The sequence below is a fragment of the Coloeus monedula genome (assembly GCF_965178545.1).
Source record: "Coloeus monedula genome assembly, chromosome: 10".
NCBI classification, from domain to species: domain Eukaryota; kingdom Metazoa; phylum Chordata; class Aves; order Passeriformes; family Corvidae; genus Coloeus; species Coloeus monedula.
The window spans coordinates 20,262,727-20,406,905 of NC_138790.1; the positions used below are offsets into that span (position 1 = coordinate 20,262,727).

Sequence of the window (144,179 nt, forward strand, 5' to 3'; positions counted from 1 at the left end):
CGACCTGGGCTGAATGGGTCTTGTGTTTGCACCAAGAGATGGCCCAGAAGGACCCAAGAGTGATTCCAAGCAGACACTGCTCAATGTTGCTTTGTATATGCAGGGTCTGTCCTCCCCCTGCCTGTGACCTCTGAGGGGGGTCCTGGGTGCCAGCGAGCCTGGGACTGTGCTCGAGGATGGCCTGGCATGAGCAGGATCCTGCCTGTTGCCTGACCAACTCTGTAGGCTGGACTGACCCCTCAGAAAGGCTCACACTCACTGCACAGGGGCTGCTCTCCATCCTGCTTGGGTGTGCCCTGCTGGGTGCAGCAATGTGAGCCTCTTGTTTCAGAAGTGCCACACTGGTGCAGAATAATGTGATTATACATCCACATCCATTTGTGTAAAGCTGGCAGCCTCCTTGGCGAATATTTCTGTACCTCCAGTTTCTAAATGGCATTTCTGCTAACAGCCATGTATCACCATTACCAGCAAGGCTTTGGAGGATGCAAAATGTGGTATTACTTAAACCTCTGCAAGTACTGTCTGATAATTAATCAGGCATGGGTTGGTTATGTTTTCACCTTACTCGGTGGAGAATAATGCAATGCAAGGGAGCAGGATTTTGGTTAAAATTGTGTGGTGAGCTGCTCCCCCCAGGTCAGGACATGTGTATGTATGAGGGCATCACAGACCAGAAGGCTTGTCCAAATCTTTTTCTTCCTCCTGAAGCATCAGATAGCCACTGAGTCAGTGCCAGAGGTGAGAATTCTGCCCAGAGGAATCAAGGATCCTATCCAAGACTGTGGACCCCCAGCCCTTGCTGGCCCAGACATCATTTGACTTTTGGGGTCTCATCCTGCAGCTGTTTCTGCTGTGGTGTTTTCTCCAATCGTGCCGTTATGTATTAATAGGGGATGGAGCTGGCAGCAGGAAAGGGCAGCAGAAGCACACATTTGTCTTGCTGTCCAGTAAGCCACATAACAAATAGTGATGCCAAGTGTAATCCTGCTTCAGTTAAAACTGTTGCTTTGGTTTGTCATCATTCATTGTTTGCAGTACAGCTGCTTAATGACAGGATGTGGGAATTGAAAAGTTTTTTATGTCCTCGGAGACTTTTTAAAATAAAAATTCCTGAGTGATGAAGGGGAAGAAGGTGCTTGCGTGGAAACTCTGGGTCTCAGCACCGACGCACAGCCTGGATGGAGTGAGCCTTCCCCCAGCAAGGCTCAGGAGATGGAGATTTTGCTCTCAGCTTTAAAAATAACCTGCTGTGTAAATCCAGGCAGTATGTGTGCCTCAGCTTGCTGTGCTTAAATTACACATCTGGCGCAGCTGCCTCTGCCTGGTGCCTTGCAGAACCGGACCTGTGTTTGGTAGGAAGAAATGAAAAATAAAAGACAAATGCCATGGATCTGTGTGGGACCACTTCTTTGCAAAACACCCCATGGCCAGTTGAGTTAGCAAATGTTACATATTAAACCTAAATACAGAGGAATGGAAGGAATTATCCATATGGACCATGAGCAAGCAGATGAAATCTGAGGTGGACGGGGCACTTGTGGAGGAGGCTTCATTAAGCCAGTAAGGAAAGAGACAACCCCAACTATGCCAAGACCTGCGGTTCGTGGGGTGCTTTTTTTGCTTTTGGGTACATTTTAACAATCTTAATTTTCATACAGGCCACAGTGGGGCCACAATGGAGCTCTACCTCTTCTGCCTGTTAATCACTTCTAGTTTGCAGTGCAGAATTACCAGTGGGTGCATGATATTTGCTCCCAGTGGGAACTCTCCTATGTGGGTGCACTGCACATCATGTAAGCAAATGGGTGATGGGTTTGGTGGGAGATGCATTTCATCTGAGGTTTAAACTCATTTCTGGCAGGTACAGCCCTTGAAGAACCACTGATGGGTATGTGGCCAACAAGTCTGCATAATTGCTAGCCCATCCCCTGCTTCAGTCTGCCTCTAGAAATACTCTCCCTCCTCCTCTATGTATATTTATTGAGTCATGTCCTGAACTATGTGGAATCAGTGTGGAATTTGCCTGAGGTTCCTCTTCTGCTGGCCCAGGGCTTCTCAGCAGGGTAAGCAAAATTAAAAGAGGTGCTGGGTTTGGGATGAAACACTCCTGCTTATCAAAGAGAGAGAAAGAGAGGAGTCAGGGAGCTGTGCTCTCTGCCCTCAATGCCGCAGGAGCATTGGGGAGTGGCTGAAATCTCTGTGGTGGGCTTCCCACATACCTGGGATTCTCCATGTTTTACAATTTCAGATAAATGTCACATTTTTTTAGGATTACTTGATATATTCTTACAGTAATCTATTACCAGCAGATCACTGCCATGCTCATCACCACTCTCTAGGTCCAAAAGTTGTTTTTTTCTGTGTGTTTTCTTATATCCCTTAAAATTTTCTATTTCCAACAAGCCTACTGTTATCTCACTTTTGCTATTTTAAGTTCTGTGGCACAAAAAGGCTGACTCACAGAAAGCCGTGTTGTAGGAAATATTGGCTCAGCGGAGGAAATAATTCTCAGTTCATTCTTCCACTGTGAGATTTGGGGGTTTTTTTCTGCCTTTTTCTTTTTTTTTTTTTGGTGTGTGTGTGTTTTTTGGTCTCATGTCATGGCACACATCGAGTGCTGTGAAATATTGACAGCTATTCCTAATACACTGCTCTACCCAGTCGGATCTCTCTTTCTGTACATACCCCAAAGTGTTTTATGTACCTGCTAGAAACGTTACACAGGATGCTCACACAGCTCATAAAATTTGGTCTTGTATTGGAAATGTTTTGTGGGAATGTGCTGCTTAATCTACTGCAGCCACTCACAGTTACTGTCGTCGGGAGGGGGTGAAGATTACAGCCGGCTCGGGGAAGTTTGATACCTTATCACAAGTCCTCAAGAATAAAACAGAAAGAAGTGGATGTTCAAGGAAATGTAGATAATTGACTAAAAAACAGGAGAAATACGGCAGGCCCCAGTGAAGTCATCCTTCTGGCTGGACTTGTGCTGCTGTCAGTTCCCTCTGAGTACCTGCAGTCACACTCTTGCTAAGGGATTGAGTGGAATAAATCCTGGGTGTGCTTTAATTGAGTGTTAAGCACATCAGTGATGTGCAGTGAAAGACAAGGCTGAAGATCCAGGATGGAATCCTTGCCCAGCGGGGTGGGGAAACAAAAACAACCCAACAACTACAAAACCTCTACTGACTTCAAGGGCTTTAATCACTGGAGCGAGCTGTCTAATAACATACTGTGGGTGTGCTTTGGCACTGCCATCTTCGTCATTCATTTTATGCTTAATATGCTAGAAAACAATGTTTAACATCTGGTATAAGTGGACATAGCATATCTGTCTACAAGAAAGCAGCTGATGCAAATAATTTAAGAAATAAAAACAGGGGCCTTCAAGTGTACCTACTGATATTTTTTTTCCACACCTTTTTGACACCATCATTAGCAAAACCTAATTAGAAGGTGGTTTTCAACAATTGCTGCCCTCAAGACATAAAGTATAGCCCTCACATAAATATTATCATCTTTAAAATACTTCATAAACACTTATTTACCCTCCCAATTTTCTTGTAAGATAGATAATTATATGTTAACAATAATGTAATCACCATTAGTAGCCGTGTTGGTCCTCTCTTTTTATAGATAGAAGCTCATGCCCTGACAATAAAAAGCTTGCTGAAGGCCACAAGGAGTCTTTTAGGACCCTGATTAGGGAGAGAATCAGTCCTAGCTCTCTCCTCCCCTCACATAAAAGCCAGAACAACGCTGGTATAATGAAAGAAAAGCAGGGTTTAAGTATGGGCAAGAAAGAGAAATCTTCTTCAGGTTGGCTGGATTCTTGGACTGACAGGAAATATTAAAATAGTATGTGACAGAGATCAAGGTAAATAACAAATATTATACCTTTGTACTTGTGCCTTTATTTACTCTGCAGTAATTACACCAAGTAATGTAGATTACATTATGAATCACTATGACGCTTACAAGACTGAGTTTTTTGCAACCACATCCTGGCTCTGTGAGATAATCTGTTTGATCTCCTACGAGGGCCAGATATGTCTTGCTTGAAACTTCAGAGGTGTGCGAGAGCAGCTGGGACACACCTTTTTTCGTAACTGTGTTAAAATAAAACAAGTTTGGATTTGCTCAGCCACTGTAGGATGTAACATCTGTGTTACAAGCCCGCTGTGAAGGGAGCTTTGCCATAACCTTGGCGTTAACAGGGGCCTCTTCCATCTTAAAAAATGTGCATATTTACATATGCAAAAAACCCCAAAACTCAAAAGCCAAAAAACCACACCAAAACAAGAAAGGAACCCAATCCTTAGCAAATTATTAAAGCCAAACAGAAATTTGTTCGCATGCCTGTAACAACCCCAGTTCACACTGGAGCTACAGTGCTGCACCTGCAATAACTAAACCCGCTGAGGTCAGTTTGTGTCACTGCCCAGAGTGAGGTCTATATCAGCATCTTTCCTTGTCATTCACTCATTTTTCTCCTCTTCTTGTGTGAAACCTCCACCAGTCCTCCTGGGACTGGATTCTGGATAGCGAGGGATGATATTCAGCTTTTATTTTGTCCTCCCTCTTATGCCAGGAACCACAGTGGGAGCTCAGGTGGGCAGGGATGTTCTCTGCCCTAAATGACAGCCCTCCATGGGCAGGGAGCCCCTGGGACTGCAGCAACAAACCCACTGGTTTTACTCTCCAAAAAAAATAAAGGGACAACGCACCCCAGTAGAAGCCAAGGTGCAGGAACTTGGTGCAGGGTGCTTGAAGGAGCTCAAGGAGTAGGCATCTCTTATCCTTTGTACCTCTCACTTTTCCTTTAAAAATCTGTTTATCTGGCACTGATCTGGAAGCTCTCCTTGGTGTGGCACATCCACACACCCATCTGTGTTCCTCTTAAAGCCTTCATGGGATGCTGGGCCTCTGGGTGGGAGGTTGGCAGCAATAAAACAGTGAGGCTGGACTCTGCTTGGTAAGTATCCCCATCCTGCAGCAGTCCTGACCTTGGTCATTGGTGGGATGTGCTATTTTTCGGAGTCTTGTGGTAGATTTTGAAAATAGCAATGTGAAATTGCCCGTGTGCAGCAGGGCCAAGGCCAGCAGCTGTGTCCTGCAGAAGCTCTGTGCACCAGAGGGGCTGACCAGTTCCCATGTCCAAACACCAAGTTAAAGATGAACATGCTCTGAGCAGCATAACTTGTGTCCTGAAACTTCTGAAAGAATCACTTCATGGCTTTGGATCACACAGTTCATCAACTGCCTGTGAGTGAGGGACTGTTCACCTGGTCACACTGTTCCTCTGCTCTTGCTGTTTATTCTGGGAAGCAGAAGCCTCCCAGATCGATCTGGTAAGTGTATCAATGAGATGATTGTTTTGGGATTGACTCCTCCCTGCCTTATGGAGGTCTACAAGGTTATCTGTGCTTCAAAGCAACTGATGAAACTAGTGGTACTGGTATGTTGATCGCCAGTGTTGGACATTTTTTATCATATGTGATCAATAAATGATGAATTACCAATGAATTTGTGCTAGGGTGGGGTAGAAGATGCTCCCTACTCAGAAAGAAGCCCTTTTCCAGTATGTCCTCTCCTGCAAAGAATCACTGTCAGCAGCCTCAAAAGGAATAAAACCAGTGCCTTCAGACCAGTGAACCTCCATTTCCTTTCTCAGTATGCTCAACACAAAGACAAATAATTTAGAGGGTTTTTTATTTTATTTTGTTTTCTTTATGTTGATATCTCCCTCAAATTAAGGAAAAAAAGAATTAACTCTTAGAGTATGAAGGCCTCCAGGCCTAACTGTTCAGTGCTTCCGATCCAGAGCTCGCTGTCATAGGGAAGTCACGGGGAAATCGTGGTGGAATTGCAAGGGTGTGGGTGTACCTGCTCATTAGGATTAAAGTGCCCTTGTGGTTCACGTTAATCCACTTTGGGATGCAAACCGACAAAAGCATCTTTGTGGGGGATCCATCCACGTGGGGAGCCCAGTCCCTCCCCTGCCCTGCCAAGCCCGGAGCTCCCCCGTGGGAGCCTGATGGTTCTTCTGTTTAAATCAACAGGGTTTAAGTCCCGCTGGTTTAAATATCAGGTTTAACTGGGGCTTGCCTGCATATCAAAGGCACTATGGTAATTTTTACGAGGGAAAGTGTTGAGGGAAAGTGTTTGCCTGCTGCTGTCCGGGCTCCTCCCTGCCCTCCCCGTTGCTCAGAGCGGTGCTGAGTCACTGCCCTTTCTCACCCAGCGAGCGCCTGAGCTTTCCTGGTGCTGTGTTTGTGCAGGATGGGGTCACGCACGCCCAGGCTGGGGGAGCCCCTGCATAAACAAGAGCTAAAAATGAGCAGAGAGCCTTCCTGGTTCGCTGGTATTTATTTACACGCTGCCCTGCGTGGCGAGCTCCATTCTGGCACCTGGATTGCATGCGGACTGGGCTTGAACTTCTCTGGAGCCAGCCATCCGCTTCCTGCTGATGCCTTGCTGTGCCTTCAGTCTCTGCACAAGATTTATGGATGGATATTATATAGATTTAACACAATACCATGGGTTTTATTATTTGCTGGAAAATGTTAATAAACCCCAAGTATTACAGATGCATTTTAATCCCTGAAGTGATTTTTGAGTAGAATGCATGAATTATTAATTGTTGTTATTGTTATTATTGCAGTGCATACCTACCTCACAGGGCATTGTGAGGATTAATTAATTCTTGTAAAGATGTAAAAGGCCGTACAGGTGTCAAGGGTTATGACTAAAGTGCTTTGAAAATGGAAACCACTCTGCAAGTGCCAAGTGTTTTTATTTATGGAGTCCAGGCAGTGTGCTTGGTGCTGTGCAAACACTGGGCCAGTTATTGCAAATATTTGCTTATATGTGCTTGGTAGGCCGAGCACTCCCTGTTACAAGTCATTTCAACTATTTTAAGGATATGTCTTAAAAATATGGGTGTGAGAAGACTTTCCAGTCATTGGGATGACGGAGTCACTGGCTGTGAGCAGCTGTGTCACTGAAGAACTTCGGAAGCGCACTTTTATTCAAACACAGGGATGAACCAAGACCTCGGATCTCCTCCAGTTATACATCTGAAAGTTAGGGGTTTATCACATCTTTCTTGCTGCTTTGGGAAGGGAAACATAACAAGATTTATTGTTTAGAAGTGGCTCTCCCAGAAGGCAAAGCCAATTCCCTGAGATCAGCTCACTCACACCGAACAATCCGCTGTAACCACAACCTGCTCAACTGCCCCGTGTTGCCCAACATCCGTTCTTGGAAACCTCCGAAAGTGAGAACTTCCTTCCCATACGCTCTGGAAGTGTCCCCTGTAGCTCTGAGTCCAGCTGCACATTTGGGCAAGAGAACTGCAAAATCTAAAGCCCATCACAGAGAGTGAGAGCCCTTTGTGCAGTCCTGCGGGGTGTTTGCCTTCGTGAAAAAAGAGAAACCAGAACAAAACGGATGGGGGACCACTATTAAAGCATAAATCTGCCAGAATGCACTTTGTAGATCCTGCAGAGCAGAACTTCTCCTCGGGAAATCGCCCAGTTGAGCACGTCATCGTGTTAAAAAAGAGGGCCCGGCACTCCAGAGCCACAGCTGAACATTTGGAGAACACCAGACCACGGAAACCTTCAGCCAGATGACTTCGGCTCAGCACGTTGTTGCTGCTCAGCAGATGGATGGGAAGACAGCGTTTGTAGTTCCTGAGGGCCAAACAACGCACACTTCAGGGATTCTCCCTCCCCCGTTTCTCACACAAGCTTTCTGAACGTCACACCTCTCACCCCCATTTCATGGACTTCTCACATATCCTTCTTTAGGCCCCTGCTGGTCCCCAGTCCCCCAGAAGAGCTCCCTTTCCTCTTGCCTCAAGCTATGTGCATATTCCCATTTCCCTTCCTTCATACACTATTACTGCTTATCTTCTTTCACCTGGGAAATAAATCAGAGTATCAAGAGGTCAAACTCCTTTAGAAGCATGGACAGATCTAAGATTATAACACATGAACTTATTAATACCACTTTTTCTGCCCCTCTTAAATTTCTTGGCTTTCAGCAAATTTTGGAATTGGACTGGATGTAGTCTTCAAAATTATCACCTCTTTACATACCTAAAGCAGACAGCCTACACACCATTAGTGAGAAGAGAAAGTTGCCCACTAAGGCCACCAAAATCATTACAGAAATAAATGCTGGACACCAAGTGATTTGCAATTACAAATATGCTTCCTGGCTTTCTAGAGAGATTTAGGTTTTATGCAACTCTGGCCTCTTCAAGCAAGTGATCTGAAGGGCCAGGGTTTTCCCAGAATTAAATAATTTTGCAATAAAAAAAAAAAAAAAAAAAAAAAAAAAAAAAAAAAAAAAGCACTACATCCATGGCCATCTCTTTATCCACTTCCAGCTGCAGTGAAATCAAGTTCTGAAACTGAGAGTGGTAATGTGGACGCCCTGTTTGAGCAGCACCAGGGCTGGGCTGGGGTGCATGGCAAACCTTTGGAATGAGCTGGGATAACATCGGATGTTGCCATAGGATCTGTGCAGGGTTTGTGGTCATTGGGACTCTGCACAGGTGCCAATGTCCAGACATGAGAGTGCTGGACCATCGCCCAAGAGTGTGAAATGCTGTTGCAAAACCATTTTAAGATGGAAAGGGCTGCCTGGTGACGAATGTGGTTTTGATTAACAAAGCTCGCTTTCAAAAACAAACAATGCGGCCATATAGATGACAAACAGCATTTCAATTCTAAAAATGAGCAGCACCCAGGTAGGACACTGCACTACCGCTGCGGAGGATTATTTTCATTAAATAAAATGAGGGGGCAGAGGCGGTAGCGGGGCGGCCGCGCGGGGCCGGATCCCCGTGCCAGGTGCCATGGCCAACCGCGACGGGCTGCGAGCAGAGAGGCAAAACCACCATGTTACATCCTGCATTTACATAAGCTCTGCTGGCACGGCACTTTAATGCCTTTCCTAGAAAAGCTCCGCGGCCCGGGGCCTGCCGTGCCCGGGCGGCCTCCCTTTCCCTTCCCTCCCTTTCCCCGCGGCCGCCTCCCCTCCCGCACTGCCGGGCGCGGCGGGGAAGGGCGGGCGGGCGGCAGGGAAGGGGTCAGGGAGCGGGTCCCCGTCCCCGACCCCCGCGCTGGGCTTGTGTGGCCGGGCCGGGCCGCTCCTCCTCGCCTGGCCTCGCCTCCCGGCTCCGCTGCTTCCCTTCCTCCTTCCTTCCCTCCCTTCCTTCCCTTCCCTCCGCCGGCGCCCATTTCGGCGCGGCCGGGCACCCGGAGTGTCTGCGGGCCGCCGGCTGCTCCGCGCCGCTTGGCTCCTTCCCCCAGTAACAGCTCCCACATTCCGCCCCGATCCCTCCTCAATCTCAATCACACACACACATATTACTTTTTTTTTTTCCCCTCCTTCCTCGGGACTTAATCTCCAGCTCCCCCCCCCCCCCCCCCTCCTCGCCCTCCCCACCCTCCCCTCCCCCGGCCCCTGGCTCGGATATAATTGAATATCACAGCGCTACGCGCTGGGTATTTTTTTTCCTTCCTCCTCCTGTGTGTGTGGTGGTTTTGTTGTTTTTTTTTTTTTTCCTGTTTTTTTTTTTTCCTCCTCCTCCTCTCGGTGTGGACACCTTAAAAATACATATATATATATATATATTATCGATAACTATACGCGTGTACACACACACACTCACACAGGCAGGGATGTGCGCGTATATACACGCGGCGGTATAAAACACACGGGAGGAGGAGAGACAATCCAGGGTGAATTCCTCGTGCCTCCATTCCCTGGGAAAGGGGGGAGCAGCCGCTCGCAAGGTAAGAACCGGGGGGCTCCGAGCCCCGGGGGCGGGCAGGGGCCGGGGATGGGGGTGGGGGGCGGCCGCCCTGTTTGTGTCGGTGGAGGCGGGAGGGGGATGGGACCAGAACGCCTCTGTGACCCCCCCCTTTTTTATTAATATGTGTATATATACATATATATACACACACATACATATATATACATATTTACCCCTTCCCCTCCCCCACCCCGCGCCGCTGGCTTCCCCTCCCCCACCCGCATTCATTTTTTTTTTTTAATTTAAAAAAAAAAAAAAAAAAAGGTGTAATGGAGCGGGGGATGGGGGGGACACCGGCCTCGGCAGCGAATGGCACACGGGAGCCATGGCGAGAGGCCTATTTTTAGCCCGATTTATGTGGAAGAGCGGCTTCCCCTCCCCCCCTTCCCGCATATTTACTTGGGGGGGGGAGGGGAAGGGGGGGCAGGGCCGGGTCGGGATGGGGGAGAGGGGAGGCCCTGCCCCTCCCCCACTCCGCGGAGTTCTCCCCCATCCCGAGCCGGCCATTCCTTGGAAGGGGATACACCCCCCACCCCCCCGGGCCATTCCCGATGTTGCTCCCCCCAGAGCCAAGTTATTGATCAGTTTTCCGGCGAAGTTCAGGGCGGAACATGCAATACCCCGCGGTGGCAGGGAGCGGGCCCGGTTCGGGGCATAAAATAAGCTTTTATTTTCCCATTTCACAGCGTCTCTCTTTCCCAGGGCTTATCCCTGTCCGAAACCCTGGTGTAAATTGTGTGTCGCATCAATTCGACGGGCTCGCACGGTTGATGTAATGTGTACTGTTTTCTCGGTGGAGGATTTAAGTCCTGAAATATGTGGCTTGTTATTGTTGTACCCTCGAAAAGGTTAAAATTTATCGTGTTGTTCCAGGTGAATTTAATCTTTCATCACCGAATTTCCTTTTAAGGCAGCTTGACAGAATAAAAGTCTCTCCCTCGCTTGTCTTTATCCCCAGAACAGCAAAACTTTGTCTGTGCTTTATGGCAGGGGCTGGTTGCTGCAGATGACACGTGAGTCTGGAGGAAAGTTTGGTTTGTAGGTCGCTGTGTAGGAAAGTGAAGTTTGCTGGTGAAGTTTTTACTACTCTCCAGTGTGCTCAACTTCCTCATTTTCCTGTCTGTGTAAATCAAATTCCTAACTGATTTATGGGGGAGGGGATCACAAAACATATTCCTTCCTTATTGTTAAGGCATGGGAGGCATGATCAGGAGAACCAGGTCTTTGTTGCGTAAAAAAGAAAGCGTTGTGGGCTTGTCTGACTTGCTTTGCTGTCCTTGGGTGCTAAAATAAATGTCTGAGCACGTTGTGTGCATTAACAAGGTTCTTTGCTGTTGGTGGTCTCTTCCCTTTGGGTGTTGTGAGTTGTGCTCCTTTGGCAGTGAGGGCACCATTTGCAAAATTGGTGCTTGGGGTTTGGTTGTGCCTGAGTTTTTGGGCAGTTCTGTGCTCTCGTCTTGCTCTGAGCAACCTGAAGGCTGGTCCTTGTGAGGCTCACGTTGGTTTTGTGGCCTTCCTTTGGACAGGTGTGTTAACGGGCTTTTCAGAATGCATTCCAAATGAGGACTGAAGCTGCAAGTTCCTGTGTGTGTCCTTAAATTTAGTGGGTATGTGTTTGTGGAAGAGCTGTGAAGGGTTTATTCCCCTTACCCATTGAAAAAAAAGGGGCTCGTGATGGTGCTTAGGGCGCAGGTGGTGCCCTGTAATTGATTGTAACAAACTTTCTGTGGTTTTCTCTAGTGTTGGTTTTTTTTTTTTTTTTTCTTTGCTTTTGTTTAAGGTCTAATGGAATGGTAACATTTTGTATTATTTACCTAAGGTCACCTGAGCCGGTACACTGTTGCTGTCTTAAGTTTTCTTGGGGGAAGTTGGGTTTTTCTCCGTGAGAACTGTTGTCTTCTGGTACTGTGTCTTGGGAGCGTGGTGGCCTGCCTTGCAAACTGTTATTAGGAACACCTGGAGAACACTTAGCTCTCATTCCTTGAGGAAGGGAGAAGGAAATGTAATTTAAATGTATGAAAGGAGTTGGGATTTGGCTTTTGGGCTTTATAATTTATTTTTAAGACTGTGCAAGAGTTTGTAATTTTTGTTTGTTTGAACGTGCACAGCCATAACACATGTGTGTAGCATAAAGAGCGCAATAATTACAGAAGATTCTGTTGCTTAAGCTTTTTTCCCCCTTCAAACAGATAGTTAAGATTTTTTTTTTCCTGTGAGTTTCTTTTTTTAATATGAATACTTCTTTCAGTTTTACTCTATATATGGTAATTATTGATGTTTGTGTAATGCTTTGAAGTTGTAAGGCAGGGTATAAGTGCTAAGTACCCAACAGCAATACTTCATAGTCATTTCCCCATCATGAAAGAGTTTGATGCTAAAAAGTGCTACAGCCCTAAGCATAAAGAGGCTCTGGATGGATTAGGGAAAATGGCCAAAATTGCTGATAATGTTATTTTCAGATAATAGTTTTAAGTTAGGAAGAACAGATCTGAATAATGTAAAGCAAACTGAGTTATTTTACCTAACTTCATTTTGGTCTGGAATTTAATTGAATGTGGACTTCACATTTGAGTCAGAATGTGTTTGCTGTTACAAGTTTTGTAGTGGCAGTGAAGACCCACATCCTACAAGTATGTAATCGTGCAGAAGTCAGGAAGTCCTGTAAAACACACAACTTTGTGAACATCAGCGGTCTCGTTTGGCTGAATGAGCTCTGCAGCTGTCTGTGAAGTTGCTCCCAGAAGCTGGGTGTGTTTTGTATTAGTGGTGGGCAGTAGGATGTGACTCTCATTACATTGATGCTGTTTTGGTATCACAGCGCTGTAAAGTGTCTTGGGAAGGCTGAGGTAGTGGCAGGTGTGACACCCTTCCATCACTAATTCCTTTGCTCATTGGGAGTCCCAAGTGATGGTGGTCACCTCCCCCCCAGGTTTTGCTTGCTTTGCCTGTCTCTTCTGTCTCCCCAGTCCCACAGGCGCTGAGGATCGTGGTGCCCGTGTGAATTCTGACACCTTGCTGGCGAGGACACTGCTGGCAAGCGGAGGAGAGACAGACACAAACCTCCTGCCAGCTCTTTCCCTTCCCAGCTGGGGTAGGGGTGGTGGTAAAGTGGTCTGGTCTCTGCTTTGGAGAGGAGGGCAAGGACAGGGTGTGCTGCAGGTCAGTGTAGCATTGATACTGCAATATTGTGATGCTGAAATGTATCGTATCCAAGTGTGACTCATTCATAATCTAATTCATGTTGTTTATATTGAGTGGTGTGATACAGGTCTGCATGCTGGCCATCCTCATAGGGTGTTTGCACATGTGTGCACCCAGAGTTCAGGGTGTAGTAATGACTGTATTTAATGCCCTAAATATCAGCTCATGCAAGTAGCTGCAGGTTGGGAGAGAAGTGAAAGTGTGTGTGTGCACACTCTGTAATTATGCATGTTTGGCTCCTGCAAAAAGTAACTGCTTTGAGAATATACTCATTGCATGCTCATTTTTAAATACAAATTTAAGTGTTTGTGTTATGTGAAGAAGTGTCAGTAGCTTCCCATTAGGAACTATGATTGACAGCTCTTCTCTGTTTTTGAGTTGCATTGCTGCATTAATGTAGTAGCTTCAAATTAACAGGTGATGAAGAAACTATTTTTATGTTCCTGCTATTGATTTAGCTACCCCTGTCCCAAATGTGCTCAATTTTTTAAGTGTTGAAGTATGAAGTGATGGTCTTAATTTCTGTAAAGTCACTTAATGATGAGTGACTTTACTAGAAAAAGGTTCATCCAGTGATCCCGAGCAGAATACATGGAGACTGCTTTATTCATCTCATAATTGGTTTCCTCTGAGATAAAGTGTGACAATGAAATGAGGAATACGGAGTATCTTTTGATATGAAATTGTAGGGGAATATATTGGCTTTCTTTTAATTTTGCAAAATTGAATTAGCTAACTGGAGGTAAGAAGCTGTGAAAATGAGGCAGCATAGCTGTCACTTTGGGAGAGTTGATTGCTTGAGTGAAAAGGTTTGGAAGTCTGGTCTGGAAATTACTCTGCCAGCATGTATGAAAATTGGAGAACTTCTTAGGGTTCTGTCTTGTGGTATCTAATCCAAGATGAGAAGGCCCTTTCCTTCCTTCCTTCTCATAAAAAAACAAGCTGAACTTGTTTGTACAAAATACCCATGAATCTCAGTGGCCTTGTTTGAGCTCAAGTTAAACGTTCCTTTGGTTCTGAAGGATCTACAGAACCGTAACTCAGCTTACACTCTGGAACCTTGGTCTTTAATACTTTACTGCTTAGCTTTCTGTGATATCCTTTAGACTTACATTTTTATATTGATAAGAAGCCTTAAAAAAAATTCTTCCTTGATAAAAAGTAAGTGGTCATTCCAAGCTGGAGGTTGTGTAATTGCAGGGGAAAATGCACACACTGGTTCGGTGTGTAGGATTTTGCTGGCTTGGCTAGCCAAGGATTGAAATTGCTGGTGTCGTAGCTCACCCCTGCTCACTTGCTTTCTTGGATGGGCTGATTGCAGGGAAGACTTTTGAGCATATTTCCTTACCTGTAGAAGTAGTAATCAAAAGGTCTGGTGAATTGGTGTAGCTTTCTGAAGAGCCTACTGAAAGAATCGCCGAAGCAATGAGGGAGAACGTTACGGAATTTTCTTGGCCAATATATGCAACATCTTTCAGAGTCTCCTTTTACTTTGAATGTAATTGTGCGTGGCCTAACCCAGTGCTACGTGGAGATACTGAGGCCCTTCAGAATATGGTAGCTGGAATGCCAGAAGCAACATCCCTAGGTATGCTATCAGCCTAACACACCATTTTTTGAGGATGAGTAATGCAGGCAGATTGGGTGTTAACCTGGCTGTGTGGCCCTTCCTGGTGCTCTGTGTGTCCTGCTTGTCTCCAGGAGCCGGATGGTGTGGTGGCAGTGGGGATCTGAATTTGTGCTGTGGTTGTGCTTGGTGCAAGCATGACTCCTCTTAAGAAGAGTATAAGCTGGCATCTGCATCACTAAAGTAAGATATTAATAGTCTTATTTTCAAAGATGCTGAGTCCCCGCAGTTGCATGTGAAGTTGGCAGTCTGTGTGTGTGCTTAGCATTTCTAAAAATCAACTCTTGTGTGTGGTTTGCCGGCTTTTGCAAACTCCCGGGAGGGTGTAGTTTCTGTTCCTGGGAGCAGTATTAGTAAAAGGCTATGTTGTGTGCTCTGACTTGTGTTTATTGTTGTAATTCTGAAGTCTCCATGTTGCAGAGGAGCAATCTTGCTCACTAGTAATGTCTAGCAGTAAAAAATCAGAATCATCCAGAGAAAACAGTTGCGTGGGTTTTTTTGTTTTATGATCTGAGGCTCTGTTCAATCTCTGTTCAATGTCAGTGTGTTACAGACACTCTCTGTAACTGTGTGCCATATGCAGGCACGCTGGGTGTCATTTTGGATTGCTGGAGGTGTGTTGCTGGAAGTTTTAGCTGGTGGGGTGTGAGTAGTAGACCTTCCCTTCCCCTTCAGCGGGGCAATAGTTTTGCCAGCCTGTCAGGGCAGGCGAGCAGCTGTCCCTGCAGTAATGCTGGTGCTTCTTTTAACCCCTTGTGGGTTTGGGGGATGATTCAGTTGCTTCTCTGGCTGCATGCAGAGGTCCCTCTCACCCACTGACGTCAGGCTGATGGTAGATTTTTATGAATTGGGACTGTGAAAGTGGAAACTTTGCTCTGTGCACAGCTACGTGCCTGTTGGTGGTGACCAGAGAGCTACAGAAAAGATCCCTGTGCTGCCTATTCCTGGAACACTTTTCCAAGGTTATGAGTTAAGGGTCATATATTTACTGTTTGTGAACATGTAGTGCTAAATACTGTGCCCAGTGCCAAAACCACAGAAATTGTCAGGGTCTAGAGCCCTAAATAGAACCTGTCCTAAAAGTTGCATCCATTTGACATTAACGATGTTAAAGAGTTCAGGCTCTTCGCATGGGTGACCTATCGCCAGCAAACTGAGTGGGGAATTATGGATGGTGAGCACATGTGGGATGGATTTCAGTCCCCTGATGGTTCCCTAAAAGTACCAGGCAAAGAGGACACCGTTTGATTTCCTGGAATAAGTTGCCCAGGCTGGCTGAGGAGTGGAATAACAAGTTTCATAGCTCTTTAGTGGGTTTTGGACAGACTGATTCATGCTTGAGTGTCAGTATGACTTCTGAAAATACAATTTTGCTTTGTAAAAATAGTATTAAAAAGACGTAGTTATTTTTCATTTGTTATTGATATTGGTCTAACTTGCAGTCCTCTTGGACAAATGAGCGTTTTTGCCATTAAATTCAGCAGTTGAGAGAGGATCTTACCTTAAAATACCGATTGATCTTAAGAGAGATGAGTGAGTCTGACCCTCCCCCCCGCTTCCTGGTCTCTCTAGCTCACAATAAGCATGAGCACTTTTCCTCTTTTAGGTTATGTCTAAATTTATGGGGAAAAAATAGTTTTGATATTGCATAGACCTGTGGGGGAATAACAAGAGATCTGGGTCAAAAAAGTAGGACGTGCAAGATTTAGAAGCTGTTGAAGTGTATTTATTTGTCCTATATTAGGTTAAAGGAAGTATTGGTGCTCTCAGTTTGGCAACGTGTCCTTCAGTCTGCGGTGTGCTGTAAAGGGAAGACAACTGTTAGACAGTGAATCACCGCTAATTTTTGTATGGATGTCCACATTCTTCTCTAGTGCAGAAATTTCTGCTTGGATATCAACAAGACTTCCTAAATACAGACTCTTGGAGATAAATTTTAATTAGGAAGTGCTTTGTAAAAATATGGATTTTGGCCATGATGATGTTTGTGACTCTGTAATGTATTTACTTTGGGGTTACATTTGTTCAGATTAAATACTTTTTAATGTACTTATAAAGCAAAGTTAGCATGAATGTGGATGGAGGAAAATGAGGCACAGTGTTGTCAAACCATCTATTAATGCTGACGTCAAATAAATTGTGCTAGAAACATATCTTGTGTAGCAATGGGTTAGCTGTTTCCCATTGCTAGTGCAACAGCTCTGAGGTTTATGGGAATGGGGTCTGTACTTGCTGAACAACATGAATGTTTTGCTGATGCAGACATGGTACCTGATATTCTACTTTATTTTGAATGCACAGCTAAATTTCACAATCTGGTGTCTTGTTTAGACTGTAAGTATCTAGCATTGTGGAAGATGAAGAAAGTATGACAAATATGAAACTTCAATATGTTGAGTTGTGATAAAACTTGAACACAAATACAATGAAACAGTCTACTAAGCAGTTTTGGTGAGCTTGATCTGATAGCAGGAACGGATGTCTAAATGTAGCTGATTGATAGAAACCAACTTATTTTCCTTTTTTTTTTTTTTTTTTTTAACAGCTTTTGCCATTATAGTAAATATATGTCACAGTTGTTTAAGTTGTAAGAAAAATGCTTTGTATTTCTGTGAATGTCTTCCAGGGCAGATTGTGAATGGCCTTTGATTATGTTATTTAATGTGTTTATCTTGCTGTTGGCAAAGTCCACACTAGTTGGTTCTTCTGCTGTCTTACATGTGCAAGGTTATTTTGATATGGATTAGTTATTCCTAGTTCACCAAGGCCCTTTGTAAGATTCTTTCTTACAGTACATATAGTGGACATTAAATACATAACCAATTACATTTTAAGAGTCTCTTTTATTAAAACAAGACAAAAAGTTCCCCTTGGTCATCCCATTGAGGTGCCTGGGCATTACAGCCCTCCCAGTTGTATTATTTTCTGGTAAGATGGGCATTGCTTTTGTCTTAAAAAATGAACCCTCTCACTGTGTGGTTCTGTGGGCTGGTTGTGAAAGCGCCAAACTCAATTTTCCTGTCAGTCTCCTCTTGTCCCAGTGCCTGGAACACAGCTGAGGTCCCACATTAGAGAGATACTCACTGCTTGTATGTACTGGGGCACAAAGCTGGACTTTCAGAGATCCTGTGTGTATCGACAGAAATGGTGGGAAGAATTTAAAAAAAAAAAAAAAAAAACACAAAAGATAAAGAGATGGAAACTTTCAGAGGTAGCCAGGGAAAACACTCTCAATGTGTTTTGACTTGCTCTTTGACGCTATGGATGACTTCATATGCGAGGCTCAGAGGGTATGTGAAATGCAGTGTCAGACTCCGGCTAGGAGAACATCCCTTACATAGGCTGAGGTTGTCTGTTGTGCCAGCAGCAAGGCTTGTGTATGTTGGACACTGCTGCAGAGCTCCAGAAAGCTCCACTGATGGTGTTAGAATATGTGAAATTTCATTTGTGTGCTTAATGTGCCTCCCACTTTCCCAGCTGTGGCCTGTAACTACCTGCTTGCGGAACAGAGTTTTTTCAAGGTGAAACAAATGAAATGCACAGGTTTTAAAAACACATTCAGAGATCAGGTCAGTCAGATTTTAGGTGTGTTAATATTTTTGTAAATGGTGAAAGTTTGGAACTGTAATGTACTTCCATGTGCCTGTTGCTGCCTACTTGTATTTGTTAATCTGGTGCTGTTGGACCTACTGCTGTTATGTGTAATTAAAATAACCCCCCAAGCCTACCCCTGTGTGATAAAAAGACAAGTGGTACAAGATTGTGCTGCTTTTTCCTTTCTGAATTAACCCCTTCCAAGTGTCAGGGTAGCCTGCCTTCTCCTCCTCTTGGTTCTGCTTCCTTGTCTGTGCTGTGGTGGGAAAGTGGCAAATTAGTGTAGTGAACTATAGTGTTTTGGGTCCATCCTGATGGTTTGCATCATTTTATTCTTACCCCTTCCTAAGGCTTTATTTGATTTTTCTAATCATTCCCACCTGTCTTTTTTTTTTTCTTTTCCTGGGCTTTCTCTCTCCTTTTTGTTATTTTGGACTTTTCTTTTGCGTTCACCCCATCTGTTCTCTTGTCAGTCCTTTAAATCAAATTGGTGCCTTTTTGTTTCTGTTCTCTGTGTTTTCTCTGCTTTCTTCCCCTTTCTCCTAATGCTAGTTAAGTTTATATGCAGGACTCAGTTCTGGATAGCCCTCTTGAACTGGAGGGGTTGAATGGGTTTGGATGATGGAGCCTGAGTCAGTGGCGGAGCAAAACCTGCTGGTCTGCTGGGGAAGTCTCATTTTCCTGTGTGTGCCACTGGCAGCGAGCAGGAGGTGAGCAAGGGGCCTGCCTGCGGGCACATGAGTGGCTGGGATGGGCACACAGGGCAGGAAATGCAGAGGACAGATTTTGGCAGTGCTTTTATTTGATAAAAATAATCTTGGCTCTAGGCATACAGCATTGATCCAACTCTTGATGAAGTCAGAGGGAGGCTTTGGAGAGAGTTGGTGTCATCATTTAGTACAGACATGAGAAGCTAAGGAAGCTGGAGTGAAAACCTTGGTGCAAGGTGGGGTTGGCTTTGGGCCTTTTAAAATACGGGGTTTTATGCAAGAAGTTTTTATTGACGTCGTGACTTATAATTAGCGAAAACTAAGTCAGTCATCGTGAAATCAGTGACAGCCTTATCTTATTGTTTTTATTGTGGGTAGTGTTGACAAGTCACATGCCCCATTGTTCTGGGTGAACAAACACGGCTTTGAGGCTGCGAGCTGGGACGTGCGCACAGGCGCCTTTGTCCTGTGTGGAACTGCGACTTCGGAGTGGAGAGATCTGTCTTTAAAGAGTTCACATCTAGAAACTGCGTGATAAAATACTCTCTTGCTTGATATGTAAGCACCATTTTTTTTCATGTCTTGTCGTCTAGAACCTAAGAAAATAAATGCAAGTGACTTAATGGATCATAAACTCTTTCCTACCTCGTTGCCCAGCGAAACCTATGGATAGCAGGCTTGTGTCCTGGCTCTGGAGTGGATGTGCTTGGGACGTAGAGAACACGAGATGTGCTTTTGAGAAAGTCAATAAAAGATATTTGCTTGAAAGTCTTCCAGGTGTAAGTCCTTTACCACAAAGCTGGTGACACTTGAGATGGTAATAGTGAACCTCATCTCTACTGAAATCACAGTTTTGTGATCCACCTCTAAATTACTCATGCTGTTTATAAATCCCTGTAATCAGGGTATGTGTAGTGTAACTAAGATGGATGCAGTAGAGACTGGCTGCAGGAGCAGACTTGGCATGTGTAGGCTGTGGATGTAGTCATCCAGCCGTATCTGGGGGAGAATTCCATTGAAATTGCTGTGAGTTTTGCTTAAGAAAGTGCAGAAAGATTAGTCTTCCCTGCCTCCCTGCCTACAGTGATTTTTATTATGTGTTGTTTTTAGTACATCTTAACAATGCCAGTGTAGCTCATTGTCTGGTCCAGTATTTTTGATTTGTAGAATAAGTGTGGTTGTGGTTTTTTTTTTTTTTTTTTTTTGTTTTGTTTTTTGGTTTTTTTTTTAAATCAGCTTATAGTCTTGCTTTTTCCTCTTTGGAAACTAGTGCTTGCAGTGTGTTTTATACCTATACAGGACTGTTCAACAAAATGATCTTGAATTGTCAGAGCTCCATAGTAGGTATTACCAAGATGCTTTCATATGCAATGGCATGAAAGGCGGTAGAAACGTTCAAGCTGGTAGCAATTCTTGTAGCGATCTTGATTGCGTGTCGACAGTGTCAGCTGTGTGTCCATCTGCTCCCTGGTATTAGAAAACTTCCCCAGTTTGGGTGGCTTGCAGGCAGTCTGTAAAATACTGCTTCGATTTTGATACAGAATGAATGGCAAACTTTTGGCATCCTAATGTGGGTGTAATACAGCAATGGAATATATTCTGTGGGTTACTGCTCAAAGTTTTCAGACTTTTTTTTGAGCATGACTGCACTTCGTTTACACAGTCCCTTCATAGGAACTGCTTGACAGAGGGAATTATGGAATTACTTTCTGATTACAAATTCTCTCTATACCTTTCCACAGGCCTGTCTAGGTCTGTGGTGGATCCCCAGAGACACACCTCCACTCCCCACACGCACAATTTTGATTCTGAGTTGACCTAATGTATGTGTATGTAACAGATAACTGTGTTTACTTTGTTTTTCGTTTACATCACTGAAGATTTTCTGTCCACATAATGATTAGGACAGAAAGCTGGTGTCTGGATTATCTGTTATTTCTGCCACTGTGTGACCTTAGCAAATGGATTAACAAATTTACCCATGCACCAGTGATTTAATACTTAACAGGAGCTTTTTCAGACCAGTTCAGTGCCCTGAGATCTTCTGGTGAAAGGCTGTGTAGCAGCGTAAATTGGCTTTTGTTTAATTTTTCAGTCTCTGCTTACTTGGAGTTTTTGGTTTAAGCAAGTGCTCCTTTTTTTGTTTATAGGTTTTGTGTGTGTCTTTTAGTTTTCTGTTGGACAGAACATGGTTTTTCACATTGGAAATATTTTCTACTAGTGGCCAGGACGTGTTGAAATTAGGCTACATAGTCCATAAAGTTAGGCATGTTTGTGTCCTTAGTAAGGTGGAAATGCAACCTTATATGAAGTTTTAAGATGCCTGCACTTTTTCTGGACCCCAGCAGCATTTTGCAAGTGAGGAAAGGCTGAAATTTCTTGGTGGAGCCACTTCAGGAATGGGTTTTGGAGAAGAGCTACACAAGCAGCCACTTGTCCCAGCAGTGGAGGTGGGAAAGGGAGCGGTGGGACCCTTGAGCTGACGCTGTTCTTGATGGAGCAGAGGCACAAAAAAGTTTCTGTCCTGTAGTGTGGTATATTGAGTCCTCTGCCCTGCTTGGTATAGGTTTATTGGTCCTAAAAACATCATCTCTGGAGGGATGTGTTAAACCCAACAGCTGTTTTGGTGGGGGAGGAGATTAAAGTCCAGGTAATTTTGCTGCACCAGTTTACAGCCTGACTCCACAAACAGCAGCGTTGCTACCGTGAAGGTTGTGACTGAACCACAGGGGTGAACGTGTCTGGGTTAGGTAAGGGTGGGCCGTGAACTTCTTATCTCAGCTTTGCTATCAGGCAGAATCTTCACACAGTGCAGTGGGCCAGCTGATAGCTCAGCCAGTCTGTACATACAGGCTTGTACTGACTGTTTGGGTTCATCCATACATAAAATAGACATAAATCTTTTTCATGTGCATATAATTTCATTTGGGCGAGTCTTCTTTATAACTTCCTAAACGATTCTTGTTTATAAGTTTAACTATAAACTAATTTACAAGCTTTTATGAAAATCTTTTTTTATGCCCTTTACTGGGAGCCAGTGGTGTTTTCCTGGTCTGAGGACTAGGTTTCTGATGAGCATTTTCCCTGTCCATATAGGTTTCTCCTAAAGCACATCTTGGTTCTGGCTGTCACAGCTGTGCTTGTGACGCTGATGAGCAGACATCTGCTGTTAAATTACCTTATTTTCGTATTTTGTTTGGGCATTTTTTCATCTGCTGAAAAAATGGAATTTTAGGAAGTGTTTTAATTCTGGGAAATCTCTTCAGTTTGGGAGTAGTACTTACAGTTGTATACATTTGGCTGTAATAAATTGTACTTTTGTATGGTGACTTATTTTCACCATACTCTACCCTGAGAAGTATCCTCTGGTTAATTTAAAAAGAAAGTCCTGCTAGCACTTTATTAAATACCTTAAACTTTGCAAAAATACATTTACACGCTCTGGCAGCGTGGCTTGAAGTTAAAAGTGGGAATTTGCAGTATGCTCACATTTTTTTTGGAATGACTCCAGAAAGAAAGTGTCTCATTCCTTTTTTAGTGTAATACATATCTATGTATCAGCTGATATAGCTGTTGGTGTAGTCAAGCCCTAATTGTTTAAAAAAATACCACTTTTAAGTGTGATTCTTTGGTATATTTAGGAGAGCTGAGTGAAGCCCTTTCTTGGTTGAGCCATTTTTTTGTGATCTGAGGCAGTTTACATGTTCTTCCTAAGAAATATATTATTGCTCCGTTGAAGTCAATTCAGGTTCTCTGGAAGTAATCCAACCTTCAGAAAAGAAAAATATTAGTGTGCATGTTGAGGGAAAGGGTTTCCCTTTATTTCAGAATTTGCTAGTTATGTGTAGCAAATAAGCCATTTTCAGATGCATTAAGGCTCTGCGAAACTAATTTTCAGCGCTGACAGTTTTCTAGTCCTGGGTTAAGCAGAAAGATTTAAATTTAATGTTTCCAATTTTTTTTTGTTTGTTTTAAATAGGAAGGGATATGTATATTTGCTTAGTTATAATTTGACTGCCCTGCATGTTTCAGGAGAACAGAAAAATGAACCATTTGAAATGATGAGGATGACGGGGCTTTTTTAGCGAGTCATTATTTTCAGTGTCTGAAATGTTTTGTTGCCAGTTTAAATGTTGGAGTTTATGGAAGTAGCCTTTGCTTGGAAGCCTTAAATATTTGCAATTTGTTGTTTATTTGGTTTATGAAGTTTTGTGCCGTTTGAACGCTGGTTTTTGTTTTAGCAATGAGTTTTGGCAGAGCACATTCTAGCATATGTAGTTAGTCATAAACAAACTAGAGACCACTAATGCTTTAGTCCTGTGGCTGTATCAAAGCATGTAAGGTTAAATTAAAACTGTCTGTCTGTCTGTACTTCTTGGACCTGTGCTCCACTGAGACCTTCAGGATGCTCACGTTAGAATTCTGTGCTTTCTGTCATTAAAGCAGTGACTCTCTTAAAGTTTTTGCGGCTTCAATCTTTTAATCAAGGAGGGGTTTTCAGGTTTCCAGGCTTGGTTTGTGGCTGAAGACCAGCGCTGCACACGCAAACCTTTCTCAGCCGGGCACCTGTTCTCCAAAGTGAGTGGAGCTTCAGTGATTTTTGCAGGATTTAATGTGCTTCCCCAGGGAGGGCAGGGATTTGGCAGAAGGCTGCCCTTCGGTAGCTCTGTGCTCTTGGAAGTTACGCAAGCTGGGTCATTTAGCAACCGGATTGTGAAGTCTGCAGACAGGCTGCACAAGGGTGGAGGTGAGGTGCAGTGGAGAGGAGCCCCAAGATCAAGGGCTCTCCTCTCAAGGCTGCGAGAGGAGGGTGTGGAGGCCGGGCGAGGTTGTTACCCCAAGGGAAGGACACGGGGAGGACAGTCGGGATCGCCTCTGGACGGGGTCAGCAGGAGAAGAGGTTGGAGCCTTCCCCTGAGCACAGGAGTTAAATAGGCTGTGTGCAAGCAAGTGGCCTTCTCCAGGAAGCTGCCACCCTCCCTGGGACCTGCCCTTCGTTCTCTCCTCAGATTTAGCCACCAAACCCATGGTATTCTTCCTACACCTGTTGAAAACACTTCTTGCAGTGTTGCTTCTGAACCAAATGCTGTCTTTGCCTCCCTGTCATTGCAATCATAGAGCTACAGTTTAGAAATTATTATTATTATTGTTTTAAATATTTGCACATATTTCAGTGTATTTTCCTAAATACTTTATTTAGGCTTTTAACATCTTAATGATTCCAAACCTCAGCTAGTTTTGTTTGGAGCAATTTCTTCCTCAGGCAGAAATCAGACCTGAATTTTTTTTTTTTTCTAAAGTTTTTGAGGAAAAAGCTCTCTGGTAGCATTTCTGAGTTGTTGAGATTAGCTCTGAATTTCCAGATAATGTAATTTTCTTTTAAAAAAGAGCTCCCCTCCCCCCTCCCCGGCAAGCCCTAAAGTATTCTTTGTATGAATGTACTATATGATCTCTAATTATACGATCACATACCATTCCACAAATAGTGCAATACAATAGCATAGAATTATTTCTAGGATCTGGTAGAGGTCTATTCACTAGACTACCTTAAACCCTGAGCTTGCAAGTTGTTTTGTGTAAATCGACTCCTTCGCCTCCCAGAAGCCCTGTTTACTGTAGCTCTGCCTTAAGCCCAGGTTCAAGGCTTGTTATGGAATCAGGGTTTGGGATGTCAGCCTGAAAGTTGCCATTTAACTGCTCTTATACATCACATGCATATTAAGTAGGATAGCAGAATAACAGTGAAATTGCTCACCTAGGTCTGCAGATGAATTACCATAATTAACTGCTGCTTCCCATGAATTGCACCTAACGAGAGCTGTGCTGTTGGCTGAAAATAAATTGCATAATGCATTGCTGTTGACTAAATTATTTACATACCTCAGAGAGGAGATGGTATAAAAAGGCTGCAGAACAAGTGCTGGACCATTATGAAAAAGAAATGGGGGGAGGGAATCACAGCTAGAACATGGTGTAGCCTGCCTTTTCCTGGGTCACCGAGGAGCTCTGTGTCCTGTTTGCAACACAGTGTGTGCCTCCATGGTTACATATTTATCACATTGCATTGCATAATGTATGTGTGGAGAAAGCAGAGTTAGATCTGTGCACACAGCCTTGGGCCTGCTCTTAAAAAGAGTGTGGCTGTGTAGTTATAAATTGCTAAAAATGGCTTTTTTTTTTTTATTCTCCCCCGTTGTATTTGGTCCCAAGATATCCGAAGTCAAAAGCAGAATGTGTCTTAAAAAAAATCAGTTATAAACCAAACTGGACAATTTTTGAAATGCTTCCTGTTCTGTGTTTACCTGGGAAGTGCCCTTTGTGTGCCTGTTGTGAGGTGGTTGAGGATTAAGCTGTATCCATGGTGCGTTTTTCTTAACTTCTTTAGCCAAGAACTTTTTTTAAAAGAGCTGCATTTGGATCTGCTATCCTATTGTTGTCTTGTGGAATGCTGTGCAGCCCTATTTATTGATACTTATTAGAAAAGATGGCTCTACTACGTAGAGATACTTACGCTGATTTACCAGAAGAGTCAGACAGTAAATGTATGTGTGAGCTGCTCCGTGCACACACACTGGTAACACCAAAATAACTGCAACAACTGAACATGGGCTCAATCAGCAAAGGTGGTGGTTTGTGGTAGAATTTTCTAAAATAAGGCTTGTCACAGCTTGTGTTTTGCATAGGTGGAAGCCAATCTGGAATTGTAGATCTTGATTCCTAATTTTTTGGGGGGGGTTTGCTTTGGTCTGGGGCTTTGTTTTGGGCCTAATCTTAACAAAATCCATGACAAAACTTGAAAATACTTTTTTTCCCTGTGGATGGGGTTGCCTATCCCTCTGCCTCCATCACAGAGGTGGTGGCTCAGGATGGACGAAGGAAGCTGCAAGTGGGGCCATGGCCCTTGCAGAAATTCAGTTGTTGATGTGATCACTTCTGGTTATGATCCCAGTGGAAATGTGGTTGCAGTGGGGAAAAGCTTTGTAAAAACAACTCAGATTAGGAAATTGGATCACAAATAATTTTTTATAAGTAGGCCAAAACATTGCATGATGAGGTTTGTATTGAGTAGGCTCCCTTTTCTTGCCAAATTAGCTGGAATAGGTCAGCTTTTGTGATAACAGTAACAAGAAAAACTACTGAGTTGTTTTTGGTTTGGTTTTGGTTTTTTTTACCTATTAAAATTTTTTCTTGGAAAGCTTTGTTTCCTGTTTGAGAACATGTGCTTGAAGTTTGGCAAAGATGTGATCTTTGTGTCAGCAGGGGATATTTTTGGGTTGGTTTTGTTCTGGATTTGTTTTGTTGGTTTGGGGTTTTTTTTAATGGTGGTAGGGCTATCCTGTAAAACATAAATCTGACATAGGCAACCTTAGTTTTTGCATTTCTAATAGACTGTTCAGGCTGGTGAACCACTTGCTGTGGAGAGGTTGTGTGTAGTATTAAAAAGCGATAAATAACAAAGACCTATTAATTGTTATGCAGGCAAAAGTGTAAAGATAGCAGAACAAGCTTTGAAATAAAATACATCAATGTTACCTAACGTTGTGACATACCTAACAAATTATGACAAAACATTTTTAACAAACATTTTTCTCCAAAATTTCAGAATGCTTTCAAACACTTCGCACATGCTTTTTGCACTGTACACTTCATAGTGATGAGTGATTAATGCTGCTGCAAATACATCCTGTCCAAAAAAGTGCTACAGAGAAAAATTTGTGTGTGTAGGGTTTTTTTGGGTTTTTTTTGTTTTTTTTTTTTAATATTGTGTTTCCTATTTATATTTTTAGAGAACAATCCAAATTTAATTTATGGAAACAAATGTGAGATTTCCATAGTTTTGAGATCTGCAGTGAACAGAGAGGGAATCTGCTCATGGTTATCACAGTCCTTCAGAGACACGGTGAATCTTGAAATCACTGCTGAAGGACAGAGCCTTTTCTGCTGTTCTTCTGTTGTTGTTTGTCATGAACTTCTGAGCTGTTATTTAGGAGAGAGGGATGATCAGAAAAGACAGCAAAGACCTTGGAAACACCCTGCAAGTATCTGAAATCTGAACTGGGGTGTTGTAAAGGTGTATTTCCTTTTTGAGGACTGGAAGAGGAGAAGTAGCATTAATTCTGTTTCTTGCTCTTCTCTTTGGATCAGTGATTCCATGAATGTCTGAGTTCAGCTTTAATGTGGTGGGAACTTCACCAGCTTCCTTGTTCTTTCTGTTAACAATCAACTGATTTAGGGTCACGAGTGTGTTACAGGACACGGCCACCTGACGTGGCACTGCCTGTTGCCTGTGGGACAGGGACCCATCAGTGTTCTGGGGCTCAGTCGTGCCTTATTGTGTGCAGGTAGAACTTCAGTGAAAAAAATTGTGTGGTAGGGAAGGGATACAGAGAGAGCAAAGTGTGCATGGAATTACTGCTGTTAATTGTCCAGGAGGAGGAACGGTCATTTCAGAATGTGGCATAACTGTCTTCAAATTTGTTCGGCTTTTTGGTGGGTTGGATGAAGATTTTTGTGTGTTACAGAAAAATTGTAAGAGAAAGGTCACAAAGGGAATAAATAAACATAAATTTTGTGCAAAGCAGTGAGAACCTGCTATGAAGCATGAGTAGAAGGGGCAAGATTTTACATTTAGTGTATAATAATAGGTATGGAACAATTGTAAATTTGCAGGTGAGAAAATACTGTACTTTGCATCAGGCTTTCCAAGTCCCAGTTGAGCAGAGATGGTATTTGTCTTGGCTAACATCTGTTCCTTTCTGGAGTAAGTGGCTTTAAAGGAAGGCATGAAACTTTAATATGATTTCTGGTTAGCTCAATCTATCTCTTTCTTTGTATTTTCAAAACGCACTTTATTGTATTAGATTCAAGAATACGGGTTACCTATACATACTGCTGGCTCCTTACATAAGTAATCATATGATAAATACAATTAGATTGGAGTTCAGCAATATTGAAATCACTTCCATAGGAAGCTGGCTGACTGCCCAGACGTCTGACGTCATCTAGGAACCACACGCTCGGTCTTGGACAAATGTCTTTGGCACAGCCCTGTGAAAGTCACTGTGGTTGGGATCTGGGTGGAAATAAGCTCTGAAAGTCTGGGTGTTTATGCCTGATGCCTTCCCAGGCATCTCCCTCCCCTCAGATACCTTCCTGCACACCTCTGAGGATCCCTGCTGTCTGCAGGCACAGGGAGGAGGATGCCAATCCTTAGCCATTAAGGATTCCTTCATGTATAGAGACAAGTTTCCACTCAGCTGTCCAGATCCTTGTTATGTGCTGTAATAATGTGGGAGAAGGACTTTGTTGTGGCCAATGTAACTCTTGGTAAACAAAGACAAGGAATGATGTCTCATTTAAAAATGTAGTGTGGCAATAGGAAAATCATGTTTATTACCAGTTCTAGAGTTGTATAAATAGAGATGTGAGACATCTGCTGAGCATTGCTGTAGTAGAAACACTGAATTCACGTTTATTCAAGTTAATAAATCTCAGAACTAGGAAAGAAAGTAGTGGAGTGAGGGCTAAGAGCAAGGCAAATGAAATGAGCAGTGGCAGTAGAATGATGGAAGACTTTTTGGAATGTATTTTCACAAGGACGTAGTTGCATAACAATATTCTATGTTTTAGGATTTTTATCTCCTTGTGCTTGTTGAAAAGCAGGATAGACTAGGTATAACTAGGAAAAGCCTTGCATCAGGCCATTAATTACACTTTTATTGAGGTGGTGAATGAATGTTGGGCTGGTGGAAGTGAGAGCTTCATCTGCAGACCAAGTGTTATCCCAACAGTGGGGAGCTTGCTGTGTTGTTGGGATAGTTGTAGGGGGATGCCCAAATTTTAGATGGTTTTTGTTTCCTCCTCACACACCTGCAGGGTTTGGCCTTGAAAGATCACCAGTGTTTATGATAAAGTGGGACTTGGGGTTTTTAGGTGGCCTTTTTTTGTTCAACTGGTTATTTATTTATTTATTTTTAAACAGCGGATGTGTCTCAATAAAATCCTGAAAATGAAAAAAAAAGCAAAGCCTCTTTTTGTGCATTGTAGTTCTAAGCTGCTAAGGAGCAGAGTCATAGTCTAGATTTAAATCCAAAAGTAAACGAGTCATTTATTGCATGTTAAACATGAACAAACAAAATCCCAGTATATTGAAGAATGTCTTGAATCTGTTTTCATAGGAAACATAGACAGGAATCTCTCAAAATTGGTCACTCGTGGCCTAAACGAGGTAATTGTGTCTGCTGTGTGAAAAGTGTGTGTTCTTGCAGGATCACTGGTTTTATTTATTGGAGTGAGAATAGAAGGTGCAAGTGCCACAAAATGTAGTTCCACAAATATATGCCAGTATTTCTCTTTATTATAACAAACTTGGTTGAAATAAGGAGAAACTTAGAAATTGCATCAGGTATATTTCAGACTGGTTTAATAGAATTTTTCTGGTTTATTTTGTTTGTTTTTTTGTTTTAAAATACTTTAAGGTAGACTGCTGGATGTTTTTTCTGCTGTATTTACTTACTGAAATTTGCAAGTTATTTTGTTGACCTCCACCTATCTCTCATCTCATGAATTTGTATGCAGGATTTTTTTGTTTGTTTAGCAAAATATCTGTAAAATAATGCTGTGCTGTTTTCCACTCAAACCCCTTCTTATTGCCTGGGTGAAATTGGTTTTGATGGTAGTAATGTTACCTCAAGACCTGTCTCTTCCCCCTCCAGTGTTGGCTTTCCTCAATAAAAACCCATTCTTCATCCATTTCCAGTTTACCAACGAGTTCCCCAAACCCATTCAGCTTTATCCAAGTCTGACACCAAACCAGATTCTCTGTGGAACATCCACCAATTTCTATGTTCTGATGCTACTATTAGTATGATGATTTCCTTTAAGGCTATTGTTAGAAATTTTATAACAAGAACCACTTGTGAAACAGCTCAGGAGGAGCAGGGCAAGACTTTTTTTTTTTTTTTGATCCCTGAATCATTTTAGCTTGGACTTTTTTTTTTTTTTTTTTCCCCCCCCCAATACATTTTTACAATGTGTATTTTGAGGTGGAGAAATTGTAACATTTTTAATATTGTCAAAACAGACCTGAAAACTTGGTGACTTTCTGACTGCCCTGCCAGCTGGATGTCTGCTCTAGTGTTCTGTGGGCATTTGTGTGTGTGAATGAAATGGCTGCATTCTGTTTAATCTGAATGGTGGAAATTACTGTAGTATTTGGTGAACCAGTATGATTACTGGAATGGGGTGGCATGGGAAGACTGAGGGACTTCATTATTTATGGAGCAGTTTTTATTTTGCAGTTCATTATATTGACTTGAAATTAATTCACTGCAAGGTTCCTGTAAAATTGCTTTGTGTGAAATAGTATTTATTTTGCCTTTTAATAAAATACCCTGACTTCTATGAAAGGCACGAAAATAATTGAAATAAATTATACGCAAATAATTATTTAAATAGTACGGAAATATAATGTGTGGTGCAATTAAAATTCCTGGACTCCCATCAGTCTTGTACGTGAAGTCCTTTTAGTGGTGTTCTTCAGCTGCAGTTTGTCCTGCACTTGGGCTTTTCTGTGTGAAATTTAGCAGCCACTTGGGTCAACCAGAGCAATCCTTTGCATTAGAAACATGACTGGAAACATTAGAAAGGATTGTCTTTCTAGTGATGCCACGGTGAGGATTTTAGGAACACCTAGACAGAGCTGTTCTCCTTGCTGCCTGGATTTGGGGCCTCAGAGGGTTTAAATGTATAACTGTGCTGGGGTCAGAAGCTGGTGGACTCCTTGTTGGTGCCAGGCAGGGCAGCAGCTCCAGCTGCTGTGCTCAGTGGGGAGGATGCCCAGATCAGGGTGTTGAGGTGGTGTTTGAGCTACACAGCAAACTCTTACTGGGATTTTGATATACACAGGAGTAAGGAAGCTTCTTTAGGACCCTGGCTGTAGGCAAGAAATTAAACTATAACCAGATCTATCCCTTTCTTGGGTGTTTCCAGGTCTAGTTTCCTCACATTGCTGGGTTTTCTGAAGCTCAAAATAATGCCTTGTTCTCAACCGATATTAATCATCTTGCATGCATTGAAGTGTGGATCTGACTGTGACTCAGAACAATTTAAAATCAGGCTTCATGTCTTAGGAAAATAAATGGCTCCCAGAGGAGAAAGGCCTTCTGTTTTCATTTATCGCTCGTGATGGTGAGCTGTGCCTCAGTTTGAGACGTCCCATCTCGCATTGACTTCCTCCACGTCCCAGTTCATGCTGACAATGTGATTGGCTTTGATCCCAGCCTTTACTGGGAGAAAAATCTTGTAATGGTTTGGGTGGCTTGTGGACGGATCTGATAAGAGATGGTTTCTGACGTTTCGTCAGCAGGTCAGGCAGGGATTGACAGAAACATGACCGGTGTATGTTTTAAGCATGGGGAGGGAAAGGGATCATTGAAGGGAAGACAGCTCATGGGAAGAATTGAATTGGCGTTGGGAACAGCCCTGGAGCAAGGAACTACTGAAGTAAAGGCTGTGAAGATTGATCTTTTGGGGGTTATTGCTGGAGGGTATGTGAAACATTTTGCTATCATTAAAATAAATTGTATTTAAGTGTTTTCTAACTGGTACCTTTTCCCTACACGACAATTGAAGGAAGTTACTTTTTGTCCTTTTGGATTGCAGTGGGTGTGCCTGTTTCGGGGGGGGGGTTTATCCAGTTTCAGGGGGATTTTTTTTTACTTGGGTGAACGATCTTGGATGGTTACTTAAGTAACAGGTTTCAAAGTGGGAAGGGAAAGTTAAATTTTCAGCACTGTGTTTGCTCACAGTGAACTCAGCTGAGAAGAACATTTAATGGTTTCATTGAAAACTGTTGAGAGTTACGGGAATATTTGCCTAAATTAATTCACCACGTTAATTTCTAGATGACACTGGGTAACAGGGCTATACAGGCTACACTGTAGTTCCAGGTTTGGGCCTGGACTAGTGGATTTTTTTAAAAGCATGATCTTCTGCATCAGAGGCAGCGTGTAAGATTGGTTGCCCATTTGTCAGAATTTTTAAACAATCTAAGACAAAGTTGCTTTTGTAGATAAGTCTATTTTTGGAGTATGTTCTGGGAACAGTAAGTTGGGGTGGCAATTTTTATTTATGTTTTGGATGCTTTCTCATTGTCCTCATCCTTGTCGAGCTGAACAAAATGGTCACATTTTAAGGCAAAAAAATGTAATCTTGTTTGGGAGCTAATGCATTGCATTATTCAACAGCAGCCTCCACCCAGTTAAATGTAGTATTGACAGTTGCAGTACCACACTTCAATGTATTGAAGATTAAAATATGTGTGTTTGTGGGAGAGCATTTCTGGTGCTTTTTATTTGATACATGTACTCATCGTAGCCCATTTGTCATTTATCTGTTTAGTTTCAAGCATGTGAAACTAGATCACACCTCTGATCCTTCAGAGAACTTGCAAAGGCAGGTGATTTTTGGTGGTCTTCCCCTAAAAAGTGGGAAACAGGCATGGAAGTTGGTGCAGATTTGGAGCTTGCAATGAGATTTTGTGTTATCCTGTATAGCTGCCATGGAGGTTTGGCCTCCTGTTCATTAGGTTATTTCTTTATTGTATTACTTCATTTAGGAAACTTGTTTTTTTTATAACACTAGTGAAAGCAAAAATCTCAGGAAGCTGTGCTGAGTGGCTGCAGTTATTTGTGAAAAATTCAGAATGAAATTTACCTTCTTTTCTCAGCAAGCAAGAACACGAGAATTAGTAGTGATTAAGACCTTGTATGTCATCATCTTGTTAATTATAATTTTCAGTTATGGCTTGGGGGGAGGGGGTCTGTCAATTTACCCAATGACTTAGGAAAAGAGTAGCAGGTGGAGAAGTGTGGTAATGTGGAGAGACTCTGAATCTTTGAGCTGTTCAGTCCAGCAAGCAAAGTCATGTTTGTGTGGAGGGGACTGAATTAGTTCTCCTTGCCTTGTGACATCTGGTTGGTCTTGTGCAGCAGCGAGTGGTTGGATTTGGGGCAGGTGTTGGATTTGTGGTTGGATGTGTTCTTGATCGGCGATGACTTTCTGTTGCGTTTCATTGATCTGTGTGTTCCTGGAAATAAGCTCTGAGTGGCACTGGGAGATTCTGGTATTTTTTCATTGTCCTGAGCAACCTCTGTAGTCAACTGCGCAGTTTCAGAGGGCAGGTGTCTGAGAACCCCAAATCTCTATGTGACAGTTCACGCTTCCAGCAACAGTTGCCCTCAGTACACAGCCAAATGGAAAATGAGAATCCTATTTGCATTCTCTGTCCTATTTTCAGTCTGATGGGGAGATTTAGATACTTTAGTTACCTAAACGACATAAAAACCCAAGCAAGACTGGCTTTAGGCCAGAGCTCCATCTTTGTGCTAATGGGTGAGTTTGTTTTTTGTTACTGTGCTTCTTGACTGTCTTGTTTCCAGGAAATCAGCAAGGGCATGACCGACACACTGCCTTTGGAGGAGCAGTAGTGTCTGATCAAACCAGGCATGTGCCAGATCACAGCTGCTCCTTTTGGGCTTTTTTGTGCAAGTCCAATCTGGCAACATAATTTTGTACCAGCTCATCATTTTGCTTTGTGTGGTGATATAATGTGGTGTTTCATGTTCAGCCCTTGACCTGGTTTAGCCAAAGTCCTTGGTGTGATTGCAGAGAGAAGGGGTAAAGGTTCACATCTGTAACAAAAACCCCCAAACCCTTGCAATACAAGCAACAGTATTTGCCGTTGTAAGAATTGCAAATTATTGCAATGCAAAATGTGAGGGGAAATGGTCTCTGGTAGTCACTGGAATAAGATGTATTTCTTCAGTATCCTTCTCTAGCTGTTCAGCCTTCAGACACAAAAGGAAAAAGCATGTGGAAGTTTGTCCTGGCAGTTCCACTGTGGTGGACCAGTCTGCTGCTGTGGATTTGATGTGTTGTTCACACATGTTCTGGGAGAGGTGTATTTTACAGTCACAACTAAGGGCCATGTGCACTAGGTGCAGTTCCTCTGTGTTCTAAGCATTCTGGCAGTCCATGGTTTCAAGCTTCTGTGGATTTATCCACTCTCCTCTAGAACTACAACAGCTGAAACAACTTCCATTAAACTTGAGGATAAGTAAGAGGGAGTTTGCTTAGTAAAGAAACAAACTCCATGATCTTTTCTGGATGTGAATTTCTAATATAGGAGTGTGCAGTGAAGGTAATTTTAAAGAAATGAAAGTTATTTTATGTGAGTGGCAGACTCTCACATCTCCATATGATTTCCTCATTGGTTCCCCTGTTGGTAATTCACAATCTGTCCTTCAGGCTTGCACTTAATGGGCGAGTGTTCACTGCATTTTCTGCTCCTAACTACCACAGGTGCTTATTTGCTCCTCTCTGGCCTGTGGCACTCAGAGGTATGCCTCTGGAGTGAGGAAATGAGGAGTCATTAAACTAGAGAAAACCTGAAAATAGCTTGCTTCAGGCAGCTTATTGCAAGGTTGTTTAGTGTTATTTTTTTTTCTAAAGAGCAGAACAAAGCCACAACAGTACAAATGTTTTAAAGGCCTTTTCCTCACTGCTGTGACTTGCTTGTCTCTCTTTTTTTAAATTCCTTTTCCCCCCCTCATGTTATATTATGAAATTTTTGGGCTGTTACCTTACCATAGCTACAGTTCTAGTGAAGATGAAAACAGTAACCTGAGCAATACCATATGCCAGGGATGGCAGCAACACCTCCACTGGATCGGTAGTTGAAGTTCTCACCCTCAGGTTTAGCCATGGGATAGGTGATATGTTGACCTCTCCTCCATGTTTTGGCACTAAATCCAAGCTGGGCTTTCTCCCATGGCCAGGGCATTCAATTGCTCTCTGCAGACATGTGATGGGGAGCGTGGCATTATCCAAGGGCAGCTGCCGGGCTGTGCTCAGTGGCCGGTGGCATGGCTGGGAAGCAAACTGTGTCCAGGTAAAGAGCAGGCAGAGGCAGGGCCCCTGGGCTTGGTGAGCAGCTCTTGGCAGCACAGGAGCTGGATTCCCTCGTGGTGATGTTTGGTGATGCTGGAGGTGAGGAGCAGTCCATTTTAAGGGGGAACCTGACTGCTTGGGGCTGCCAAGGAAAAGAAAGTGTCACCCCTCAGGATAAAAAGCAGGGAGGTATCAGGCATTGGGGGTGGCAGGATTTGAGAACAAAGGAAGTGGCAGCAAAGGCTGGGGAGGAAAAATGGCTGGAAAGTGTCAAGGCAGTAGACAGAGGTGGCAGAGGGTGAGTAGCTGGCAGAGGAGAAGCTTGTTTCAAAATGACTGGGACCATTTGGTTTATGTTAACACATTCTACTTCACAGTTTGGGAGGAGTGCAAATAAACTAGGTCATCTCATGCAAGCCTTGTTAAGAGAAACATGAAAAAATGGCTAAGTGTAGTAAGAGAAACTATGGGAAATGTTAAAGATAAAATTGTTTGAATGCTTTTATAATTTTTTAAATGATTATTTTTATTGGATGTGCAATGTTAACTTAGTGAGGCAGCATGGATTTTATTTTCCCTGCTGCTATAGTTAATGATTATCTTGCTTCTTTTGGAGAGTGAAAAATAACAGTGGTCTAGTGTGGCTGGGGCTCTGGAAATATCTGTGACTCAGTAGGCAGCAGTTCTGTAAACAGATGTGAGACATCTCAGAAAAGGATATAAAATTATTAAACCATAAAGCAGTGAAGCCATAGAACCTTTCAGTGTGTTTACCAAAGTTCTTACAGGTTCATGCTCAAAGGAAATAAAACCACTGCTAGAGAATCTAATTAATTTATGTCTCAGTCAGCTTCAAATCTGTACCAAAAATGCATTTCCTGACTTAAAAATATGAATTTATTAGGACACTACTGCTGTTCTGTGGCTATCATGGGGAAGTTACTCATCTAGCAAATTAATGGAGGCATGTGTGTTGAACTTCCTTACGCAGCCATTCCCTTTTGCTACCCAAAGCAGGAACTGATGACTTTTTTCCTGCTGTTGCAGAATAAGGAATTGGACCAGAGGCAGATTAGGCTCTAACAACAGTTGTGTTAGAGCTGCTACTGAAGTGCACAGGAACCAGGTCTGTGGCTTCCCTGCAGGTTTCTGGTTCGTCACAGCTACCTCGTCATCCTCAGTAAAGTTCAGCCCTTGAGAGAAAATCCAATTCATTTTTCATGGTAGTGAGACGAGGTGTGGAAATGGAATAACCACAGCAGTGGGGGAGGATCAGTCCTCAGTATCCCTCTCTGTCCTTTCCCTTCTGCTGCCATGGTCTGGGTGACCTGGAGCATCTTTCTTACTGGCAGCAGAAATGAGCAGTGCTTACACTTTTCTTTGTACACTGGACTCAGCATCTAATGTCCTTGAGGTAGAACAATTACAGAATCCTGTCCTGCTAATGAGAAAAAAACCCAAAGTGATTTCTTTTTAAGTCTTTGCTAGAAACTTAGTGAAGTGTCTGCTTAGAATTACAAGTTGGGTCATCCCCACAGTCAGAATCGGCAGTGGAAGAGTTTCATTAGGCAGTCGAGCAGTCTCCAGTTTGAGTGGCAGGAACCCATTAACAGCTGAGGGAGGTGATGGGAGAGATTTGTAAATTGGGGACCACAGTGATGAAGGTAATTAGGGAGTGATTGCTGTTGTTCTAATGCAAAGACTAAAGGCTTCAAATGAAACAAAAAAGTGATATCCAAAATAAACACAGGTATTTTTTTCCTAGAATATTCCTGCAGAATTTTTTGCCTCGGGACATAGTAATGCTAAAAGCTGATGTGAATTCAGAAAGCCATTATATATTCATGGAAGAAAAATTCACCTGGAGCTATTGAACACACAGTTTTTGAGCTGACATGGAAAGGGAGACTTTTGAAAAGGGATTGAAGGGAGACTTGTGAATTTAGGAGCAGCTCTCATAATGAGCATTGTATGAGAAAGCATGCTGATGCTCATCAGAAGATACATCAAGTGCATCATTAGCCGTTTGGAGGGAGCTGAAGTTGCTCTCTGGTACCAAATCAGTGATAAGCAAAGTGCAGGTGCCCTTCTTGGCTAATAAAAGAGAAGCCTGGTAAGAGTGTTATGTTTGAGACATTAGAAGGTGAAGCTGGTGCAGGACTACAAAGAGACAAAAGCCAGTCACCTTTTCAGAAAGATTTTAAGTGGTTCTGAGTGGGGTGAGACTGCCTTTGCCAGGACCAGCCTAAGCTCAAGTGTGAGATAACAAAAAACTTTAGTTGTATGGATGGCTGGAACAGGCCCTGTTTTACTGGTGCTGAGCAGAAAGAATTGCAAAATTTAGGTATAACCTAGTTAAATCTATAGTCTATATAAAGACAGAGGCATGTACACCAGTAAAAAAGTGTGGGTTTTTAATGAGTGGCATTGTGCATCTTGAATATGTACTTGAGCATTTTGAAGATGTAGAGTAACTGTCTCTAAGGCTATGGAAACGCTTTCAAAATAAGAATACCTTTGGTATTTATTGCCATTTGCTTAAAGTATAAGGAGCCCTGGAGTGTACACTGAGGCTTCAAGAAGTAAAACAGTCTTGCTTTTCTTCGTGGTTGAAGAGTAAATGCTCTGATTGTGCAGGCTTAGTTAAGAAGATTCTTTGAAGAGCAATGGAAATAGTATGGTGGTGCATGTCACCCTTTCTGCTCATATTCCCAATAATCTTTTTTTTTTCTTCCAAAGTGATCATTACATGAGATTGTGGTTGCCTGAATGCAAAGACTAAAGGCATCACGTGAAAATAGAAAGTGATGTCCAAAATAAACATGGTTAGGTATTGTTTTTTTCATGGAGTGTTACTGGAATCTGCCAAGTACTGCTCAGATATGTGTCATAAAGGCTTTCTTTTTAACCTTGATTTGTGAATGTTTATTATATTTTTTCATATTTCTGTGTTAGGAAATTGAGTTTCATTGTGGGAAGAAGTTCTGCACTAAGCAGTTATTTAGCTAAAGGGAGGAATTTGCAGGTATTACAAAATTCTAGGGGCACTATAAGCATCACCCTACCAAACCGAATTTTAACCTCAGGATGTGGTTTAAACCTTAATTTTTAAGAGAATTCCTTTTAACAGCTCTGATTTTTATTTAGCCTTGTGCTCACACAATTAGAATATGTCACCATAAAATTAAAATACATCCCGTGTATGGTGAATTTTTGAGTATTAGCAAGGTGGGATGGGTTGAAGGTAGGGCTGCTGCTCAAGCTTGGGAAGACAGTCATGTTAAAGCTTCTTGCCTCTTTTTTTTTGCCCCTAGATGTTAGTTTAATCTCCAACTTTCTGTCTGTGCAGCTGCTGTTCATTTTCCTGGCAGAAGATAACTTTGGGGTAGCATTGGTTACAGTGTGGGTGTACATGTTTAGCTCCCCTGGTATTTAGGGGAAATGAAGCTGGGCTCTTTGTCCCCAGCACACCTTGTTTTTCACTTTTCAAAAATGTGCTTCGATATAAAATATTTAAAAGTGTTTGCGCCTATATACACATATATAAAATATAGTGTTTATATGAACATGCTTCTTGGATAGATTTGCCTTGGTTTAGGTTAGAAATAGCAATTATGTGCTAACAAATTGCCTATTACATATGCCCAGTATACAATTTTTCCAGTAAATTTGTAACAGTTTGCTCAGTTCCAAGCCTGTGTGAGTGTGTGCTGCCTCTCCAACCCATTCTGGTTTTTGCATGCGGAAATAAATTAATTTGGTTTTGCATGTTAAGTACTGTATTAATGAAAACTCAAATAGTCACATATATTTATGGGACTTTGCAATTGCTTGACTTTTAAGATGCTTGATAACGAATTAAAATTAAATACAAACTCAAGGAGCTCCTTTGGCAAATAAGCATAGATGCTCATTGCACTCATCATGTGGCAGTTTTTCATGCACACAGTATTTACTTTAGCAGCATGAACTGTAGAATGTGCCCCTTACAGTGCCAATTGTGGCTTAATTATAGACACAGAAATCACAATTTTAAGTTGTTTTGCTGAAGGCTGTGCACTGGTTCTCTCTGAGGACAAAATGCACATTTCGGGAACAAAAAATCCACTACCAGCATTTCCTGCTGGACATGGGTGTGCTGGAATTGTGCTTTTTGCCAGGGTTTATTTTATAAAAGAACTACCAAAACCATGTTATTAAGGTTTCAAAGTCAAATATTCCAAAGGCAGTGAATAGACAGAATAAACCATTGTAGGACCAAGATGTCCAAGAGTATACAACACCACTGGCTTGTCCAAGACGCACAGGTTCTTCTCAGCTGTGGGTCCCAGCCAGGGATGATAGAAAGGCTCTTCCCTCCCTGGAGCAACACTGCATTTTTCCTTGCAGAATTCTGGTGGGTTCCTGGTCTCTCTGGGTGCCAGCCCTGCCTTCAAGCATAGCTGCTGGTTGCCCACAGACTGGTGTTGCCTACAAGCTTGATGAGAGCTGCACTTCTGGGCTTTCTCCAAGTCATTGGTAGTGCCACTGGGTAGGTCATGTCCCAGGAGAGATGGCTGCAGTATCCCAGGTGTTACTGGCCTCCCGGTCACCACAAAATGACTTGGGTTGGAAGGGACCTTAAAGACCATCTCATTCCAACTCCAACTTGGCCTTGAACAATTCCAGGGATGGGGCATCCACAGCTTCTCTGGGAAATCTGCTCCAGTGTCCCCTCAAAGTAAGCAATTTCTTCCTCACATCCAGTCTAAACCTGCCCTCTGTCAGTTTAAAGCCATTCCCCCTTTTGCTGTCACTATGTGCCCTTGTACAAAGTCCCTCTGTTTTTTTTGTAGGTCCCCTTTAGGTACTGGAAGATGCTCTAAGGTCTCTCTGAAGCTTGTTCTTCTTCAGCTCTCTCAACATGGCTTCATAGCAGAGGTGCTCCAGCCCTCTGAGCATCTTTGTGGCTTCCTCTTAGTTGTTGAAGGACCCGTTAACTGCTGTGTTTGGAGCCCAGCTGTGTTTCCACCCATCTGGTGGTCATTCATCCCACTGGCCACATCCCAGATTGGATAGGTGCATTTTTTAGGTATAAATTGGGCTAATACCCTCTGCTGCTCTCCCTTTTTATTTAAGCATGGCAGAAAATCTGCCTTTCTGCAGCCATCGAGGACCCCTCAATCTCCACAAGCTTTCTGACGTGACAGTGGTGGTCCTTGGCTCTCTACACCCTTGGACTCAGCCCATCTGGTCCCATGGGTCAAGATCAAATAATCCCTGATAGGAGCTTCAGCCTTATCTCCCATCTGCTGTCACTAAATCATCCACCTCCTTCAGCAACAGGCCCACTTTTTCCATGTTTAGCCTTTTACTGTTACTTGCAGCATTAAACGTCAAACTATTTTCTAAGCATTTCCATGAAACGTTGATTGGAAAAGTTATGGTTTATCAGTGAAATGTAATGCAGCGTGTTCCACCCCAATTATACGTGCATTAAACGTTCCCACAAGAAGTCCAAACTGAATTTTGCAAATTTTTATTTAATTATAGACTTACATTTCAGGATGTATTAGGCCACCCACTGAGTGTGAGGGCGTTCTAGATTGCTCCCAAAGAGCTACCGGTTGCTTTGGGAAAACTTAGTTCTTGTCAACCTGATGAAGTTTACAGGAAATCTTCCTGCAAAAATGACAGCAGCTCTCCTCTGACTTCTCTATCATACCCAATAATTTAATTTTAAAAACATAAAATCTAATATTTGAAATAACTTCTTGTTAGTGACAAGTATAAATATTTTTCACTTTTATTCGATATTTGAGGCAAGTGCTGTGACTGTTTGTGTATGAATGTGTGCATTTGTACACTACATAGAAAAATACTCAGCATTTATGTGTACTTCATTCATTTTACTGTTATGAAAAAAGCCCTTGTATGTCTAGCCAGAACAGAATTTTACTGTAAACCTAATGCAGTGTGCTCATTTGTATGGGTTGCTGCAACTGGAATTTTTCAAATGCATAATGTGGTGGTCACGATAATGTGTTTACAGAGTGTAAAATTTGAGCTTGAATTATGATTACTAAAATAATTGATCGTCAGCATTTGTGCTTTGCATAAGAAGAGTTCAGGAAAGCTGAATATTAAATAAACAGCATGTTGGATGAACAGCATTTCTCTTTCCTCACAACTCATCAAAGAAACAAAACCTAAAAGAAGTGCATGTATTCTTATTGCCAATTACTGTCCAAGGAGGATAATGATCCAATCTTTATGACCTGCTAGAACTGTATGCTTAAAATAAATTTCCCATTACATTCCTCTCAGTGCTAAAATACAGTCTTTCTACCAGCAGATAAACTGTGCCAAAAATAAAACCAGAAAGGTCTCTCATACATAGTTTCTGGTTATTAAATAATGTGCACTCTCCCTATCCCTTCCCAGCAGGATCTTCTGGTTTCTCTAAAGGCTTAAGGAGCTCCTGCAGGAACTCAAGGAGCTGGTAGATGCAGGGGGTGAATGAGCAAAATTAAAGTTCTCTCCTTAGAACTTCTCACTTGTTTTGATCACCTTGCAAATGAGTAGAAATGTATCAAATTTCTGTTTGTTGTAAAATAATATATGCGCTGTGTCTCTGATACCTACAGTAGAGCATTCAAACATCAAAGGGGATCTTCCTTTTGTGGGAATTTTAAGTTCTGTGAGAAAATTAGTAGAGAAATTATTAGGATTTAGAGGTATATAATTAATATGCGGGAGTCAAATGTGATGTGCATTCAGTGTGTTGGATCAGCTCATATTCTGGGAGCGTAATCTCTTAGAGAGGGCCCCAAGGTGCTCTGTAGTGCGTGTGGGCCAGGGCAAAGGATGGAGTAAGCAGCTCTGATCTGAGTGGAAAAGCACAGCGAGCCTCGTGCTTGTCTGGATGCGGAGCGTTTGCTGCTCCGAGGGAAGAAATAGCGCTGTCTCGGGGCCGAGGCCATGGCCAGAGCCAGTGCAGCCGGGGGAGATCTTTTAGGAGATGATGTGTTAGTCTCACCAAGATGTTTACACCCCCGTGCCGTTGTTTTCCTGGAACTCTGTGGTCTGGCAGTGTGGGAGCGATGCAGCTGCTGCAGAGCCAACAGGTTGCAGGGGTTTGGATGTGGTGGAAAAAAGGGGAATGTGCCTGGCATGGCACAGGCTAGAGGAATACAGGAATATATACCCCCCACCTTTTTGGGTTTTGTGCCCTTAGGCAGTCTCTACCGTCCATAGTACATCTCTGTTTGCATGCTAAAATGATCGCTTTCTTGGGGTTTTTATGCTTTTTCTTGTTTCCTTTCTGCAAGGAGTCCTTCAGGGCTTCTGAAGATCTCATTTCTATTCTTGTGATAGCAGGTGCCTTTGATAATCTGTTTTTCTCCAGTCTTGATTATTCTTTTTCTGTGTTGTTTGTTTCTTCCTTTTGGCAATTACATCCTCAATTTTGGATTATTTTAGATTTCTATTGCTAAAATCAAAACATAGTCACTAACCGTCTTTCTGCATTTGCTGATTTATTTTTTCGGGCAGCGAGGCCCCTGCCCCTTTGGCATCCTAGTTGTCTGCATATGGTAATTTATATTGTCTCTTAGCTGCAAGATATTTTTTGTTCAGCAAATTATTCGTGTTTGTTTGCAGTCGATCATTTTTGTTTAATAGCATTTTCTATTCCATGGCACAGCAGTGTCCTGGGAGAAAAGGATTTTCTCCTGGTGCTCTAATGAGTTGTTTTCTTAGCTCTCCCAAATGGTGTCCCATTCTTAGAAACAGTCCAGCAAGTGTCCTTCTGGTGTGGATGTACATCAGGGCTTGGCAGATTCATTCTGCCTTGTTTGGAAATTTCTCAGGCACTGAAGTGAATAAAAGCGACTCCGACAGCAGTGGGATGGAGCCAGGGTGACAATTAGATGCTGGTCCCGGCTTCCTGGATCCTTCTGTGCACGCTCTGCTCAGGGACTCCAGTCTGAGCTCAGCTGCTCCACAGGAGGAATGACTCGGCAGAACACGAAGCCCTGATGTCTCCAAACCAGGAATGATCTGAAATGAGAGTTTTGGTCCTATGATCAAAAGAGGTTTTTTGCAGTTTCTATGAGTAAAATCCCTCCAAAACTAGCAAAAGGGTGTATCTGCTGATCAAAGGGGTCCTTTGGCATCCCCGGCTGGTGAGACTCAATGCGAAGGGAATTTTCAGAAAGCTCATTAAAAATTAACAATATTGGGAGGGGAAAAAGCCCAGAGATAAAACCTTAGAAATCATGTTCCTTTAATAAAAGTTTTTACCTGAAATGTGAACTAACAGAATGCCCTCTAGAAAACAAGTTCTGTAATACATTCTTTGCACCACATTCCCTATTTGAAGATATGGGAGGTTTATAAATTCTGGATTTATAACTTGTTTTCTTTCTTGTATGGAGATCTGTTTGATTTATCTCCGTGTTTGCTATTGTACAATTTACCATATTAAAAAAAAAAAATTATGGATTTCTGCACCTTAGGTTCTTATGGGTTGTATTGATCTTTCAGGGCCTTTCATGTTTTTGAGGTGTGTAAGACAGTGAAACATAAATTCAGAAGGGGGTTTCTGAGGTTTACTTTTTTATAATGTATATATTTTATATTATTGATTCCTTATTTGCTACTGTACAAATGGGAACAACTTTATTATTCTTTTGACATTACTTGTAGTTAAAATCAGCCTTCTTTGTTTAGTCTTTGGTGTTTCTTACTGATGTTCCAGAAGGGATACAGAGGAGGCACTGTACAGAAACCTCTGGATGAGATGTACAAGTTAATAACCAATGAGCTGAGATTTTATGATATCCACAGTGAACTTTTGGGGAATGCTTCCCTGCAGAAGTGAGAGCAAGTGTGGTACTGCTGGAGTGAATTACAGAAGAGAAGTGAAAAAAAGCTGAGTTTTGAATGAATACTGAATATAAAAATAATTGCAGGCATAATTAAGATACATGACTTCCTGTGGCATCCTCTTATTCTCTTTCTTGGTGTAATTACCTGAAGATTACTGTAGTCTGGATACAATTTTGTGGTTTATTTCAATATATTTGTTGGTTTTGCATTCAATGGTAAAGCTAAGCTTAAAAAACAAACAAACAAAAAATCAACCCACCCAGGACAGAACAGTTAAATTTCCTTTATTTGTTTGTTTGGTGCTCACTGTTCTACCTCTGGAGGGGCACCAAGCACCTCAGGATGTGGGAATGTCCTGCTAGGGTTTTCCTTGGATCTGTTTTCAATGACTTGCATCCAGAGACAGAGAGACTGCCTGGTGCTGTGTGCCTTTGCTGCCCTATTCAAAATCTTTTTCTTTTGAAAGTAGTGAACGACTCTTTGAATATCAAGGCTGATTATAGATGTTGTTTTAAGGAGGTCTTTTAGGCTTTAATTTACACCTTTGACTACTTAATACCAGAAGAAATGTCTGCCAGGCCCCAGGTGGATTAAAGGGAAAACAACTTAATCAACAGGCAGAAGCCCTTGTTTGAAGTAATTGATTGTAATTTTGCTTTGGATTTAGAGAAATCAAACTTTGTGGAGAAAATAACTGCGCTGCCATCTATTAAAATGTTTGATTTGCTACTAAGATTGAATTGTTGTAGTAGCAGTGGTATTTATTTTGCTAATCAGACTGATTTACTGCTTTGCTCTGCTTTTGTTAAAGCACATAACCTTTATTTATACAAATTATTTAAGTTTTTATGACTTTTTATGAAGTTGCAAGTTGATGAATACTGTGTTTCTAATTTATTGTGTCAAAGCACATTTAGAGGAAGGCGTGTATCTAATGCACAAAATCTTCACTTGGTTTACTGTTGCAGTGGATAAAGAGGGAAACTTCTACATTTCAAACTAGGAAAAAGTACTCTTTTGACAGCAATGAAATGGATTGATTTTCATGTTCAGTATTTTGGAATAAGTGGGGGTTTGTCATCTCATTACTGGCAGATTAATTTCTCATCCTTGAGTATCCAGAGTACATACAAGGCACTGAAGCCACTTGAATGCAAAACAGTTGTGGTATTAAAAATAATTTCTATGCCACTGTAAAAGCTGATCACTTAACACTTTTAGTTCATGAACACTCTGCCCATGATTTCCAGCAGTTCCATTGATTGCTTAGTTTTTTTCAAAATTTAATATATTGCTTGATTATTTCATTTATTTGATTTTTTTTCCTAGTGGCTTAAAGCAGATTTTGGTACAGGTAGCCAAAAGTTTAAATTGAATTTGAAATTAAAATCTAAACTTAATTTTGACATGATATTTCTATAGTTTCTATATCTGCAGTGGGTTCTGTTGTCAAAACATGGAAGAATTTCAGTTGAAGAATTACAAAAGGATTTTTTTATTGGCTTTTTTTTTTAAATAGAAATTCTTTGCAAATATGAAAAACCTCCCTCTTTTTGAAAGAAATAAACAGAAATGCTTCTGCAGAATTCTCTCTTCTGCTCCCCTCATGCTGTGAGCCAGTGGCACTGGGCAGGAGACACAGCCCTGCTGTAGGGAGCCAGTGGAGATTCTGCCCCCCAGTTCTCTTTAGGCACCATCATTTAGTTGTGTTTTGTTCTAGTTGGTTAAAATAATAAGCAGCAGGGTTTAAAATTTACTGTATGGTATCTGTAGGGATTTGTATTTTAATCTTTCTTAATTCTAAACATATTTAATGTTGATATCATGGAAGCATCTATGTTCTTTACTAGAATTTTTAAGTTCACCCAGACTCAGTCCTGCCTTTTTGGGTCTCTCTGGCCATGAGTAACTCAGCTACTCATCTTGGGCAGTGCTCACAGTTTTTCTTTGCAAGAGATTTGGTTAATTTAAAAGAGAAAAATAAAAGCCTCAGGAGGGTTTGGGTGGAGTGCCTGAGATAGGACTGCTGAAATGACCTCACCAGGTCAAGTCTACTGGTGACTGAGGATGAGCAGGAGTGCCTTTCTGGTTTGTTAATCAAAAGGAACGAAAATGTTGGCTTTAATGTTTTTGCAAGTACACCTCTCTTCCTAAAATGTGTCACATGAGAGACGTGAGGTGTGTTTGGACAGACAGAGTTACATGTGAAATCAGATTGCCCCCTTGGCAATTTTAAGTACTACCAAAAACGAGGAGCTGCTGCAGTGTTCCATTGCACCACGTTGCTTTAATCCAGGGTTATTTCCTTATCTTGCCCTTTATGGCTCTACAGCTTGTGCTGGGACAGAGGAATTTCATGCAGTGACGGGAGGCTTCGTAGATCTTTTCCATACGTGTGTTACTAACACTTTACACTGTTGTTGCTTCTCTGGCATGAATTATTTGCACTTCGCTGTGCCTGCCCCCCTTCATCCACACTCATCTTTGCCCTGTGAGCCTATGGTTGGTTCTGGCTGGTCCATGGAGCCACTATCTTCAAAATTTGGTAAGAATGTTTGGCAAGTGCCATTTTGAGGACTGGCAATTGTTCAAGTCAGTTGAGAATTTTGTAGTAAAGTCGTTACACAATGAAGTTATAACAATTAACTCTTCATATGCAGGCTAAAATAAATGAGTGTCATTTCATTTTTACTGCTTTACGGGAAGATATTAGGAAGAAAAACATAAAACTAGTAAAGTTTTCTGAATCACTGCATTAACAGGTCAGGTAAAAATGCCCCAAGGAAATTAACTTGACAAAAGAACAAATAGTGATAATTGCTCTTAAACTGAGCTTGTTGGGTCTACAAATGTTGCTGGCAAAACTGCATCCTTCTTGTTTTTGTGAGAGAGGGAGCGTCAGTGTGTAGGTGGCGTGCACACACAGCCTGCTACAAGTCCAGGAGGGTCAAGGAGACTTCTCTGAAAAAGTGTCAAAACCAGTCCAGTAGTAGTATTCCTGGGAGAATATGGCAAGTGGATTTATTTCTGGGTAAAGTTGGTATAAAAAAGAAGGGCAATGTGTTAAATGGGTCAGAAGTGCTAGTGTTTGAGACATTTTATAATTCCAAAATTTTGTTTGTTCCTTAGGTAGCGATAAGAAAGATAAGACACAAGAAGAAGTCTGATAAACAATTGCAGCTGTACAGTGTCATGCAACAAAAAATACGTATCTTGAACCTTGTTTTTATCTGATCTGGTAAACTGTCTCTTCTGAAGTGCAGCAGCTTGTAAACCTGTGTTTTTATTACTTGTTGGTGATGGAAGATGCATCATTATTGGGCTGCCAAGTAGTGTGTGTTTATTACTCTGTGCTCTATAGGGTCTGTGTATCTGTTAGTGCTAAATACCTCATATTGTTCCATTTCAACATTCTGCCACTGATGTGGAAAAGCATGGCATAAAAGCATCCTCAAAAAAACAGGGAAGAAAAACCCTTGACTAGGTGTGACTAAAATAATATCTACCATGTTCTGTTTGGAGATGAACCAGACCCCAATATTTGACACTTGACACTGAGGGGAAATACTTTCGCTAGGTGGAGCATTTTTGACAAGTGTGTTTGTTTGATACTCCTCCCCCAAGCATTTGTCACTTGTTTCATTGGTTAACCAATGTGTGTTAGCATGATCACAAAAGAAAGCAGCAAAATTTACAGGCCTTCTGTTTGTTCTTTATCAATAAAAAGAATTAAATATCTGTAGATTCAAATGGAAAATAGAAGCATAGCTTTTTTTATTTTATTTTTTTTTTATTTTTTTAGTTCATAAGCATTCATCATTTTTTCCTTTTAAAAATGAAAACTGGGCTGGTCTGTGGATGCTTTAGTGAATCTGTATCAGAGCAGCAAAAACTACATCAGGAGCAAGTCACTTCAGTGATGGCACCCATCTGGCATTTTTTAATATTAAGGTGTGGGTAAATTTTCTATCTTTAACAAGCTGAAAGATTAAGGAAGTTTTATTTCCCAAATACCAGGAACAGAGGTCTTGAGTTTGTTACTTTTTCTGACCAGTCTAGTAGATCACATTGATAAATGTGAGTTGACTTAAAGAAGAAAAGCCCCAAACCCACCAGTTTCATGAAGCCCTGACAGCAGTTACAGAGAATGAGAATTCTGTAGGCGACTGCAGAGGCAGAATTCTGTAAATGAAATTCCCAAACGGTGAAATCCTATCCCCAGCCTATTCCAGTTTGAACGAGATTTGCAGGATGCACAGCTTAGCCAGTTTCAGATTCCTGGTGTGAAACAATCAAGATAAGAATCAAAAAGTAAAGAAAGGGAAAAGCCCTGTTAGATTGAACACTATGCACTAATCTTTCTCCTTAGGCAGAATTACTCCTTCCAGAGTCCTTACTACTCTTGTTTAAAATAACAGAAGCCCCATGGCACAGAGTTTCTCTTAACTTGTCTTCAGCTGCATGATTTTGTTATGGGGAAGTTTTTTTCCTTGGTTATTTAAAATGTATTTGCAGCTACCCAATCTTCACTAGACAAATCTAATTCTTCTCATTACCCTTGATATTTGCTCCTGTGAAATTGCTGTTTCTTCTCCTGTCAGGGATGTTACGTAGCTGTACTTGAGACTGATACCTTAACTAACATCAGCATTCTTTTTTCAACTTTTTTAATGTTTGTAAACTGGTGTAATAGGTTATCTAATCACACTTCCACTATAAACACCTGCTGTGTGTTGCTCTGTGTGTGTAACACATACGTTCAAAGGGATATAAATTGAGCTGTATAGCTGCAGTGACGGTAGGAAATTCAGCAGAAAATATTTCCAGTGAAACAAAACTACGGACTTCACTCATTTTGGCTGCAAATTAAGTTTGCTTAGGGTTTTTTTACACTCATTTTCAATAGGGACGAACCTTTTCCTACACGTAAGAAAATCCAACGTAATTGAAATGTTAATTAACATATCAAACAGTATTTTTAGAAGGGTTTTTTTTTTTTTAATTTCAGGATAGATCACCTAGGTATATCCTGGAGGTATGTAGTTTAATAGTTCCATTGAACACATATAGGTAAACCCTCTTTACTGCTTAGAACAGGCTTGAATAAGGACATTGTTAGGTAGTTACCAATTAATCATAGCCTAGTTGATGATCTTTGTAAGACCTCTCTGCTGTGGTTTCATTTCCTGATGCTCATCAGTTCTTTTCAATGTGTTGTCTGTGATGAATCAAATACATGTTTTCCTTGGTCATGCTCGAGTCCTGTTATTAAAAAAAAGAACAAGTGGCACGATTATATTCGTTTAATATGCTGCTGTTGATTAATGACTTTAGTCCATTTATTTATTAAATGCTGCTCTCCTTGACCATAGTGCTAAAGTAAATATTTTGCTATGTTTCTCTGTCCTGTAAGCTCCTTATTTATTGGAACATGTTTTGGTGTCTCTTACTCCCTGTACAAGTCTGATATTGATGCAACTATTTTGCTATTCAGTCAGTATGACAGGCAAACAGCTCTGGTATCTAAATGGTTTGAAAAGACAACAGAAGAACAGATACATGTTTTATACAGTTAGTTGTTGTGCTGTTGCTGGTACAACTCATACCTAGTACATCATTCCATGTTTGCTGAGAGCTTTTTGTGCTGGGCTCCCTTTTGCAGTCCAAAGCACCAGGCATCCCTTGGAAACCTGTATTTTGATATGGAGTTATAGGGCTGCTCCTGCATTTCTTCCCTTTCAGGGCTGTCTTCCCTCTTCCTTTCTTGAGCCAGTTCTATCCTCCTTTGACCCTGCAGTGGGATGCTTCAAGAGCTGAGTGGTAGAAAACTGTTAATTTTTTTTAGAGGAAAGGAAGTGTTGAGAACCCAGCTGGGAGAGGGTTGATGAGGGTAGACTGAGGTCTCCCCACGCAGTAGCAGTTAGATCTTGGCTTGGATGTGACTTGAGCATAAAATTAAACCAAAGCCTTCAGGTGAGCCATATCTCTGATCTCTTAGGGACAAGAGACAGCTCATTTGGGAACAAGTGTCCCTCTGTCTTCTGTGATTTTTAGCCCTTTCTGCAGGGAAGGCTTCCCTTCTCAGGAGGCAGGAAAGCTTTCCACGGTAATGAGAGGCACAGGCTTTTTTCCTATACCCTGCTCTGCAATTTGTCACAGCTCAGTAGTTGCTGTGTAAGAATAAGCTGTCCTTTTAGCAGGGATGGCTGGATAACCAGTGCACGAACAAGGGCAGCCCTCTCCAGGTAGGTTTTAACTCTTTATGAATCAGAGCCCTCACATGAGGTTGCAAAATTGCTCTGTTAGAGAAATGGTGGAGGCATGGAAATAACAGGGGCCAAAGGTTTGTAGGGAAGATGGTATTGTCTACTGGTGGCACGGTGTGAAGAGCTGGAAAAAGGAAAAAACATCCTTGTGTTTCATTGGTCTTGGGCAACTTGTCTGCTGCTTAGTCACAGGGTTTACCTGTACAGGAGGAACTTAATCTGTAGGTTATTTGTGTGAAAATATGACCAAGACACAGTAGTTGTGTGGAAAGGTGATGCTGCTGCCTGAGTGCATTGTGCCTCAGGTATCACTCAGTTTTGAAAAATTCCAGGGGAAATGAGAGGGGGCTGCAAGCAGAAGTGCAGCAGCTTTTGTTGAACAGTATTTTTGAAAACAAAAAAGAAATTATTCCTTGATGCATTTAATTGATGATCTCAGGGCATTCAGTGTTAACCCTTTTTGGCAGTGTGAGAGGCTTATGTTTTTCTCTGGCTTTGCACAAAACAATTATAGTAATGATAATTTTAGGAAGAATCTGGAACACATTATAAACACTAAGGTGTTTTTGTGGAGCTGTATCCCAGGAACATCTGGAGTGTATGAGCCCAAGCTCCACCACAAACTTTCTTTTGGCCTCTGGTATGACTTAAAGTTTTCAGAAAAATATTTCCATACCTGTGGATTTGTAAGTGCTTTTGAGTTTTAAAAGTAACTCATAATTTTGAGGGCTATTTTAAAGGAATTCTTGGATCCTAACTCTTCAGCCTGTGCTATTACTACCACATACCCAATATCACAAGTAAGGTGGATTTGTAAGAACGTTTTGGAATACCTTTGTTTTTAAACCTGGCATTTGCTGCAAGGGCAAGTATCCTGGGAAGTACTCCTGCAGTGGGCAGACAGAAGGCAACCAGCCTTCCTACTGTGTCCTCAGACAGGGAGAGTCACTTCAGCACCACTGGGTGTACACAGCACTCAGGGTCAGTGGCCACAGTGGGACAACTTGAGTCTGTTGACGTCAAGCTGTCTGCAAACACCTCTTGCAGCAGAGCCCGAGCCCCACTGCATTGTCTGAATGTCCTCAGCAGCTCCTTAGCTTGGCTTGGCAAAAATGTAGATCTGAGCTGCTACTCTGAAAGGATGCCCTGTTTGACTTCTGGGTGCCCAAAGAACTAAAGGTGGTAGTGGCAGCAACACTGAGGGAAAACCAGCCAGGGCTCCCATGGTGGTTACACTCATTGAGGTTGAAAATATCACAATATTGTCACATCCTTTTGTTATTTTGGGAGATTTCCTTATTTAAACGTTTTGAGCCTAATTCCAAATGTGATGTCTACGTAAAACATGTGTCCCCTCTCCCCAAATCATGGCATATTTGAGATAGAATTTTAATGAAATCAATAAATTAAGCTTGCCATAATCTAGATAAGTTCTTCTGCAAGGCCACCATGAATCCCAAAGCAGAGGAATATATTGTTCTGAAAACACAGCATCTGTCTAAAAACACAGTTGAGGCAGGCACTGTGAGCAGAAGAAGGTGATTTTCCAGGAAAGTGGTTTGAGCTTTGTTCCATATCGCCCCATTGGAGACCAATTTAAAAGTCCTTCTAACCTTGCAGCTATCAGTTCCCTACAAACACATTTCCATGTTGACAAAAGCAGCTGCTGCCTTCCTTCAGCTGTGAAGGCTCATCTCAGTTAACTGGCTCTGAGTAGGGAAGGGAAGGGTTCTCACCCACCAGTGCAGCTGAGTTGATTTAGCGAGCTGGAGAAGGTTGAATTAGTATCATGGGAAATATGTCTGTTCTTACTTTGAGGAAAGGGAATGGGAAAAAATATTCTGAATTTTTTTTTTAAATATTCTGAACTTTTTTTTGTCTCTTGGTTCAGTTTTTTAGGTATGTATTTGGAATCTGTATTAAACATACTGAGAATAATAGAGTGGCTAAAAGTTACACATCAGATTTTTTTTTTTTTTTTTTTTTTTTTTTTTTAGAGAAGGAAAAATGTTTTTCTTTTTCCCATTTGAAGTGAGTCTGCTGACAGTATCCAGTTTGACAGGCTGTTTTTGCTGATTATTATGCCAGTGATGAATTTAAATTTAAAACTTAGTTCTAGTCCAAAAACACAGAAAAAATATTTGTCAGTATGCTACTGTTACGATCAATATGACACTAGTCATCAGGTCCACTATTTTCAGAAGAAAAACCCCACAAATTGGAAACTACCTTGAATTTTCACAGGTGGGCCCCCATCCTGGAGGTAGCAGTCTGTGAAGGTGGGGTGTTGTGAGTGCTTTAGGTCCTTTGGCAGAGTGCTTTGAGTAATAACTGTTTATAGTCTTTCCCAGTCTGGACTGGGTTTAACTTCATTCTCTAGGACCTTCTAACTTCCAGTTTACATGAATTGGATTACTTGCTAATGAATTTTATTTAAATGCCTTGCAAGTGAAATGGTGCTGCAGCACTGCTCACCCTCCTTCTGTGGGTACTGGCTGATTGGTATTGACAAGATTTACTGGGGTGCTTTATGGGTTTTTAATGGAGCTGGCTAAGTTGGTTTCCTCTCCAGCAATTCAGCTTCCTTCCCTTTCAGTGTGCTAGGAGCTATTTTCTGTGATTGTCTCAGTTTTTGACTGTTACAGAAATTGGTGTTTAAACTCCTGCAGTATTCTTTTGCTCTGGTCTGACTTGTCCTGTGTTTGTCACTGCACAGTGGATCCTGTTTCTGTGGGCTTACAGTGAGTGGTTTCTGTATCCGGATGATCTTTTCTCCAGAACAGTGCTGTCTGGTTGCCCAGTTCTTATTCTTTATCCCCTCAGAAACCCTTTGTTTTGGCAGTTGGTTCACATATGTTCACAGACATACAGGTGCTTGTTCTATGTAAGAGTATTCCTGAAGTGTTGAAAGTTGTACAGATTTAATGTGATACAAATGTACAAGTTAAGCATTTTTTCTTTGAAACATCTGGAAAGTCAGCTTACATCAGGTTTTTCTATTCTTCTGATGGAAGAAAGGTAAAAGAACAAAGATCAGGAAATAAAAATCTCTCAATTGACAGAGAAGAGCTGTTTCAGATAGAGTTTAGGAATTTGTGTGGAAATGTCTCTGGGCAGGTCTTAGATACTTTCAGTGCTTCCTGATGAGGCTTCTTGTAAAACATCTTCGCCCACGCCATGTTCCCAGAGTGAAGTACTGGAGCAGTCTGTGCATGTTATTTTGTCACTAGGAACCCTATTGCTACCTACCAGTTTCAAGTAATGACAGTTTTTAACAACGTCTTGTGTGTGGTGCTGATTTACCCCCCCACACACTCGTGCGTATTTGTTTCTCCTGAATTTTCTGAGTTGGTATTTGTCTCAGTTTAGCCTCTCCGTCAGATCTGAAAAGCAGATGTTGTTGTAGACGTGCTGAATTGCTTTAAAAAAATCGCCATACATCACTGTGGAACTGTGATTAAAAGGAATAACTTTGGTTTTCTCTGTTTATGTTCCAAGTGCAGCAGTGGTAGAATCACCATTAGCTTTGTGTGTGCCTATTAACCAAATGAAAGGAAGGATTCAATGGAGTGATTACTTTTCAATTTAGGCTTTTAAAATTATTGTCTCATGCTTTTTGCAGCCTAGTTACTGAGGGGGATATCCAGGATTTAGTTATTTTTAATTCTATTTTGATTGGGACACTTTTTCCAGATACTGAATCTAGATAAAAGCAGGATACTGAAGAATAATGTAGAAGAAAAGATACTGTGTCCTTAGAAGGCTTTTGTAATTCGGAACGCGCAACATCTAATGACTAAATTTGTTGTTAGAGCTCAAATAGCACCAAAATCTCAGAAAGTAGTATAAACAGTGTGATCCTAAGAGGATTAGGAAAAAAACACAAGTGCACAAGTTCACATGGGGAACAGGAGCAATTCAAAGCTCACACAAAAACCACTGGTTTAGCTGTAGCACAAACCCAGTGTAATGTCTGGGAAGGAGAAAAATAGCACCAATAGCAGCATTTCTGGAAGGAAATGGTTAAACATTTCTGCAAGTAGCTTTTAGAGAAATCCTTGCTTTGAACTGATTATGTTTGGAAACAGATAAGAACTAACATCAGTGTACAGCTGGTCTGTGTGTTTATAACCAGATTTGTCACTGTGTTGGTGCCAGGGTTGTTTTTATATGTGGTTTCCTTTGTACCACACAATTATTACTTGGTTGATAGTAGCAGCCCAATCTGTGCAAGCAGCATAGATGGGTATTTGCTGCTTTGGTGAAGGTGGTTTGGTGTGTTAGTTTTGGCCCTGCAGGTGGGAACTTGCCTGTTTAAGGCCTGGGACATGGGTGGTCTGTGTGCACCGCAGCAGGATGCTCTTCATGGGAGAGGATGTTAGGTGTTGTACTGAGTGTTTGGCCCAGAATCTCAGAGGGACACGGGCATCAGGTGTGTCATTCTGTGCAGAAAAAACTGGTGTGGGCAAGGCTGGTGAGCACTGTCTATGAGCACATGTCAGTGCACACATGGCAAAAATCTTTCTTTTCAAGTTGAGGGAAGCAGTGTTCAATTGATGTTGAGCACATTAGTCATTAGGCAGTGGTGAGGTGTTCCCAGCCCCTCCAATATGAAGGATCCCAACTCACAAACTACTGTGCATTCCCCAGGTGTGCCTTATCAACTTCAAGGGCATCTGGTGGATTATTTTTAAGTGTCACATAGTGTAGCTGTTACTACATCTGGGAACCTGTTTAAATCACCTTAATGTGTCAGAATATAAAGGTGAGAGATAGTCTAAAATCAATAAATTATAACTGTCACCTGCATTGTTTCAAGGTACATGCCAAAATCCAATAGGATAAATTTGGAAAGAAAAAAAGCTGCTGATGAGGCATTTGTACTCAGCAATTGATTCTGAAGAAGGACATTGCAGAGTTTTCTAAATGTTTACACCTCGTTTCAAGCACCCTTATTTAAAACTGGAGCCTACAACCAATTAACATTGAGTAAGGAATGAAGCAAAGTCAGTGAACCCTTTCTTTTCTCATTCTCTGCTCTCTTGAGTCTTTGCTTCCAGCTTTTTCCGTGTCACTGCCCAGTTTAGATGTAAAGCAAAGGACAAGAAGCCTCTTCCACGGATCAGGCGGAAAGGTTTCCCTCTCTGGCTTTCAAGATAAGTACTGCACTCAAGATTGCACAAGGGCAAAGAGGTGTTGGAAGGAGACAGTCTGGGCAGTGTGTACTGAAGAAAGCCTTTTTTCACTGAAGAAAATGGTTTATGTTTGTGCAATCATCCTTTTATTTATGTTTGCCATGTTCCTTCCCAAATGAAATAACCCAAACCAAGCATTGCACTCGGAACAGGGTAGCAGGGCCCTCCTCTGCCTTTCTCTGCACACGGCTTTTATCATGATTTAGACTGTTCTCAAAAGAGTATTGGTTGGTTGCTGTTTTGCTCTCTTTTTAAGGAAAACTCTTGTTATAAGCAAATACATGGGGTCTGCAGAGCGGGTGTTAATGCTTTCTCTTCTTTGCAGGTCTGCAGCTCAGGCTGTGGAAAAAAAAGCTTTCTGAGTAGCCTTGCATAGGATACTGTACCACTTGAGGAGTGGAGTTTCACTCAGCCTATTTACATAATTTCTGCAGCACTAGTACAACTAAGCAAGGAAATAAGAGCATGTTTGCAAATTCTTTCAATTCCCTGCATTCCTCAGCATCCTCTGCAGTGCCTCTTGCTTGCACTGTGATGTTTCTGCCTGCCTTGTAGGATCTTCTAAGAATAAAATAAGCCCAAATGCTGCAGCTTTTCTGCTTCTTGTTTGTTTGTTTGGTTAGTTTTTTTGTTTGTTTGGGGTTTTTTTTTGCCTGGGTCCAAAAATGGCTCTAATAAATGATTTCCTGCTGGTTGAGCCTGAAAATTGCACGTGAGAACCTTGTGTTGATCATGAGTCCCACAAACGATAGTTATTCTTTACTCATAGTAAAAGTTTTCTGAACACAGGTTGCAGATGCTTGGTAAAGAATTTAATCTAAAAATAGTCTGGTAATGCTTTATTAGTCACCCATGTCCATCTGTCACCCTTCCTGCTCTTTGAGTGAACGATTAGATTATGTCCTAAAGAAAAGTCATCTGGCAAGTATTTATATGGAGGGCAACCGCTCAGGAATATTAGTGTGAATAAAAATTGTTTGTCACTGCTGAATAAAAATGGATGTTGCAGTGGATGGAGTTACCACATATCTGGACATCAAAAGCTGTGTGCTTATACTTAGTTATTTTATTGTTGGGTGCATAAAATTATTATTGACATGTAAAGGAAATTACAAAAATGTAGGAGAGTGTGGATTTGTTTGGACTATGTTTTTGTTTGGGTTTTAATGGTGGACAAGATTTCTCTTGGATTTTGCACTAGGAAGATTTCTGTTATGTATGTGTTGTCAAGTGTTGCTAGCAATTAGTATGAGCTGATGGTTTTTTTTAATTACTGAGGTCACTGCTGGAGTTGGAAACTCTTTAGGCTCATGGACACACCTGTGTATATAAATTGAGTTATTTAGTGTGAGATGGGTTAGGAAAACAGATTTATTTTTCTTCCACTGCTTCACAGTGGATGTAACCATTTTGGAAGTCATACCACTGGAATGCTGATTTTTGTTTGGGGCTTTTCAGAGTGTTTAGATGTCAGTAGCTGTGGTTTATTTCCAGAAGAAATTTGGCATGGACAGATGATACTGTAAGTTGCCTAGTTGCCTTCCTGAAGCTTTTTGCAGAGAACTGAGGCAAAATGCAGGCATCAGGGTTGTTCTACCCCAGGTTGCTCTGCATGTGTGTGCTCCTGCTGAATGGGTGCGACCGTCTAGATGGTGCAAGTGTTCATTCAGCAGGCATATTTGTTCAAAGGCCTGTGTGCCAGGCTCCCTGCAGGAGCCGGCTCTGTGATGTTGGGAGGACAGGATATGTGCAAAACTCCAGCTCTGTGTGCTGTGCCCGAGCTCTGCTCTGGGCTCTGAGCCCATGCATGCAGTGGGAACGCTCAGCTCTGGGAGCTGAGCAGGCTGGGAGAGCCAGGAGGGTCCCAAGTTGGTAACATTTTACTGCATGTTAACAGCACTGTTTTCAAAATAATAAATATGAACGTTTCCTATTTTGTCTCCTTATTTCCCTGTCAGCATCACCCTTCTGTGGCAAGAGGCACCCGAAAGGAAAACTTCTGCATATCAATGCACTGCCAATGGTAAGTACCTTTTAAACTGACTAAAGGTGGTGTGGTTCCTCTCTGCACACATACCATTAGCAGGCTTACACTGCAAATAGTATTTTTAAAATAACTACTTTTTAGTATTCAAGTGGATTATTTTCATTTTTTAAGCAACGTCTAGACCATTATGCTGTTTGACAAAAATATTACAATTGCACCTGTTTTTATCCTGTGGAAAGTAGGGCAGCATGTTAATTTTGAAGTGAGAAGTGTGACTTGACAGTAACATAGCTTATCCTATTGGTAACTGGTGTTGCTTCCTCTTCTGGCCAAGAGCCTGTTTGGGGTGAGCTGTAGCCAAGCCGAGTGTTCTGTTGCCCCCACTTGGATGCTCTCTGCAGTTTGTTTCAATTTTAGCAGCTTTTCCCAGAAAAAAAACAACTCTGCATCGTCAGGTATATTTTGCTTCAGCCCATTTGTCAGTGTAAGACTAGTGAAGTTAAAATCTTAGCTTCTGCAGGAAAGGGCAATCTTCTTATTCCATCTCTGGAATGTTACTTGGTGTTACAGACTCTTAAAAATTCCTATTTTCAGGCTGTCCTTATGGTTTGCTGGTGCTTTCTGATAGTTGTGCAGATGGAAAGCAGAGCTGAGGCCTGAAGGGAAGGACTGGAACTTACTGCTTCAGCTTTGAACAAATAACCTCTCTTTAGCAGTTTTGGTATCTTATGTTGTCACAGCTGAGGTGTACAGGAGTGGTACCTTCAGCGTTAGCCTTAAGCAATAAATGCATAAAGTGCCAGTGTGAGTTCTGTGTTTGAAGGATCTCTAGATCACTGTGCACAGTACAGAAGTTAAAGGGATAATATTTTGATCTGCTTGCTTTGAAAACTCAGTTTTGGATCTGAGAGATGTGCTGGTTTCCTTTGCTTTGCATGTGGACATGGATCTAAAGAATATATAAATCAATTACAGCTTTACTTATACCTTTGCAACTCCACTGCCTTTGCCCTGTGAGGAAAATGATGCTCCAAGAGAGTTTGCTCAGATGTAACTTCTTTACTTTGAGGTAGTAAGCAATTCTGTTCACTCCGAAAGATGTAATGGAGTGAAATGTAATATATTTGTCAAAAAGTAAAGCAAATATACCTCTGAAATCAGAAGATCTGCACCAAGTGTGTATGTTGTTTAATAGCCTGGTTTTTAGGCTCAGAGTTGATATGTGTAGAGTTTATATTGATTTGGGATGAATTTCAGCTGGTGGGAACAGATTTGTTGAGTGAGAAAGCATCGTGTTTACCTGGCCACTCAGACTGGTGTTTTAACGTCTCAGTCCCGAAAGGAGCAGTGCTCTCAGCCTTTTCTAGTATTGCTAAATCTTCATTGTTGTTGTTGACCTTTTTCCAGCAAAAAGCTACTCTGTTTTCTTTTTATTTTGTAGTGCTTGAGTGTTATTTTAGTTATGATTTAAGATACCGATCTGTATTACTGCTTCTCTTAAAAACATGACTCATTTCGTATTAACCTAGTCCATATACTTCATAAAATTTTAAAATACTGAGAGACTGTACTTGAAATGTTACTGCACTTTGTCCTAATTTTCCCCCTACAAATTATATTAGAAATTCAGAATTGCACAGTCTCAAGGGCATGGTAGTTGTTACAGTGATCATAAAACATACTCAACTGTTACTTGCAGTGAAGTGAAGGACTCCCCACTCTTTTCTTTGAGGACTGTTTTTGTGCTATAAGTTGTTATATTTTATTATTCAAGAGATTTCTAAACCATTACTCACCTCTAATTAACTTTGAAATAGTTTGAATGTAGATTTAAGAGACAAGCAGACACATTTTTCATCATCCCCAAAGTAATCGTAACTTAAACCTGTACAGTAAAAAAGGCTTTCATAGGTTTTTATTATGTTTTTCCCTTGGATGTGTGTAAACAAAGTGTGGGGCAGAGGTTGCTGAAAAAAAGCAGGTTGTGTACATCTCCCAAACAGGACTTGCTTTAACCATGGTTGCCCATGTTCAACACATATATTTGAATAAGAAATTTTCTGATTCCCTTGAGAAATGGTTGTAGCATTTTTGATAATTTTTTAATCTTGATTGCCAGTTCCATTTCTTAGCAGTAAAAAAAAAAAAACCAAAAAAACCAATTTACACATCCTCTTCTGTTGTTTTCTTAGATTTTCAGTTTTCAAGGTAATTAAAAGAAGCTTATTTTTTGCATCATATTATGATATGCATACATATGTTATGTGTATGTTAACTGATAAACCAAATTGGGTAAATACCATGTTCTCCTTAAAAATTATTGCAGTTGTTGGCAATTTTTTTGAAAATACTTATACTGTGATATAGCATGGCTGTTATCAGTGGATGTATAGTCTCCTTCCCATTCTTCCAGCTAAATTTAATGTTCCTCACAATGTCAAAGGAAAGATACAAAGGCTTAATGAAAAAGGCATGTTAAGTGCAGGAGAGTAAGTGTATAATGCTACTTGTTCTAGTATTTTGAAGGTTCCTTTAGAGGCTGATAACTGGGTACTTAATTTGTGGTCACAAGAATTAATGAATGCGTTGGAAATAAAAATTTAAAGTCTTGGATCTTTGCTCTAAGCAAAAGATGCCATCAGGATTCAACAAGGGCTTTAGGAGATAAATTTTCTTGTTATATGATGGAACAGGTAGCTTACCCAAAAGAGATTTTTCCATCATACCTTGCAAGGGTTTTTTTGTGAGTTTTGGAAGCAGACCAGTTTGCCTTTCTGTCTTCTGCAAGTCATTGAAGCAGGTTTGTGTGTGTGCACGTAAAAACATGTGGGAATATAGGAGTGTGCTTATCTGTGCGTGTATTTATACACACATAGAGGTGAATTTAGAAATATAGAATGGACTGTGCGAAACCCAGGAACTTACAGAAAGGTGGGAGCTACCAGTTTGTGACTCTGCTATGACAGCTTGCTGGGATGGTTTTAATTTTACAGCAGTAACCAGAAAGGGCTGTGAAGGACTCAAACTAGCAGGGCAATGTGGTGGCCTTCTTAGAGGCATCCTGGAAAACACTGTGTCCAGGTTCTGAGTTCCATCCTTACTGCACGGATAGTTTGACAGAGATCGACACCCTGATCAGTATAAGAGGTCTCATGCAGAAGAGAATAGAGGATGTTATTGTTTATTACAAGCTGGCACAGGCAAAGTCAGGATAGGCAGTGAGCACAAAATTACCTAGTCCCCAGGAAAGCAGTGTCATCAACAGCTAAGGCATGTCCTCACAGTCTTGAGGGGAATACCAAGTAGATGATTTAAATCCATTCTTTCCAATGCTGCCTACTTTTAGGTGAACGCATTATATTGTGTTTCAAGGGTGTAACACACCTATTGTGTGTTATGTCAACTGTTCCTGCATGTAAGACATGTTACAGAACAGCTCTGCAGGCACTGAGTCTCTTGGGCCAGGAAATTCCATGGGTGCAGCATTTCAGTGTAATTACCTGCTCAGGGGATTTAGCTCAGAAACAGCAGGAGGGCTTGGAAGAGCTGGGGAGAATGAATAAGTCACTCCAAAGTGAAGGGGCTGGAAGATGTCTGCAAAAATTTCCACAAGACTGCAGCAAGTTGTTTTTAATTTGAATGCCTTCGTGGTGCCTTCAAGTAGTCGTGTGACCTTACCGCTCCTTAGAAGACAGGTGAATGAATAAATGCATATAACTATTAGCCCGTGCTTCCCCAGCAGCTAAACCCATCCAAACACTGATCTGCCAGGCTATTATGTTAAACTGCTTCCTTGCAAAGGAAGACAAACAAGGGAGGGGGCAGGAGCTGCAGAGTTGGATTTGGTATGGAAGCCTTGTCTGTGCTGGCACCTGCCAAGGACAGCTGGAGGTCTGTGCTGCTAGCTCCAAGACTTTTGCGCTGGAATTGCAAAATTGGCTTTGTTTCAAGAGGAGCTGAATGGCAGCTCTCAACTATAGGTATATAAAATGAGTATCTGCAGATGAGCAGCTCTTTGTAAGGTGGTAGAGCTGAAGGTCGGTTGTCATTATACTGAGAACAAGGACCCCTGCATTCCAGAGTTTATGAAACTTGACAGTACTAAAGATGTTGCCCTCAAGAGCCTAGAATAATTGATTCAAAATAAATAACCCTGCAAGACTAAGGCCCTTATTCTATGAAATACAAATGCCTGTGCGTACATGTAACTTTGAGTGTAGGAGTAGTTCTTTTGTGATATAAATAAGGAGCACTCACATGTATAAAGCTAACCAAGCCTGAAAGCACTTTGAACAGTAGAGCCTAAAAGTGCCCATGAAATTTATTGTTGAGTCTGTTGGTTGTACAGTTTATGGAGTGCAGCCTTAAAAGAAAAAAAAAAAATATTTCTAGCAGGTTCTGAAATAGTCAAAAATAACTGACAACATGAAATTTTGGACTGTTTTGCTCCTTCTGAAATCAGTGGATGCTGTTATCAATGAAGGAAGGTGAAGTACAATGTATTTTGTGTGATAATTTGTTGTGGCTAAACAATTCTATTTCAAAACGTTCATGCATCAGTTCTATTTACTGGACCAGCATGGATTAGCTAATCTAGTGGTTTATGTGTGGAAGACAAAATACTAATAATAATGTGATACAAAAGAAAAGTTCCATCGTGCGGTAGGGTGCAAACTGTGATAAGCATTAAAAATTCTATGTACACCATTCAGAGCCGTTTTTGGAAGGGTTTTTGAATTTTCTGTTTCTTGACAGAAAGCAAGTTAAACACACAAGTTAAACACATCCCTTTCTGATTCAGAGGGGAAACACCTCTTTTCTCCTTTTTCTGCCATTAAAGTTCACCACTGAATGAATCAACTGAAACAGAAATGAACGTCCTTTAAAAAAATTTAAGTGTTGGCTCTGTTTTGAAGTACCGTTTTTCAGAGAACTTTCTCTGCTGTTTCTCCAAGCGTTTTACAGTTCAGAAATAAGCTTTGACTAAGAATTCTCGGCAGAATCATAAATATGTAATTATCTAAGCAGCTGGGATATTTAGCCCCTGGCAGGTGCCCAGTGCAGTGCAAGAGCAAAGGGAACTGGGCCAATATCTCAAGCTAGAGGAACATCATCTAAAACAGGGTGAGGACCATTGCTGTTCCTTATCTACTTCCATTCCTAGGTTTTAAATCTTAAATGTACCTGAAAAGAGGCTGTTTCTGCTGCCATGGGCTATCTTCTCTTACAGCTGGTTTACTCTGGATTTTTCATTGTTGTCTTTCTCTGCTTCATCTCCCCCGCCTTAGGTTTTTTTCTGTCTTTTTACTGCTTTATACTGGTGTTGGTTCAATAGATAATAGTAGTGCAGTTAGCATTAGATTATATCTTACTTGATCAACATGCCATCTGCTTTAGAGGAGAGGGAGATTTTGTGTTTCTGCTCTGGGTTCACTGCCATATGCCCATGGTGAAGTCGTATAACCTGAAATGAGCCTTTTCCTGCTCTATTATAGGAAAGAATTAGAAATACAGTGTAAAATCTTCTTGACATTGACAAAGTTTGTTGCATAGTTAAAAAACTAAACTGGCTTTTGGGTGTACATGAAGTAGGATGTTGTAGAGAAAACCCAAGGACAAGCTCTTTTGTGTCCCAGCACGAGTGTGTTGCCATCTGCAGAAGAGCAAGGCTGATTTCACAGGAGACTGTGTTAATGTGTCACTTGTATCACCAGGCCTTGATCCTGGTTTCCTTCTTATCAACAGAAAGTTGATGTTAGTTCAAGTTAACAAAAGTAAAAGCTGCCCTTAGTTTCAGCAGTGCTGATGCTGGGAGGTAATGAATATTGCTGCAGAACAACAGGAAGTCTGTAGGCTGTGTGGAATGACACTGCTGATGCTGACTTTTATTTACTCAGGAGAAACAGAGACCTGCTGGCCTTCAAAAACCAGGACCCTGTGTGGCCATCAGCATGGATGGCAGGGCTAAAAGCCTGTATTTGCATTCCAAGCCTTTAGTTCACCCTGTGAATAGAAACAAAAACTGTAGTCAGTGGGTTAGCGCACCCATATTTGTAAATAAAGGTCACGTGTGGTGTTCTTATTGTAATTTAGTGAACAAATATAGGAAACTATTCAAGACAAGGGATTTGAATCCCATACTAAGCATACATATGTAGGATCGGCATCCATGAATTTAATATTCACACAAATGGAGGGTATTGATGTCAAATGTGAACCATAATTGGAATCTTTGACCTCATTAATGATATTCATGAAATCTTCCCCTTTCAATTAATTTCTTTGGGCTGTGGATGGACCATATTTTATTACTGTCTACACATGTTTTAAAAATGTTTTATCGTATGGTCAGGTGTTTAACAGCTGTGCAAAAAATAGGTAAGTCCAGTAGCATAAGTTAAATTTAAGTCCATCATAACAATGTAAAGGAGAGGACTTGAATAAAGTAATGAACTGGGCATGTGGTATGACTCTTGGCAATGGTTCTGTGCAGGGCAAGGAGCTGGACTCAATGACCCTTGTGGGTCTCTTCCAACTCAGCTGATTCTGTGGTTCTGTGAAACTGGCAAATGAGCTTTTATAAAATCAGCCATTTCACTGTCTCGTAACGTGTTCTCTCTTTTAGCTCAGTTGACATTTTTTATGAGAACAGCCATGCACTTCTGGTAAAGAGCATACAGTAAGCCAAATAACATATATGTGATGGGCTATGAAGAAGTGATTTTAAGTGTGTGCTTACTGATGAGAATCCAGAATAGGGTCACTGGTGGTTAAAATGAACAGAGGCAGATCAACCATCAGAGCAGTCTTTTTTCATGAATAAAAGAAACAAATTTAAAACTATCAGGTACATAACACACAAATTAAGGGGGAAAATAGATGGTCAAAGGTTAAAGAGGGAATGAAAACACAAGTTTTATGGTCACAAGATCAAATGAGGCATTAGTTAATTTTCCTTTTTTTGGTGCAGTTCAGCAGGAGTTCAAGTAATTCAACCGAGTGATTGAACTGGAACAGGAAAGAGTGCCAGAAAAACTGGTTACTAATAACATAAACAGAAAAAATAATCAAATGAAGTTAAGACTAGATATCAGCATTTCACATTAAAATGCATTTGAAAAGACCAGATTCCAGCCTAGTTCATGGAACCTGATTTACATAGAAAACAAATTTGTAACAACTATTTTTTCAACAGCTGATAAATTATTCTACTAATAAGCTGTCAGAATGGATTTAACCAAGAAGTGGCTGAGGCTCAGATGGTGTTTTCTGAAGACTGACCATCTGGGAAATGAGCAGTAACATGAGTAGTAGGTAAGGGTAAGGGTATTGGAACTGTGTAAGGAGGTGACTTAATTATGTAAATAGCAAATGGAAACCACATTAGGGATGCTGGGCTTTTGCTCTCAATAGGAGATAACATACAACTTAATATTTCCTACCATTGATACCCCAAGGTGATGTGCTGCTCTTCAGGCAAGATCATTGCTGCCTTTTCTTGTACACATTTCGTACTTCTTATGATAAGCAAGTAACTGGTATGTGTTTGAGTTTGTGACTGTGAATGCAGCTTAGAATAGACTGTTGGCATACCTTTCCACTGGCCTAATTCCTGGCTTGTTTTATATTTAACTTTTTCTAAAAACAAAATCCTTTTCTGCTGAACCGTTCAATTTTGGTTATTATTAAGGTTTTTCCAAGGCTGCTGCAGTTTACAAGGTTCCTGTTTTAAAGTCCTCCCCAGTTGGTGAGCAGACTCTTCCTTGTCCCAGTTCTTGGCTCAGACTGTGGTGAATAGGCTGTTGTGGAGCAAAGTTGCTTTCAATGACCCATCCAGTTTTGTTTTAACATCCTTTTTGCTGAAGCTGACAGAAGTTTCTCAGCAGATTGGCCTCCTCATTGCCTACAGGAACAGCTGTTGCCTTTTTGTTTTGGTTTGGTGGCTTGGTTTTTTTGGTTTTTTTTTTTTTTTTTTTAATTCACACATCTCCATGGTGGTCCACGTATTTCAGGTGAATTTCCTTTTCATCATAACGCAAACTAAATAAACAGATTTTTGTCTTTCAAAATGCCCATGTCAAGGCAGTTGCAGGGATTATCCTGTTGAGTTTGACTTGCATTTGGACTGTTCCTGTTAAAGCTTATAATTTTCATCAGACTGCTTCTCAGTTTGTCCACAGTTGGATGTGCACTGTAGCATATTTGGAAGAGGAATGTGTGTTATATGTAATCCTCTGAAATGTCTTAGTCCTAACATCCAAGTGTCTGGGGTTCATGGGAGTTGGGTCATGAGGGAACTGAGAACACAGGGCAAAAACTGTAGCCTGGGATAAAACAGTGTAATGATCAGGAACATTATAGTTCAGCAAATTCAACAGCACGCAAGCAAGTCCTGGACTCATTTTTTGTCTGATTTGGAAGACAATTTAATCCGTTATGTAAATCTTTAAATTTATGCTTTGAAAAAGGAGTGTTATGTGCGCAAATTCTAAATCATTCCGAAAAGAACTCGTGGCATCTATACATAGCAAACCTATGGGAAAAAATAGTCATTTTTAGGGTTCCTGAGGTTCTGTTGTTACCCCAAGATAGATGTGGGACGCTTTGCAAGTGCATGAGTGGAGAAACATCAGGAAAGGCAAAGCTTGAGCAGAGTGTTACTAGAAGTGCCAAGTTACAGCTGTGGTGAGTGACATCAACTTAAAAAGATGTCAGCTATGCAGGACTCATCAGTTAGGAACCTCTGTGCTTGCTTTTGAAGAAAAAGCCTTGCAGCTTAAGTGAAGTCAATTGTTCCACATATTTTTGTGACTTGTAACTCATCTGGCGAAAAATCCGCAGTGGTTTGTAGGCACGGTGCTCTGTGTCGGGAAAGGAGCTTGGGGATCCCAGGAGGAGGTCTGGGTCACAGAGTAACACCCTTCCTTCCTTATTATCTTGCCCTGGCAGCAGGGCATTTGTGTTCTTGCTATATCCACAGGAATCTTCGATTGGAAAATTAATATATGTCAGAGAAGTTATGTATTTAAAGTAAATCCAGCCTTGCCACATGCATCACTCTGGCTACACCCATGAGAATTGCCAAGAGGTCAACTGAAAAATTGCCTAGAGGTCAGCTGAAAGGGCCTTTTTGGGAAGTGGGCGAATTCACAGCCCTCCCTTGGACAGCTTATGGGAGCTGAGTAGCACTTAGGACAATTTGGAAGATGATGCTGTGTCTCATTTCCACAAGCAGCTCTCTGCACACTGTCAGGGTTGAGAAACGACAGTGCAATCTTACCACGTGCGCGGGTTTAGGGGGTTTGAAGAGCAGTTTTGTGGCTACCTCAACTTTAAATTCAGTGTGATACACAGCGCCTCTGCCAGCATATGTTGAAATCCTGTGATAAGAGTGCTATAATTAGGAAGCTTAGTTGAAGAATTGGGTGAAGGAAACACTTGCATTCCTTAAGTATAGAGGATTTGTCAAAAAGCGAAGCATTCCCTGACTTGCTATGAATTCCTAGGAGGATTTCATGATACATATCTTGGGTTAAATGAAAAGGAATATACTGAAAGGGGGAGGGGGACGATTGTTTCTGTTATAATGTGTGAATGCCATAAAATCCTCCTAAATGCAGTGTTTTGAAGAAGGGGTTTTGCTGCTTTTTCCTTTTCTCATTCCATCTTACAGGAGGATTGTAGGATCTGTAAAGTGTGGACTTCACTGTAGGAAATGCATCTATTTATCACTTCAAACCAAATCTAAGCGAGCTGTATGGATTGTTTTAGTAACACCTAGCAAAAAAATAATTTGTTTTGGGAACCTTAAATCTACTAAATATTTGCTGAGTGAAGAAAGAATCATAGCCAGGCAGAAGTGCATGTGTAACGTTTTGCCTCACACTAGGATAATGGCTGCAAATTTCTAGAGCTTCAGCTGTTTAATAAGGCATTCCCTAACTCAGCCCAACAGCCAGAGCCAAGAAAAGAAAAAGTGCCTGTTCCTGTGATGCTTTTACCTTCCCTCTCTCAGCCTGTTCCTGCAAAACACTTCCCTGCTTGCTCAGCTCTGGTCTAGCTCAGTGCCTGTGTTTCTGCTGGGCTCACTGGGGCTGAGCAAGGACCTGGTTGTAGGAGGCTGGTTGCTATATGGTTAGAAAATAACAGAAATCCCATGCTCTCACTACTAGCTCTATACAGATTGTTTGTTTCTTCCAGACACAATTAGACTTGTTACATAGCTCTTTATCTAGCTCTTTTTCTAAAATAAACCAAGGACTAGCATTTAGTCCTCATTCAGTGCTACAAATATTTCATTCCACTGGCCAGAGAAGAAGTTACTGAATTTAGATAAAGATGACAATATTCAACATTGTATTTATCCTAACTCAGTAACAACTGGCACTTGCAGGGATGTTTAGAAAAGCTGTGTTACATCTCAGCACTTGCATTATCATTGAAGACTCTTCTGTTTATTTTGTCTCACACAGAAGAGGAATCTTTTTAATGGGTGTGCTAGGAGGACAGACTTGGCGGCAGCAGCAATGCTGGCTCTCTGGAGGACCTTGGTCCGTAAGAGAGAGCAGCAGATGGTCTAAGGGAATATATATTCAAACAAAGCAACAAAAGTCCTGGACAGGAGACTTTGTTGTTGATGTTTGATGTTGTTTATTGACCTTGTCTGGTGAGATTATGATCTCTTCAGCACAGGAACGAAGTCCTACGTGTTTATGCAACCTTAGCACAATGGGGGCCCCATCTTAAAAAGGGATGTTTTGGATGATGCTGTTATTCAAATAAATGGTGGTAATAATAATGTTCATTATGTCTGGTTTTAATTGTTGTGAAGGTTCCTTGAGCAAAGAGAGACGTGCCTGAAGCAGAACAGCAACATTTTAAGTGAAATGAGTAAAGTCCCCATGATCCCTTGCATGTGTTGCTTTTTTTAATTGTCTGTGTATTTTGTAGATGTTTTTGTACCACTCCGTTTTATCCAAGTGTGTATAAAACCACATCAGAGATTTTACAAGGGTTAGTATCAGTGCATTTTGTGATTTATACTCAGTAGTAAAGATGATGACTGCCAGAGGTTTTTTGGTTTTATATAATCCTGGCTTTTCAGCCTTGTAATTCACTTGCTGCCTGTTTTGCAGTGCAGAGCAGTGGTAAAAACTTTGCACATAGACTTGTTTGACTTTTCCTTCTCTACAAGTCATGGAATCACAGCTGAGGGGGTGGCCACCCCTCCTCTGCATGGTACCTGCTCGTTTTCCTCCCAGGCACTGATTTCTGGTAGCCTTGTTTTGTTGTTGTGTTTTTTTTTTTCCTCAGGTTTCAGTATTACAAATGGAATGGAAGGACAGTGTAAATAGAGATTAATTTGGTTACGTATGGCTGTGCTGTGAAAAATGCAGGTCCTTTGTGTCTAGAAAATGGGTCATGTTTTAATTGCATTGTCAAGGGTAGTTAATGCTTAAACAGTTTGCTTCTCAATATAAAAGGGAATAAAAATGGATCTGCTATTAACTTTTCCTGGCACGCCTAAGATTATAATATATATGTATAAACCTAAAGTACAACAGGTCTAGAAAGCCCTACAGACTTTTAACTACTTGCAAGTGCTCTCAGTTTTCTTCGTGACAAAATGAGCTATTTTTGTTTTTCAATACTATATCTTGTGGTATATCTACAGTGAGCCTCTTCTCATCCAAGTGCTGCTATGCTGAACAGACAGACCAGTTCTCCTCACCTGAGGCAGAAAATAACATTTTTGGTATACTTTGAGTAGCTTTTCCAGCAGATTAAGGAGCTGAAGTTCAAGTCCATGCTCAGCTGACAGTGCTGCCTCATCCTTGTGCCTCGGACTGCCTTCCATACCCTGTACCTCACGTTTGCTCTTGGTGCTATCCAGAGGTTGTGTTCATGAATAACCCTGTCTGCTTTTCTTGCTGTGGTGCACAGGGTCACTGGAGTTCACTCTTTTCTTAACTGCAATTCAGGTGAAGAGCACGATGGCAAAGGGTTTATTGTTCCTGTGGTTACATAATGGGATAGTCAGTGACAATAATTTCAGTTAATTAGGTTAAATTCAGCAGAAAGGCAGCTTCTGTGGCATCTTGGAGGGAGAATCCTCTTACCAGGAGATCCACCTTAGGCTGACCATGGAGTCTGTGTTTTGCCTGGTGGAAGCTCGTTCCCTCAGCACTGTCAGGGAACCCATGGGATATCTAAGAGCAGTCTGAGAACACACTGCTTACAAATGGGTGTTCATCTCTCAGCAGTAGGGGTAAAGTGTCCATTGTTTGCTTGATTATTTTTTTTTTCTGTGATTTGAAGAAGCTTTTGGTGTGGATTTTTTGAGTGATCTGTATGAGGCAGGACTTACTAGAAAACCACTCATCTTCATCTCCTTAACATACTCAAACCTCTAAATTCTATCCCTATTTCTATTAAAGAGTAATTAAACCATAAAAAATCATATCAAATGTCCTTCCCTCTGTAAAGCCAATTTTGCCTAGGGTAAGCGTAGCCAAAAAAAAAAAAAAAAGGAAAATAATGTTTTCCTACTGCTAATAGTGTTTGCAACTTTTAACATGAGCATTAGAGGTAAAATGATTTGGAATAGGAGAAACAGAAGATATGAACTAGGTCTTGACTTGGTGCTGGTTTTATATAAAGCAGGTGGTGTGAGAGTGGTTGTGGTGTTACAGCTACAGAGGCAAAACTGCTTATTGATTGCTGGGCTCCAGTTTTTATTCATAACTGTAAGACATGTGAATTCCTACAGCTGTTGCTTGAGTGAAATTTGCTGATAATGGAGACTTTCACTTAGCTGGTCAAGCCCACTCTAATCCTGAACATTTTTAAATGTCTCCTTAAGGTTTAAATATTTTTAGTATCTTTAAAGAAAAAGCCCATCAGGGGATGGATGAAACTACATTCACCTTTTCTTTCTTACCTTCTTTTTGAGTACCTTGCAGCTTTTTTGCTTACAAGTGTGGCAGTTATTAGAAAAAATAGAGTGTACAATGGATAAAAAATAGCCCACATGATGAAAGTGGCTTTGGATCCCAGCTAGCTCTGTATTTGTTTCTTGCAGATTTCGTTTCCTTTTCCTGATTTTCTTCCTCTAATTTTTAAATAGTTATAGTGTTAAAGTGAATTTTAAGATAAAAAGAAAATTTAGGAATCAGAAAACCATAGACAATCCTGTTCCCAGACAGCAAGTGATGATCTTAATCACTCAGGATTCTCTTCCCTCCCCTTGGATTTAAAGATGAATTGGCAACGTGCAATATTAGTTACAGCTACAATTGATTTCTTTGTACAAGCACTTTGGTATGCATAAATACATGAGAAATTAAACAGCTGGCACAGGTCTCCTGGTTTTGTGTAAATCTTAAGGCTAGGAGGATGCATTTTTTTATTTTAGTCAAGATTCAAAGACCTAGCTGTAGAAGGAAGTTCTGTAAATGGCATTATTAGGAGTGTGCTTCTGCAAGCTGATGGGAAGTGATGTGATTTTATACAAAGAGGAAAGCTAAACAGCAATGATTTTTGTGTTTCTCTTCAAATCTGTCTTTCAAACATTTCTGAGTATTCCAAATTATTCTGCTGTACAACTACAACTGTAAAAATATATTATTATCCACTGAAACATGAGCACAGGTCACCTCTTATTGAGGGGGTGGTGTTCCCTAGTCTTAAGTGTGTTTCAAGAACTGTTTCTATGTAATTCTGCCTCCATTTCTGTTTTCTCTCCATGGCAGGCGTACCTGAAACAATGAGTCCTGCTCCTCTCTCAGCAGAAGGCTTGAGGCAGTTTAGTGTGTGTTGGCAGGGTTTCTCCTGCCAGCTTTCCATCTTCACTGAGCATCCTCTGCAGGATGCTCTTTTTTCTGCTCTTCTGCAGATAGTGTCAGGCATCTGGAGAGAGAAAGGGAGCAGAACTGTTTTCAGGGCAGATCACAAAACCTAAACTGGAAGAAAATTTAGTGAAATAGGCGATATTCTTTAAAAATGTCTCTCTCTTCTTCCAAAGTCCCCAACGCAGTCTGGTTTGCCAGAGGAGTCCTCAGTTGCATCATTTACAAAAGCTGCAGAGAGGATGTGTTCCATGGTGATTGTGCTTTCCTTGGTTTTGCCATGATAGAAGAGCAGGAGAGGCTGTGTCAGTAGTAGCCACGTGTGAAGTCTGTCCTTCCTCTCGGTGAGCTGGTGGTCACTGGGGTTGGGGCTGCACTGGTGTGCTTTTCTGCAGGGTATCTTATGAAGGTGCAGCCACCCCTCCCCACTGATGGGTAAGATGTATTGCTGAGGGGTTTCTCCATTTTGTGGGTGACTCTTGCAAGTCTAGAGATGGAGTAGTACCGTGTACTGCATCTCATGGTGCACTGCTTTTGGTACCAGCAATCAAAGCTAGTCTTTCTCTGGGAAATAATAAAATCAGGTCTAGGAATTTCTTTATTGCCATCTCCTGGACACTCACTCCTCCCAGCATCACTATGTCCAGCATCCCACCGAACTTCATCCCAGTGTATTACTTAACTTTATTTATTTTTATTGTTTTTTTGGGTTTTTTTTAAATTTTCTTTTGCATAGACTTCTAGATGGAAAAATGTTTGCACCAGCTTATGTGATATAATAAAGACTATTAAAATCCAACATGGCTTCTGTACATATAGTTGCCTATAATGAAAGTTAGGTATCAGTTTGGGAAGGCACACAATAGGGGTATTGTAACTGAGCAGTGGCTGACATGTCGCTCAAAACTCAAAGTAGGTTGTACTATAAATATAGTCTCTTGTTTTGCAATTGACATTTTGCTAGTGGGTGGCTAATTTGAAAGGAAATAGACCAGTGATCTAATATTAATAACTAATTAATAGTTATGTGGATATTTTAAGTCTATTTTTCTGCTTATTTATAGGCATATATTATTCATCTGCGCTGTGTATCCTTCTTTTCGTGTATGTTTAATTCTGAAACTTTTGCTTCGGTAGCACTTCGGTAGCAATCAAAAGCTTGCTAGCAAAGTCAGTGTGTTCTTCAAACCCACTTTTTAAGGATGATAATTTCAAAGTAATAACACTTCAGCTACTGAGGGAAGTCTCCCTCTTGAAGCAAGGCCTAAGAGGAAAGCCAGTGATGCATTGTCTACATCTCACCTGCATTTGTGAGTCCTAAATCAGCATCACTCCTGTATGTTTTCCTGCGTGTAAAGTAGAATGTAGGGTAGTTTTTAGGCCTCCACTGAAAGTGTGTAGCTCATAGACAAACTGAAGAGGAGTAAAATAAGAAGGAGCATCTAACAAGCAGCTTGGTCCTTTGGGATCAGAATAAAACATGCATTCAAGTGCTTGTTGCTTCTCACAGCATATGTGTTACTTTACCAAAGAGATGTGATGTTCTTGTTTGCTCTGATGGGACAAACTTCAACATAGGTTTTTTGTCTCTTCTACCTATTCCCCCTGCCTCCTGCCTTTTCTCTCGCACTCACATTAATCTGTAAATTAATAAGCATGTGTGATACTTGTCCTTTTAATGAATTCTTAATTGAATTGATAATAAGGCAGGAAGACTGTGTGAGAGATTCATTGTACTTTGTGTATGCTCGATACGTTTAGATCTGTTTTGTCACATATCCAAACATTTTTTAATGTATTCCACCAAACTCCACAGAGCAGTGCTGCGCTATCTGGGCCCTGACTGCTAGCTGTGGAATTTGTGTGTTGTCTTTGCAGCTCATCCCTCTTGTGTGAATAACTTTGCTGTGAGTGCTCAACTCACAGGGAACAAAAATTGTTTCCCACTGTCTCCAGAGTTTGCATTACTCATTTAGCTATGGTCCTAGGAGGTTTAAGCCTTGCCCTAGAAAGTGTTTCCTTGTTGTTGGATTAAAACCTGCTGCAGGAGGTTTTAATTGCCTGTGGAACTCTCCTGTTACTGGAAGCACCCGCAGTTCCCTTTGACCAGTTGCTGCATCATCTGCATTAAGGTGGTCTCAGCATTTGCTGCAGGTGTGAGGAAAAGCCCATGTTAGCACCAAATGTCTAACAACAAGCAGATACAGCATTCTGCCTTTTAATACCTGGCTCTGCAGAGGGTGGGGATTGCAGCTGTTGGCTTGTTGCAGGGCATGGCATTGATGATAGAGGAAACATAGTGTGAGGCTTTAAGCTTTCACAGCCAAATTGGCTGTGCTTTTCCAAAAGTGCTGAGCTCTTTTGTATTTGGTCTCCCCAAAGCTGTGTCTCTGTATTTCAGCACAGTTCATAGTGTCATCATTGTGAAACAAACAGTTGTGGATAGACAGACTCCCTGAAGCAAGCTTCCTCCTTCCGTTTTCTTACAGATATCCAGAGACTGCAATTTCAAAGTGCTTTCGTTTGTTTGTTGGGTTGTGGTTTTTTTTTTGGAGGGGGATTCTTTTTCCTGTCTCTTATGTACTTTGCTGTGCAGAGGGCAGCTCTGGGCTGCCAATCTGCGAACCAATCCCAAAAATCTTGTGTCACTTATGCGGGGATCTTGCTGGGGATGTTGGTGTTTCAGGCATCGCTTGGGATCCAGGCCATTTCAGGAAGGGCTTGAGGTTGTTGTCCATTGATAAAATGCAGTTGGCAGTCAGTGTTTGTCCAGGTCAGAGGACAGAGCTGACACCACCAATGCCCTCACCTGTGCTAGTGCTGAGGGTTGTGTGTGGGGGCAAATAGTGAGGCACGTGATGTTTGAATTCTCCAATTTCTCTAATTTCAGAGTCAGTTTGAGGCATGTTGGAAGTGACTGTCAGGGGGTTGTTTTGAAGTTTTTGTACCTCTGTATTTTTCTGACTCTTTTTGTGTGACAGTACATGTTTATATTTTCAGTTCCTTGTGACTCAGGGAATCTTTTCTCTATGTATATGCTTATTGCAGGCAGTTAACATAGTCCTGTTGATTCTCATGTAATAATGAGAGCACATCACAAGGTGCACTCTTAATCTGCCAAGATTTATAGACATTTTTTTATTCTCTAGCAATAAAAAACCCCCCAAAAGCTCTTAATGCTTTAAAAATTTGCAGAAATTCTCTTGTATTTCAAGTGTTAACAGGTGGTGTTGGGTTGTAGGTTGGACTTGATGATCTCAGAGGACTTTTCCAACCTAAATGATTCTGTGGCAACTTCAGTGTTTTCTCTCTGTAAAAAGCACATCTGCATCTGGGCAATCCTGCTTGCCCTTGTAATATTTACTTGCTTATCTTTTGTATTAAAAATAGTAAACCATGTTTGTCAAATAATATAGCAGGTCACACAACACTTTAAGCATCTTGAAAATTACCTTTATGTCAGTCCTGGTGGAGCACTGGAAGTGTCTGTCAGACACTGGGAATATGAAGCAATGGTTCCTGTGCAAGGTTCTTGTGTCTTGAGCTGCTGCTGATCCACCAATAAATTCAAGGAACTTCACATTTGCCCTGTGAAGGGTTGTGAGCAGGAGCAACAGACAGTTGATGTGTTGGAAGTAAACAAGTAAAGTTCATGAGTGACTCTCACACATACATGAGTTGGAAGCATGGACTTTTTTAATGGCTGGGATCCTTCTTTGGTTCAGATGTGTAGCCTAGAGATACGGTCTTCCATCAGAATGGATTGTTGACTGTTTTTGTTTGAGTTTGTCTTACATTCCATAAGTATCTCACTAGTGCTGCTTTGGTGTTCATAGGTTTTGAGGTGGTGTTTTCCTATACGAAAACACAACTTTCTGAGTAGTGCTACAAACAAGTGCCTTTTGCAAATGTTCCCCCTTCCCCCCCCACCCCCCATATTATTAAAGGCCCATTGAGTCTGAAAATTAAGTAATGTAGCTTCCCACAAACATGCATATTTTTCAGTGTAATTGGAAGATGTTTTGGATTACTGTCTCTAGGCCTGTGGAGCCAAGAACCCAATTATAGGCATGGTTAGAACGCGATCGTGTGCGTTAGTCAGATTTATAACAAGATTCCAATAATGCAAAATTGCTGCACGACAAATTAGTTTGTATAGATTTTGACAGTTGTTGCCTTTAATAAACTAAATTATTAAGCAATACACAGCTGCAACACTTGCGAAATTGAAGAAAAATAGACTCATTTCCCTGTCAAAATCTTTTCCACAGAGCAGGACCACGGGCGTGCGTAAGTCTGGTTTGAGTTGTTCCGCTGACTTTGTGAATCCATCTGTCCCAAGATGATTTTCTCTGTGAATAGATGAGAGACAGGTTACAAGAGCTACATTTAAGACTTTGTCAGGCACCTTCTTTTTACTGTTAGTGCTGACAGATGCAGTTGCAATCATTTGGGCTGACACTTATTAAGCTAAGATTTGGGGGGTTAATTGTAATTTATGGATAAATGGTGACTAGATTAATGCTGCTTGTTTATTTTCACTACAAACCTGAGCCAAGAATTTACAGTCCCCTGGCAGAGTGCAAGAGCCATTGATGTGGTAATTCCATCTACCAATTGAATTGGATGTCTGAAATCCAAGGTCCTGTCGTTCCCTGGAGTAAAGTGTTACAACACTATAAAATAAAGCAAAATCTACTAAATTCTAGCAATCAGGCTATTCAATCAGTAGCTTTTTTACACTTTCCTGTCCTGAGCTATGTTCCAGCTGCAGATTTGAGAACCACTGTGGCTGCCAAGTGACATTTGTATCTAGAATGGCAAAGACTCTATATGGACTTTAATTAGATATGACATAATTATGATACAACCTGCTTTTGGTCCAATTTAAGACCAAGTTCCACTATTTTTTACATGCATTTCCAAGCAAATTAAAGCCCAGTTTGAGATATGTGCTCCATCCCAGCTACTTGATATCTGTTCAAAAGGAGCTGAGATTCCAGCAGTCCATGGTCACTGCCCTGCAGTTTGGAGCTTTCCTTTTCACAGTCCAAGAGCAGCAAGGGCAGACCTTATTTCTGAGTGTCCTTGGCTGCTGTCGCTTGAGGTGTTTCAGCTCTTGCACTTTTCTCCTGGGAGAACATGATGGCACTGACTTAATGGGGGTAAATTGAAAGATGAAGGCTGCTCATTTTCTGTGCGTGGTGAGGGTGAATCTCTGGTCATGAATTCAGAGGCAGGCACAAAGTACAGAGCAGCCTTCTGCTGTTGGAGTGCTGACAGTGATGATGGTTGATGGCATAAAATAAAGCTGCTAGAGATTGTGTAGAATGGCAAGGGAGAAAAGAAAAAAAGAAAAATATATTTATTTAACAAATTCTAATACAGTAAAATGGAGGATTTTCAGAAAGGAGAATGATGACCAGCTTTACAGTGCTTTTGAGTGGCTTACATTTTGAAGGGTGGTTTTTTTTGGAAAAAGAGCTGCAAGTTCCAGACATCACTTTTAATGAGTATGCAAAATAGTGGCTGTAGTATTTGCAACGCCAGTCGTGAAACAGTACTATTGGAGACAGCCTTTAAAAGTTAAATATTGCTGCCTTCCAGTTTGGTAAAAATGATTCCTGTGTTTGACTTTTTTCAATAAGCCTACCCTTATAAAACTTAAATGTTTTAAGCCAAATCGTGTGAATTACGATCAGGCCAAAGAATTTGGAATATCTGTCGAATAGAAAGAATGAGAATTTCAGCATCTTGTTTCCAAAATAGTTGTACATGCTTCTTGCTTTCTTCATGTGCCCTTGGCAGTCAGTCAAGACTTTTTGAGCACCATCAGTGTACTCTGAAAATATCCTCTGCACTTCATAAATCGTTAAGAGGATGAATTATGGAAATGACAGTGGATAAGGAAGAGAAGCAAAGATGCACATTCACTTGGGACATTGCCTTGAGGCTGGTGTCATTTGTTGGTTGGATGGTCTTTGAAATAGAGGCATTAGAGAGAATAAGTTGTAGCGAGCAGATCAAATATCTCATTTATAGTCATACTCTTCACACAGAAAGAAAACAACATCAAATATTATTAACAGGTGGTCTAGTGGGAAGACAGCAGTAAACAGTACTTCCTAAAAGTGGATAATTTCTCTCTCCCTGATGGGCCACATTCAATTTATAAAATGCACGTCAGTATTTTTTATGACCACATAATTTACTTTTTTGTCTTGTTTTCCCTAACTACAGACAATTTAAAATCAAAACAAACAAAAACCCTAGTCAGCCATTAAAAAAGGTTACTTGTTTGTTAGTTGAAAAGCAACTCTTTTTTTTTTTTGAGTTTAAAAATTGAGACTTAAGTCCCAATCTACTAGCAGTAGGGATTTCATTTAAAAGAAATGGAAGAGAAGAAAAATCAAAAAAGGTTGTGGAAAAAACCCCACCCATGGAATAGGTAAATGGGCTCTGTCCTGATCAAGGAGCACGCTCTAGTGGTGGGTTAATCTAGCCTGGCCTTCTCGGGTGCCCATCCTCCACCTCCACTGATATTAATCAGCTTCTTCAAGAAAGTGACATTTTCACAGAATCTTTTTAAATTTACCATTTCTGTTGCTGTCCTGTGCCAAAACAAGTGCAATGTGTTTACGTGTGGCATCATCACTTGTATTGGTGGTAGTGAGATGAAATTCCTACTCTCTAATTAATTTTGCAGTGGGGAAGTCTATTTTTACAGATGGTTTTTAAATGCATAGATATTTTAAGCTGCAGAGGGAAAGATTTCATGCTCACGATGCACAAATTCTTATGGAGTGTGAGCATTTTAGTAACAGACACAGTTGTTAAGCTTGCCTGTTAACATCACGTAAAATGTTGGGTTCCTGAAATTCTGCACATTTTTGCACTGTTTTCTGTTCTTGTCCTCTCCCTGAGGCTGGTAAATCTCTTCAGTTCTTCCTCTCTCGTTCAACTTTTTTTTTTCTGTAATGAGACTTTAGCTTTACAGCTTGATTCTCTTCAGATTCCTGAAATACACGTAGATAGGCATCTTGTAAGAAAGAAAAATAAAATACTAAGTATGTAGCAATGAAGCAATCCACAGCTGAAGAGTAGATATGGTAGGGGAAATTATGCCTTGTGATTATAGGTGAGCACCCTGTGATGTGCTTCATTTCATCATATCACTTGGTAGGAATATAATTAAATGTGAAGTTTTTATCCTACATCCTTCACTGTATGTGAAGGGTTTTTTACTACAAATTCTATTCACATCACTAACATACATAAAAAACCCCCAGACATATACTCTTTATGCAGTGTGTCTCTGCAGCACATGCAATAAATTTTACTCTTATTTATTAATTTGAAACAGATTAAAAATACATGGATTTTTAGAGGACTATCTGATGGTCGTGTTACGAGCTGCAAGTGCCTGCAGAAGTAGCCGACTATCAGGATCCATCTGAAAAAATTGCTTTTGTTGCTTAGTCATTCTTAAAAGCCCTGTTAAGTTAGGCCATGTATTTAATTGTTGCTGTTCCCTCAGCCCTCTCCATGCCATGGCTAAGGTAACTGTGAACAGGTTTCTTGCTGTTGTAGAGAGGTTAATGCAAAGGTGAATTTCTGGTGTTCAGTGTGTTTTGTGTTTTCTGTGTGTGCTCTGAAGGTTGCTGTGGAGAGGAAAGGAATTCCTCTTAAAGCAGGTTCCGTTGAGGGTGTGGTGGTTCTCTGCTCTCCTGTAGGGCCTCTGGGTTCTTTCTCTTGTTTGGCATCATTTTGGGGGTAATTTCAGTTATTTACTTGAGCAGAGTTTGTTGCAAATGAATGAAAAGTCCTTAATGTAAACATAAAGTGTACAAGGTTCAAAGCATAAAAGTTGAAACTTACTGCTGTCTTGTTTGTTCACCCAGAAGGATCAACATCCCCTTTTAATGACCCTTTGCACTTAGAGTTAAAATTTTATAAGCTTGTTAAACTGTGTTTCTGATGATTTTTTCCCAAATTAAATTTTAGCAATGTAGTTGGCATATACAGTTAGGTTTGTAGAAATGATCAAAGCAGTATGTAATACCCTAGCAGAGAATTAAAATTACATTAATGGAGGGTCAGGACCTTTTCAGTTAGTTCTTGTGAATTACTGTCAGTGTTACAGGGAGGACCAGGACACTTTTCCAGTCCAGGGTACCATGGTTTTCGACACTACTGTCCATTTGGCTGTCAGAGGCTTTTCAGAAGGAAAAGAGAAGTTTACTTGATTCTCTTGGGAATTGAAACATGGAAAATGATTGCTGACCAAAATACCCTGTGGTTCCTCAATCAAAAGAGGAAAAAACATTTTCAAGTCTTATTGAGCTTAGCAACAGGCTAAATAGCAGAGAGTTTCTTAGACGTCAGTGGTTGCTTTTAGGATGATGGAAAGTCTGAAATGCTAAGTCCTGTTTAAGGCATGTGTTGCCTTCCTTGGTTTTAATCCTAGTATTTAAGGAGGTGCTTGGGAAGTTTTAGTGTTATTTATAATGTATTTTGTCAGCCTTTGTAGCTGGAGTTTAGTACTTAGAAAATTGTTTGCTGTTTTCCAGATCCTCTTCCAGAGGGCAGAGTTATCTCTTTTACTATTGAGTGTATCCTGCTTCAAACAGCTTTTTTTGATATGTGGATTCTTTTCCTGTGGTGCCCAGACAGTGTTCCTGTGCTTCTGCCTACAAATCTTCTCCTTAATCCCTTAGTTTACATAAGATCACTTTCTAATGATTTAATCTGTAATGAATATTGGTGGTAGGGATCACCATGGTACACAAATACAGAATCAGTAATTATTCTGATCACAGGTGTGCAATGTATTTCTAGGGACTGTTTAAATTTTGAAGTTGCCTGTAGAAATTGACTTCATGAGGGTATTTTAAGGATTGTTCATATAACACACTCTTTATAATTTGTCGATGTGAAATTCTGCTCCAAAATGGTCACTTTTGAAAACACTGGATTGTTTGATCATGGCCTTGTGTTTCCTGGTTTTCATCTTGCTATTGAATCATTTTAGTATGCATTGGTTAACCCTGCAATATCTATTGCATCAGTATTTACCCCTTTGTAAACTTTAATCTGGAGTCTCATAAAGAGCAGAAATTCCTTTGAAGCTAATATGCTATTCTGTGGTGGAGATTTGCTTTCAACTTAGAGTGAGAAGAGGATAGAGTTGAAACTGTGACTGTAATTCGCTTTTAAAATAAATTCCATGTAAATAATCAAGGTCTCTAATTTTTTATGTTTATTTTCTTAACTAAGCATATATTGTTATCAGTAGGAAACTGAATGTTGTTTTAATTCTTTCAGTAAAAAGACTGGTAGAAAAATAGCTTTTATCCTTTTTTCATCCTTTAAAATAAATATTGATAGAAACTATCATAATATGGTTTGTGTTACAGGTGGTGTAATACCAAGGGCTGTACTGCTGCCACATCACAATTTTGTGGGGTTTCAGAGAGTAGTTCTGGTAAGGACACTCAATGATTTATCTATTTATTTGTCATAAAAGTGGACTGTAGTTTGGTACAATTTAGTATTACGTGCATTTACAGTATTTGTTAGGTATCAGTTTCTGCAGTTCACTGAATCCATACATTAAGTGTTCTTTTATTCAGTGGTCTTTAACAGCTCCTTTTGGAGCTGTTAGTGTCTCATGTGTAAATCCATATTCATTTTGTTGAGAGTTATGGTATAACACATCAATTGACGGTATGGAAGTATTAATAAATAGACCTTTTGTTAAAACACATTGTAAAAACTATGTTGTCTCCTTGAAGCGTGGAGTCACTATTGCCTTGGTGTGTATCAGTTCTTAAAAAAGGGTGGAAAATTACTGAATTTTGATTATAGTGTGTTTTTTTCAAGTGCTAAAGTCTTGTCTTCCTAAAGGAAAACATGAGTGTGTGGTTCAGAGGGCAAATATCCAGACTGTGTGCTGTTATTATTGTCTTCTTAAATGTAATGTGCACTCATGATTTTGCAGTTGTTTCCTTTGAATGTATGTAACTGCCATCCTTCTATAATTTCTTTTGATTCTGGAAACTTTCCGTAAATATATTTTCTTATCTCTTCTCTATGGCTAGAGTTACAAGGGAGATGAGATTACCTATGCTTATTCTTAGAAAGGGAAAAGGGAAAATTCCTTGTGCACCAGGCCACCAGCAGCCATGCTCAAGTATTGTGCAAGAGCACAATGGAGCATTTGTTCTTTCAGCAGGAGATAACTGAGACCACATTGGTATCTGTAGCATTTTTAATATATACCATAATTTAACAAATGTCTTGTGGGTGTAGCAGATGTCTTTTCTTTCCCCAGCACCCCTCCCCACTTTTTTTTTTTTTTTTTTTATTTAATTCACAGTCCCTTAAAGTTTTTGGCAAGCTCTCCTTGTGTGCCTCTCTTAGGTCTATGGAGGGCACTCAAAGACAGAGGGAATTTGTTTTAACAACCCTTATCTTGCAAGTAGACCCCCACAAGGTAGAGAAGGATATTGCTGATGTTCTTTGTGGCCTTGCAGGGTAGTGTTGGGCTGGCTCTGCTCCAACACATCACTTAAGCAGTTGAAGGCAGTGGGACTAGAATATGTTTAAATGTTCTTCTGGATTGATCTCTCTGTGTACTTTCTGAAAACAAGGTGGAGTCCACAAGAAATTTTCAATGGGATTCTCTGGTCAAGCTAAGAAACAAGTAAGTTCTTTATGTGCTGGAGATACTGAGGAGAGAGAGGGATGTCCTTGCTTGAGAAGCCTCTGGACTGATAAATAAAGGAAGCAAAAGGTGCTGGAAGTTGTGAGTGAATAAAGACTGAAGCCATTTTCCCTTTTGTCATTGCATTTGGTGGGTTTATCTAAAATAATTGGTCATGGTACTACTCACACTGCGTGGTTTCCAGCCCTGTAAGTACATAGTGCCTTGAGCATGCACCAGCCATGCATGTAGACTTACTTTAGAGTTTCTAAGTCTTGGAGTGGCAGAAAATGCGCTTTCAGATTTACAGGAGAGAAATGGCTTTGGGAAGGTTTGAGTAGCATCACTCAAGAATGTTAAATGGCAATTCTGCAAAGTAAAAACATCATAGCTTTATAAATGTTGTAAGAAAAGAAAGATGATGGGAGCTCTTTGGAGTCTGAGAAATACTGAAAATTTTTCAAAATGTTGTGAGCAATTTGTGCAGTACTTATTAAAGTATAATGTCATCTGGAGAAGTCATGGACTTCTCCCTCTCTATCATCTCTTTATTTTCAAATAATGCTCCCATTACTGGAAATGGGTGAGCAGAATTTTACATGCATTGAATCTGTTTGAGGTAAGGTCAAGGTAACCAAAGACAGTGGGTTTCTTTTTGTGAAAAGCCGTCCTATCTAATTTGTTTGACTCTGAACCAGGAGAAGCCGTTACTGTGATTGGTTAATTCTGAAAAAAACCAGAGTAGAGGTCACTTGTGGGACAAGCTGAAGACCATTTCAGTGCAGCTGCCTGTGTAATAGTTGCCTGCAGTTACAAGACAGGGTGTATTTCCATCTCTGCTAATGTTTTAGCTTGACTCAGCAAAACTGTTTTCTCTATACAAAGCTATGATTGTGTTTCCAACTGCATCAGTGGAGGAGCAGTTTAATTCAAAATAGCACCTTCTGATGGAGGGGGGTCCTTATCGGACAGATGAGGTATTGTCAGGTTTTGAATAGTTTGCTTCAAAGGGGATTAATTAAAAAATTAGTGAGAACAGATGTCTGATGTTGGCCTGAGCAGTCAGAAAGAAGAGGAAATGTCCTGGGTTTGAACTTTTTATCTTAATTGGACCCCTTGTGACTTTCAGCCCATTTGATAAGATTCAGTAGATTCTCCTACTGTACAAAGCCAACAGCTTTAAATTTTAAGGTTTTTATGTTTGGGTATAGGCACTGGGGCAAGTTTTTGCATACAGCTTGGAAGGATGATTCCTTCACAAAACAAAAACTTTACCACAGGCTGCTTTAGTATAGCTTTTTTGTATCCCATGTGCTATACAGAAAAGCAAAATAGTGTTCCTTTAAACTACATTTTAATATATTTTTGAATGTCATTACATATTCTTCTACAGGTGTGTTCAGGCTCCTTTTGCCAGTTAGACTTTCTGTAGAGTGCCAAATTAGCAAGAGGACCATTTGGTATGCTGCTTTAATCTTCTAAGATCAACAGTGTAATTACTTCTAGAGATGCAGGTGACTTTGCAATGTGTAGGAGCCGTCTGGGGCTGTGTTATGGCAGGCACGATCATCCAATCTCTGGGAATTTTTCCTTTACACTAGTATAAATATGCCTCTAGACTTAAGCACTGATGAAGTATCAGAACTTGGCATTTATTCAAAGTTGTCCTTAGTGTGGGATAATTTGAGTTAGGCAAAATATTCCAATTTCTACAGGCAAGGAAAGAAGCTTGTTTTTATTTTTTAGGGCGTTCTGTAAAAGAAAAGACTGCTCTTGATGATTCAGATATTGGAACAGTTCCCAGTGGGGAAAAAAAAAGGGTATATTGCAGGGTATGGAAAATCTGGTCAAGGAGGCTGATGACACTGACAGTGTTGTGTGCCTTTTCCACATATTATAGGCATATCATATCAGCATACATGCTATTCTTAATATTCTGCCAAACGACCCTTGGTACAGCTTCATTTTGATAAAAAAAAAAAAGCAGATGCTGAAGGCAGAAGGGGAATCAGCTAATGTCTAGACAACTTTTGGAGGCATGAGTGAGTTTTTCATCAAATATATATATGCTTGAAGGGAAAAATCAATACGACTTCTTATTGAACTTTGGGTATAGCTAATATAGATGGAGATGTCTCTGCCAAAATACACAGCACTAATGCCTAGACAGTATAGGTTTTGCTCATGAAAACCTCCACAGTCAGATTTGAGCTTTGGTGCAGAGTAGGATGGAGAGATGCAGAGATGGAATGTCTGCGTTGAGGGTGGTGACTGTAGCAGAAACTGAAAACTGTCTAAATCAAGGGAAGAGGTACTTGCAGGCTTGGAAAACAATCTGGCCATTTTTGCAGAGTTCCTGGGGATGAGGTGGTTTTGTCAGAGCTGCCTGTGTGCCCACCAGGGTCTCGTGTTGTGCAGTTGAATGTCCAGTCTCACAGTGGGGCTGGACCGAGGGAGTCACTGCACTGCCCCTCTCATTCTGTGGTTGTCACCCCACTGCCTCCTGGGCCCTGTGCAGGAGGCAGTGACAGCCCTGAGGGACCATGAGGACAGAACAGTGGCCCAGGAATGCCCAATCTTTCATTTTGTAAAAGTAAAGCAGCACTCTGCCCTAATGACCGACCCCAACAGCCCCTTCCCCACCACCTTTTCCAGAGCTGTCTCAGGAACATGCTCCTTCTTCCTGGCTGCCTTGGCAGCTCTGAGATTTCTGCTTTATTCCTCTATGGCTTCGTGATAGATCACACCAGTATTGCAGATTGGCATACAGAGCAGTGAAAGGAGAAATGGGAATTTTTACACTGGTCTCACATTCCTGTTATTTTCAGTTGCAAATGGAAAATAGGATGAGTATGGTGGTGGTGCTGTGTCACTGCCTAGGACAATGAATCAGTGCTGTCTGCAGCTGCAGTCGCTCGTGCTCATGAGTGGCCATGCCTGGTGTCTGTAGCAGGGCTGGGATCATGGGTATTAAACCCCTTCTGTAATAATTGATTTAACAAATCAGAAGAGCTTTGCCTCTTTGAATACCAGAAATAATGTTTGTCAGACAGTGCTTGTTTCTTAATTTCTTTCATGGCTTTTGAGAGATGGGTCTTGGTAGGAAGTAGCCACAAAAGTCAAGAACTTCACATCCTATTCTTTGTTAGAAATAATTTCAATATGGCATCCAAGTGCTCTAGGTGCTTCTGGAGAATTTAGCTGCCTAATTTCAAAGTTCACCTGAAATTAAATCTTGAGGTGCCAAAGTAAATACAGTTGGTTTCTGATCCACTTCATCGGCCCTTTATCTGAAATAAATTTCTGGGTGTTTCATTTGTTTTAATTAGTACATCTTCTTTCATTTTTTAAATGAGGAATGTCTGATTTAGTGACTTTTTTCCCTGCTAACTGGTCTTTAATTAATAAAAAAAAAAAAAAAAAAAAAACAACTAGGTGAAGATGGTTTCATAATGCCCTTTTGCACCTGATGTTGTTTACACTGGTAACTGATTTCTGTAATTTATCCTCAGACACTGCAGTTTGATTATTCCTGAACAAAAATGGGCTGTAGCTCTAAGATGGCTTCTTAAAGACTCAGAGCTGTGGTTTTCACTTTTTTATACTGGTGTTGCTTTTGGTTTTATTTAAGAATAAGATGGTGTGGTAGGTGGCATTGGTAGAGTGGTATGAGGAAAGGAGGCTTTTTTTGCAGATTAGCAACCAGTAGGGCAGGGATAGTGCAGGAGTGTAGGAGTAGAAATAGCTCATGGAGATTCACACGTATTCTGGTTTTGCATTCATGTGACCAATTGCAGAAACACGTTATCTATGACTTTTGGTTTTGCAAAAAGTGGGGGGTTTTTCCGCTTTTTTAAAGATCCTCCACTCATAATGGTTATTTACCTGCAGATTCCCACAGGCTTGTTTCAGGCTGCTTTAGTGAACAGAGGTGGATGTGAAACTGCTTGGGCAAAGCAAAGAGTTGAGTTTTTAATCTGAGGGTAAACTTTCTTAAGCTTTCTTTAGAACTCCATTCATACATAATGCTGCAGTCAGTCGTGAGTTACATGTCTTTAAATCTCTTGAGGTGAACATATTGGGGCTAGAAGAACTTGTCAGTTTACATTTAATTTATTCCAGGCTTTAGGATATGTTTCATGGCTGTGGAGAAGTTTGAATACTAAATATGATGAATGTTAGCCTATATTTTCAGTAGCAAATTCTGCTGGCCAACTGCATTAGATCCTCAGCATGTTTAATATCTGGGTAAATGGAGAAAAGCTTGTTTAAAGTGCAGTGTATTTCTGCTATTAATGTTCACAAATACCAATCTACTTGTTTGCCATCAATCCACAACTCATGAGTAATACTGACCTTGTTCTAAGAAGTCAGAAGTATTCAAGGTTTTTTGTTTAAAAAATCCACAACAAACCCTTGCATTGTTAGTATAATTAATTCATTGTTTTCCCTGTCCAAAGGGCAATCTCTTCTTTTTCTTCATCCCAAAATTAAAAGTAGATAAAGAAGTCTGGCCTCCTCTTCAGAAAGCACCAGGTCCCAATGTAGTTGCTCATGAGCTGATTCTGTGATTAATGGCCACTAAAGCTGGAAATTATCTTTCCTTGTTAACAGTTGGTATTTTCTTGGCTTGAAATTTCAATGAATTGTAACTAAAGGATCTTCTCTGTGTCCTGTGGGGTTGTTAGGTTGGATTTTTTTCCATTTTTCTCACCCCATTATGGTATTCCCTCACAGGGGTTTTGTGTGTCATCCTTAATTTTTCAGAAACACAGGACTCAGAGCTGTTACTGTTCAACAAGACATCTGCTTCAGGAAAAGAATTGGCAGCTTTTATGCACTCACAAAGGAATTTCAGAAAAATTATTTGTTATTCCCAAACTAGATGCTGCCAGAGTAACATAATTCCAAAACTTCTTTTCTCATGGGAAAGGCATAAAAGACTAGTCTTAACAATGGGGAAATAAGCTGGGTTTATTTGCGTTTAGAATGGATCAAAGCCTCTTCAGGACCTGTTCTGAGCACTGAGCACCTCATTACCGTCTCTCTCTTTTTCATATGTTTATATCCCCAGCACTGCCAAAGCTGTGCTGTGCCTGATAATCCCTGATCTTTTCTGAAATAATGTAGGAGTCAGAAAAGATGCTTGCACACACAGAGAGCATCCTTCCACTCCAGGAAATGCTTCTCCTGCTCTATTTATGTGGTCAGTATTATTTATGGAGTAGTTCTGTTAACTTCTTATGCTCAAAATAATACCTGCACTTGAAAATAATTTTATAGGTGCTGAAAAAGCTGAGGTGAGAGTGTTCAGGCTTAGACATGAGGGGCAGGGTAAATGAGGGAGCGGATCCTTTGTTGGAAAAAGTCATGTTCATGGAGCTGTCTGTGCCCAGACCGATGCATGTTTGGTTTTAATTTGCTTGTTCACTAGGAAAGAGGAACCAGTCCCCAAAGATATGCAGAAATTTAGTGTAGTTACCCAAGTAATGATATCAACTTTAATAAAACCCAAAAATATAGTGTTTTGCAAAAAAGCCTATTCCAACACCGTGAGGCAGGGGTGGCCACCAATGAGTGTTTGCAGACTTGGACTCTAGTAGAATTCGCTGCTCTCAGAACTGCCAGGCAAGGGCTGCTTGGATCCCTGCAGGCTCAGCCTTGCAAGTCCCCAGTCACACCACAGAGAACAATTTGGAGCTTTTTTATTTTGCTGTTGGTTGTGCAAAAATTCTAGGTGTGCAGTATGAAATCGCCCTGAGCAGGGAGGTGCCCAGGTAGTGCTGTGCTGAGTTGTAGGCACCAGCCTGGGGCAGAGAGGAGGTGCTGGCTGGCTCTGGCAGACCTGCTCTGGTCCCAGTTTCAGGTGCTGGGAACTCAGAGCAGAGCTGTGCTTGGTTACTCTGTGCAGGTGCCACTCCGAATCACCCCGAGTTCTTGTTGTTATGGCAACATTAAAAAAACTTCCTTATCAAGAGTGAGGGAACCCATTCTGGTAAATACCCTGGAGTGAGTCAGATGAAGGCCTTTCTCCTGCAGGCAGTTCAGGACATGACTCAGGGCACAAGGCTAAACAAACAAGGACAAATAAAAGGAACAGGGTTTACTTGGACTAGAAAACACTGTTGTTGATGATGAATTGAATTTTTTTTTTTTTCAACCAGCAGAATTTATTTCTGCAAAACGTTAGCAACTTGTGTTGCAATGGAAAAGTAGGGAAAGAAGGACATAGAAAAAGAAGTGATTGAAGGAGATACAGATAAACTCAATACTCTGGAGAGCAGATGGAGAGATGGACTCAGGAGTGCAGAGTGTGTGTAGGCAGTGCATGGTGAGGAGGTGAAAACCAGGGCAAATGCGTGACCACAGGCTCGAGATCAGATGTCAGATCAAGAGATGAAAGCTGGAAGATGGATCACCAGCTTGGGAAAGATAGCAAGGGCAGTGGACAGAAACTGCAAAAGGGTGACAGTGCATGAAAAGGGGAGGGAGCCCATACAGCTGTATGAAAACATCCCCAGTCAAGACAGGGCTGCTTCTGCTGTTGTAAGAGTGCAGAAATACCTTTCCACAGCTGCTTCTGAGAACTACATCTGCTGTTTTATTACCAGCAGGTAGCAATGTAAATATTTTAATCATAACAAATAGAATCTATGCCAGGCTACACAGTCACTAATCACCGTTCCACAATAAGATTTACTGAACACACAAAACCCCCCCTCCCAAAAAAACCACAGACAGCTGAGAACTGGCTAATTACAAAAGTCTGCCCAAACTTCAGTGGTTTTCCATGGAGAAATAAGTAGTGTTAGTTTGAGAATGAATCTTGTTTTGTAAGCCATCAGCATCCAGCAGCAGCGTAGTGAAGAACTGTGTCACTGTTAGTGCACCAGTATCCATCAGCTCAAGCAATTGATGTAGATGTAATCACTGTCTCTAATAGAAATAAAGTCAGGGTAATGGAACATTGTCACAGGATCAATGTCTCCTGTTTTGAAAATAAACCCCCTCAGCTTTGCTTTTGCATTTATGTACCAGCAGGCGACCACATCATTCAATTCAATTGACACAGTCCCTCAGAGCCCTGAATGATGTATTGTGGGAACATCAGGAACAACATACTGGGGAGAAATGGAATGTTCCTGATCAGACTTACAGGCCATGTTATTCAGTAGGTTTTTTAGCAGTGAAAATGAGAATAAATCAGGTGAGAGCAGAAACTTAGCATGGTATGGAGATTTTTAACCGCATTTAACTGTTAATTTCTCTAAGTTCTGGATCAAAAAGATTGAACCACAGGAGTTGTGTTTATTTTCAGTGGTGGTGTTCACAAACAGAAAAGCATTTTTGGACCTTGCCCCTCCCCACCTTAGTCTCAGCAGAAGCCCTTGATAGGGCTCATTTTGAGTGACTCAAGGGCTCTTCTCAATCTGTTATTTTCTCAGAATTTTTTACACAGTTTGATCCAAGCGAGGTTTAATGGGTGTGCTCCCACATGCATCCATAATTAATTTCTTGCAAAGGCTTTTTAATGCAGCACAGGAGATCAGCAGCCATACAGTTGCATACTTAAAATCAGATGTGTGCCAAAAAGGCGTATACAGGATTTTAAACAATGTTGCAGAAAAGGCTTTTTCCAGTTTTCACCTTTCTTGGACTTGATTCCAGCAGCTGTTCTGTGTCTAGATCCAGGCAGCATTAGCAGGCTCCTATTTTAGCACTTGGTAAAGCCATTGAATAATTTCCAAAAGCCTTCTTGAGACAGGGTCTAAAAGTTTGATTGCAGAAATGTTTATTTATTGGAATTGGGTGTTCCTGAAGGACTGTAACTCTCTCTAAAGGGACATCCTTCAAATGGCCTAAGAATGGAAGCTGCAGAGCTTGTTTGATGTTCCCACTGTTCCTGAGATGGCCCCTCCAATAAGACAATTTTCCCTTTGAGGGACAGATGGACAGATGTCTCTCCCAGGAGGAATGCCAAGCATTTGTCTGGTGCTTCCCTCTCCATTACAGAGATATATTTAGCACACAGGGCCTGGAATTTGGACCTTGCAGGTCATCTTGAAGTAATCCATACTGGCCAAACCTACACTAGTGCTCCCTCAGGTGACTGTGCCAGTTCTGGTCATCAGTCAGGACCCATCACTTTCTAATCAGTTTTACAAATGCCACATTTCCAGTTTTGCTGCCATAAGCATCTGTCCAGCTTCTGTGTGGGTAGGACAGTCTAACCCTGAAGGTCATCCCGTCAAGCCACAGATTATTCCTTTCTAAAATGCCTTTGGTCTGGATTAGACAATTGATCAAGGAGAATTTCATAATGTTTAGCTGTATTTCCTGGTGTGTTCTGATAATTATATAAGTATTGAAAGATGATGGTGGTTTCTTTTGAACTACTGTGTGTACTACTAAGTTTTCATTTAATCTCGGTTTGTCTCCATCAGGGAGCTTGAGCTCTGCGATTAAAAATCCTTCACTAAACAAGATGTTTGGGCTTGGGATCTTGTGGGGAATCAGAGGGGGATGGCTTTCATGGAGTAATCAAAAATGAGGCAGGACTTACTGCTGGAGGTTTTACTGCATGTTCTGAGCAGCTGAGTTTGGCTTTTAAGTTTTAAAGGAACATATTTGCATCTGCAGAAGGATGTATCAGGACTAGCTCCATTTCAACAAGGTTGTAATTGTCATGCAGGAGAGTTGTGCCTTTAAAGAGATGTCAGAATCACAGAATGATTGGCGTTGGAAGGGACCTCTGGAGATCATTTAGTCCATCTGTCTATTTTCATTGTTACCCAGAGAGTTGCAAAGTCTTTAAAATACTAATAAACAATACCTCTTTGCTATTCTGATACAGGAAATAAGGAGAAAAATCTCCCCCAAGCATCATTTCTTCTGGTATTGCATTATAATAATGAAAAGAGAAAACGGTTTAAGAACCTAAAGTGTTGAATAAAGTGTCAATACCAGAAATATCCCTGTATCTTTAGTCAGCCTAGGGATTTACAAAATGTGGCTCCCAAGAATCACTGCAAGATGCCCTATAGCTGTCCAGGAAGATGTATTTTCAACTCTAGAAAGCACAGAAGTGTGCAGCTTTGTAGCCATAGCCCTGGAAATACAATACTGGGTACACTGTCGCTTGTGTCTGTGCTGTAACATCCGGAATTCCAGCCTCCTGGGTCACACAGCATGACTTTGGGGAGGAGATTGGTAGTTCAGTAATTAAATACTACTTTGCTCTAGGCAAAATCAACAAATGGGCTTCATCTGCAGCATATTTTGTAACAGTACTCAGGACTGTGCTGCATTTTTCAGATAAGTAGACAGTAACTTACTTTTAGCCAAGGTTTTGGGTGGTTTTGTGTTTTGCAGTGGGTTTTGTTTGGTTTTTATTTTTTTCCTTCTCTTCCCTTTCAGGGTTGTAATTCTTTTTCTTCAGAAGATTTCAGGCTGGCTTTGTCATCTTGTATTCTTCATACTCTCAAATTGGCATGGAAAGGCAGAGACTGTTGCCATAAATTAGGTCACTAAAGCTGAAGTACAGAATACAAATATTTATCGCCTGAGCTAAGGAAGGCAATTCAGATGAGGAGAGGAAAAGTTATTTTTTTTTCAATGTTCAGAAGTTAAGCTGTATTCCTGAGGTTAAAAGCAAAGCAGTAGAGTTAAACAAAGAACATGAGAAGCATCTCTTGGTTTAAATTACTAGAAGGAAAACTAGCAAAGCCTGATCATATGAGAAATCATTAAGAAGGTTCGTAAGATAGAATTACAGATTTTTTTAATGCAAGTGCACATCTGACATATTATTAAATCTTAAACAAGAGGACATTTAAATAATAGTAGTTTAGAGGCACAGGTAAAAATGCAGAAAATAAGAACACTTTATTTTGAGATATTACAGAAAAAAAGTAGGCATTTAACTTGAAAAAATATTTTTGTTTTAATTCAAAATGCTAGAAAAAATTCCTAACTGCAGATTGTCAGGTGGTAGGAAAACTTTACTAAGTGTTCAATTGTATTGTTCCCAATACAATATTGGCCCCCATCTCTCAAGTGAAGATGTGAAAGGGCAAATAGGAGTGTTTCGAGCAAGTAGTTGGTACACTTAAAGAAAAGTCAACTATTTTTTTTCTTTTTAGAGTGTGAGAAAATGTTCATTTTTATTGAAATTGGTGTCTAATAAATTCTTATGCAGAAGCATGTACAATACAAGTCATACACTGCATGTTTGATATAAAGGAACCACTGGCTTATGAGTTTTCCTTCATAGAAAGCATTTCTAAAGGGCTGTGCAGAACTCTTCTTTGGATGTAAACTTAGGAATTTCATCAGCCTTTGGGGGTAGACTCACCATGTCTTGGGGAAGAGGCTTTGGAGAAAGCTTGAGTAGAACAGCAGCCACCAGGAACAGTGTTTTGTGGTTTAAATCTCCAGTTCTGCAGGCTCCTCCCATGGTGGCTTTAGTATCTGAATGAAGTCCTGCTGAAACCTCACACATCCAGGAGTTTGCCTGGTCTGAGTGGCTGGATTGAAACAGAACCCTTTGCTTTTTTTATTTTAATCATCATGGCCATTAAAACAAGAAAGATTCTTAAGCAACAATTAATAAATTGGTATCAGTGTCTATGTGCACATATGCTAGCAAAATATTTGTCTGGATTTCTTGCAAAAGAGGAAAAAATAAAAGCTCTAATGGCAATATTTTTGTTGTAGGGGATTTATTGTTTCTGTAGCCAGATTTCTGTTTTCCATGGATAACTGTAGCAGTCTGTTTATGTCTGAACATTAAGCATTCTTCAGAGCTACCCAGAGCATTAGCTGCTCCCTTTAACATATCATATTTGGTATCAAACTAATGATTGGTATGTTTTTGGGGAATTACTATTCACAGCAGCCTGCCAGGTTTTCCTGTTTTCCTACCTAATGAGAATGTGTTAGAGCCCACCTACAACTGCAGAAATATCACTTTCTTAGGCTGTTATTTGATGATGCAATAGCTCTAATTGTAGTGTAACTCCAGTGTACATTATCAAATGGTGATTAAGAGATACCCAGTAATAATCTGATGTATAAACTTTCTCTGCCAGTTCAGGTTTGTCTGAAAAAAAAACCACTAAACAACCAAAAAACCTATTAGGCCAGCAGCCATTATCGGGTGGCATCTGTTCTCCAGCATTTGGCATGAACCTGGATGAGTACAAAGCTAGCACAAACATGTGGAGTGGAATAATGATTTGTCAGAAATACAACCAGGTTTGCACTGTTGGCACTGATTAACCTGCAGATCTGGTGCTGGTGAGAGTGCAATTCAATCTTCTTTTTAATGGATTTTACCTGTAAATTTTACCCCAGGTATGAAGTGTGTGAATGGTCCTCAAGGGACAGAGGTGCTGGGGTGAGACCTGCCTTGGGACAGGCACAGAAACACAGGCACAGTTCTGCCAGGGTGGGAGCAAAGCCAGAGTTGGTGTTGTCTCTGGGATAAGAAACCTCATTTCCTTTCCAAAAAGTAGCTTCCAAATTAATTTTTGTGTGATTCCTGGCATGGAATGAGTGGGTCAGTTTGTCAAAAGCTCAGGTGTGTGTCTTGTGTGCTCCTGACCTGTTCTTGTGTAAATCTCAGGGCCAGCATCTCTACAGACAGTTGATTTTTATGGCTGATGTGTGTTATGCCTGATAAATTTTGGGACTTCAGGGACTTTCTGTAGCAGCATTAAAAATTACCTGGGATATCTGAATGTTGTGCTGATTCTAACTGAACAGTGGTGTTACAAACCACAGGCCCATTCTCTGGGAAAGCAAATCAAACCTGGGAAGAGGCCTGCTGAAATGGACTTGCTTTTGAGCAGGGAATATCAATCCTGGTGTGGTCTCAGAGACTCTCATGAGCAATTTGGGCATCATTTGTAAGCTCTCATTGCACATCCTTTTTTTTTACCTGTCATGGGGTATTTTATTTATTTATTTAATCTTGGTTTTACCAGTAAGGAATCCACTTCACATGTGCTGTGCCTGCTCCAGGGTGCAAAACAAAAGTAGAGGCAAGTGGGAGAGATTTCCTTCAAAAGCATAATTGGATCTGAAACAGCAGTGTGGGTGCATTGTACTTTGCCATGTAATTTCACAGAATGTTTTGAGGAAGACCTGGAATGTTTCTAAGGGGGAAAAAAAAAAAAAAAAGAAAGGGGGGGGGCCTTAAGGATCTCATCACATTTTCAGAATCGGTTTGGGACATAAAACTGCAAATATTTTAAGATATTTTTAATGGGCCTTATGCAAATTCGGCTACAAATCTAAGACTGCTAGGAATTACATGTTAACTTCTACTTATTTTTGTCTCATTTTTATGTGTCTCTTTGGTGATTTAATTTCTGCATCTGAAATAAAGGGCAATATTAATATCTATTAAAGTGACCAAAATAAGTAGTTGATTGCTTGTGAAAATAGTGAATTTGGGGGAAATTAGCCAACATCGATGAGGTGATTTTTTTTTTTTAGGGTTTGGGGTATATGTGTACATGCATGGTCCATTGTCACAAACAATTTGAGGGTTGGCAGCATAAGCCTGGCGTTAATTCGGAATGTGCCAAAGGGAAATAATTATCGTATCCTTTTCTGCTGTATTTTCTCTTCAGTGTGGCATTTTCTTTGAGTTGGAAGGAAGATGCTTTGGTGTTTCTCGTTCTTCTCACATTTCTTGTGTCACTTGGCTGTGGGACGCTTGTCCCCAGACGCTGCCTGAGCCACGGGGCCTGGGATGGGGGAGACACAAAAAGGAGCTTCCAGAAAATGTAAATGAGCGCTGAAAACAGGCATAAAGCAGTATTTTGGTAAAACACTGGAACCTTTTGCACCTTTTCCAGTTTCAAGCCCCTCATCAGGCAAACTCGGTGTTTATTGACAGCATTTCTGTGTTTTTCTCGTGGCCAGGGTGCCACAGCCAGTGCTGCAGTGCCACCTCCCGATAGCCGGGCAGGACAGCGGGTGGCAGCTCCCCCTTGCCAAAGCTTCTTGTGGAAAACACTGGGAACCAGCCTTGAGAAAATGAGGCTCCTTTGATTCGGGCAGGGTGAGGAACACCTTTGACAGACGAGCAAAACATTAGGTTTTTTTTTTCCTTCAGCTATCCAGCTACATAACAGGTGAATTGATGTGGCATCTCCACAGTTCTGCTTTGAGGGGGGAGCCCTCTTTATATTAATAATTCAGGACTTCTCAGTGTGACAAATAGCACTTTCATCAGATTTCTTCAGTTTGATCTATCGTTTTTGGTGATGCAGTAAGATTTTAAAAATCGGTGACAGACCCATGAAATAAATACTGCCATTTGTGTGTGTGTACGTAATGTAAAAAAACCCCTTTCTTTATGAGTCTCTTTAAAGTTAATTACCTATTCCTCTGAAGGAAAATATTGTTCCTCTTCCTACAGCATTTCTCTGTAAAAAACAGTCTTAAAGAAAGATAATTTTCTCCATGTATGGCAACAAAACCTAACTGAATAAAATTAGCATTTGGTCCTGCACATGGTGGAATTGGTTGCTAATGCATGACATGGCTAAAAATGCCATTCATTTTACATTCTGCTCAATAAACAAGTCCTCAAAGTATATATTGGAGTTTGGCAGGCATGTCTTGAACCCAGGCATGGCTGGGGGCTCTGGAGGGGTGGGGTAGGGTTGGATCAATGTGCCTTCCTTTACCAGCTGTATTGCACTTACTAGAAGTCATTCTCCTGGGGCTGCTTTTTCCTTTAGACATGAGAAGGATTTAAGCAGAACTGCATTTTAATATTTTTTTCCTTAAGAAACTAAAGTCATCTCCCCCTTTGACAGCACAGCATGGCTGTGAGCTGGGTGACCACATGCCTGGGGCAGGTTTGGGGATGTCTGTGTGAGGTTTCAGGCAAATAAACTCTTTTTGATATTGGAGTTCATCCTTTAGTCTCCCCTCGTCTTGAGGGGTTTAATTGGATCTCGTCTTTAGAGCACGATGGGACTTGTGGGAAGGTCACATCCTGGAGGGCTGTTCCCAAGTTTAGCTGCAGTGGACTGGTAAAACTCAAAGTTAGGTGATAAGAAAAACAGTGTGGTCATTTTCTCCTGTTTCCCTGGGAGTTCTTGCTAGGAAAAGATGCCCAGGGAGAATACACATGGCAGCCTTATAATGTCAATCATAACCCTGTAGTTGTTACTTTCTATTGTGTTCACTCTCTGCTTTCCCTCTTGGAGCAGCAGTGGTGAATGGCCTGACCACACAGCCATGCAGCAAGAACTTTTTCTTTTGAACAGTGCAGGAAAACCCATTCTCTAGTACCTTTTAACATCAGATCCCAGGTCAAGCTTTGTCAAATAAACAGTAGGAAAGTCACTTGCCTTCTCAGACTCCAGTTCCACAGAAGAAATAATGGTGGTTGTCAGCCGGGTAAAAACCTGGGAAGATTTGCTGATGAAAAATGCTGGACAGATAATAGGAACAGGAGGTGGACATTATTTCATAACATGTTCTGGAAGCTGATGTTTTCACTTGCTTACTTAAAAAGGTCAGAGTTTTCAAACATTCAGACATCATGAGAATGTTCTCAAAAATGAGGCTTTGAGTTAGAAAAAGTACTGTATTGTCTCTTCATGTTTTAAACACTGTTGTTGCCTCATATTTTCAAAGTTTATAATCAAAAGTATATATAGTCTGATATATTATTTGTCTTGCTAAATATTTGCCTTTACGAAAATCAAGGAAAAATTGTGTGTGTAAATATGGATATAGACATATATATCTATATATCTATATATCTGTATATATATCCCATCAATATTTTTGAAGCACTGATTGAAAGCCTAGAGAAATGTTACTAAAAATTGACTGTCTCAAGTTGATCTCTAATGCCAAGAATTCTTTTTGCAAAGCCAAAATGTATGGCTGAGATGTTTTCTAATATTTAGTGGGATTAGCTGGGCTTGTTTGAACAGACACGGTGTTGTAGCTCATACTGTACCTTTTCACTACAGCAGGAGTAACTGAAAATTGGAGTAGATTAGAACATAAAAGTGAGAACTTGCCTGGATGCCAATGTGAAGCCAAGTTCTTGGTCTTTCTTAACCAGGCAGAGAGAGACCCGTGTTATAAAAAATGTGTTCCAGAGCAGTAATGTAGAATGGGTGAAACTTACTTGATTATTTTTTAAAACCTGTGAAACGAGGCCTTTTTAGTACTGGTATTAAACAGCAGAGTTCTCCAGTCCTTACCACCTTGCATCGTATGAGAATCCAGCCCTGCAATATTTAATTTACTGACCTTTATTTTGTGGTGAGACAAATGACTTCTTAATGACTCCAGTAGACTTATTTGCATTATAAAATAAAGCTATTGTCTATGCTGCCAGGGAGCTACTTACTTTATAAATACAGCATTTGTTGGGAAATACCTATTAGGCACTAAAAATATTTGATTGACCTATTATTTTTTGTTTATTTGCAGGGTTGTGTCCTTTGTTGTGACCTCATGGTTTAACTGGGAATAAAGATGAGTATAAGCAGTGATGAGGTTAACTTCCTGGTATATAGATACTTGCAAGAGTCAGGTGAGTTTTTACAATTCTGGTTATTAAACAACGCATAATTTATTTGATCTTCATCTGCAACTGGCTTTAGCACACACAGGCTCATTCAATTATTTTGCCAGTAGGCATGTGCTTCTGTCTGAACTGTTTCTTGGTGTTTCTTCTCAACAAGAGAATGAATTCCTGCCAAGTTACCTTCTGTAACTTAATCAGATTTAGTCATTTGGAGTCTTCAGATGGCAGTCAACCAGCCAAGGACTCACTCGATTGCTAAAATGCATTTTCCTGGAGATCACTTCTCTGCAGGGTGATGATGGCACTTTGCACCATTTTCTTCAGGGCTGCTTGAAGAAGAAAATAGAATGATCAGCAAAATGCTGTTTTTCCCTGTTGCCTTGGAGTGATGGTGCTCCTGCGAACCAGTCTTGTGTAGCCGAATTCCTTGCCTGAACGTGACTGTGGGAGGGCAGATGTGGCTGTTTTTCAGAGGAAGAAGTGACAACTGTGACTGTGATTTGTATTGCTTGACTCTACTTAGAGATGAACAGATTTTTTACAGGAATAACTCTTGGGGTTCCCAAAAGCCTTTGTCCCTGCAGGACGTTTTCTTGAGGACCTTGTCCTTTGGCATCAGGGTAGCCAGAATCTCCTGCTTCTTAGGAGAAAGAGCAAAACACATTTGAATATTGTCAGACTTGGAAAGAAACCTTTTTCCTGTCATATCCCTCCACACTGTGTCTGCACAACACAAGCAAGAATGCAGCAGTGCTCCCTTATTTGTAAAGCTTCCCCAACCCAGTCGGATCAGCAGTTTGAGTTTGTGTTGCATGTTTGGGTTCCTAGATGCAGCCATATGGCTGCAGGGAGTTTTGTGGTGGTGGTTATTCCTGAAGCTCTGTAAGAGACAACATCATCTTTTACTCACAACTGTGATATTGATTGCTTAACACAGCCTACATTTAGAATGGGAAGATTTGACTGGAAGTCAGGGCATGCCCCAGTAAATGAACAAGTGATGATCGTCAGCTGGCAGGAGGGAATATGATCTCAGCAATACGTAAAAGAAGTCTGCATATTAAAGCAAAAATAAACTCCAGTCTTAAGATAACAGTGTAAGAGATCAGCTTTAATGTATATACGTATAGGTAGATAAGAAAATATACGCATATATTGCGTATTTTACCTCCCTCTTTCAGCATTTACTGGTTCTTAGTTTTGTTCAGTGATTGTTGATGGGTGGCTTCAGGCTTGTTGAAAATGCATTTGACTGATTCAACCTATGTCCAGTGCTCATGGACTTCCCAAGCTGAGGCAGAGAAGCACTAGAAGCAATGGTGGATGGCAGACTTTTTCAGTTTCAATTTTCAGTTTCAGCTTGTCAAAAAAAAGCTAACCCTGATTTTTCTGCCTGAATTTACTGAAAACTACTACACGTTCTTATTCCAGTTGCTGATTGCTTTTGTCATAGAAGCCAAACTTACAAAATTGCCTCATCTTCATTTGAAAGTTTGCAGGCAGCTTCTTGCTTACCTGACAGGGAAAAAGGGAAAAAAAATGAAGTGGTTTAAGAAAAATGCCATGACAGTAGAGTTAATTTGCTGAAACAACTATTTTTCTCTAGCTTAAATTCACTTTTTCAGGGTGATCAAATAAATAGCAAGCAGCTGCCATTGCTGCACCGTAACATGTTTGCCACTTCTTAATCAGTGCACAGTGCTGATGTAGCTCTAAATGCCAGAGCATACACAATTATGGCAGCACTGTACCATGAGCTGAATTCTGTTCACATACAGATTCATTTCACTTTCATGGGTATCAAATCAGTGAGTAAAAGTAGGAAGTGAGACTTGTGTCTTGGATATTTATTTCTTTTTTTATTAAAGGCTACATATGATACAACACATACATGTAGTTTGTGAATATATAAACATGTTTAAATGCTATAGTGAATTGTATATTTTATATTGACTCGCACACAAATGTTTTGCTGTTGATACTGTAATTAATAATTGTTGTGTTTATATATGAGCTTTGCTTTTCTCTTTTTGTACACTTGAACTATGAGGGAATTGAGGTGTTTTGACAAGTTTTTTGGTAGCTCAGAAGCATGCTGTAGCATTATACTTTGTATAATTTGCTCAGGTTTTAAACAGAAGGTCCTACCGTGGTACAGCAAGTAGTGTTGTCTATCTATAAATCAATTCTGATGTCTTTGCCTTGTCTTTAGGGTTTTCCCATTCAGCATTTACCTTTGGTATAGAGAGCCATATCAGCCAGTCTAATATAAATGGTGCTCTGGTGCCACCAGCTGCTTTGATTTCCATCATCCAGAAAGGTCTGCAGTATGTAGAGGCAGAAGTCAGTATTAATGAGGTAAGGAGGCTTTGTTTGCAGGAGCATTGTGTCCTTGCTTGCAGTAAGTTTGAATGTTAGTATTTTTTCTTAACTTTCTTGTATCCTATTTATTTACTTTTACTTCAGATTCCTTACTGCTGGTGTTCACCATGACTCCAGTGGTGGAACCAGAATGGAGTGACATAACTGGGTGGGGGTTCTGCCCAGTGCAGCCACACAACACCAGGCATGGTGTTCTGGCTCATTGCTTAAAGGTCCGTTGTCTGTAGAGTTTTTACCCTACTCTAATGTTGTAGTACATCCAGACAAGTGCAATAAGATAATAAGTGAGACCAGTAATCTCCTCATTTTTTGGTTTCATAGACTGGCACTAGGGAGGTGGGAGAGTACTGTGCAGCTCTTGTTTGGGCTCTTGTGTCATTACAGTGAAGTAATGTGAGCCCAAAGGCAAGGTTTCCAAGGAGAGAGAGGGTTTGAATTTGTGGCAGGAAGGCTGAAGGTATACACCAGTTTGCCTTTTGCCTCTGCTGGCTAATTCATCTTGAGCAGGATCTATTAAATTTGATGTTTAAATGGTTATTCCAGCAGTACAGAAAGCTATGTATCTTCCTGCCTGATGCTTCAGACACTCGCCCTCAATTTCCATTCTCATTTGTGCCTGGAAGGTGAGAAGCCCTTCTATGTGTCAGTTAGATTACAGAAGGAAACTTTTTTCCCCATTAATTCTGCTCACTTTCCAGTCTCCCTTATGTCTGCTGTTTGTGTGGTTTTCACAGTCCCAGTGAAGCAAATCCTTTCCCTTAGGAAGCCTCAGAAAAATAAAGCAAGTGATAGGAGTAGAAGACGACCCTATATTTATTGCAAGGAATCCTTCTAGCTCCTAAAAATAGATCCTTACAAAGCCCTAGCATATGTATAAGGGTATTTTTAACTGGGTCTTGTCCATTTCAGGATAAAATTCTTCCTTGTTGTTTGAAAACATGCCAGCACTGTTTAAAAAAAGGAAGAAAACTAGTCAACTCTCCAGATAATATGTTTATGGAAAGTATTAGTCTAATAAGACTGTAACTTCACAAGTCAGTGACCCAAGTTGCAATGTTTGCAGCTCTGTCTTCAAACAAACCATTAGATTTTGCTGCAGCCACTCATGTTTGAAATCATATTCATAGATAGCTTACAGAATTTTTTAGCAAACAATTCAGCAAACTCGAAGCAAATAACTTTTGATTCCACAGGCTCCCCCAGAGGCCTGCAGTGGCTTTTTTTGCATATTTATGGTGGCCACTTACTAAAATTCCAATCCTGACCACAACAATGATGAGATACCACTTCCAGCACCATATGTAAACCACTTTATTATATTAAATCAAAACTTTTCCTTTAGTTTTGCTTGCAATCTTTGCCCGTAATGTTAATTTGTACTTGGTATTGTCTTTTTTTTTTTTTTTTTTTTCTTTTCTTTCCTTTTCTCCCTGTGCTGTAATTTAGGACGGTACCTTGTTTGATGGTAGGCCGATAGAGTCTCTCTCACTGATAGATGCAGTGATGCCTGATGTGGTACAGACAAGGCAGCAGGCCTACAGAGACAAACTTGCACAACAGCAGGCGGCAGCTGCTGCAGCTGCAGCCGCCACCAACCAACAGGGATCAGCGAAAAATGGAGAGAATACTGCAAATGGAGAGGAGAATGGAGCACACACTATAGCAAGTAAGTTGAGACAGAAATGGCCTTAACCCGGGTTAGCATTTCCTAGTTGTTTATCATAGTATGAGCTTTTAGATAGTGAGGTAAAAATGTAACTTGTAGTAACTGCAGCTTGCAGAGAATTCCTTCATCGTGGGTGATACTTGAACACATCATGTCTCACCTTTGGCTGTCCCCAGTTTTGATATCTGGGGTTGCAAGAGATGCAAAGTCCTGAATTCATTAATTCACAATATTCCCTTGACCAGTCTCACTTCCAGTACTGCTTCTTTCCCATCACCTGAAGGTTTTTCACAGGACTCTTTCATAAAAAGGAAAAAATAATCAAGAGACATTCCTGTACAAGGAATGAGGAGAGGAGTCCACTAGTCCATGGCTGGTTAAAACTGAGTATTGCTTGTGAAACTTCACAAACTCTTTCCAACAGGTTCTGTAAATCCCATGGATCCCAGAGCTGTACCCAGCTCCCAGCAGGACAGGTCATGCTGAGGTCAGGGTTGCTGGGACAAGCCCTGTGTCCCTTGTCTCCTTTATCAGTATCAGTTTTCATGATTTGCTATTCAGAATTGCTTGATGCAACTGCTCTCAGGTTTGCTTTATTCATGAATTCCATTTTAGTTGTGATTGGTGAAATCAATGAGTTCTGTTTGTCATCACTGGTTAAAGGAATGTACCTTACAATGAGGCTTAGTATGGAAAAGTTTAGGTCAAGAATTAAACTGTGATTTTGAAAATAGTCTTCTGGAAGTCTGAATTGCATGTTTACATGGGGGAGTTACAGTTCTTTCTGTAAAAACACCTGAAGAAATGACATTTTTGAGAGAATATTAATATCGAGCCGTGTACAAGTTTTACAGCATGATTTTACGAAGTTTTTTCATTAGTACATATGATAAAAAGCTGGAAACACAATCTTTGGCTGAAAAAAATGAGTTGCCTACCTTGATGCTTTCATTTAGAAATCTAAAAAGGATATTTACTTGATAACTGTGAAGTGGATAGAGGAAGGGCAGACCTCGGATCTCAGCCCTGTTAAATGTGATCTGCCAGCAACCCCTGCTGGCTGTACAGCACTTCAGACTGGCATCGATCCTCTGACTGAAGCAATGCTTTATATGGTGCTCTTTCTGAAAAAATATGCATGTTTTAATAGCCTTTTCTATTTTCTTGCATGTACAAACAGAGAGAGAAACCCTTAATGCTAAATTAAGCAGTAGCTGTGAAGTGATTTCTTTAACTGCAGTGAATAAATATGGAACAGGTGAACTGTGCAGCATTTCTTACATTCTGCATTTGCACTCATCGTGAATTCATTTTTAATAATAGAAAATGATTGATGGTAGATGCCAAGAAAACTGTTTTGTCAGTTGAATTACCCCCAGAAAAATATGGATTCAACCTCACTTCCACGCAGAAAGTTACGCTGCCATAATTCCACAGTAATTGCTGGTGAAGTTTGAGAAGCTTGGTTATCAGTTTGCTCTATCACCAAATGTGATTATATTAATTAAAGCCATTTTGTAAATGGAGTGTCAGAGATGTGGATTTAAAACCTGTTTGACTGAAATTGGTGAAAAGAGAGATTTTTGAAAATGAATGTGTTATAAATGTATTTTTAAAGCACAAGCTAGACTAGTAACATATTGTACGATGCAGCATCGGGCCTGAAAAAGTGAGTACTTGTAACAGCATTTGTTTTTTAGCATAGCAAAAAATTAACTTTTGGCCCCAATTATGGAGCTCCAAAATGAAATCTGTTTGGATGTGAAGGTTTAGAGAGGAGAAGAGCTTTCTCACATTTTTGAAACTCCCCATCTGTTTATAGTGCTTCATTAATTGAAACCCAAAAAAATAAAAGAGTGTGACAGCTCTGTCAAATTTTTGAATCACATAAGTTGTGAATTCTTGCACTCATCCCAGAAGAATCTGAACCATACAGGAGTCACAACGTCCCAAAATACTAAAATCCACCTCTCTCTACTGTTGTTTCCCATAATGCAGATAATCATACGGATATGATGGAAGTAGATGGAGATGTCGAAATCCCTCCCAACAAGGCAGTGGTGCTGCGTGGCCACGAATCTGAAGTGTTCATCTGTGCCTGGAATCCCGTTAGTGACCTTTTGGCCTCAGGGTATGTGCCCTGACCATGTGTGTATGGAATTATCTGTGCTGGGGGCACGCTGCTGTGTGGGGAGGGCAGCAGGCTCAGGGAACACTTACCCCAAACATCAAATGTCGTGGTGTTTGTTCTTTAGAGAATAGTGCTTTAAAATGGAATTTATTATTATTATTATTATTATCATCATCATCATCATCGCTATTGTTATTAAAAATAATTGCAATTAATATATAATGAATATGGATTAATATCTTGTATAATATTAAATATAATTATACTGTATTGAATATAAAAATATATAATTTATATATAATTTGTATCACATATTGTATAGCACATATAGTATATTGCTATATTACATATTGCTATGTTACATACTGTATGTAATATAAATAACTATATATAACTAAATATATAACTGAATATGGTCTGTAATGTATTATTATGCATACTATATATTATTAATATATTGTATCTTGCACACTGCATATTCTATAATAACCCAGGCTATCATTACCACGATATCTATGAATACATACACGAAATAAATGGCATTGCCCATGTTGAAATGGCAGGATCTCTCTCCCCACTGGCTGTTTTGCAGATCTGGCGATTCGACAGCGCGGATATGGAACCTCAGTGAGAACAGCACGAGCGGCTCCACGCAGCTGGTGCTGCGGCACTGCATCCGGGAAGGGGGGCAGGATGTACCCAGCAACAAGGACGTGACATCGCTGGATTGGAATGTGAGTACAAACGGCAGCGCTCAAAATGCTCCCAGGAAATGCTCCCAGGAACATCGTGCCTACAGCACCTCCTGGTCCAATCCTCAGTGACAGCAGCGGGGTCCTCTGTGGCAGCACCAGGAATGTTTCTTTACTTTGAGCAGTGTAGTAACTTCTTCTGTTGTACTTCAGGAACTTCTTTTTAATAAGCTGCAATCAATGAAATAAATATCGTAAATCCCACGCAGATCTATCCTTCCTCAAATTTGCTTTGTGCTCTTTAGCTTTGATTTATGCAGTAAAAATAAATAAATAACTTTTTCGCTGACAGAGTGAAGGTACACTTCTAGCAACTGGGTCTTATGATGGCTTTGCAAGGATATGGACTAAAGATGGTAAGCAAAATACTTTTTAATTTACAATATATTTTCCTATATTGTGGCTCACAGCATAGTTTTTTATTTTTTAATGTATTCATATCAATATAAATTTTCAGGTAATCTTGCCAGCACCTTAGGGCAACATAAAGGTCCTATATTTGCGTTAAAATGGAACAAGAAAGGAAACTTCATTTTAAGTGCAGGAGTGGACAAGGTGAGATAATCTTTGGTAAAATTAAAATTCTTTCCTTCACGGTTATAATCTAACTGTAAGCAAAATAGCAAAACTATGCAAAGTAAGTAAATGAAACTAAAGGCATGGGATGTAAATATGTGCTTACAAAGATCTTGTTATGCTTAGCTATGTTTCCTTGGGTTTTATAGTAGTTTATTGAGATATTATAATTTCTTAGATTTCAGTGTCTGTGGATCTCTTTCCATTAGATAAGCCTGAATTGGAAAGTAAGTGCATTGAAACCAGAAACATTCAATTTATTGTAAAACCAAACCATGTAAAATCCAGTGGACACTTCATGCAAAGCCTCAGGAAAAAGAAAATTGTACTAGAGGAATAGGTTCAGGCTGAGTTGGATATAAGTCAAACCTGAGAATGATTAAAAAGATTAGAGCTGGACTATACAGAGAATTGATATATGTGACTGGGGAGGTGCCAGTGGTGTAATGCCATGGAGCTCATTGTTTGACTGTTTTATTTTACATCTCTAAACAAATTAGGCTCACAAGGTCTTTCAGTTCAGAGCTGCTGTTAGTGTGAGAGGTTTTATGAATGGTAGGAAGGGCACAGAGTGATGAGAAATGGACTTAAAGTGAATTCAAAGAATCAAATAGACTATTGCAAGAGTAAAGAGAGTTGATTTTTTCCTCTGTAACTGATTCAAGGTGCAGAAGTTGGCATAGGTTTTCTCTTAGTGAGAGTGGCAAACTGTAACCTCATTACAACCACTTAAAACTGGCAGTGTCACTGCAAAGTAGTAAATTTTCTCCATTATTTGTTTTTTTGGGTTTTTTTTCCTGCGTGCATTTACCTGGTTTGCTTTAGTAGCCAGCTTTATAAATGCTTATGCTGGCACAAGGGAAGGAAAATTTTATGTCTCAGAGCATGGAAAGGATGTGTTTACTCTTTTGGCAGCTGTGATGGTTATGCCAGTTTTTAAATATTTGTGGAGGTACAGCTTTCATTTGCAGGAAAATAATGAAGGAAGAAATAGAAGCCTCATTTCAGTCAATAAAACTTCTTAGACAAACTGAGATTATGCTTTGAAAAATATTCTGCATTAGCAGAGAGAATGACTCAAACCTTAGGCTCCTTTTCCATAATTAATTTATGTGGTCAGTTCATGCTTCCATTGAATTTGGCATCAAAATTTTCATTGATCATTGAGGTAGGCCAGGGACTTTGGCATATAATATAATGATCATAAGATACTAATTTTGTCATGTAAGATTTCTTTAACCAGAAGGTTTTCAAAGTATTGGCAGAGAACAACTTAGAATGAAATTACACCCTTAAATCTCTCAGTATGTGACTAATTGTTAATAACATCTCCTTAGGGACACGTGAGTAGCTGATATTACAATTTGAATATACAAGTATTTGAAATTAAAATAGGCATGTGGAATGGATTACAAGAATATAAATAGGACTAAGGGGATAAAACTGGTTAAAAACCCACAAATTCCTTTTTCCCTCCAGACCCCAAAATTTTGTGACTAAACACCTTTCTAATGCAATCTTAAGTGTTCTACTGTTGTCCGTACATCTATTACTATTTCTTTTAGTACTGGGTAAAACTCTAGAAATGTATAATCAAGAGCAGGTTTGGGTGATGGGGAGCAGGGCAGGTATTCTCATACTTGAGAGTGGTGGTAGTTGTGGGGAAATTAGCAATTTGTACAAGTTTGTTCAATGTTTATTTTTCTGTTTAACACAGACCACAATTATTTGGGATGCCCACACTGGTGAAGCCAAGCAGCAGTTTCCTTTTCATTCTGGTAAGTCTTGATTTTATCATTCAGGTTTTGTCATCTGAAAAGACAAAAAGGTGTTATTTTTAAAAATAAATTTTAAAATCTGATGTTTATTCTGCTTATTTGCATCATTTTAAAATCTTACAGGTAGTCCTGGGTTACTGACTGCTGTATTTGAATTTTGAGAATGTAAACAAAGCTAGATTTGTTCTGATTTTATAACTTGCAGTTTTACTGCAGTTCCATGAAAGTCATAAGAGATAAATAATCCAAGTATTTCTGACTTTCTGTAGTATGGTGGCAGATAAATCAAGTGGGTGGGCCACAAGGGATTTGTGTTTATCACCTAAGGACCACATTTGCCATCCTCCTGGTGCGGTAATCCCACCCCACTTCCCATTGTTCTGCTGTCCCCAGCTTGTTTGGCCAAACCAGCTGAAAGCTGTTCCCTGGCCAGCTGGGGTGGGAGTGCAGGAGGTCAGACAAATTGCTTTGTGGGCTGCATGCTGAGCAATCCTGCCAGAATCAGCTGGAAAACAGAATGGAGAGGATGACAGACGTGTCATTGAAGGGCCTTTAAGAAACGTGTCTTGCTCCCACTTTTTATTCCGCTCATGCCACGTTTCCAGTGCCATGACAGCAGTCAACAACATCAACTCAGCATTTACTCCAAGCAGTTGTCTGTGCAATTTGCCATAAACAGCTGTCTTGATCAGGTGGAATATGTTGCCCATGATTAAGTTTCAAGTTACCACACCTTACAATGCTGGAATTAAGAAAGGAATAAATCTTTACCCTTCCATGGCTGCCATCCCTGAGCACGAGCAGCAGTTGTTGGTGGAGATGAGCTCACGCATGATGATGTGTGAAGTTGTGGGAACCTGTTCCTTGTGCTGACTCCTGAGATTTGTTTGTAGATGGCTTAAGTACAGCTTGATGTCCTGCTGCACTGTCTTCTGTATAACTTTGATTTCAAATATGTTCCATATTATGATGATTTACATTAAATTTGTTCCATTTTGCGTAAGACTTGTTTGGGCTGCATTTCTTCCTGTTCACAGTGTTTATCTTGAGAACTAACTGCTGTAAAATTAATGATTGTTTCCTGTTGGCTTTTGTTCCAGGGTGGTACATGCTAAATTTGCACATCAAATTCCTGCAGAATGCATACTGTAGCTTTAAATATCTTCCTTTTTCTTTTAGCACCAGCATTAGATGTTGATTGGCAGAGTAACAACACATTTGCCTCTTGCAGTACAGACATGTGTATTCACGTTTGTAAACTAGGACAAGACAGGCCCATCAAAACCTTCCAGGGTCACACGGTAAGTACTGCAAAAAGGGGGTTGCTCTGTGATATTTTTATTGGTGAGAGTTTGGGGGCTCAGTAAATTTACCAGTACCCAGCACTTGTATAATGGTTGATTGTTGGCTACAGGCAGTAGATGCACACATAGGTAGTTGTGGTTAAGGTTTTATGGTAATCACAGTCTCTGTGACTATCAGGACGATTCTCAGCCCCGTGTGCAGCTTGTTTTACCAGTGTCAGGATGCAAAAGTGAGCTTTAGAAGAAGAAACATGGTAACTTCAAGACTTTGCCACATGGTGTACAAGTATGCATGGGAAATGTAATAAATGGATAGCAAAAAGCTGTTGTTGTTGAAGGCCAAGCTATGAATAAAAATTAAGTGCTAAAATCCTGACAATTATGCAAATGCTCATAACTGCTGTCCAGCTTCATCTTTTGTAAGCTGTCATTTGTAATGGAAGGGAAGACTCCAACTTACTCTCATTGTTCACTTTTAGAATGAAGTAAATGCAATCAAATGGGATCCAACTGGTAATCTGCTGGCATCCTGCTCTGATGACATGACTCTAAAGGTAATGGGAGTTCTGAGGCTGGTGCTTGTCCTTGTAGGACTCTGGAATGCACACCATGGAATGGACAATCCAGCAGTATTGCTGTACTTGCCGTGTGGTCCAATGTTTGTTCTTTTTTAATATAACAAGGTTAGGCAATCCTAGAAATCCTTGTTAATCAGAGCCAAGCTTTGGTCCAGAGAACTTGTTACAGGCTGCCAGCCTGAAACTTGGAGCATGATTTATTAGGTGCTTTTAGCTGTTTACAGAATCAGGTCATTAATCATTAAGCTCTCACGCCCGATGGTTGCTTTTGGTTAAAACAAAAAGTTGGAATGCATGTCATGTAACACATACAAGAATGGGTGACTTGCTCCTTTCCTGGTTTTATTCTGCTTTCCCCTTCTTTCTAGTTCAAATCTTTGGCATGTTTTTTCTTCAGAGGCTGTGTACACTCTTGGATTTTTCCAGTTCATCAGGAGTCATTCTGCAATTTTCAATCACACCTACACTTGTCCTCCAGATGATTCACAGCTACATTTCTTGTAGAACAGGGGCAAACTTGTGAGTGCAGAGGACACTGCAACTTACACACGTGACTTCAGGGCACACGAAGATCCTTACAAACCTGCCACCAGCAGAAATGAGGCTGTTCATGCCTGACAGACCTGTGCTGCTTCCATGGAACAGATGCTTTCTGTGACTCCTGCACTGCTTTACATTCACGGGGAGCTTTAGCACTATGCTTGGTAGAGTCTCAGGACACGTTTTTTACATTGACAGCACTGTCCTGCTAGTAGCCCTTGGGACAGTTAGTTCTATCCAGGTCACTGTTACTTAATCAGGGAATGGCTGAATGAGCAGCCACATATCCCTCGTACTGGCACACGGTCAGGCTCTGGCAAGGGAAGTCACCTTATCTAAATACAAACACTTAAGCATTAAGCCTTCTGTCTAGAGGTGGATGTCTAGACATCTCCAGTCAGCACTGCTGAAGAGCGAGTTATCCTTTCCTAAGTTAAGTGTCTTAAGTCAAGTGTGATAAGTAAACCCCTGAGAGCATCAGTTGTTCTCCCTTGGCAGTGGATGGAGTCAAAATAGCCAGCTTAAGCCAGGTATTTAATACTTAAAACAGCTGAAACTCCAGGGTGACAAATTCCAGTGTAGAGCTCGAGCTGTTGCTGCTGCCTCTCCATGAGTAGAGGTGATAACTGGGAATGTGTCAGCATTTGTGGGATTCAGGCATTAACTTCTTGGTGGCTGTTTCAAATTGAGCCCAGGCTGCAAAGAATGTTATAGTTTTGCTCAGGATTAGCTCAAACACCAAGTGCTGGGGGATGAGTCTACACATCACTAATCACTTGTGGATCCCTTACTTTTCAATGGCAGAGGGAATAAATACCAGGTTTGGAAGCACATGGAAGGGCTTAGTGATTTATTTACTTGCTTAGTTTCTATCTACAACTTGATGTTCTCTAGGGCAGCTGATACAGACTTTCATCCATGCTGGTTTTGGGATGAGAAGCTAGATTTTGATCCCATCAGTTTTAACTGGAAATACAATTTCAGTTCTGTCTGCACATTGAAAATCAATTTCCTCTTCAGCAAAGCAGCAGTTCTGAAAAGCACCATTTATTTAAACATGTACCTCAATTGCATCTTAAATACAGTTGGGCTTAAGCATGTTCCTGGTAGCTTTTTCTAACAAAAAGTGATCTAAAAGCATTACTGAAAGAGATACTATTTTAAAAACCATTCCGATGGTTATTTTCCATATCCAGTTTCACATGTAGAAAAAGGTATAAAAGCCTTCCAAAACCCCTTCTGTAGGAACAATGTAGACTCTTAATAGAATAAAGTTATTTTGTTTGTTGAGCATGGTCATACAGGAGTTGGAGTCCTCTAATGACCTCTGTGAAGTACTGAACACTGAAATCTGGCAACGCAAATGCTAATAAGTCAGGAAAATGCCATAGTGGTATTTGCATCTCTGGATTTGTAGGAAAACAGAAAATTTCTCTACTATCCCTTTATTTCACTCAGTCTGTGTAGCAAGAAGTTCATTTAAAAATAGGACCGTGATATTTTATCAACTCAGACATGAGCATTTACATATTGCTCTTCTCATTTCAGCATCTGCTCTCATCCCTGCACTTCTCAAGGGGTTTGCAGTTAACTCAGGCAGATTCATTTCTATAGGCAGCACCTTTATTACTCATTAACCTCTCTGGGAACTTATAACCCAAAGAATGAAAGGTCCTGGAATAATACTTGGCATCATTACTCTAGAAACCTAGCAATCATAGCAAATGTTTTGAGTGGCCTAAAAGGTAACAGCGTGCAAATGATACAGAAGAACCATGTCAAATGTATTTTAGTACAATATTGTGCTAAATTATTTGTGTTTTCTTCCCTTTTTATCGTAGATCTGGAGTATGAAACAAGACAGTTGTGTCCATGATTTACAAGCACACAACAAAGAAATTTATACTATCAAATGGAGTCCTACAGGACCAGGAACAAATAATCCAAATGCCAATCTTATGTTAGCAAGGTACTATTTAATCCTGGTTTTAAATGCTTGTTAAACATTATTTTTACTTCACTCTATAAATGTAAGTTCACAGAATGTTTTGAAGCACGTAGGATACTTTATCATATTCTGTTTGTATTAGCATCAAAGATATGTTGAATTGAGATGTAATTAATCTCTGTTTTTTTCCTTGACAGTGCATCCTTTGATTCTACTGTTAGGTTATGGGATGTAGACAGAGGAATTTGTATTCATACTCTGACAAAACATCAAGAACCTGTGTACAGTGTAGCTTTCAGTCCTGATGGCAGGTACCTGGCCAGTGGCTCCTTTGATAAATGTGTACACATCTGGAATACACAGGTATAGCTCTTCTCTCTGTTGAGAAGTTTGTGTTTTGGTCTTTTCCATCCTTCCAACCTTTGTTTTTCCATCATACTTCAGCCACAAAGAGCTTTGTCATTCCTAACACACTTGTTTTCTCTTTGTTCTAAGATTATTTCTTTTAATGGATGTACATTTAATTTCTCACTTTGAATGCTTGCCTATGGTAAAGTAGTACTTGTTTTTACATTGTCTTAGCACAAAAACCACAAACAAACCAAAAAGACCCAACCAAAAACTCACCGACAAAACCCCACATTCAGCAAGGTTTCTCCAAGAACATATTTCATCCAAAAATAGTATTTGTTAACTCTGAACTTTAAATTCCTGATAAAACGGGGTTTTTGTGAAAAATGATGACTCTGTAGACATACTAATCTGATTGGCTGTTCCACTGAATTTCACTGACAAACAAGAGAATATAGTTGAGGAAAGAGAATGATGACAAAGTGTTTCTATGTAACTTTCTCATAAAGGATGCTATTACTTGTTTTATATTTCTGGCAAAAAACCAAGGGCTTGTTATGTTTGAAAGTCTAAAGATGTTGTCAGGCATGATGCAGTCTCTGGCTACTGGGAATTGGGTATTAATTTCTGAAAGGCTCATTTTAGTAATTGGAAGTAGTCGTGACCATCCCCAGTTTTGCCTATCAAACACAGGAGCTCAAGGTGCAGTGGTTATGTCACATTCTTTAACAAGGTGCTGAGACCGTCCACAAGTCTCTCCTGGACCACTTTTCTCTGAGAATTTCAGCTTTTGAAAGCAGTGGGGAATTTTTACATGTACAAATTGTGCTTGTTCATTTTGATTTTGTTGTATTAATTACTTGGCTTGTCCCTTTTTTAGACAGGTGCCCTAGTTCACAGTTATCGGGGAACAGGAGGGATTTTTGAGGTTTGCTGGAATGCAGCAGGAGACAAAGTTGGAGCAAGTGCTTCAGATGGTTCAGTAAGTGTTGCTTGATTTGGTTGATGTTCTAATAACAAACATCTTCTGGTCATCTTTTAACCAACAATGGAGACAAAATTTCCTTCTCTAGCTGAAGGTTGAATACAGCCAGCTCACCTGTAGGTTTCCACCTGTAACCATGCTGTGATATTGTAAGGAGAATATCTTTATTCCAGTTTAAGGCATCACTGTTCTAAACCCCCCGAAAACCTCAGAAGGTGGAAATAACTCCAGTTTATGTTTTCTGTTCCTGCTGGGGTTTACTGTGTCAGTGTGTTCAGTGTGGCTGGTCTGGAAACAAATTTGTTTTTCTTTCTCTGCCCTTTTCAAGTGAAAAAGCTCAGTGTAGGTGATACTATTATAATGCATGACAGGAATGAAATACCTTCTGCATTGCATTCAACAGCAAAACAAAGTGCAGATTTCTAAATGCTTGTAATTAAAAAGTTCCTAGAAATGTCAGCAGCTATATATAGGTACCAGTCTGCTTACTTTGCTTAGAAAAAGCAGGGAATAAAATCATGTTTAACTAATCATGAATGCCCCCACTGTCATTTCACTGCAGGGTGTTGGAGCATCAGCTTCTGGCTGCTCTGACACTGTCCTGCAGAGAGCTGCAGTGGGATGGGAATGTGCAGGGTCTTCATAAGGAAGCACAGTCCTGGGGTTTCTGCTTGCCTCTCTCTGCCATTGTTTGCAAAGAAAGGAGAGGAGAGCCTAAGGAAAAGCAAAATTAAAACAAAATAAGGCTGATAAGGGAATTGTGTTTTGAAGTGCTCCAGCTTCCTTTAACAAACATCAGCAAAAAGCAATCCTGGCAGCTTAGTAGTGCAGAGTCTCAGGTGGTATTTTAACACAGGTGCCAAAGCATTTCCTTCCTGAACGCTCCATGCTGGTAAGTAAGGTTGTTTTGTTAGAGTTCAAAGCACAAAATAGGAAGTTCTGGATTTTAAGAAGCCTAAAGTCTAGACAATTAATTTTGATTGGTCTTTCATATCATTTTAGTCCTGTAACTATAGGCAATATCATAAAAGGAAAAAAACTCAAGGCATATCCTAAGTAGAAAATTAATTATCATTCCCCCCAGATGACCCTTTTTTATACATGCTGTGTGACCTTTCCAGTCCTCCAATTAATTTAGCCCAACAGGCTGATTGTACTTGGAATAGATTTGTTTTCATTTAGTTCCTGATATTTAAAAAAATGCTGGGCTTAATTTGTTCTATATTGTTTGCTACCAAAAACCCTTCTCATCCACTCTGTTTTAAATGTGCTTGCAGCTGGTATTATCTTGTGTGTGGTTATATTTTACTAATAGACTTCTACATCTGACAGACCCAAAAGCACTACTCAGTGGAGATTTTGGGAAGACTAAAACTCGAATTTGTACACCATTAAATGTTTTTCTCATCCATTTTAGTACTTGTCCACGTATTTTAATTTCATTTTATATTTTTACAAACTAGACTCGAGTAAGTTCTCAGCCTCACAGTATTAAATAACAGGCAAACAGCTTACATAAAATGTTGTTGCTGTTCTGATAGCAGTTCAGGAGACAGCAGTGCCCTTAGCACTGGAGCTGGCTGGGGGTTCATTTAGAGCTCACTTGGTCATTTTGATATTATTTAACCACTGTTAATAGATATAAGGTTAAGCTTACACAATCCATGTTGTAGGTTTTGCTCTGATACTTCACACAGAGTTGTAAAACCATGTGGTCTTGTGCAGCTGCTCTATCTGTGTCTCTCTCTTTGCAGGTTTGTGTATTAGACCTCCGGAAATAGCGCTCTTAGTTGGAAGCCATGGACCGACTATGAATGTGTACATAGCCAAAATGACTGTCCCTGACCCATGTACTGCTATAGTCCCAATCGAACCATGGCCAGTCCACTACAGCCAAATGTAAAAGAAATATATACATATACTGTATATAAAAAAAAAAGGAGAAAAAAAAAAAAAGGAAAAAAAAAAAAATTACACCCTGAAGAGGATGACAGAGTTTTGTCACAGCTTGTGAATCCTGTTCACCAAGTGCTGGAATCTGCTGTGCCCCAAAATAACATTTAAAGGTTTTGGATATGAAAACCAGAAGAGAGCGAGAGAGAGAGAGAAATATACCATATACAAGAGCAGACCCATATACATACCAAATTCAGAAGATACTAATGGCAGCCTTCATTACCCCTTCCCCCATGAAATCCATTCTCACGTGGATTGTGGGGTATTTTTGTTTTCCTTCTCAGTAGTTGAGCAGTTTGTGTGTACAGAGAAAATGGACTTACAGAAATCTGCAGCAGTAGTTTTTTCTTTGCTTTTAAACATTGGGTTTTCTGTTTTGTTTTGGTTAAGTTTACGAATGCATGAAGTAAGGGAGTGAATTAATTTCTTGTTTATATCTTTTTCACCTTGGGAAAAAAAAAAAAGGCGTTTCTTTGAAACATGTTTTGATGCATTCTTTGAAGAGGTAGTTTGAACCTGATAACATTTGGTACATTTTGTGGCTCCCAGAGCACAATTTCTTTGAACAGAGGGAGGGTGGAAAAGGGATTAGGGAGAGAGAAGAAAAAAAAAAAAATTCCTTCTTTGCGGCATGATATTTCACATCCTTCTCATCTACGAAGTATGATGGAAATGGGTATAATGCTATGTTTGATTTTCTGGTGACATGGCTGAAATGCAGTAATTTCTTATTTGGGACATAATTCTGCCAAACTTAAAAACAGAAGGGCACAAAAACACAGGAGAAAAAAAAACCAGGGATGCAAAAAAAAAAAAAGGAAAAAAAAGAGGAAAAATGCATCTTCTGTTGTTTTAAAACCATAGCTAAAATATGGTTAAATTGTGCACTATTGTGAAAAGGAGCAAAGTATAGCTGGGGGATTTTGTTTAAGAGGTTAAGATCTTTCTGGACAAGGGTTCATGCCACAGCTTCTTTGAGAGTTGCCCATCATTATTTGTAGGAGCTTAGATGTATAATTGTAACCAAACTCCAGTATTAAAAGTATTTCATGTAATTTTTCTTTATTAAAATAAAATCTTTGGCATATATTTGATAACACTGCCATTAAGAGGCAAAATGTTTACTACCTTAGATTTAAAAAAAAAAAACTTAAACAGAGGACTTGCTTCAAGTTTATTTTAATAGCAGTGATTCAGCTTATTTAAGAGATGAATACTTGCACTAATTCCCCTGCTGCTCCAGTCCTGCAGTTTATTGTATCTTGTGACTACATTTTTTTCCAAATATAGGGTAGATGTAAGCTGCTATTTTTTTAATAATCACTACTATATAGTGTCTTTTACTCTGTTTACAATATCAAGTATTTTTCTTACAATGACAGATGTATATGGCAAACCTTTTTCTGCTCATGTGATTAAAAGTATACTAATAGTGATTTTATTTGTAAATGATAGCATGAGGTTGTGTTTATGTGTATGTGTAGTCAAAAAGGTTGCATCATGTCTTGCATAAGATTCCAAGAGTGTAAATTTATAGAAAGAGAGGTTGTCAAATTTATGTCACAGACATTTTACTTAAGGAATGGTTTATATTACAGAGCTTTGCAAAGTTATCAGTTTTATAACACTATTTCAATCACAATTAATTTTGTGGCTTATGATTGTTAGTCTCTAACCTATTTTTTTATTCGTTTGGGGTTTTTTTTCCCCCCCTCCAAGTTAAATATAAATTCATCTAATTGAGATAATGCAGCTTTGACATTTTAACCATTGTTCTTTAGGCATCAATTTCTGCTATTTCCATGAAATAAACATGACTTGAAGCAAGTCTGAGTTTGGCTAAGGTAGGGTAGCAATTTGCCAGTGGTAAAGACAAGTCAACAATACATTGTTTATATATACCCCAGGATTATACTGCTATCATACACAGTGTTTAAAACCAACACCAAGTCATATCCATAAAGACAGTTATCCATGGTGGTTCTGTGCCAGCTATTTTTAGGGTTTTGGAACATATTGCGAATGTTTAGAGCAATTACCCTGTGAGTTACAATATGTAGGAAACCTAATATATTGAGTGTCTGGCACTTGAAATATTGCTTTTATTGCTGGAGGTCCATGACTGTGGCTGACCTCTGTCATTTAATGAAAAAAAATAAAAATAAAAAAAAAATTCTGTGCAATAATTTTAAACTGTGCTCCCAGGAATAGACACAAATGTTTTGAGTATGTTTAAGCTGCATTTTTTGTTTAGCAATGCATTTGTCAATTGCACTGAATTTAAATCTGAAAGTCAGAAGTGATTCTTGATAGTACTTTTGTATTTTAATATGGACAGTTTATTCATTTTCATAAAAGTTATTGGATGATTCTTTCAGCCAATCTAAACAATTGTGGTGGAATTCTGTGACATAGCTGCAAAATCACACAGCCATGTTTTAGGGTATTGCCATTTTCCTCTTTCTCAATCATCAGCTGTTTTGGTTGTAATTCTAGTTGCTTCAGCATAGCATCGCACACTCAGAAATAGAGAACACCAGAGCTTCAGTGTGTCCAGGCCAGGGCTGTCAGGTGCTGGCTCCGGCAGGAACGTCGGCTCCGTTGGCTCCAGCGCTCCGGCTGCGCGGGCGGAGCCCCTGCCCGGCGAGGGCCAGCAGTGCCCACTGCCACGGGGCCAGGCCAGCGGCCCCGAGCCGAGGTGTGGCCGTAGCTGTCCTGCTGTCCTGCCTCGCATGCCACAGTGCTGCTCCTGCTCCCGCCGCCCCGCACGCCCGGAGCCGCCGCAGGCCGGGTGCGCCGGGTTCTGCCATCCTGCCAACCAAAACCGAGACAAAACCACCACAGAACCGTGACGTTAATTACTGTCTTTTATAGCACAAAGGCCTCGTGTTCCAGGGTGAGGTGGACTGTCCAAATTGCTCCTTTCAAAGGGGAAGCCATATGGCAGCAAGGCCCTGACTTTGTGTAGCATGTACATACATGCTCAGTCTTACAGATGGAGTCATTCCTATTTTTATCAGCTCAACGCAGTAACAGGCAAATATCCAAACAGAGGATAAAAGGAAGGGCAAGAGCTGGGCTCAGAATTAATGATGGGGTAAGAAATGAACTGCTCTTGAGTTCGCTGTCTTTCTGTGCGTCCATCTCAGAATCCCGTTTCTCATTTTTGCATGACCAGATCCAGGTTTCTGTAGAGTTCGTCTTTTTCTATTTTTACTTTACCTTTTTCTGCATTTTTAAATTGATGTAAAGATTCCCAACCAGTGGGCTTTTTAGTGTAGTTAAGAGAATATCTAGGTCTTCATAAAAGCTTTTTTAGACTCTTTGTAATGTTGATAAACTGAGTTTATTCTGGGACTACCATTGTGCAGGGTTATTTAGCATGTCTACTAGATGATTGGAAATCTTATATGAAACACTAAAAGTGCCTCTTTTTCTGGGTTGGGTGGAGGGGAGGTAGTAGTTACCAGAGTCAGAACGACATGGCATTTTGAAGCATGTTTCTTGATTTTGTGACACTTTAATGCATCTTGAGAGAAAGGCCAAAGATTTCTACCAATTTTAATTGATTTTCATTTTAAAAAGCACTCCTTTTTCCTTACACTGCTTACCTCATGCTAGGGCGTCTGGTGGGGCGTTGTACCTTGGGAATGTCCTTTGTGTTTAGGGAGAACAGTGGGTGGCACGGGGTGGCCATGCCGGTTTGCCAGCAGAGTGGCCTCAGCCGGTGACACGTTCAACTCTGCTGAGGGAAGGAGTTTCATTACCGCTGCAAACTGGGGGGTTCAGCCTGTACATACAAGGTTGTCCGGTTTTGTCTGTTTAGTGAAGAGAGGAGCCTTGGGACCTGATTCTTCCAGTCTTTACTTCACCAGAAATCCCTTTGTCTGTCACTTCATGAGGAACCCCGAGCGCTGGAGGTGCCGGGGCCGTGCCGTAGCCCCAGTGTGGGTAAAATGAGCCACATCCCCCTCAAGCCGAGGGTCCCTCGGTGTCCACGGGGTTTTACCAGAGCAGGGCCTGCCGGATTTAGCCCAGTGTTCCTTTTTGGCTGACGAGCGGGATAGCTCCTCCCTTCCCAAAGCCCCGTAGAGCCAGCCCCCAGTGGGATTACTTCCACACTCTCCAGACGCCTGAAGAAAGCAGAAGCAACATTGTGGCATGTTAGAAGCAAATATGGCTTCGGGAGACAGCAGTAAATCTCCATCAAGATCCCTGACATTTTCCGTAGGGAGAGAGACATGGAGCAGTCCTCACTTCTCCCTCTAGAGAAAGCTCTGAAATACCACGAGCTGTGAAAGTGTGACTGTCTTCACTGTCAGTCTGGTGGGAGGCAGACAAACCAGGAAAATCTGCCTTTTCGAGTGGATTGCAGATTTAGTGTTAATAGTGCTTCAGATCAGTAGTTTTGAGTACATAATTCGCTTTCTCTGCCTTTAAGTTTGAAGCTTGACAATAACTTGAGGCATGTTTTGGTTTTGTTTTGTTTGTTTTTTTATTTTTAAATAATCATTCATTTTTACTTCATAATGTTTTTTGACATTTGTGGGTAAATACAAGAAAACAGTCTGCATGTTGTTGCTAGTCCAGTGTACTTTGCAATCTTGTCCTCAACAGACTGCAGTGTGCAGAACAGTAATTCTAGAATACAGAAGTAATTTTCTCTCTCTCCTGACATTGACATTGTAGTTGTAATGGTTTCATTTGGAGTTACAAATCCTTTGGGTCTAATTCTGTGAGCCTACCTATAGCACTGGATTAAAATGTCTGCATCATTTCTTCAGTTATCCAGTTAAACTACAACTGTTGTAAAAGTGTAAACCAGCCCATGACAGTTTTTTGTACTTGTTTAAAGGACTTTTATTGTTCAGTTTTCATGATTATTGTCTAAAGAAGACTGATATAGATGTTCTATACTGTCCTGGACCATGTTAATTACACTTTATGATGTATTTTGGTTCTACATCACAATGATTTGTCCCCAAGGCCCTTATATCCCTTCTAGGCACATTTTCTGTTGCAGTTTCCCTTTGCATTGTATTGCTTTGACAACTGTAATTTGAATCAGATCTGAAAGAGGTCCAGAATAAAATATATTTTGATATTACCTTGGCTGAATGTTATATAACCAGTACTTTTAAATGTTTGGGATGGAAGATTTGCAGATCATTAGGCTGGGGAAGTGACAGACTAAAACACTATTTTTAATATTTAGTTTGGCACATTTTCAGGTAAGACAAGGTGCAAACAGCAGCAGGAGGTAATTCACTGTGTGGCTGTAGGATCTTTGTGAGCACACAGTAGATCCTGTGATGGTGACACCATCCCCTGCCACCATGTCCTGCTGTTCCATTTAGGGAAACTGATTTATTTTGTGTTTCACATGCTCCATCTTCCCCTCCCCCCTACACCTGTGGAACAGAAGCAGAGTCCAGTGGTGCTCACAGCTGCACCCCAGCTGTGTGGAAGGTTCTGGAGGTGTGGGAGCAGCTCCTTCGTGGTGATGGAATCTCACGTCAGGGAGATCTGGTGTTACAGAGCAACTCAATTTGGTTGTGCAGAGCAACGTTGTTTGTGTTACTGTATTTCAGATGTGTGAAACCATTTAGATTCCCATGTGAGATAGCATACATCCATCATACATATAATGATGTTTTAATTCATTCAGAACTGTGGGTCATGTCATAATCCAGGTGAGGGAACCTGGACAGTTTATTTTCAATGTGTCCAGAACTTTATGGTGAAATTGCTGCTTTTTCTTGTAGATTACTGATTTACTCTATATTCAAAAGTAGTAGCTTTCTTAGTAATGCTATCAAAATCAGTTGATTTTAATTTTTTGAAACTTGCTGTTGAAAATTGCCTGTAATGAATTGAAAAGAGAGGAGGGACTCTGTTTTACAAGTGTAAAACCAGTCTTGACTTCCCTTCACCTGGAGTCCAAGTGCACTGCAAGATTTCTGCATCACCTGGATTTTGAGGCAGCAATATTGGAGCAGTTTCATGGTTCTGAGAGACTGTGAGTTGATGTTTCAGTGCAAATGCAGGAACCACGAAGCAGTGTTGTTATGTACATGTTGCTCTCACGTGGTAGTGATGCCCAGATCCATCCTGTCAAGAGGAGACAACATTCCAGGTGGGTGCCTTATGCCACTGCTTCCCAAATCTTCCCTTTGAACTTTAGTTACAGTCTGGTTCTTATAACTCTGCAGGAACTAGTGATCTCAGGTATTCATAAAGTCCATGTTCCCTACCTCCTAGGGAAATTATTTAATGGAAGTTGAAGCAATATCTTCTGTTTGCTGATGTCAGCACAGGGCAGCTGTAATGGAATAATAATTTAGGAGGAATTTATTGATGATTCTGTGGAGAACGATGATGCCCCAGTTAGTGTTTTGTCCTTAAGGAAAGCGGACCCAGGAGTTCTGCAGTGCAGGGGCTTTCCTGTTTATCTGACTAACTGAAAATTGGTGCCATAAAAGCTCGGTGAAGAATTAACAAAGACAGAAGTTTTCTTAATAGATGTAACGTGAAAATGTTCTGCTTCTAGATTAATTCTTCAGTTACCAGGTCAAGATTTTGGACTCAAAAAATGTCAAGATGTCTCAATAGATGTTGAGTACTTTCAGTAGACTATTTTCTTTTTTTCCACAGAGTTTTTCTGACTTGTTCTAGATGCTGAGTGCCCTGATTTTAACCTTGAGAATGCTGTATTTTGAGCTTTCTGAGTTACACGTTCTTGAACATTTCAAGACTTCACTGGACTGGTGACAGCTCAGACTGAGTGTTTTGCCTTCCCAATTAGAGAATCAAAGGGCTCAGCTCACAGTGATGCTGAGGGGAAATTCCCAATTACTTCAGTGCAAGCAGACCTAGGGCAGCACTTCTGAAAAGAAATGGATGAAGGATTTTTTATTCCGACATATCACAAATCCATCCATTAAAGATCAAGTTTCCTGTGCCACTATGCTGAAGTGCTCACACCACAAACCTAAGGCACCCTTTGCTATTTGCATGTTGTCTTAGCCTTGATGGAAACCATGAAATCTGCAGGCTCCATTTAGTTTAATTTGTACCTTTGTCCTTGCTTCAAATGTTTTAAGATGACAAGAATATCTGAGGTGTGGGGTCTGCCTTTAATAAATGCCAGGCAGAGGGGCAGAGGTGGGGTTAAGTCTTGTGGACATGGCTGGGGGCTCTCCAAAGCTGCCTTGGGTCTCCACAGCCTCTTTCTTGCTCAGGGAGTGGTGCTGCTGCATCATTTGCAGTTGCAGAAGCCACTTGGAGCACAGTGTCTGCTGGCTGTTACACTTGGGCTGCACTGGAGCTCTCTGCTTTATAAATATGGAAAAAGACCTTTTTTTTATGATACAATAACCATGTATTCATAATACTTGGGAGCCACAGTAATTTTGACAGATATCCCTTAATTTCTCATAAGTGATTAGTTTTAAAGGTAGCAAATGTCCACCACAGGGGAATTGTGAAGAATTGCACTTACTTAGTTTACTTCTTAAATAGTTATTTGAAAGTTTTGCAGTTCTTTCACTTTCTATTGCCACAGCCCATCTGTCTTCAGTTTGCTTGAACACTGCAGCAAAGTCAGGGGCTGATTAGGTGGATAGGAACAAACTGCTTTCTAGCAGTGAGTAATTTGATGCCAGGAGGCAATTCCCAAGGCACAGAAGTAGGAGTTTGTGTAGTTTGTTGCAATTGTGTTGTTTACCATCTCATGCTCAAATTGGCAAAACTTGCTGTGTGTGCTGAATTAAATATTCTATTATTTTATTCTATTTATTTCTATTCAGTTCCTGCAGCTAATTCTATGGGAAAATCATTCAATATAGTTTTCATAGGGAATAAATTATAACTTTGCCCTGCATGTTGTTCAGGCAGGGAATTCTCCAATACTTCTTGGAAATGTCAGCTGTATAGAGGTTTAGTCTGGCGCTGTTGCCTGGACAGTGAGTGATCCTCCAATTTTGGGCTTTAGGTATATAATTTTTTATCTTGAGCATTCAAGAGTGAAATACTTGTTGACACATTTATTTATTTATCTCCTGGCTTATTACTGTTTGCTTGGCTGGGTGGATAAATCAACTCAGTGTTTCCATCAAATGCTCTTCTAGTTGCAGGTAAATTGTGCCTCTGAATTGCACAAGAAATAAGAAACAATAAGGATAAGAAATCTGTGCCCATAGTGCTCTGTTAGTATGAAATCAGAACATTGTGACTTTCTTTGTCATTTGTTTTTACATGGATATAGGAATTCCAAGAGTTCTGTCTCTCTAGCTCTTCAGCCATTTTATTCCACTTTCTCTAGTAGGAGTTGTAAATAAGCAGAATAAAGGGGAATACTTTTGCTTTTGGAGGTCCTGTTTGAAAACAATGGGAGTCACCAAGTGATGAGGAAGGTGAGGGGAAATGTCTGAGGTTGTAGGTGTGGAAGAGGCCTTGGCAGTCAGGGAGCTGCACGTGCCTGGTCCTGCCTGGCTGCTCTCCAAGGTTCTCCTGTTGAAATACTGCAATAACCATAATGGTGAAGGACTTTCTAATCTGAATCTTCTTTGCAGTTAAAAACTTAGCATTTTGTCCACCCTAAATGTGGGGGGAAAGAAAAAACTTAGCATTTTGTCCACCCTGAATGTGGGGGGAAAGAAAAAGCTGTTTATTGTTCACAGCAGCCTTTTACGTCTTTGAAATCTGCTGTGTCGTTTCTTCCTTAAACTGAACTGTCCTCAGAGTGTCTTAATCAATTCATCAGCACCAGCTGCTCTCCTTGACAAACAATCTAATGAATACTGAAATAAGAATCTTGTTTATAAGAAAAATGGTCTCTGAAACAACTTGGGGAGAAACTGAAAACAAAATAAGTTTTCTGGTTTTGCAGTTCTGCTATAATAACTATGAGCAGTGGCTCAATAATTTATTGGTTTTTGCATTGCTGATGTCCCAGCAAGGACCCACTGGTTCTTGGAAGTTTTACATAAACACCTTTTCTCCCTCCTGCAACCTTTGTGTTGCTCCCCCTTCCCCATTATCAGCCCGTGACAGGTTTCTGTCCAAGGCTGCCTAGCAGATCTGTGGCAAAGCTAGGAATTAAACTTAAAATTTCCCCCAAAATAGGATGGAGGACCAGGCTGAGGATTGTATCTGCCCATAGGTTCCACCTGGGATTCTGCTCCCAAACCAGCACTGTGACAGAAATGTTCCAGAAACCGTGAGAGTGGAGAAGGGCCCCTGGGAAGCAGGGCCTGCAAAACAAAACAGAAAAGTGAATTCAGGAAATGCTCCAGTGATGTGTTAATACACTTGGTAAGAGTTACAAGGAAGAGAGAAAAAATTTTAACTGCTCTATGTTAAACATGCTTTCAGGCAGTAAATGCTTTTTAATATTATAAAAATATATTTCAGACAAGGCTGCTTCTGTATCACGGAGACCGACATATTCCTGCTTTCTGACCACACAGGTATTCTGTCTTGTGAAGGACTTCTTTTATAGAGACCAAAGTCACAAGGATTCAACAGTATCCAAATCTGTTGTGAATAAAAAGCTTTAAATGAATACCACATTTTAGAACTGGAAAACCCCCCACACCTGCAAACTAAGTAGAGGCCATTGCTCAACTGAGACTGCTGCTGCCATGGGGAGCATGGGGAAAATGCATCTCCTTTTACAGCCCTGTTTGAGAGAGGAGCTTTAAGGATCCAGCAGTCCCAGTGGTGATAGGGAGGGTAGGTGTGTGCTGTATTTTCCGCTGCTTCCATATCCCCAAGGAGAAGTGGATTCCAGAAGAGGAGATTTTATTAGCACGGGATCATATATCATGGTACGTGTTCATTAATATTAAGAAATTACCACTGCTGCTGAACAGGAAGGATGTGCTATTTTCCCATTAGATTTCTGCATCTCCTCTGCTTTCCAAAACTTGCAGTTCCAGCTGGGATGGCTGCAGCAGTGCTTAGTGTTCACAATAAGCTGTGAGATTTTGGGTTTGCTTCCTTCCCCCAGTGATAGGGCAGGAGTTGTGCTTTGTATGGGTTCCTGAGCAGTCACAGTCTGTTGAGAGCAGGAGCATCCAGCAGAGCAGTGTGAGCTCAGGAGCTGCTGCTGTCCCAGCAGGACTCACCTGGTATTCAAGGCTGTTTCCAGAAACACAAAAACCAGCTTGATCTGGACTAACAGGGCTGGATTTTAAGTTTCAGGGTGTGGGTGAGTGACTCATTAAAATATCCTGACAGCTCTTCTGACCTCGAGTGATGCTGCTTGTACAGAACTATCCCGTGTGTGTAAGTGAGGACACAGGCTAAAAGGGCAATGTGGTGTTGCAATGGCTCATGTAATCTGAGCTGAACTACGATTGGGTAGCAGAAAAGTGTCTTGGAATGGGAGCAAGTGTAGTCAATCAGATTCAGAGCATAAGTGGTGTTATTATTTCCCATTTCCTGCAAGCCAATTTACTGCACTTCCAGCCTGCCTGCTCCTTCATACAAAGCAGCAGCCAGAGGAATCATTAAAGCAAAGCTTGGATGCCAAGATTGCCTGTAATTCAGATACTTCAGTGATAGAAAAATGTATAGTTTCAAGAGAAAGCATGTGCAAGTACCAAATTTCCCCCAACTGCAGAGATGTGTGTCTGTTCAAACAAACCCCTCTGTGCTTTAGAGGAAACAATTTACTACTTAAGTAAATAAACACAGCTGTTAAGAAGTTAAGATTAGACTGTCAGATTCATCGTCCGCTGAGTAAATGATGGTGTACAGGCCTTCCCTGTCTGCAGAAGGGAAGATGGAGCATGCCTCAAGGGTGGAAAAAAGGAGATTAAAAGGCAGATAAAAGACCTGATGCATTGGGACCATGATCCTTCCAGCTGAGGGGGTGAATGGAGCGCCCTTCCCAAGGGAATTATAGCAGGTGCAGCTGTCTTTGTGGGTGTACGGGGGGAAGCAGGGAAAGATTAGGATTTCAGGAAGAGTACCAGGCTGTCAGCTTTGCAGAACAACAGGGAAACTTCCACAGGCACTGTTGGATGTTGGAGCTGGCCACTGTGCACTTACAGACCTTCCTGTTGCTTCCTTGCATTAGTTTGTCTTGCAGGAGTGCTGGCTCTTCCCACTGCCCTGGCTCCCTGTGGCACAGTCCAGGGCCATCAGCATCAGTGCAGGATTTAAGATCAGAGCAGCCTCCTAACCAGCAACAGGGAGGGGGATATGAGCAATGCTGTTTTGCCTTTCTCACCCATAAATGTCGTACCCCTGGAGGGTGGAAGGTGTTTTCCCTCTTGGAATTACAGATACTTCTAGGGGGGCTGACAAATTCAGCAGCCACATTTCTGGGAACTTCAGTACAAAAAAATCCCAACCCCTGTCTCTGTGACTTGGGCTTTAAACACTGTTTATAGACATTCAGTGTGACCTTAGATAGTGGTTGCAACTTTGCATGAAAATCCACTGCTTTCCTGTCATTTCTGGTGCTGTTCTGCTAAACTGTGCTGCACTTTTTCCTAGTGCCAATGCCACGTTTGAAGTGTGTGTTTTAGGTTTTGTTTCATCTATTTTTGGTCAGCCCAAGAGATTTTGCAGTGGCAGGAACTGCCTGGGAGCCCAGTTCCTTCCTCCTCCCTCCCTGCCTTCCCCTGCAGGGGCTGTGCCAAAAGTTCTGTTGATTTTCCTGCTATTTGCCTGTCCTTGCACCCTTCACCAGTGCTGTTCTTCCTTGGCCTGTTTCTGTTTCTGCATCTTCTGTTGGTTTCAGTCAGTGACTCACTCTCCCAGCTGCCTTAGGAGGAGACATTTCAGTGCAGGTCATCACTAACACCATCTCATGGCTCTCTGGCAGCTGAATGGATGAGGGGTTCTGGTTTTGGAAGCAGCAGTGGCTCAGCCCCGCCAACAGGTCTTGCTTCATAATCATTCCTTGCGTTTTTCTCTTGAAGGAAGATGTGGTGAGGGTGCTGAGGTTTTGGTGCTATCTATTAAATCATGCCTATTGCTCATTTTAAAATAATATATATCCATATAGAAGTGTACAGAATGAACATCCATGGTTAATAGCAATTTAAAAACCACAGCCATCAGGTGATTTATCTAAGTGATGCGCGTTGGATGTTTTTGAGAATACAAGTTGAATGAGAAAATGAAGTTGTTCTGTTTCACTGGAAAATGCAGTAGTTACTTACTGGGCTTAGTTATTCCATATGTTAATGCCTTGCTGCTCTTGCAGCTGCTGGCAGAGAAAGGCTCCTTTCAGGCAGTGCCGTGCATGCTAATGAACCCCAAGGTTTGTTTTCCTGGCTTTTACATTTGTGATACCACTCCACCCAGCTGTGTATGGCCCTGGATAACTACAGCAAAGAACCCCATACTTAGTGGAAACAAAATCTATCGATGACAAACAAGTTTCCTGTTATGACAAGGACTGACGTGGATTCAGTGTGTGCTGGGAAGACAATGATGGGACTTGTTAGAGAAAGCAGATATGCCTTTGAAAAGCATGGAAGAAAGCTCCAGGGAGTTGATTTAATTATTTAGTCAATGTCATTCAAAATGTCTCCAGGAGATCCAGCTCTTTTTTACTTCTTCCACCCAGGAGCCTTACAGCTCCAGCAGTCTTGGATATGAGTTATCCCTGTAGTACATCTCATGAGCCCACAGCTCTTTTAAGCCATGTTTCTGTTACAGACACAAGTCTTGGCTGCAACACTTTGTCCAGTTCTGTTTCTGTTATATTTATGGCCCCACCCTTGTGCCTAATATCTGCTTAAGAGGCTATGTCTGCCTTATTTCCATTTGTGGTGTTATTTAAAGCAGAGCTGCCAGTGCATTCATTGCCCGAAATACCAGCACAGTTTAGCAGGTGTCTCTTTCACAGCTGGTGCAGAATCCTTGGATATGTGGCTCTGCACATCCACAGGAGCCCGGGGCTGTGCCTGTCGCAGCATACACACCCCAGCTCCTCTCTTCTGGCTGGGCTGTTTGGGCCCTACTGCCTCATTTTGTGGTTGTTGGTCTTTAAAAGCAAAGTACAAAATAAATAAATGGAAAAAAAAAAAAATAGGGGGAGGGAAGAGAGAGAGGAAACAAGCCAGGCTCTGCTCCTGCTTCTTCTCAAGCCATAGTCAGCCCTCACACATCCTGCCCAGCTCTTCAGGGGTGTGTAATTATCTGGCAGTGCCATGTACTTTGCTCTCCCTTCTCTGTGCTGACAGAAAGCTGCTGAGCCCATGTTCTTTTTGAAAATAACAGTAATAAAAGAGGCTTTAAAGAAAAAGATGATGTTCCCCTGCAGAGTGTGCTTGTTTGGGCAGTTTGATGTCCTATTTTTATTATAAATATAATTGAATTTCCAATAGTTACACACAAACAACTGTCATTTGGGAATAAAAAGAAGAGACGTATGCTAATCGAAAGCTCCCATAATTACACAATCTTCAAATTAATTAATGAGCCAAAGGCAGCCAAACATTAGCATTTAGAAAGTGCTTTGCTGCATTAACCACTAATGAGTTCATTTAAATCCATCATGCAACCCATTTTGGAAAGCATGAGCCGTATTTAATCATATTCAATCAGATTTAATAATGGAATTCCTAACATGAGGCATTGTTGATTGTGAAATTACCATAGAATTTTATTTGTTAAATACAGGGGATAAAAAAAGGTATTTATTTTTGGCTGAATTGTACCTTGAGAGAAATGTGAGGAAAAAAAAAATACACATGTCTGGGTGAGTATATTCTTAATATAAGGGAGAAGTGGCAAAGGATTTTGTTTGGTTGCTTGTTTTGGGGGTTTTTTGGTTTGTTTTTAAATTTGTTTTTGTTATCATTAAATGAAAAGAATTGATGTCACTTTTGAGAAATGAACAAGTAGTTTCCAAAATATACTTGGGAATTCCATGATAAAATATTTTTGCTTGAGCTATTTGCTGGTTTCAGCCTGGGCAATTATGGCCCAGCTCTGCTCTCCATTCTGTTCCTTTAGAGCTGAAATAACACAAAAGGAGCCACAAGAGCTTCTCTGCATTTAAATCAGAGCAGCTGAGGTAAAACCTCTATTCCTGCCTTTTCACAGGCAATCTAATTTCTGGTCCCATTGAAAGCACCAGGGCTTTGTCACTGGACTTAACAGAGCAGATAAATCACCATCAGCTCAGAGAGAAGACTTCTTCCACCAAAGTCAGGGCACTTACGAAACTCAATACATTCTTTTGAATAAAATACCTTTTTCTGCAAAGTCTTTTGTTGAACGTCTCAGCCAGATAGAGCTGTTTCAATGGGAAATTTCAACCCAAAAGATCCTTGAACTCTAAGCTACACTGGCACATGCAAAAGCTAAAGTTTGAGCTGCCCACCTGGCACGTGGCAGACCAGGGAGTACACCAGTAGAGAGCTATCCTAGGATAGAGACTGTCCTGGCATGGGATTCTTCCCTTTTTTCATGAGAGGCTTTGACAGGGCTCGGTTTTGTTCCCATATCTTGAATTTTCCTGAGAATTTGGTCCCCAGGGCAAGTGAGGACACTGGAGATCAGCAGTAGCCCCCCAAGTCTGTACTGGTCCGGCACCATCCTGGTGTGGCTCCGTTGGTGATGAAGTTCTCATAAGAGTAACAAGAAAGGCCTACAATGCTAAAAACTGTGGGACTCTCCAGGGAACTGCTCATAGTCTTGTCCTTGAGGACAGGTTTATTAGGAATAGAAGAAGAACCAGAGGCTGAGATTAGAACAATCTCTGGCTGGAGTTACCTGCCTGGGTCTCTGCAGATATGGGAGAGGAAACTGAATGCTCCCTCTAAGCTTCCCTTGGGATTTCTGCAACACAGCTGGAGCTGTGTCCCTCTGACATCTCTGCTGACGGATTTTCTCCGGGGGATCCTACTGCCTGTCTGCCCTGCCTGTTCCTCAAACACTGGACGTGAAGGATCTAGGAGCATGAAGGTTAGATGTTCTTCTTTTTTATTGAACAAACAAATCTCTAAAATTTTATTAGAAATGGAGAAGTTTTCAGTTTTTGGGTCTTGGAGCAGTAGTGGTTTCATTTTCTTTCTGATAAGTTGGACAGTTCCAGAAAAAAATTAATCCTCTCCCCAAATAAAAAGGGCTTATTTGAAAACGCCTTTAGTTAACAACTCAATTTCTCTTTAATTTGCTCGTAAACTTCTCTGTTCTACCTCTTATCCAGTATTGTTGCTTCAAATTCAGCTTCTCAGCTTTATGACCCAGGTCAGAGACAAAGGGAATAACTCATTAACCACCCATAAACACCAATAAAACTATTCTGAGGATCTCTGAGAACCTTAGCAGCAGTAAAATGCCCTGAAGTGAGCATGCAGGTGAAGGGATCAAATGACAAAGAAAGCCACCCTTTCATCAAATATGTTCACAATAATTCCTTAGAAATATTACTGCGCATTCACTGGATAAAGGAATCAAAGTGACTCACTTTGGGGACAGCACATTATGTCTGTCCCACAGCTCAGCAGAAACACAAGTATTCCAATTCCCAATCTCTTGGTGTAATTACAGAAGTTTCCTATGTGAAATGTTAGTTGTAGGAGTTGCTCCTTTGCATCCTGATGCATAAATATCCACCGTTAATAGCAGCATAATGGAATAAATTTGCCAGGTCTCATGAAAATACACTGACTGAAACATTTGATGAGGACAAGTTTAAGACTTCAGAGGATGTCTTCAGCTGCTTGTAAAGATAAAAGCAATCATAAACATTAAGTGACTCTCAGTTAGAAGCTGTATTCTTAAGCTTTTAAATGCACATTCCCTCTAATTATCAAGTACTTCTCAATGCAGTGCACTTCACGAGTAACAGGACAAAGTTTTAGAGCATTGTGTTTTTGCAAGTTGAAAGCCATTAACATTTTAGAGCTTCGTAACAAACGCAAAATTGCACTGGTAGAAGGAGTGATTTTCTGTACTTAAACCTGTGCCAGCCAATCCGTGGGTGTTCATTTTTCATTTAAGAACTGTTTATTTTCCCTTAACTTAAATCAGTCAAGAATGCATTCAGGTTGAGCTAAATGCAGTTCCTTGAATCCAAAATGCCTAAATCCTATGGCTGCTGTGCTGCCTAAACTTTAGGGTTTCGGAAGCTGAGGTAAACCAGGTTGATGCAGCCAAATGCAGATAAAGCCTTTTTTCAAAAACACCACATTGCCTCTGTGTACCCCAATATAAGTGCCTTTTTTGGCTGATCTTGTAACAGGTTGTTTAAAACATCCCTGACAGGAAGGGTGCAGGATCCCACTCGAGGCTTGTCCCTGTGTCCCACTCAGGATGTTGATCTAGGCTGGGGCATGTGTGCAATCAGCCTGAAACCTGTTCAATCTACCCAAGGGAAAAGACACCTCATATTGAATTATATGGCACTCCAAGGAATGCTCTCATGTTTTCAAGGAGGATTATTTTAAGTGATGTGTGAGACAACCTCACAAGATGCTTTTATAGCAGGCAGTGCGTGTCACACTGTGCTCAGGAAATATCCTCCTCACTTGAAATCACATTTAAGAGTAAAAATACCAAATTAGATAGGCCACTATAAACCTTCACTCCTCTTACAAGGTTTCTCTCTCACTTTTTCCTCTGAAGGGATAATGGTAAAATCCCAGGCCTGCTAAGTTGAAACAGGAAGATCTAACCTTCCTTTGTGGATGCTAAAAAGCAGAAGCAGAGGAATTTTCCAGCTGAAGTTTTCTTTCTCATGCTTTAGCTGAGAAACAGTGAAAGACAGTTTTGTAAACTAATTCTCTATCTCTGCACCTGGGTTTGTTTTCCAGCCTTGTTTTGGTACTCTGGGAAAAAATATTTTGAATGGATGTTAGAGAACCTCAGTCAATCCTTTTAGGGGGTGGCTGGTCAAGTCACCAATCATATCATGCTCTCTTAAAGGTATATAACCTAGCTTGTATTTAATAAAAGAATTCAATTTTCTCCGTGGACTTATGTCATGATTCTGACTGTTTCTTGGTACAACAGCGACGTTCCTTCACTTCTAAATCAAGGCACAGGAAATCTTCTTTTAATTCTCACATTCCCAGATCTCTACATTTCTGCTCTCCCTTGTTTGAGTGATGTCCTTCAGTTAAGTGTCCAATTTGGTGCTGAGGGTGGATTGCTTTTAGGGCAGGATTCATAGTGCAACCCAGTATTCCCATCTGAGATGCCCTCAACATTCAGGCTGCTTCCATGGACTGAGCAAGGCTTGTGGATTGAGCGCAGGCTGATCTGTGCTCTTACAATGTGTAAAGCCAACCTGGGCAAACATGGTCATATCTGGTAGTAGAGAGACAAAATCCAGCACAGTCCTGCTGGGAGAGCTGAGGCATTAGGGAAGGGGCAGCACTGTGGGGCTGTCAGCTTGCAGTAAGTGAGGGCTGACTCCTGAACCCTCATACACGGTCACATGTGTAATAGGGGAGCTGGAACCTCTGGCTCTGAAGTGAAAACCTGTGTGTCTTCAAATGCCAGGACTTCAGAGGTGTTTGAAATCCAAATCAGGAGTTTAATAGCTTAAGCCCCATCCCTAATTGACGTAAGTGAGAGTGCCTATATTCTTTACTAGTGTTGGTGTCATAAATATCTCCATTAAGTAGCAATTAAGCTGCTGGGATTTGGGCTGTATGTCATTATAAGAGGTAATTATAAAAGAATTGGATTAATTGGTTCCTGAATTATTTATGTAGACATAAATATTGCACATGAGATCAGTGTAAAAGAGGATACTGGCATGAAGAGAGGAAGGGGATGATGCATTCATTTATGCTATTTCTTTAGTTCTTTCTCCCAAAAATATTAGAAAGGTAGAAGTTTGTTAAAAACTATTTCCACATTAATGTGCATACATCACCTTATCAGCTTTTACAGAAATACACTCCCCAGATAAAGCCATTCTGTGTGCTTTTGTAATCTCTCCAAGTTCCCACAAATAATAAGTCTTGAGAGCTCTCTCTTGTCAATACAATGAAGTCAATCTTCTGTCTGTTGCGGTATAATTTAGAGCTGGGGGAAATTACTGATTTCACAGATATTAACTTTATCGAATATACAAACAACAGATGTATTATAGGGGAAAGAAGGAATTTTGTGTGAGCATCACGAAGAACTCCAGCAATCAGCAAACTCAATCTGCTTTTGACACTGCAGCATTCTCACAGTCTAACGGTGCTTGTCAGCTGTAAAAATAATATAATACAAAGAGGTGGCAAAGTGAAAACAAGGCAGGCTATTTAGTATGCAAACAACAAAGAAACTTAGAGAGGTTACATTTATAAAAACAGAAGTTATGGTTTGAATTAAAACAGTCATCTCTAAATTGATCTATTTTTGTGTTTCAGGGCACTACTTGACCGGGTCAGGAAGAAATATCCTGGAAAGTAAAACACTAGCAAAGTGGGAAAAAGCCACACTGCTTCTGACAGGGCAGAGGGAAAATGTACCTGGACCTTTGAGGCCCTTCCTGTAACCACCCTAGGGAGACCAGACTGGCTGATGGGAAGGGTTACCTGGCATAAATGTATTAACTGAATATTTTATGGATCTCTCTTTTACCATCCCCTTTGAAGATAGATGGAGAAACCATTTAATGCCCCAGCAGTGGGCTCAGACAGGGGAGGTGATGCATACAATGGCAAGCACCCCGGGGAACCCGCAGCCAGGGGAGATGGAAAACAGAGTGTCAGGGAGAGGATCCCTCCCTTGTCAAAATGGTCTGTAGTGGCATTCATGTGAGGTGTGCTGGGAGCCAGGCTGCCTGAAGACTGGTTTTGTGGAAATTAAAATTTTCTCTCATTTTTTTGACCCTCAATTGCATTGTAGCTGGCTGGCCTTGCTGTTTTGGGAGCTGTAACCAGTATTTGAAGCTTTGTGCATTTCTTAAAAGCGGGGCACAAACTAGGGTAGGTGGGAGGTTTTTTGTGTTCTCAGGAGGAAAAGACATAGGGGGAGTATTTTGGGCCTTGGCTTGCAGCATCAAAAACCACAGTCTCAGCCCTTTCATGGGAGCTGAAATACTTGAAAATGGCATGAAAGAAAGGTGAGGCCTGGAACAGCACAACCTGAAGTTTCTTCGGTAGCAGTAACCATAGAGAGAAATGGAAATGCTAACAGACAGACTCTAACAGGATGAGTTTTCCAGCTTGATTTAAAAGAGAAGTCAATACAGGAAATCACCCACTCCTAATTACAAATTAGCACAGATTGAGTGGTTTGGTCCAGCTTCAGAAGTCAAGATTGAAGTGTTCAGTCTCAAGCCATAGGTGCTCTTGGTGATTCCACAGAGGTGACAACAATTCTTTTGCAGGTTCTTGTTTGTGATGGCCACAATTTTCCTTTGAGCTGTCACCTGGGTGCCAGTTTCTTCAATTTTACCTGCTCAGTCCCAGGTGAAGTCCCAGGACCAGCAGAAAATAAAGCAAAGGTGGCCCCAAGGGTTTAGCATGGGTGTTGTACACACACCATAACTGTGGTCAGCTCTTTACCCCAGGCCTTGTCTCCCTTCCAGGAGCTCCAGAAGAGTGGGATGTGGGCCAGGTAACAACAAAACAATGGATATTGCTGGGGCTGAAGTCAGCCCGGCTGTGATGTGAAGAGCTGGTCTAAAACAGTCTGGAAGAGTTATCCTGTATTGTTAGTGTTGAAATCTCAGGTTTCTGGTAATTTGACAATTTTTAAAGGAGGAAGTCAAAACAAGTAATTCTGTCTTGTTTGTGTAAATTAATTTCATTTTGCCTTATTTAAATGTCTAATCTGTTTACTATTTTGCATAAGACAATATTTTAGGTTGTTTTGACATTATCAAAATGAAATGGCTCAACATCATGGAAACAGAAGAGTTCTGTGACTTTTTTTCACGGAAAAGCTTGTTTTACTCCTAACAGTGAATAAGAGTAAGTTTTGAGGTGTCAGTATTTCCCCTGAAATTTAGAAATTCAGCTTTCTGCAAATCTTTCGTTTTACATCATTCCCCTTTGGTGAGACTTAACTTTAAGTTCCCTCTCCTGGTGGAAAGCAGACAGAAAAAAAGATTTAGGACCTGGGAATTTCTGGGTGTGACTGCTGGTGTGAGGAGTTTGCTTTTGGGACATGTGGAGTCCTTTTGTCCCCATCTCACCCACATGCAAAAGGCAACATCCCTGGTTATTCAGTGCATCTTCAGGAGGCACTAAGAGAGGGATAATGCTCCCCAAAAAGCAATTCTGAGGTAAAACACAGTTCAAGTGTACAACTCGACCTTTACCTAGTGTTGAGTGCTGTGTCCCTGGTGATGCTGAATACCCCAGCCCCCCTGCTTGGGATCCTCCTTGGGGCTGTGAGCTTGGAGCACTAATGGCACCTCACTGTGTGGTTTGGGATCACCCTCTTCCCTCCCAGCTGGCTACAGCAGAAAAGCTTAAGCACACAGATAAAACCAAATGGTTTCTGCAGAGAAATGTAAATGTTTGTACAAGGCATCTGCAAAAGCAGGCTGATGGCTTCCCAACTGCTCCAGCCTGTGCCAATACAGGGAGCAGGCTGCCTCTGGGCATATCCTGCATCTTCCCTCTGCTCTCCCAGGCTGGCAGCAGGGCACCGTGGTGACATGTCTGTTCCCTCGGATGGGAGAGACCTGGAAGGGAAAGGTTTGTGGCCAGATTAATTCACATACCAGTGTTTCACACAAGCCCCATCAGCAGTCACCTGTCTTTCCACTGATGATGATTGGGAAACTGAACTGAAGGTCCACTCACCCAAAATCACAAATACTCCACGGCTGTGGAACAACTTTTGTATGTCCAGGTTGTGGTGCTGGGAAGGGCCTCTCAGATCAGCCACGTGAGCCTCGGGGAACAGCTCAGAATTAAATATGAACTTCCAGTTTGCATTTCAGCTCTTCTCACCTCGAAAGCCAACAATGCTGCACAGTCAAGAGACTTCAGTTGAGGACCTGACATATATTGGTATGACCCCTTAGCCCGTGGAACTGGACAACACCATGGTACGTGAGTAGCTTGAACCAGTATCTTTCACACTATTTTACTGAAATTACTTAAGCACTGATACAGCCAAGTGTGTCTCAGACGGTGGGTTGTGATTGTTCAAGCAGTGCAAAATGGTTTGTTATTTGGTTTGGTTTTGGTCAGGTTTTTTAAGTGGAGGAGATAGAGGGGTAGATGGCAGCAGTCACTCAGCAGCTCAGATGGGGAAGTGATTTTGGTAATTACTGGTTGCAGATGTTTGCAGTGTTGAGTCTTTAATTGCTGGAAGAGCTAAGTTCCTGCAGAGCAGGAATTGAGCACAAATGCCAACAATACTCATTTCTGCCAGCTCTTACTCTGGCACTTTGTGGGTGAGACAAAGTCTGTTGGGAAATAGGAATGGGCATCACGCAACTCAGTTCCCTGCCGCCTCGGCTGGCAGCTGGTTGTCCAGAGGTTCACCCAGTGATTTTTCAGAGGAGGTGCTGATGCCCAGCACCGAACTCACCCCCGTGCCAGAGCCCACCCACCAGAGGCCCAGGGGCTGGTCCCAGCCCAGCACTGCAGCTTGGATGCACAGCCCAGCATCAGCTGAGCAGCACAGCCACCGGGCACAGTGTCTCAGAAACACAGAGCAGGCGCTGCTGGCTCTCCCAGGTGTCCGGCTGGCCAAATCCTGCTTGCTGACGCCGATAGTGACCGTCCTTGTGGGTGACAGTACACTGGCTGCTGTCGGGGTGTCCCCAGCCTGCACGGGTGTGAAAGGCAAGAAGCTGCATCAAAGAGTTTGATAACTTAACCTGCAGTGTTGTAAATAATTTAATTATAGACGGCGGTGAATAGGTGGCTGCCGGTCCTCCAGGCGCTCGGGAAAGCTGCCGACTGCACAACGGCCATACACGCGCCATTACAGGGTCTCTGGCCCTTTTATTCAGGCGAGGGAAGGCCCGGGCGAGTCCCGCCTCTTCCCAGCGGCGGGAATGCCGCGTCCCGGGAATGCCGCGTCCCGGGAATGCCGAATGCCGGGAATGCCGAATGCCGGGAATGCCGAATGCCGAATGCCGGGATGGGCGGGCAGCGGGGCCGGGTCCCTGCGCTGCAGCCGCCGCCCGGCGCCGCCAGGTGGCGCTTGCGCGCCGCTCCCGGCCCACAGACCGCGCCGGGTGCCGGACGGACTGACGGACGGACTGACGGACGGGACTGATGGACTGATGCCCCGTGTCACCGCTGAGGCTCTCTGAAGGTGCAGGCAGCCGCGCCCGAGCTGGCTCACACTCATTTCTCACTCGTGAGCCCATTACCGCCTCACGCCGCCGAGAGTCGCGTCGGTCTTCCCGCAGCGCTGCTGCAGCTTCGCGGGGAACCTTTTTATTGAGGAGCTCTTTGGAAATGAGTATTCACAAGAGAGGCTGGGTTTGCGGTTTTCTTTACGAATTCACTGAGTATCTGCTTGAGAGCCCCAAAGGGAAGACATGGAAGCAGTTTCTCATATAAGCTGAGTCTAATTCAGGGAGAGTGGGTACAAGTTCCCCAACAGCAGCTGAGCCTTTGCTTGACAGTGGCTTTGCCTCTAAAGAGTTACCCCAACCTTATCAATGTCATGTTAGCATAAAATTCCCTGTACTCGTGATGGAGCTGGGCTGGTGGTACATGTTTCCTCTTCAGGACTCTTTTGCCCCCGGATTTTCGTGTCTCCTCCCCTGCACTGCGGGGATCCTAGGGGAGCCAGCAGGCACGGTAATGACTTGAGTAAAACTCTCGTTTTTTGGTGACAGGCACAGCTAGGAGGTGCTGATAGCCAAAACCCAGCATTGTCTTAGTGAGAAAAGATGACACGAGTCACCTGGTGCTCCTAGGGAGTTGCTCCTGGGAAGAAAAGGTGGAAAGGGGAAGCTTTTTCCTTTAGGAGAAGGGATGGCTCTGCCAAGGCGTGGGATGTCTTTTTGTTTCTTAGCCCCAAATCCAGCACTTTCTGGTATCAACCATTCTGTGCAGATCATCTGCTGGGTGATTTCCAGGGGGCAGAGCCAGAACGAGGTAACACAGGAGAGACAGGCTAGAGATGGGGAGGTGTCACCCCTGAAAGCTCTTCCCAGGAAAGAAGCTCCTGATCCAAAGTACAGGGGGCAAGGTCATGTCTCCCTGACAAGCCTGTGGTGCCAGGGATATGTGGGGCACCTCGTGCTCCAGCTGCAGTTGGGCAGAGCCTGGAAAATCTGGATGTGCTGGCAGCTCCAACCCCGTGGTTGTCACTTGTCCAAGTGCATCAGGGGCAAAGGAGAGCAAAACCATGTAAGACACAACAGTTCAGTGCAAGAGCCAAGTGTAAATCTCAGGAGCTCAAACTCTCAGTCCCAGCCTGTGACTTTTAGGAAACCTTTCCAATGAAAGACTCTTTCTTGCAGTATTTTTAGCTGGACTGAAAGAAGAAGATTTTACCCAGAAATTTTCTGGAAGAGGGGGAAAAAAGAGCCCTAGTCTGTCTGTGAGATATTTCTAAGCCCATCTCTAACACTCCACAGGGGGAAGGATTAAACAGGGAAAATGGGATGCTGTGTATTAAAATTGCAGATTAAATCTCCTGTCACTCATTGTAACCACATTTTTTGTACTAGGGTTAAAATGCACAGAAAACTGTAGAACATCCATCTAAACATTTAATGGTCCACCTGTGGCAAAAAAATTAATTGTAAACCCCTACTCTCCCCCCTTCTAGAGGTTGATTCATCACTGCCAGCACCAAACTCAGTGTTCCAGTGCCTGACCTGCCATCCAGTGGGAGCATGAGGCTGCATGCCCAGCCAACAGCATGCCTTCATTTCTGTCTCAGCATGCTGCTCTGTGGAGAAGAGATGAACGCTGTTTAGCACTTCAAAAAGAAAAAAAAAAAAAAAAAAAAAAACTTAAAAAATTGCTAGATCATGTAAAAGTGGAAACCCAGCTCTGTTTTCCAAAGGGCCTGGAGAAAAGGCATGCCTCGCTGCCTCTAAATTAAATCACAAATTTTCTGGCTGTTGGCAGTATCTTGGTGTTCACCCTGAAGGCAAAGATCTGAACAAATTACGTTTTGCCATCACAGGCCTGCGTACCTGTGCTGCATTCCCACTAAAGCACAAGGAATGTACTTATCTGAAATGTGGGGGCTTTGGGAACCTGCAGGAATTGCTGTTCTTGGGAAGGCACAGTGGCAAACAATGAGGAAACCACTGCTTTGTGTGGGTGGTTGACAGCCTGTGGCACTTAACACTTGTCACCAATTTGGTGAACTACAACACTCTGGGGGCAGAAAAGGCATGTGATGGGGGGCGTGTGCTGCAGACTGGAATCACTCAAGGAGTTTATTGCCTGATCTTTTATTCAATGAAATTCTTCATAAATATGGTGAGCACTAATGTTGACAATGTGCTACATACCTACAGGTGTGCCCCTGCATCTCTTCCCATGTCAAAAGCATTGTCATTTGCCTCAGATATGCTCTGGCAATGTTGAGTGATTTTCCTCACAGGGTCTCTCCTTGCCATGTTCATGCAGCTCTCACCTCTCAGCTTTTGCATCAAAAGCAGGATCAGGCCCTCAGGAAGCACAAGGTGACACTGGTGACAAAAGAGAAATAAATGCTGAAGCATTTGTAGTCCTGGCTCGGCTCTTCCTTTGTTCCTCTAATTGATTGTTTGCTGCTGATGTTTTCTGTAGAGAGGATGTTTCCTGAGCAGGAGGCAATGACACTCGTGCCCTTTGCCACTCTCAGCTCAATAAACTTCTTGAGTTCTGCAACAAGTGTCAGAGTGACCAGGACTCCCACAGACCCAGGTGGGGACATTGCCTCCAGCTCCCAATGCTGCTGACCTCTGTAGAATTCAGGTAGGTTTGATTTTATTGGCTTTTGATGATGCTGATGGAGAACACTAAAAATTAAGGAGATGGATGAGCCCAAACTAGGCAAAAATGCATTTGTTGTTCTTAATTGAAGTTCTCACTAGACAATAGCATATGTAATTAACTGTATCACACCCCTGGAAAATAACTCCTGCCTGCTCCAACACCCCCTCCTGCAAGGCAGAATTCTGAAAAAGCCTTTTCTATAGAGTTCTGTCCCAATTTCATGTGGCACATGAAACCTTGTCCTTACCAGCACAAACAAGTTGGAGAACTGACCTGAGAGGAGCCCCTTCGGGAGGGATGAGGCAGTGAAGGGTTTTCAGAAGAACCTGTAGATAGCTGTGAAGCTCTATTCCCTCTCATATGTGAGTTTGGCCACACAAATACAGTAAAAACCTTAGTCTAGACTTAAGCTCTTGCCTATTTAGCTGACCTGATTAAAGAGCAATTTTTTCCCTTATTAGACCCCAAATCTTCCCTCCCTCTGCCTCTTTCCATCCCTCCTCCAGGCAGCTATGACAAGGATGGCTTCTCTGCAGGTCTGTGTCCCCAAGATTCTCACCAGCTCCCTAGAGCAGCTCTGCTCTCACAGATCCCTGTAGGACAGGTCCTGCTGTGCTTGTGTGTCCAAGTCCTGTCCTGGATCTGCTGGGAGCCATCTCTGTTCTAGAGTAATTTCCAAATGAAGGAAAATGGTTGCAGCTGTGACATGTGGCACAGGCTGGCAGACAAATGGGTCAATGTTATCTTTAAAATAGGGAGGGTGTGGAGTACCTTTGCCGCTCTGCCCCCCTGCCCCTGGGCAGGTGTGTGCAGAGGAAAGGGATGCTTTATTTTAGCGGAAGATAAACAATTTTTGCAGTGCTTTGAGAGAGGCAAAGATAATACCTACTCAAACATCCCTGAGTAATTCCAAATAGTGCTGCTCTCTGCGTTTTTCTGTTTGTTTTGCATGGATGGGCTAGGGATTTTTGCAACCAAACTTCAAAGTTTAAATGCAGAGAAGTCATCAGGAAAATATGTGAATTTAACCTTTGGCTGTAGCTAGGTAAACCACCTAATTTCACAAAGTTTACACTGGAAAAGCCTGTATTTTATGACTGTCAGAAGGACGTAAATTGAGTGCAGGCAGGAAGAGGAAAACAGGTCAGGAAAATGCTCTTCAGAGTTTGCTTGTGAGTGCACTTCCCTGGTGTGAATATTTTCATGGTGATGTACATACAGACAATTTGACCTTCTCCAGAACTCTCCTGTGGGGCAGGATCCTTGAAAAGCTGAACAGAACATTCTTGCACTAACACTTAAATGCATTTTGCACTGCTGCTGCTGTGTATCCAAGGGACACAAACTCACCCTCCAGAGCATGTGGATGCAGCAGAAGAGGGACCCGACACCAGCTGCAATAGCTCTGGTCTCTCCAGAACAACGAGGCAGTAACAGGGTTGTTGTTGGCTGTATCACAACAATAATAAAAATAATAGACTGGGCAGGTGCCATCCAAGTGTCTCTGCTGCAGTGGTGTCACCTGGTCAAGCAGCTAAAAATACCCCCATAATAAAAACTAGTCCGGTTGCTATAGTCACAATATTTTAGGCAAATCTCAGCTTTCATTAAAAAGGGAAGGAAAGGGAAGGAAAGGTTAGGCTCTCATCTTCCTGAGCTAGAGAAAAGTTTAAAACATAAAGCAAACATGACCCTGCATTTCAAAGATCAGGAGTTAGGTCCTACCCAGAGAAATACACATCATCCACAAATTGCTATTAAATGCTGTTATTATTTATTGAGTGGGGGCTTCTTTCGTTATTTTAAAGGCTGCACCATGATGGTGGGCAACTGCTGCCAAGATTTTAATCATTGAAAATTGGCAGAGCTTTGTAAACTGTTACACAATCAATGAAGGTTCTTCACAGCATTTGGGAAGATCAAGATAGATATTGGATTAAACTTGTTAATTAATGCTAAATACAAAATGCATGTGCACTGCCTGCCTTGCTAGGTATTCATATCAGGATCAAGACAAACTGAATTGTTATTCCTGCTTTTTTTCTTTTCTACTTGCTGCCTGTCTGCTACTGAAGTTTCCAAAATATCCACTGAGTTTGCATTGATTATGCAGTTTCTTATGGTGTATATTTGTTAGGAAACTTATCATACTTTCTTATGCTTGCTGACTGAAGTCATAGGAAAAAAAAGTCCTTTTGTGCCTCTACCAAGTTTAATTTTGGTAAAAGGCTCTTCTGGGGACGTGTCCAAAAACATGATGATGTTGCTATATCTGGGACCATACTTTAGTGTCAGAATTTATAATGTTTAATGCCTACCTGGAGATTACTTATCATGTAACATATTTTGTTATATTTATTGAGTAGCAAATGGGTGAAACATGATGTGTGTGCTGCACAGTCTGCTGCCCTATGGCAGTGAGCAGGAGGGACAGACAAAGTGTATTGCTCTGGCTAGTGGAGTGTGTGGGTAGGATTCCTTGCAGGAGCAGAGCCCTGCAGCAGGCAGGCGGCTGCAGCAGGACCAGACCTGGCTCCCATTCAATCCTGGTGTGGCTGCTTTCCTGAGATTGGGGTTATTGGGATGTGACTGCATTTAGGGAAATTGGAGATAAAATTCTAATAAGCAGCAGAGGTAACTGCGATCGGGAGTGATGTGGTCCACAGAGGGAGATAGATGTTTAGAAAGGGGAGTTGTTTTGCCAAATAGCCACTATTTAATAGCCTAAATCAGGCACTTGAGACTAGACAGGGCAGACAAACACTGAAGTGTCAAAAATACCTTTGAAGCATTGTACTGTTTTGTCTACAGCATAATTTCCCCGTGTAGTGGAGGAATGCAGATGTACCTGCCCGACTGGAGAGCAGGGAAGCTAAACCTATTCATATTTAAGAGTCTCCTCACTGTACATTTGGGTACTTAATGTCTTTTTCAGTGTCTCTACGCCTGAATTCCCTCATCCATAATTCAGCCATGTTTTGAGACTGAGGCATTCTGTGATCCTGTACAACTTCAGCACATCACAGCCAGGGAAGGTACTGTGAGCAGGGGTTGTTTCTTCCACAGTGCTTAGAAAAATGAACCTGCACCCCAACCATGAGGCAAAGCCATTGGAACAGTAATTCCACTGGTGTTAATGACTGACTCAGCTTCTGACAGAGTTTTTCACCGTTGTAACCAATAGCAAGGCTTGCTCTTTACTCCTCTCTTGGCTGTGACCATTCCCTTGTGTTGCTGCAGGAAAGGGAAACTTCAGGAAGGTTGGCTCATCCAAGGACAATAATGATAGCCATAATATTTTCCATGTCTTTTGTTGGAAGGAGGGAAGGGGGAAGATGTGATTTTTTTAAAGCAGTACTTTCTTAAGTGGGGAAGTATGCCTGAAAAAGTGAATTAAGTTTACCATGAGCAAGTTAGAGTTTATTATTAATGTTGATTGGTTTTGTTCTTTCAGCTTTTTGGAGCATGTCTCAGTGATAAAGGGTGTTCAGGAATGCTTACTTGATTAAAACCAGCAACTGAGGCCAGAGGGTGGTTTCTTTTGCTTGGTGCTTTTTAATAACCAAGTAATTTCTTTGGTATCCTCTCACAGACAGCCAATATTAGTTGCATCATTTAAGACAGTCTTCTGTCTCCTGGGGTTGTTTCCAATGACATAATGATTTTTTCCTGTATTATTTGTCCTTTTGCTTCATGAAGAAGTGGATTCTTGCCCTCTGAATGGAAAGAAGCTCTGAAATAGCTGGCTCTGGCTTTGCTGGGAGATGTGTAGTAATTAGAAGATGACCAGTCTAGTTAGGTGATAGTATGTAAGTGTTCAACTCTGATTTCTACTTGAAATGTACCAGATAGATTTGCAGGAGAATTGACTGCTGAGTGACTCAAAATTATTCTACTCCTGAGGTAATCCCAGTCTGTAAAGGCTGAGTTTCTGGTTATTGAAAGACAGCTACCCCCAAAAACATGCCTGTGAGGCAAAATCCTGAAAAGACCTGACTCACAGCCATTGTATGCAGTATTACCATCATCTTCCAGTTTGTCTGTAAAAAATAGCATCAGGACTGGATCAAGAGTGGCTGAATGGTGCCTCAGCGAGGCTGGTGGTGCTGAGTATCTGCTGGAGGCAAATGCAAACTCCACCCAGGATGTCAGCAGAGATGAGATGTATTTTGTGTAGTTGAAGGATCCGAGAGGGAGGCATGACTCAGACATTCCATTGCTTTTGACATACCTGCATCTGGTGACTGCAGTAGTGCCATGCCAAGGTGTGTTGGTTTGGAAGCTGATCCTGTCAGTAGGATGCGCCATCCTTCCACAGGCAAGTGAAGATAGATTGTGCATGGGATTCCTGCATCTGATTTTTATTTAAAGGACAAATTTCCACCGTATTTCGGTGGAAGCAGCAGGCACCACAGAGATCTCTCCTGGACTTGAGCTAACCCCTCCGGACTAGCTGTAACACTTAGATAATTTAATGTACAAAGCTTCAGGTTGATGTCATTATGCCCCTTCATGTAAAGTACTTTAGGAACAATTTGGCCAAGGCAGCAGGGATACTTCTGTGTAAATATGTCATGAGATCAAGCCTTTTAATGTTCATAAAAAGGCAGGATGTCAATTTAAGCTCTTGTCTATCCAATGCATCTGAGGTCTGCTGATTTATGGAGTACTGTAAATTGCAATCGTTTAAGCCTGTAACACTCTGGCAGCTATTTAAATAGCAAAACTTTCTTCCAAAAACATGATATATGGAAGGTATAAAAGTTTTAAAGCAGGAGCCTGCCTTAATAGGGAAAGAGTATTAGCATTCATTTACTGACAAGAAAGAGCTGATTTTCTTTACAAGAAACGCTCCTTCCATAGCCACCCCATGCTTGGTATTAATCAAGTCATTGCTTTTCTGTTGCCAAGATCCTGGGCAAGATTTGCTTGCGGGGGAGTTGGAAAAGGTTAATATTCTCTGAATACTTGGTGACAGAGCTGAGCAGTCAGGGCATGGATTGAATTCCTGGTCCCCAGTA

The 144,179-nt window shown here is 41.1% G+C and overlaps 1 protein-coding gene across 3 annotated transcripts; it reads left to right on the plus strand.

Moving 5' to 3' along the window:
* The first annotated feature begins 9,490 nt into the window (after positions 1-9,490).
* TBL1XR1 (TBL1X/Y related 1) lies at positions 9,491-119,378 on the plus strand. Of its 3 annotated transcripts, XM_082288224.1 has the most exons (17): positions 9,491-9,815; positions 57,209-57,273; positions 80,501-80,568; positions 97,267-97,369; positions 99,576-99,721; positions 101,192-101,411; positions 103,410-103,542; positions 104,135-104,276; positions 104,587-104,650; positions 104,752-104,849; positions 106,588-106,648; positions 107,828-107,949; positions 108,432-108,506; positions 110,912-111,039; positions 111,216-111,381; positions 112,250-112,351; positions 114,109-119,378. In XM_082288224.1, the coding sequence occupies exons 4-17, from the start codon at positions 97,312-97,314 to the stop codon at positions 114,133-114,135; spliced, it is 1,542 nt and encodes a 513-aa protein (XP_082144350.1). In that variant the 5' UTR covers positions 9,491-9,815; positions 57,209-57,273; positions 80,501-80,568; positions 97,267-97,311; the 3' UTR covers positions 114,136-119,378. The 3 variants fall into 3 exon arrangements, with proteins under 3 accessions (XP_082144350.1, XP_082144349.1, XP_082144351.1); XM_082288223.1 differs by lacking the exon at positions 80,501-80,568 and having other exon boundaries at positions 9,492-9,815; XM_082288225.1 differs by lacking the exons at positions 9,491-9,815; positions 57,209-57,273; positions 80,501-80,568; positions 97,267-97,369 and having other exon boundaries at positions 99,621-99,721; positions 101,241-101,411.
* Positions 119,379-144,179: the final 24,801 nt, after the last annotated feature.

What these genes read in the sequence shown, in the direction of transcription:
- TBL1XR1 (XM_082288224.1), top strand. Translation starts at nt 97,312, where the DNA reads ATGAGTATAAGCAGTGATGAGGTTAACTTCCTGGTATATAGATACTTG. An exon ending in TAGATACTTGCAAGAGTCAG is followed by an intron (nt 97,370 to 99,575) that starts GTGAGTTTTTAC and finishes CCTTGTCTTTAG; the next exon opens with GGTTTTCCCATTCAGCATTT. An exon ending in TAAGTGCAGGAGTGGACAAG is followed by an intron (nt 104,850 to 106,587) that starts GTGAGATAATCT and finishes TGTTTAACACAG; the next exon opens with ACCACAATTATTTGGGATGC.